The following is a 144,179-nucleotide window of genomic DNA, read 5'->3' as shown; positions in this document are numbered from 1 at the left end:
GATGGAAATGTGAAAGAACAATCTTCCGTTGGTACGTCGCGCCAACGCTTTGTGACGGGAAACTACCGATGGAAATTTGAAAGTAGCCTTACTGTCGCTCTTATTCATTCTCGTCTGGACTATTGCAACTCTCTTCTGATCGGTCTCCCTCTTAACAAACTTTCTCCTCTCCAATCCATCTTGAATGCGGCAGCCAGAGTCATATTTCTGTCCAGCCGCTTCACCGATGCCTCCATCTTGTGCCAGTCATTACACTGGCTACCCATTCGCTACAGGGTCCAGTATAAACTCATCTCTCTCACCCTCAAAGCTCTCCACAGTTCTGCACCGCCTTATATCTCCTCTCTCATCTCTGTCTATCGCCCTACACGTGCCCTCCGTTCTACAAATGACCTAAGGCTAACATCCCCCATAATCCGAACCTCACACCTCCGTCTCCAAGACTTCTCTCGTGCTGCGCCAGCTCTCTGGAATGCACTTCCCCAGACGATCAGACTGATACCTAGCCCCGACCTATTCAAGCGCGCTCTAAAAACCCATCTCTTCAAACAAGCCTACCACATCAACTACTCAGTAAACTAACTTTGCCCTGTTCCCTCCTTCCAAATATTATTCTGAATCTGCACCCTACTATTCATCTGTCTCCACACCCTCCATGCACACGATTAACTGCACTTGATACTTGACTATTGCACTTAACCACACGGGCTGATGACCGGATCATGCAGCTTTAGGCCGGTTTCACACGTCAGTGGCTCCGGTACGTGAGGTGACAGTTTCCTCACGTACCGGAGACACTGACACACGTAGACCCATAAAAATCAATGCATCTGTGCAGATGTCATTGATTTTTTGCGGACCGTGTCTCCGTGTGCCAAACACGGAGACATGTCAGTGTTCGTGGGAGCGCACGTATTACACGGACCCAATAGAGTCAATGGGTCCGTGTAAAACACGGACCTCACACGGACATTCTCTGTCTGGAGTCCATATGCGTGCAGGAGACAGCGCTACAGTAAGCGCTGTCCCCCCCACATGGTGCTGAAGCCGCGATTCATATGTTCCCTGCAGCAGCGTTTGCTGCAGAGAAAATATGAATAATAGTGTTTAAAATAAAGATCTATGTGTCCGCCGCCCCCCCACCCCCTGTGCGCCCTGTTGTGAATTTGGTTTCTGGGCTCCCCCGGTGGTTTCTGGTGGTACTGCACTTGTGTGCTTCATCTCCTCTGTTCACCTGTTTCCATCAGGATGTGGGAGTTTTCTATTTAGCCTTGCTCCTCAGTCATTTCTATGCCGGCCAACAATGTTACCAGAAGCCTTTCTGTTGCATGTTCCTGCTCCTAGACTACTATCAGCTAAGTTGGACTTGTAGTCCTAAGTTTGGTTTGCATTTTTGTTCCAGTTCTCTGTGATTGAATATTTCTGAGGCTGGAAGCTCTTGTGAGCTGAAATTGCCACTCTGGTGTCATGAGTTGATATTAGAGTCTTAAAGTAATTTCAGGATGGTATTTTGAAAGGGTTTTCAGCTGACCGTGAAGTTCCCTTTTCTGTCTTCCTACTATCTAGTAAGCGGACCTCAATTTGCTAAACCTATCTTCATACTTCGTATGTCAATTTCCTCTAAAATCACCGCCAATATATGTGGGGGCTACTGTCTGCCTTTTGGGGAAAATTTCTCTAGAGGTAAGCCAGGTCTGTATTTTCCTCTGCTAGGGTCAGTCAGTTCTCCGGCTGGCGCTGGGCGTCTAGGGATAAAACGTAGGCACGCTACCCGGCCACTGTTAGTTGTGCGGTAGGTTTAGCTCACGGTCAGCTCGAGTTCCCATCTTCCAAGAGCTAGTCCTTTTGTATGCTTTACTACGTTCTCTTGCCATTGAGAACCATGACAGTTTGGCCGGCCAAGGGTTAAAATAATTGGCAGAAGAAAGGAGAGAAAAGAAGTCTGCAGAGAAATTTTTTTTTTTTTTCCTGAGTTTGCTCATTAGTTGATTCTCTAGCATCTCTGCTTGCTGCAGCCTTCGTCTCTCTCTCCTTCTAATCCTTGAATGGTTCTGATTTCACCTGATTAATATGGATCCTCAAAGTTTAGCTACAGGTTTGGATAATCTCGCTGTGAAGGTTCAAAGTTTACAGGATTTTGTTATTCATGCTCCTGTATCTGAACCTAGAATTCCTTTACCTGAATTTTTCTCCGGGGATAGATCTCGCTTCCAGAATTTCAAACATAATTGTAAATTATTTTTGTCTCTGAGATCTCGCTCCGCTGGAGATCCTGCACAGCAGGTCAGGATTGTAATTTCCTTGCTCCGGGGCGACCCCCAGGATTGGGCATTTGCTTTGGCACCAGGGGATCCTGCGTTGCTCAATGTGGATGCGTTTTTCCTGGCTTGGGTTGCTTTATGAGGAACCTCATTTAGAGATTCAGGCTGAAAAAGCCTTAATGGCCCTGTCTCAAGGGCAAGATGAGGCTGAAATATACTGCCAAAAATTTCGTAAGTGGTCTGTGCTTACTCAGTGGAATGAGTGCGCCCTGGCGGCGAATTTCAGAGAGGGTCTCTCTGATGCCATTAAGGATGTTATGGTGGGGTTCCCTGTGCCTACAGGTCTGAATGAGTCCATGACAATGGCTATTCAGATTGATCGGCGTTTGCGGGAGCGCAAACCTGTGCACCATTTGGCGGTGTCTACTGAGAAGGCGCCAGAGATTATGCAATGTGATAGAATTCTGTCCAGAAGCGAACAACAGAATTTTAGGCGAAAAAATGGGTTATGCTTCTATTGTGGTGATTCAACTCATGTTATATCAGCATGCTCTAAACGTACTAAGAAGGTTGATAAGTCTGTTTCAATTGGCACTTTACAGTCTAAGTTTATTCTATCTGTGACCCTAATTTGCTCTTTATCGTCTATTACCGCGGACGCCTATGTCGACTCTGGCGCCGCTTTGAGTCTTATGGATTGGTCCTTTGCCAAACGTTGTGGGTTTGATTTAGAGCCTCTGGAAGTTCCTATACCTCTGAAGGGTATTGACTCCACGCCATTGGCTAGTAATAAACCACAATACTGGACACAAGTAACAATGCGTATTAATCCGGATCACCAGGAGATTATTCGCTTCCTTGTGTTGTATAATCTACATGATGTGTTGGTGCTTGGATTGCCATGGCTGCAATCTCATAACCCAGTCCTCGACTGGAAAGCAATGTCTGTGTTAAGCTGGGGATGTCAGGGGACTCATGGGGACGTACCTTTGGTTTCCATTTTGTCATCTATTCCCTCTGAGATTCCGGAATTTTTATCTGATTATCGTGATGTTTTTGAGGAGCCTAAGCTTGGTTCACTACCTCCGCACAGAGAGTGTGATTGCGCCATAGATCTGATTCCGGGCAGTAAATTTCCAAAGGGTCGTTTATTTAATCTATCTGTGCCTGAACATGCTGCTATGCGGGAATATATTAAGGAGTGCTTGGAAAAGGGACATATTCGTCCTTCGTCATCTCCCTTAGGAGCCGGTTTTTTCTTTGTATCTAAAAAAGATGGCTCTTTGAGGCCGTGTATTGATTATCGGCTTTTGAATAAAATCACGGTTAAATATCAGTATCCTTTGCCACTGCTTACTGATTTGTTTGCTCGAATAAAGGGGGCCAAGTGGTTCTCTAAGATTGATCTTCGTGGGGCGTATAATTTAGTGCGAATTAAGCAGGGGGATGAGTGGAAAACCGCATTTAATACGCCTGAGGGCCATTTTGAGTATTTAGTAATGCCTTTTGGTCTTTCAAATGCCCCTTCAGTCTTTCAGTCCTTTATGCATGACATTTTCCGTGAATATTTGGATAAATTTTTGATTGTGTATCTGGATGATATTTTGATTTTTTCGGATGACTGGGACTCTCATGTCCAACAGGTCAGGAGGGTTTTTCAGGTTTTGCACTCTAATTCCTTGTGTGTAAAGGGTTCTAAGTGCGTTTTTGGGGTTCAAAAGATTTCGTTTTTGGGGTACATTTTTTCCCCCTCTTCCATTGAGATGGACCCTGTCAAGGTTCAGGCTATTTGTGATTGGACGCAACCCTCTTCTCTTAAGAGCCTTCAGAAGTTTTTGGGCTTTGCTAATTTTTATCGTCGATTTATAACTGGTTTTTCTGATGTCGCTAAACCGTTGACTGATTTGACTAAGAAGGGTGCTGATGTTGCTGAGTGGTCCCCTGCTGCTGTGGAGGCCTTTCGGGAGCTTAAGCGCCGCTTTTCTTCCGCCCCTGTATTGCGTCAGCCTGATGTTACTCTTCCTTTTCAGGTTGAGGTCGACGCTTCAGAAATCGGAGCTGGGGCGGTTTTGTCGCAGAAAAGTTCCGACTGCTCCGTGATGAGACCTTGTGCGTTCTTTTCTCGTAAGTTTTCGCCCGCTGAGCGAAATTATGATATTGGTAATCGGGAGCTCTTGGCTATGAAGTGGGCTTTTGAGGAGTGGCGTCATTGGCTTGAGGGGGCTAGACATCAGGTGGTGGTATTGACCGACCACAAGAATTTGATTTATCTTGAGTCCGCCAGGCGCCTGAATCCTAGACAGGCGCGCTGGTCGTTATTTTTCTCTCGGTTTAATTTTGTGGTTTCTTACCTACCGGGTTCTAAAAATGTGAAGGCGGATGCCCTTTCTAGGAGTTTTGAGCCTGATTCCCCTGGTAATTCTGAACCTACAGGTATCCTTAAGGATGGAGTGATATTATCTGCTGTTTCCCCAGACTTGCGACGGGTCTTGCAGGAGTTTCAGGCGGATAGACCTGATCGTTGCCCGCCTGGTAGATTGTTTGTTCCTGATGATTGGACCAGTAGAGTCATCTCGGAGGTCCATTCTTCTGCGTTAGCAGGTCATCCTGGAATCTTTGGTACCAGGGATTTGGTGGCTAGGTCCTTCTGGTGGCCTTCCCTGTCGCGAGATGTGCGAGGTTTTGTGCAGTCTTGTGATGTTTGTGCTCGGGCCAAGCCTTGTTGTTCTCGGGCTAGTGGATTGTTGTTATCCTTGCCTATTCCGAAGAGGCCTTGGACTCACATCTCCATGGATTTTATTTCTGATCTCCCTGTTTCTCAGAAGATGTCTGTCATCTGGGTGGTGTGTGACCGTTTCTCTAAGATGGTCCATTTGGTTCCCTTGCCTAAATTGCCTTCCTCATCCGAGCTGGTTCCTCTGTTTTTTCAAAATGTGGTGCGCTTGCATGGTATTCCGGAGAATATCGTTTCTGACAGGGGAACCCAATTCGTGTCTAGATTTTGGCGAGCGTTCTGTGCTAGGATGGGCATTGATTTGTCTTTTTCGTCTGCTTTCCACCCTGAGACTAATGGCCAGACCGAGCGAACTAATCAGACCTTGGAGACTTATTTGAGGTGTTTTGTGTCTGCGGATCAGGATGATTGGGTTGCCTTTTTGCCCTTGGCGGAGTTTGCCCTCAATAATCGGGCTAGTTCTGCCACCTTGGTTTCTCCTTTCTTCTGTAATTCGGGGTTTCATCCTCGTTTCTCTTCCGGTCAGGTGGAGTCTTCGGATTGTCCTGGAGTGGATGCTGTGGTGGAGAGGTTGCATCAGATTTGGGGGCATGTGGTGGACAATTTGAAGTTGTCCCAGGAGAAGACTCAGCATTTTGCCAACCGCCGTCGTCGTGTTGGTCCTCGTCTTTGTGTTGGGGACTTGGTGTGGTTATCTTCTCGTTTTGTCCCTATGAAGGTTTCTTCTCCTAAGTTTAAGCCTCGGTTCATCGGCCCGTACAAGATATTGGAGATTCTTAACCCTGTGTCCTTTCGTTTGGACCTCCCTGCATCTTTTTCTATTCATAATGTCTTCCATCGGTCATTGTTGCGCAGGTATGAGGTACCGGTTGTGCCTTCCGTTGAGCCTCCTGCTCCGGTGTTGGTTGAGGGTGAGTTGGAGTACGTTGTCGAGAAGATCTTGGACTCCCGTGTTTCCAGATGGAGACTTCAGTATCTGGTCAAGTGGAAGGGCTACGGTCAGGAGGATAACTCTTGGGTGACAGCCTCTGATGTTCATGCCTCCGATTTGGTCCGTGCCTTTCATAGGGCTCATCCTGATCGCCCTGGTGGTTCTCGTGAGGGTTCGGTGCCCCCTCCTTGAGGGGGGGGGTACTGTTGTGAATTTGGTTTCTGGGCTCCCCCGGTGGTTTCTGGTGGTACTGCACTTGTGTGCTTCATCTCCTCTGTTCACCTGTTTCCATCAGGATGTGGGAGTTTTCTATTTAGCCTTGCTCCTCAGTCATTTCTATGCCGGCCAACAATGTTACCAGAAGCCTTTCTGTTGCATGTTCCTGCTCCTAGACTACTATCAGCTAAGTTGGACTTGTAGTCCTAAGTTTGTTTTGCATTTTTGTTCCAGTTCTCTGTGATTGAATATTTCTGAGGCTGGAAGCTCTTGTGAGCTGAAATTGCCACTCTGGTGTCATGAGTTGATATTAGAGTCTTAAAGTAATTTCAGGATGGTATTTTGAAAGGGTTTTCAGCTGACCGTGAAGTTCCCTTTTCTGTCTTCCTACTATCTAGTAAGCGGACCTCAATTTGCTAAACCTATCTTCATACTTCGTATGTCAATTTCCTCTAAAATCACCGCCAATATATGTGGGGGCTACTGTCTGCCTTTTGGGGAAAATTTCTCTAGAGGTAAGCCAGGTCTGTATTTTCCTCTGCTAGGGTCAGTCAGTTCTCCGGCTGGCGCTGGGCGTCTAGGGATAAAACGTAGGCACGCTACCCGGCCACTGTTAGTTGTGCGGTAGGTTTAGCTCACGGTCAGCTCGAGTTCCCATCTTCCAAGAGCTAGTCCTTTTGTATGCTTTACTACGTTCTCTTGCCATTGAGAACCATGACAGCGCCCCCGCTGTTCTGAAAATACTCACCCGCTCCCTCGTTGGCTGTTGCTCCTTCCTGGTCTGGCCGCGGCTTCCACTGTATGCGGTCACGTGGGGCCGATCATTTACAATCATGAATAGTCGGCTCCGCCCCTATGGGAGGTGGAGCCACATATTCATGACTGTAAATGATCGGCCCCACGTGACCGCATACACTAGAAGCCGCGGCCAGACCAGGAAGCAGCGAGGGAGGCGGGTAAGTATTTTCTGAACAGCGGGGGGGGCGCACAGGGGGTGGGGGGGCGGCGCACACATAGATCTTTATTTTAAACACTATTATTCATATTTTCTCTGCAGCAAACGCTGCTGCAGGGAACATATGAATCGCGGCTTCAGCACCAGATGCAGGGGACCAGACGCGTGGGTACCACACGCTCCGTGTGGTACCCACTCGCCATACGGGCGGCACACGTGTGCCGCACGTATGGCCTACGTGAGTTCCCAGGCACACGGACACGGATAACTCCGGTACCGATTTATTCCGGTACCGGAATTATCTGGACGTGTGGGACAGCCCTAATATGAAAATCCCTATGTATTATAATTGCCAGACCTGAAATAACAAGCACTTTGCACCTATTGTGTCCCCCCATTTCCTTGTAGATTGTAAGCTCGCGAGCAGGGACCTCGCTCCTAATGTCACAGTTTAAATTGTCTTAACTCGTACCGAATTTATTGTCTGTACATGTCCCCGCTTAATTGTAAAGTGCTGCGGAATATGTTGCCGCTATATAAATAAAGATTATTATTATCTAAGTTCTACGGCTGCCTGACTCTTCCTTTAGGGTGGGTGCTTTCCAGGTCCCAAATTACTGAAGAATTTAGACCTTTCCATGCAAAATTTTAAAAGGACATGTACACTGACTGTGATGCACGGAGCGGCAGCAGGTCTGATCCAAACTCAGCACCCTCATATATACTGACCACAAAACATTTTTTTCTGGCATAACACATAGTGCCAGGAATCAGCATGGTCCTCGTCTCTGACCCACAAGGAATTGGTCACATGTCCGCAGTCACTTTCCTGGAATGTCAGGACCAGTGACGTAACTTGAAGCTTATGGGCCCCAATACAAAACCTACAATAGGGCCCCTAATGATAGCATTGGGACAATGATGAGCAAATTTGTTCCGAAAACGATTGCATAAAAGCAGCACAAATATAGGACATTCGGATTTGTGATCGGAAATGCAAGCAACATTTTATATATTCGGTAACATTCGGTAAAAAGTGTGGGAAAATATTTGTGTTGCCACAAAAGTATTTTCAGCACTTAAGCAACAGTAATGATGGTGTATCATTTTCATGAGCGTTTGGCATGTGTTTGATGAGGGGAGGGGTTTGTAGAGCTCAGAGGCGTGGCGTTCTTGTAAACAGTCATTTCCCCCCCTAATTTTATGTGTGCACATTGCGGCTAGCCAATCAGGGCACAGGATACACCCACAACGTCCTGACACAATGGCTTGTGTCATTGGCTGCTGAAATCACATGTCCTTCTCCATATAAAGAGCAGGCATCTTGTTTAAGTGCCATTTGGACACTGTAACAGCACATAAGGGTTGCTCCTGATTATGGCACTGTAAGCAGCAAGAGTTTAGCTAGTTAGCTAGGTAGTTGTATATCAGTCAGATAGTTTATACATAAACACAATCCAATCGTGGATTAACCACCTCAAAAACCAACATTACCTAACAAACACCATACCAATAGTAGGTGAAAAAGAGGCATAGGCAAATATAAAAACATATCTATTTTATTGACAATAAATAAAACAAACAAGACAAGGATATTCATACAAAACTGATAGCAGGCAGAACAAGACCATAAAATGACATACTAATGAGTAATCAAAGCCATCAAAAATCAATTACCATAACATGTTTAAATCAACCAATAAAGAGGAAAACATGCACAACTTTTATGCACTCTGTATAGATTATTTACTGGAAGAAGGGGGGGATTTTGTTATATTAAGCTTCCCACAGAATGAATTATTATTTATATCTGATAGGAGCCAAAAAATCTCAAAATTACATCTCCACCATAACAGTACTAAAAAGTGTCTAGTGCATCTAAGATAAAGTGCTCTTTTATATCCTCATTCCTAGTGGCAATATTGACTCTCCCAAGCAGCATAACAATAATTAAAGGTGTCTAGTGCATCTCAAGTAAAAAATGCCACAACCTCTCACTATTTTCAGTGGCACATAGCACCAATCATTATTTATTAGATACTAAACGGTATATTACTTACATCAGTATGATTTCCAGTCTGCGTGCGCCTCAGTAACCCCGACAGCGCCGTTTCGCCTCTGTGGCTTCCTCAAAATAGGGGCATATGTGTACGCTGTGAAAGGCACATGCCTTTATACCCCCGCCCACAGCTGAATCTTAATGTCGGCGTGTCCGGCATGTAGTTGCGCATGCGCCGATGACGGACTTCCCCAGAGACAAATAGTGACCTCCTATCCTCCGCGCCTGGAACGCAAAGCGTGACACGCTCTACGTCCACTAATTGAGCGGAGGAGGAGAGCACGGGGTTGTCCCCAATGGCGCATGCGTCAGCCGGGCCGCGAGATATTAGAATATACTACAAGCAATGCTAAAAACGCATGGACAGTGGGCATTTAACAATGTGCACAAACAATGCAAGGATCTCTAGCGTGAAGGTGAACTAATAACCAAAAAATAATACATATATACTTCAAAATAAATGGTGAACTGTGTTAAATACTATAAATTACAAACTTCATCAATATTATAAACACATCAGTATAATAACAGTGACAAAATAATAAAAATACATAATATATAATCAATAAAGTGATACCGTGCCTATAATTCATAACCTAATTATATATACAACCAAATTACAAACCACATCCATATCATGAATAAAACATATATAAATAATCAGTATGCATAACATATAATCAATAAAGTGATTCCGTGCCTATAATTCATGTCATACTTATATACCCAATACAAGGTACACTACTATAACATCCATAATAAATATAAAATCAGTGAAATTATATAATAAATAAAATCCATAAAGTGATACTATGACTAGAACAATAAATATCATGATTATACACCCAAATACAAAATACCATATTATGACATACTATAAGATATGTCATGTACTCTATGGATAAAAAATCAAAAACTAATGTACTAGAGGTAATCAATCTGTCCAGTCATATTCTCTCTGAACCACAAAAACAAGTTTTGGAACTTGGTTTGTCGTTTTCTCCTTGTAACAATTTTGATTTTTTTGTAGCAGTAAAGGATCTACATTTGTATGCCCGGAAGATCATCCTAAAGAGGCTCCATCTGCGTTCCTCAGGCAATGCTACAATAAGTGATCCTATAGAACTAGAAACTCTCAGAAATCTGGAAGATCTGGAACGAGAATCTGCTAATGAAGGGGTAAGTACCTCTCCACCTCCTATATCTGCTAGATGTACCACTTTTCCCCCCTTGTCCCTCTGCCCACAGGTAGAAATCTTCACCAAATTGGTGATGAAGGATTTCAAGAAAATAACAAACTATAAAAAGAGGGATAATCTTTCAATTGTACAGAGGGAAGCCTTACAGGAGATCAAAATGTGGGAGGACGTGGTTATTAAACCGGCGGACAAGGGGGGAAACGTTGTCATCTGGCCTGTGGAGAGGTACGAAAAAGAAGCGTTTCGACAATTGAGGAACAGGGAGACCTATACCCCATTGTCACAGAGCCCTCTGACCAAATTTCAGACCCAATTGCAAAATATTTTGGAGATAGCGTATGAAAGAGGTATCATTAATAAGAAGTTGTTGGGTGGTCTATTAGTACAATACCCGGTGATACCAACCTTCTATTTGCTCCCCAAGGTCCACAAAGACCTGGCATCTCCTCCTGGGCGTCCGATTGTCTCTGGCATTGGAGGGTTGTGTGATGCAACATGCAAATTTATTGAACATTATTTGCGGCCACAGGTTGAAACTCTGCCCTCCTATGTCAGAGACACTACGGACGTCCTGAGACGTTTGGATGGCCTTGTCGTGGAGAAGGACATGGTTCTAGTCACGGCGGATGTTGAGTCTTTATATACCAGCATCCGCCATGTGGATGGGATGAGGGCCTCGAGATTTTTTCTTGAGTCCAGCAATTTGGATCCGGATTTGCGCGAGCTGGTGTTGGAGCTGTTGGAGTTCATCCTTACACATAATTTTTTTGTTTTTAAGGACCGATTTTTTCTCCAGAGGCAGGGCACTGCCATGGGGGCGGCCTGTGCGCCATCTTATGCTAATTTATTTTTGGGTTATTGGGAGCGTGAGGTCTTTCATGATGGCGCACAGTCGGCCCCCCAAATTCTTGGGTGGTACAGATACATAGATGATGTTCTGTTTATATGGCATGGCCCTGTCCTGGAGTTAAAGAGATTCATGGTGGGACTGAACGACAACGGCTCCAACATTAGACTCACATATACATACCATGAGAATGAGATCTCCTTCCTAGACATAACTTTAAGGGTACAAACGAATGGGTACATCTATACTGACATGTATAGGAAGGAGACATCGGTTAACGCATTGCTGCACTCAACCTCATCCCATCCACCCTCCACGATAAGAGCCATCCCTATTGGACAGTTCCTTCGGGCTCGAAGGATCTGTGCCTCTGACACTTTATTTGAAAGGCAGGCGAGGGACCTTGGGGAGCAATTTAGACAACGTGGCTATAGTGGTCGTGCCATAAAGAAGGGATATCTGAGGGCTAAAAGAACAAGGAGGAATGAACTTTTGGCAGAGAGAAGCAAAATCGAAAAGACCTGGGATGAACAACCAAGATTCATCTCCACCTTTAATCATAGGTGGGATGAAATGCGGAGCATCCTTAACAGACATTGGTCTGTTCTTACCACTGATCCCCTACTTGGTAAGTGTCTGTCTGACCAACCCCAAATGACGGCTCGGAGAAGCAGCAGTTTCAAAGATATACTGGTACATAGCCACTACGTGGCTAATGTACCAGATCCTTTTCGAGCTGGCAAACAAAAAAATGGATTTTACCCATGCGGTGGATGTCTTGCGTGCAAGAATTTGAGTAGATCTTTTTCCTTCTGTTCATCAGATGGTAAAAGACAATTCAGAATTAACCAATACATTACGTGTAGCACGACACACGTGGTGTATTACGCAGTATGCACGTGTAATCTCGTCTATATTGGACTTACATCGAGAGAACTACGTGTCCGGATACGGGAACACGTACGAGATATAGAAGCTGCACGAGAAGTTGATGATCTTGAGAGTTTGAAACCAATTCCGAGACATTTTCGGCAACACCATAAATGTAACCCCAAAGACCTTAAAGCTTGGGGGATTGAGAAGATCCGAATGGGCGTTAGAGGTGGTGACGCAAAACAAAAATTAGCTCAAAGGGAATGCCGTTGGATTACGGTACTAAATACACTAGCCCCTGCGGGCTTAAATGAAAGCTTGAGCTTTAGCCCATTTCTTTAGGCTATCTCCAGTGTGTATCGTTTTTATTTGTGTGTTGTTTGTCTGTCCTTCCTGCTTTTTAATCTTTTGTTTTTTTGATCCATTTATATTTTATTACCTTAGATGTAGGTGTTCTTGAAATGGTTCCTCTGCTGCTGAAGGCCTGACTGTTATAGAACACATGGATGGATGACGGGCTGCCGTTGTAAATGCTGTCCCTTGGGATATCTTTGGACAGATATAAAATTGGCTGAATAAAAGGAGAAGATTTTTTATCAATTAGCACAATATGTCATATTATGTATGTAATTTTATTGTATCACATGCAATGATCTGTTGCAGATCTATTCTTACGTATCACTTTAATGTTATTCCTTGTTATATTCATGTCTATTTTTATATATGAATATCATTATGTTCACTTTCTTGCATGATTTGCACATATATATATATATATACCAGGTTTACATGTATAATTTGTATATATTAAGGGTTCCTTTATGGCCCACTTTTTCACATATTAATCCCATGCTGTACGTTTTGTTCCCTTCCTTATCTGCATGAATGTAGATTCGTTTCTTCCCTCTTTCTTTCTTTTTTTCTTTCGGCCTTGACTCCTCCCCTTTCTTTTGAGAGAGGGGCAGTCTTGAGTCCTCCGTGGTAGTGTGATCGGGTCAGCAGTGAGATCTACTGCGCGCATGTCCGGGAGTGTTTGTGTCCCGGGGCATTGTGGGCGGCGCCGTCTGATGACTTTTGCGGTTCAGTGATGTCACGTACTGTGACCGCTGGACCGCGCCGCCATCTTGGCCGTCGCTCCTGATGCAGCACCTGGCTGGACGCCCCTGTGACATGCGCCGATACAGGTGATCTCTGTAAGAATAATGAGGTTCCTATAAATAAGAACGCCGGACAGTAAGCAGCACCGCCCCCTGACGAAGCCAACGCGAAACGCGCGTTGGGGCGACGGTGTGGCTCTGTCCTGGTGCCTGTGAAGTTGGTAAGCATCCGGGGTCTGTTGGGTGTTTTGTGAAATATGTAGAGCCAGTGTACAGGGCTCCAAGGTACACTATATACTGACATATAGGCCCTCCCCCGTGTACTTGCCAATGTATAACTTTGCACTGTGGCATACAAATAGTTGGATACTTGGCACCAGTCCATGAGCTGCACTGTGTTTTATTTCTATGTGCTATTACCATTCCTGTCTAGTTGTTTCTATGTGTGGTTTTTAAATCACGGCAATGTGTTGTTGTGACATTACTTGTTAATAATAAAATATTATGATTTTGTAAATAATTGTTGTGGACATTAACTCCATTTTTTCGTGTTGTATTAGTGAGTAGAGGAGTGTCCCCCCCTATTCGATTCTAGCAAGCATGTCCTCCTGATAGGCTCCCCCACTGAGGTTGTGAGCATGTGGAGGATCAATATACTATTTTCTTTCATTTTGGGCTGTTTCTATTATTATACCCAATACAAGGTACACTACTATAACATCCATAATAAATATAAAATCAGTGAAATTATATAATAAATAAAATCCATAAAGTGATACTATGACTAGAACAATAAATATCATGATTATACACCCAAATACAAAATACCATATTATGACATACTATAAGAAATAATATTTAAAAATGTCCCACTGGATTAAAACACACAGAATATATAATATAACCAGGGGTGGGATTCAGCCGGTAAGACCCGGTACGGGGCAGCCGTTTACTAAAATTTCCCTCTGCCAGCGTTCCGGTAATTGAAAATGGATACCACGCCCCCGGACCGCCCCCGGACGGGTTGCTGTGCTCAGGGCCTGCGTCAGCACCCGGCGTACTCGGGCGTGCTGGGGCCCTGGCGAGACGGGGGGGCCCATTTACGGTGCGCAGCTGCAGCCAAAATACTCACCCTCCGCCGGGAGTCGGGACCGTCCGTCACCATGGATACGACGCAGCCAGAGTCACTTCCGGGCCGGGCCTGCTGCTGGGACTGACTTTCACACAGGTGCACCTGCAATACTCACCAGTCACCGCCGGCGCCGCCATCAACATGGATGCGAGTCACTTCCGGGCCGGCGATGAGAAGAGATCCGGCTGCTGTCATCCAAGCGTCCACCATCCAGGACAGGTCCAGCCAGCGTCCAGCGGCAGCACAGGCACAGCGGCAAGCAGAATGAGGAGCGAGCAGGAGGCAGGAGCAGCAGTCAGGTGCACGGACGGTGCACCCGGTCCCAGGCTGTGTCCACACAATCGTATAGCGCTTAGCTCCACTGCCTGCTGCGTTCCTAGCCTCCTTGAAGCTCATTCTCACATCATGTGCGCGCGCACTCACCCACACTGCTGCACTTCCGGCCAGTTTGCTATTTTACCTGCTGGCCACCAACGATGCCTCACACTACCGCCTTTTCTCCTGCTGGACCCACAGGTATTTGGTTTTCTGACCAGCCTCCTGCACCTTCTTAGATTACTAGCACTCTTACGTTATGCCTTTCGTTCATAGTGCCTTCAGGACTCTGTCCCCTGTCCGTGCCGTCCCGGACCTCCCGTACCTTCCAGCTACCTTGGAAAACTTGTGGTATGCGTGTTTGTTTGTTTTTTCCTCTCCCCGCTGGCTTCAATTGCAGCATCGCTTCTTGGTCTCACACCCCTCCCCCTTCTTAACCTCTTCTAGGAGCCTCTGTCTCCATTCACTGGACAAGCGTCCTTCTCCCTTCGCTACCATTTTCTACTTATCAAGGTCAGTTTTGCTCTACACCTCCCATATGTTAATTGTGTATTTCATCTTATCAGTTTTCTATGAGGTCAGCCGCGGCCGTTTTCGCTTACCTGGACATTGCATTATTAACTTCATTTACTGCGTACTCTTTTGGGCTTTGTTCTACGCTCTTTTGTATATTTTGTATATTATGTATATATTGCAGCCTGCTGTGAGCCAGGCCTGGTTGACTAGGCCTAGACTGTCTGTCTGTCTAAATGGCTGGCGGTCTGTGCTACATACTGCGTGGGCTGTGCTACTGCATGGGCTGTGTGTGTTATATACGGTGTGGGCTGTTATATACGGCGTGGGTTGTGTTATATACTGCGTGGGCTGTTATATGCTTCGTGGGCTGTGTTATTTACTACATGGCTGTTCTATATACTACGTCGGCTGTGTTATATAATATGTGGCTGTGCTATATACTATATGGGCTGTTATATGCTACATGGGCTGTGCTGTATTATACTACATGGCTGTTCTATATACTACGTGGGCAATGTTATATACTACGTGGCTGTCTTATATGCTACATGGGCTGTTATATACTACATGGCTGAGTTACATTTGCTTTAGTCGTTTGTTTCTTTGAATTACTTTAATACCGTATGTCACAACGTATTCTTGTCATTAAGGGAGACAAACTGCTTCCAAAAATATGAATCGTGCCACTGGGCGTGGCTTATTAGTATGGGCGGGGTTATTGAAAATGGGCGTGGCCAAAATTCAGGCCGCCGCGACTTAGAGGACCTGTTGTTAAAAATTTGAATCCCACCCCTGAATATAACCATCAATTATTATATTCTTGTACAGATCGGATATCAGCTCAGGGAAGAATTCATTTCAATTAATCTTCACTTTTATTATTTCTTTATTATACAGAAATCCCTTTTCTCTATACGCATTACTTCCCTCAGATACGAATCCACCTAAAGCTAGAAATAAAATCAAATCAACACAAACGTTAAAAACAACATACACACAAACAATTTAAAAACAGGAAAAACAGGGAAAAAGAAAAATAACAGATAAAATTACCTATGATATACTGGAAATCTCTCTTTACAGGAATGCATTGAACCCTAAACTCTCATTCAGACCATTCGGGGCCATAGTACCCAGTAGGTAAATCCACCTACTCTCCTTTTGAGCCAGAATTCTTCCAAGATTACCTCCCCTAGGACCGAGGCACACTTGATCAATAGCCCGAATCTCAAGCCCTGTTGGGTCACTACTGTGATACACTCTAAAGTGCTTTGGCAGTGTTTTAAGGGACTTAATATCCTCAATTACTGCTGATTTCTCAATGTCCCTAATGTGCTCTCTTGTCCTCACTCTTAGTTCTCGTGTCGTCAATCCTATATAAATTTTTTTGCAAGGACAGCGTGCGTGATATATCACGCCCTTTGATGCGCATGTAAGGGACTTCCATATTTTATATACTTTAGATCCATCAAAATTCTCAAAGATGGTACTTTTGATATGATTCCTACAGGCCTTACATGAGGCACATGGAAAGAAACCCTTTACTTCACTTCTCGTACTCACAAATGCTGGACCTGAATAATGACTATGTACCAACATGTCATTCAGGTTCCTTGACCGTTTTGGCGTCATTAACGGATAATTTGACAGCACCTTTTTCAATATTGGGTCCGACTGCAATACCCCCCAATATTTATTCATAATCATAACTAACTCAGGCCATTATATGTCAATTTTATATTTTTGTTATTACCATTTAATAATGCCATCAATCCACGCAAATTTTCTATGGAGTCCTCCCAGATAAAGCAATAATTTCGGGAGGAATGTGGAGTTTTTAGACCTAAGGATAGAGGTACTCCCTAATGGAAGAGTTATTACAAATGTCTTTAGAAAGCCCACAGCCACGAATACGTTATTATCTGCATCCTCTGCTCATCACAGGTCCACTTTGAATGGGATTCCTACTGGACAATTTATGAGGATAAAAAGGATTTGCACTACTGAAGAAGCCTTTCTTGAGCAAGCGGAGGACCTCACTCGCAGATTGCAGGACCGAGGATATAGCAATAGGCAAATAAAAAGAGGTTTCAAAAAAGCGTCAAAATGTACGAGAGAAGATTTATTATACCATCAAAAAAGGAAAAATACAACAGGGGCAGCCAATCAGGTGAGATTCATCACGGAGTATAATAAACAATGGCCTGAGTTAGTTATGATTATGAATAAATATTGGGGGGTATTGCAGTCGGACCCAATATTGAAAAAGGTGCTGTCAAATTATCCGTTAATGACGCCAAAACGGTCAAGGAACCTGAATGACATGTTGGTACATAGTCATTATTCAGGTCCAGCATTTGTGAGTACGAGAAGTGAAGTAAAGGGTTTCTTTCCATGTGCCTCATGTAAGGCCTGTAGGAATCATATCAAAAGTACCATCTTTGAGAATTTTGATGGATCTAAAGTATATAAAATATGGAAGTCCCTTACATGCGCATCAAAGGGCGTGATATATCACGCACGCTGTCCTTGCAAAAAAATTTATATAGGATTGACGACACGAGAACTAAGAGTGAGGACAAGAGAGCACATTAGGGACATTGAGAAATCAGCAGTAATTGAGGATATTAAGTCCCTTAAAACACTGCCAAAGCACTTTAGAGTGTATCACAGTAGTGATCCAACAGGGCTTGAGATTCGGGCTATTGATCAAGTGTGCCTCGGCCCTAGGGGAGGTAATCTTGGAAGAATTCTGGCTCAAAAGGAGAGTAGGTGGATTTACCTACTGGGTACTATGGCCCCGAATGGTCTGAATGAGAGTTTAGGGTTCAATGCATTCCTGTAAAGAGAGATTTCCAGTATATCATAGGTAATTTTATCTGTTATTTTTCTTTTTCCCTGTTTTTCCTGTTTTTAAATTGTTTGTGTGTATGTTGTTTTTAACGTTTGTGTTGATTTGATTTGATTTCTAGCTTTAGGTGGATTCGTATCTGAGGGAAGTAATGCGTATAGAGAAAAGGGATTTCTGTATAATAAAGAAATAATAAAAGTGAAGATTAATTGAAATGAATTCTTCCCTGAGCTGATATCCGATCTGTACAAGAATATAATAATTGATGGTTATATTATATATTCTGTGTGTTTTAATCCAGTGGGACATTTTTAAATATTATTTCTTATAGTATGTCATAATATGGTATTTTGTATTTGGGTGTATAATCATGATATTTATTGTTCTAGTCATAGTATCACTTTATGGATTTTATTTATTATATAATTTCACTGATTTTATATTTATTATGGATGTTATAGTAGTGTACCTTGTATTGGGTATATAAGTATGACATGAATTATAGGCACGGAATCACTTTATTGATTATATGTTATGCATACTGATTATTTATATATGTTTTATTCATGATATGGATGTGGTTTGTAATTTGGTTGTATATATAATTAGGTTATGAATTATAGGCACGGTATCACTTTATTGATTATATATTATGTATTTTTATTATTTTGTCACTGTTATTATACTGATGTGTTTATAATATTGATGAAGTTTGTAATTTATAGTATTTAACACAGTTCACCATTTATTTTGAAGTATATATGTATTATTTTTTGGTTATTAGTTCACCTTCACGCTAGAGATCCTTGCATTGTTTGTGCACATTGTTAAATGCCCACTGTCCATGCGTTTTTAGCATTGCTTGTAGTATATTCTAATATCTCGCGGCCCGGCTGACGCATGCGCCATTGGGGACAACCCCGTGCTCTCCTCCTCCGCTCAATTAGTGGACGTAGAGCGTGTCACGCTTTGCGTTCCAGGCGCGGAGGATAGGAGGTCACTATTTGTCTCTGGGGAAGTCCGTCATCGGCGCATGCGCAACTACATGCCGGACACGCCGACATTAAGATTCAGCTGTGGGCGGGGGTATAAAGGCATGTGCCTTTCACAGCGTACACATATGCCCCTATTTTGAGGAAGCCACAGAGGCGAAACGGCGCTGTCGGGGTTACTGAGGTGCACGCAGACTGGAAATCATACTGATGTAAGTAATATACCGTTTAGTATCTAATAAATAATGATTGGTGCTATGTGCCACTGAAAATAGTGAGAGGTTGTGGCATTTTTTACTTGAGATGCACTAGACACCTTTAATTATTGTTATGCTGCTTGGGAGAGTCAATATTGCCACTAGGAATGAGGATATAAAAGAGCACTTTATCTTAGATGCACTAGACACTTTTTAGTACTGTTATGGTGGAGATGTAATTTTGAGATTTTTTGGCTCCTATCAGATATAAATAATAATTCATTCTGTGGGAAGCTTAATATAACAAAATCCCCCCCTTCTTTCAGTAAATAATCTATACAGAGTGCATAAAAGTTGTGCATGTTTTCCTCTTTATTGGTTGATTTAAACATGTTATGGTAATTGATTTTTGATGGCTTTGATTACTCATTAGTATGTCATTTTATGGTCTTGTTCTGCCTGCTATCAGTTTTGTATGAATATCCTTGTCTTGTTTGTTTTATTTATTGTCAATAAAATAGATATGTTTTTATATTTGCCTATGCATCAGTCAGATAGTGTAGTTAGTCTCCAGTGTGGCTGTTAAATTTACCTTCCAGCACTTTTTTTTGGGGGGGGCAATTGCTGAGGTCCACAGACAAAGCCAGCAGGATCCATGTCCTACAAGTGTGTTGCGCACTGCTTCTAGTTTGATCCATGCACAAGTATAACATTCTAAATAATATTTTTTCACTAGCTAAATGTGAAACAGCCTGCTGCATCCCACCTTGTCATTTTGTGCTGTGGTGATATGAAACTGACTGCAGGCCTAAGGCACATTAAAAAAAAGATTATAATTTTTCCTGTTGCCGAATGTGATAAAGCCCGCCGTATCCCATGTTGTCATTTTATGGCGGTGATATGAACCTGTCTGCAGACTTAAGGTGCATTAAAAAAAAGTATAATTTTTTCCGTTGCTGAATGTGATACAGCCCGCCGTATCCCACATTGTAATTTTAAGGCGGTGATATGAAGCTGTCTGCAGACCTCAAGCACATTAAAATACTTATTTTTTTTCTATTGATAAACGCGATATCCAACCTTTTCATTTAATGGCATTGAAATTGTTCTGCATGCAGAGCTGTTGCACATTAAAATTAATTAATTATTTTTTTTTTTTTACAAACGTGATACAGCAGCGGAGATCTGAGTTTGAAATTGTTTTAAGCCTGTCGTCTGGATTATGTGCATTTTTTTTTATCCAATTTCTCATCGGCATCTTTTATGACTAGCATCTGTTACACCTATCTTCTGAGGAGCATCAAACGCTCTCTGGTAATTGGTGTTGGGTAAATGAGTAATCTTTGTAGGCTGGATCCTGGATCTTGTACCTCCCATAGCCACACTGTTGTTAATCCTGTTGTCCGATCCAATTCCCGCTGTCATTATGGCCCTTTTCCTGATCAGTTCATGTAATGACTCATCGGCCATATTTCTGCGGCAAACTTGCACCTTACCAGCAGAAAATGTAGGAAAGATGACATTCCAATGCCATGGACAATCTTCTAGATTATACAGGCCTCATCCACACTAAAATATCCTTTTTATGTTACTAACCAAATACTGAAGGGGACATCTCACTTTGAAATTGTTTGGAGCATGTAGTCAATGTTATACAGGCCTCATCGAAAGGCACAAAAAAAATCTCCTATTATTAACATCATATGCAGTGCCCCAGGGTCCTGGTCGTTGCAGTAATATCATTCTCCTCTAGGGGGAAGTGATGTTACGCTTGGAGGCAATAAAGGAGATCTCTTTACCAGGTGCCACAAACATACAACACATTTCATACTCCAGTCCACCAGGCGGCGCTAGGCTCCTATTTATTAGGGCACTCTTCACACTTAGGTAAAAGCTGGTGGCCTGGAGAGGAAGTTAGGCAGTTGCTGGCTGAGCTTTGGCTCAGGTGGTTGATCCCTGACAGGGGTGAGAGCCTGTCAGAGGCCTAGACAGAGGGACACGGAGCTGTGCCTGCCCCACGTGCAGCAGTTCCTAAGAAAGGACACGAACAGAGAACTGTATTGCAGAGAGGGTGAAGAAGTCATAGCAAAGGAGTGGAAACCAGAAGGAGTTCTGCCCTGCACAGGCTGCCTCCGTCTGAGGCGCAGGATCCCGGTAGCCGGAACACCGAGGGAGCAACAGTCCTTTATGCCTTGCTCCAGAGACCGGCAGGACAGCTAATTGCAAGTTACTGATCTGCCCCATACCCAGGAGGCAAGGTGGCACCCACGAGAGGCTGGGGCATGATAGAGTCCCTGTAAAAATCCTCAAGCCACCAGTCATACGGGTTTGTCCTATCCATCTGGGGGACAGAGAAAGAGACATAACACCAATAACATCTACAACATCTGTGAGGACCTTATGAGAGGCTCAGCAATAAGGTACTACAACAACAAGGCGATAGAGGAAGGCTACTGATTTCCACCTGGATAAGGGGACTCTGGATTTGCCTCCAAACCGGCTGGACTCTGCCTGCCCTGTGATCTGGACTGTGGATGCTGAAGCCTTCAGTAAAAGGTAAAGAGACTGCAACCTTGTGTCCTCGTTCTTCACTGCGCCTCACACCATCCACCATCTACACACTGGGAAGCCCTAGGGATACACTTCACCTGTGAGAAGGTATACCATCTAGCTGCCATAACATCACCCCAGCGGACCCCTTAAAGCAGCGTCGGTCACCCTGACCGAATACCACAGGTGACGTCACAAACATTTCCCCTTTAAAGACCTTTCCCTTTTACACGGACCTCCCGAGGGCCACGGACTGGGTCAGCCACCGTTACATCCCCCTTGAGAACCGAAGGGCCCGGTACCGAGTACCCCTAGCCCTTGGGGGCGATCCATCTTTTTGGCGTCACGAACAGGATCTACTTAAGCCTGAAAAATCGGGTCATGTGCGCCTAGAGACTGTGCCAGAATTGTGCTTGAACTGTGATTTGCTAAAAGACTGTGTATTGCAAAAGACTGCCAAAATTCCCACCAAAACCGCCGCCATTACAGCGCCATGAGGAGCGCAGGAGAAGAAGAATGGCATGCAGTCGTGGGCGTGAACTGACTGAGAGCGCGAAAAATAATGGCCGATCAGTCTAAAGATCTCTGTACCTTGAGGCGTGTCCGTCAGCAACCGAGATCCGCCTCCTGATCCTCAATGGCGGGCGAAGACAAAGAAAAAGAAACCGCCCCTGGAGAAGAGAGCGGGAAAAGGACCAGGAAGGAGCCAGCCACGAGGGCGACGCCATGGGCAGCCATCCGGAACCAGACCGTGGGGTAGAGGCCGAGGACTCCCCCAGCCACCTGGAGAGACACCGCAGCCAGGGGCAGAATGCTGGACACGAGGGGCAGACTGAGACATGGGGGCAGAATGCTGGACACAGGGGCAGAATGCTGGACACGAGGGGCAGACTGAGACACGGGGGCAGAATGCTGGACACAGGGGCAGAATGCTGGGCACGAGGGGCAGACTGAGACACGGGGGCAGAATGCTGGACATGAGGGGCAGAATGCTGGACACGAGGGGCAGACTGAGACATGGGGCAGAATGCTGGACACGAGGGGCAGAATGTGAGACACGGGGGCAGAATGCTGGACACGAGGGGCAGAATGTGAGACACGAGGGCAGAATGCTGGACACAAGGGGCAGAATGTGAGACATGGGGGCAGAATGCTGGACACAGGGGCAGAATGCTGGACACGAGGGGCAGACTAAGACACGGGGGCAGAATGCTGGACACGAGGGGCAGTATGTGAGTCACGGGGGCAGAATGCTGGACACGAGGGGCAGAATGTGAGACACGGGGGCAGAATGCTGGACACAGGGGCAGAATGCTAGACACGAGGGGCAGACTGTGAGACATGGGGGCAGAATGCTGGACACAGGGGCAGACTGTGAGACACGGGGGCAGAATGCTGGACACGAGGGGCAGAATGTGAGACACGAGGGCAGAATGCTGGACACGAGGGGCAGAATGTGAGACACGAGGGCAGAATGCTGGACACGAGGGGCAGAATGTGAGACACGAGGGCAGAATGCTGGACACAGGGGCAGACTGTGTGATACGGGGGCAGAATGCTGGACACAGGCAGAATGCTGGACACGAGGGGCAGACAATGAGACACGGGCAGAATGCTGGATATAGGGGCAGAATGCTGGACACAGGGACAGAATGCTGGACACCAGGGCAGAATGGAGATACAGGGCATGACTGGAGGCATGTCTGAAGACAGATGGGGCAGAATGGAGACACGGGGCATGCTTGGAGACATGGGGGCATTATTGGAGCGATAGGGGGCAGAATGGAGATACGGGCATGATTGGAAACACGGGGCAGAATAGAGATACACGGTATGATTGGAGACAAAGTGCAGAATGAAAGACATGGGGGCGCATGATTGGAGACAGATGGAGCAGGGTTGGAGACAGATCGTGCAGGATCATGGGACAGGATGTGTAGCAATATGTTATATGTTCATGTGGCCTCTAGGGGTCTCACTACTTTTATGTGTGTTCTATATTCTTTGTTTTGGAACTTGTTGGATGTTGTTCTTCACTTGATTCATGTAATGGAGGTTGAGACATGATGTGAATAAAGAGCCTGGAGATACTGAAAGAGTGTGATTCATGACAGGATTCATCAAACAGAACATGGTGGCAGCCGGGCACAGAACCTACAAATTCTCAGAGCTTATATGAGGCTGGAACTGCACAGATCACTGCAACTGTAAGTACAGATTCCCTGACAGTACAGCAAAATGGAGACTGGTCTGAAGCCCCCTCAGAGACTGGATGTCACTTCATGTAATCTGTCCCAGACCTGGAGACATTGGAAGGAAGAGTTTACACTGTATGTGGATCTGACTGTGGGCCCCACTGACGACAAACAGAAAGTAAAGCTGTTTTATTACCTAATTGGGGAAAATGGCAGAGAATTAGCCCACACCTTGCTCCCAGACACAGACAACCTCCTCCTAGCAGACATTGTGCAGGCATTTGATAAACACTGTGACCCAAAGAAGAATGAGACAGTGGAAAGATATAAGTTTTTCACAAGACATCAGGAGGATGGTGAAAAGGTGGACAGATATCTGACAGAGCTGAGGAGACTTGCAGAAACATGTGGCTTTGGAGAGATCAGGGACAGTCTAATCAAGGACAGAATGGTATGTGGCATAAAAGACAGTCATCTCAAAGAAAGATTACTGAGAGAGGAAGGCATGACTTTAGAGAAATGTATGCAAATCTGCAGGGCTGCTGAGCTCACACAGCACAGCCTGAAGATGATGGCAGGCACCAGTGAGAATGATGATGACAAGGTACATGCAGTATCTATAAAAGGAAAGACAGGACCAGACTACCCTATAAACACTGTCCACTGCAAGTATTGTGGGAAAAGACATGAGAGAGACAAAACCAAGTGTCCAGCATATGGGGAAACCTGCAGGTCATGTGGCAAGAAGAATCATTACTCTGCTGTCTGCAGGCAGGGAAGAGGCAAACAGTACAGACAGCTCCACCCTGTGACACCAGACACTGACAGTGCAGAGGACATTACATGGCTACAAATGCAGTCTACAACAGAGAAAGTCAATGTAGTCGGGCAGTCAGTAGTGAAGGATGCCAAGCAGCTTCATGCAACATTCTTGTTGGATGAGAAGCCCATTAGATTTCAGCTGGATTGTGGAGCAAGCTGCAATGTAATTTCATTTGATCTGCTAAACAAACAGGTTTCTATTGAGCCAACTGACAAAGGAAAGGCCGGAGCAAGCCGTACCCCCTCCCCCCACGGCGTAGGCGAAGGCCTGCATGACAATGGGGGGGAGTGGGGTAGGTAAGGGGTTAATGAGAGGGGAGGGAAGGTCTTCTGGCCTGAGGGTTTATGGGAGTTTGGGGGGTGGGTTTAGTCACTTCCCGCACTTTTGGATCGAGATCAGACATACCTGTGATGTCTGGCGTGGATTCGATCCTTGAGGCCCACAGGGCGGCTGCAGCATCGCATCCCCCCGGCTGGTTACAGGCGCAGGTGGCCCGCATCATGTCCGACGGTGCGGGGCCGTCCGGCGCTGCAGCGGCGCTGGAGCGGCGTTCTCGGAGGACGCGGCCCCCCGAGCGCCTTTCCCCAGACTCCGGTCCTCGAGCCCCCAGAAGGCGCAGGAGCCCCTCGCGGGACCCTCCAGGCCGGGCACCGGTAAGTTCAGCGGTGGCTCGGTCCTGGCCTGGGAGGAATCAATCTGCCGGTCGGGGCTCAGCGGCGGTTGGCAGGCCTGCACCCCGCAGTGCAGCGGGGGCGGGGCTTCGGCGCGCCGGACAGCGTGCGGGGCCTGTCGGAACGGGAGGCCGCAGCGGTGAGGCTCCAGCCGCGCGGCCTGCCTCGGCCACATCTGGGAGTGTGGCGGCTTCGGTCGGCGACATCAGGGCGGGCGGCCCATGGCAGGTCGGATCCGGGCTGGCTCCATCTTCAGCGGCGGGGACCTCTCCTGCATCAGGTCGGCAGGACGGCGTGCTGGCGTTGGCGGCAGGCGCTGGAGCAGATGTGAGCTGGTGTGCTGCCAGCTCATCCACGCAGGCACCATTCTACTCTGGCAGACAGAGTCTGGCACCTTTATCTGCGGTGCCTGTATCTGGACAGGGCACCCCTGAAGACCCCCTGGGATCTCATCAGCGGTCGGATTCGGGCGGATCGTTCGTGGACGCGGCGAGCCGGGGACGTTTGGATGCCAGCACTTCGGCTGGGGGGACTACAGATCCCTTGCAGCCCGGTGAGTATATGTCTGTGTCGGGTCTGTGTACTCCTAATTTGGCATCGCCAGCTTTTACGGGTAGTCAGGGGGTTGGTAGTGTTGAGAGGGTGGCAGGCGATGCCGGTTCAGCAGGGGTTCGTGAGCTTTTGGGTAGCGTGCAGGGTTTGTTATCTAGATTAGAGCAGAGTATGTCCGCTCAGAGACATTTAGGGGCTTGGTCGAGCCCGCAGGTGGGGGCTTTTGGGGCAGTTGGGGCTCCAGTGGTGGCGCCTGCGCCGATATCGGTTTCAGTGCAGACGGAGAAGGAAAAAGAGTGTAGGGTGCATTTAGATGACAGGGCTCACGGCGAAGTTTATGTGTGTTTTGAGGGCCCCCTAGGGGCGCATCTTAAGAAGGAAGTTAAGGAAAAGATTCCGAAGGACGAGTATGTCGAAATATTTTCGTTACTTCCGTTAGAGAAATTTAATTTAGATAAGAAAAAGAAGGATGAGGGTAAGAAGGAAGATGAGGAAAAGCGGCGGTGGCGCTTGATTCCTCAGACGTTTGCTAACTGGCTGCAGGCCTTTGCCATTTTGGCTAGTGTGATTGAAGAGAAGGCACCCGAGAATCGCTCAGGTCTGTTCTGTTACTTGGATTCTATCCATGAAGCTTATAGGGTGTATGGCGGTCAGGCGTGGCTCAGGTACGACGAGCAGTTCAGACAGAGAAAAGCGGTTCGGCCGGCACTTCGCTGGGATCAAAAAGATATTGGGCTTTGGTTGCGGGTGATGGCGCAGTACAAGTTCGGCCATCCCTTTCAAGGAGGGGCCGGTGGGTCCGGCCAGGGTTTTCAGTCCGGTGCCTCAGGGTCCTCTGGTTCCGCTAGCCAGGCAGGGGCTCAAAAGTTGGGTGTTTGCTGGCAGTTTAATGAAGGCCAGTGTAGATTCGGGGTCAACTGTAAGTTTAAACACTTGTGTTCCCACTGTAGCGGCTCCACACATGGGGCGGCGAAATGTTTCAAGAAGGGTAGAGGAAAGTCAGGAGCCAGTAATACCCATGGGGGTGACACCGGTGATGTGGGAAAAGATGGTCCCTTATCTAAGTAGATATCCAGATAGGGAAAAAGCGGTGTTACTGTTGTCAGGTTTTCAAGACGGTTTTGTAATTCCGGCCCCTTCGTTTGAGGTCCCTTGTGTTAGGAAGAATTTGCGGTCGGCTTTGTTGCATGCTGATGTGGTTTCTGAAAAGTTGCGAAAGGAGGTTGCTTTGGGGCGGATGGCGGGCCCGTTTGAGTTACCACCTTTTGGGGATTTGGTGGTTTCCCCTTTAGGAGTTGTGCCTAAAAAACAGGAAGGGAAATTTCGTTTGATTCAGCATCTGTCGTATCCTAGAGGTATGTCGGTTAATGACGGTATTGACCCCGGGCTTTGCTCGGTGGTTTACGCGTCTTTCGATTTGGCGGTAGAATGGGTTCAGAAAGCCGGAAGAGGGGCTCTGCTAGCTAAGACAGATATTGAATCCGCTTTTCGTTTATTGCCGGTTCATCCAGATAGCGTTCGGCTGCTTGGTTGTTTTTGGGAGGACCGCTTTTTTGTTGATAGGTGTTTACCCATGGGGTGTTCGCTTTCTTGTGCGTTGTTTGAGGCGTTTAGCTCCTTTTTGGAGTGGGTGGTTCGTGACGTTTCGGGTTGTGATTCTGTCATTCATTATTTGGATGATTTTTTGTGCGTCGGCCCGGCTGGGTCTGACTGTTGTAGGAAGATTTTGAGAGCAATAGAACTCGTGGCGCATCGTTTTGGAGTGCCGTTGGCTCCGGGTAAAACAGAGGGCCCGAGTACGTGCTTGTCTTTTCTTGGTATTGTAATTGATACCATTCAGTGGGAGTTCAGGTTGCCCATTGACAAAGTTGTGGCTTTGCGTGAGGAGGTGCTGCGGGCTTGTCGTTTGCGGAAGTTGTCATTGAGGGAGTTGCAGTCGCTCCTTGGAAAGCTGAATTTCGCCTGTCGAGTTATGCCTATGGGCAGAGTATTTTCTAGGCGGTTGGCTATGGCTACGGCAGGAGTTCGTGCTCCTCATCATTTTGTGCGGTTGTCGGCTGACCATAAGGATGATCTGACGGTGTGGAGTAGTTTTTTGCAGAGCTACAATGGCCGGTCGTTGTTTCAGGAGGGAGTGGTTGACAATGAGTCGTTGGAGTTGTTTACTGATGCGGCCGGGGGGTCAGGTTTCGGTGCGTATTTTCAGGGGCAATGGTGCGCAGCACAGTGGCCGGCTTCGTGGATTTCTGCTGGTTTGGTTCGGAATATCGCACTTTTGGAAATTTTTCCTATTTTGGTGGCGGTGCATTTGTGGCAACAGGTTTTTCGGAACAGGCGTGTTCGCTTTTATTGTGACAACATGGGGGTGGTTTGTGCGATAAATAATTTGTCGGCTTCGTCACCCCCTGTGGTGCGTGTGTTGAGACAGCTGGTTTTATCGTGTTTGAAATTGAACGCGCACGTAACGGCGACACATGTTCCTGGGGCTCATAATTCCATTGCCGACTCTCTCTCTCGTTCACAGTTCGAACGTTTTCGGTCACTGGTTCCGGATGCGGAGGCCGTGGGGTTGGAATGCCCTGCAGAACTTTGGCTTGTGGTGTTCGAGACGCGGAGGCATTGATCAAGTCGTCGTTGGCTCCCAGAACATGGGAGGCTTACAAGGCTATTTGGCTGGAGTGGGTGGATTTGTTGCGGGCTGTCGGTTGTGGGCCAAGCGAGCAGGAGCAGACTGGGGTGTTGTTGTCTTGGTTGAGTCGTGGAGCTGCAGAGGGTTGGTCCCCTGCTAAGGTGTCTCGTGTTATATCGGGTTTGGCATTTGGTTTTAAATTATGTGGTCAATCGGATTTAACTAAGGTTTTTCTGGTAAAACAAGCGGTGAAGGGTTTTCGGCGGCGGCCGCGGCGCATTGATGCCAGACGTCCCGTGTCTTTCAGCTTGTTGGAAAGGTTGGGCGGGGTTTTGCCTTCGGTTTGTGTGTCGGGTTTTGAATTGCGTTTATTTCGGCTAGCTTTTTCTTTAGCCTTTTTTGGGGCATTCCGGGTTGGTGAGTTGGTTTCACCTAGAAAGAATGTTATGGGAGGTTTATTGGCTCGCGATGTGTTTTTATCGGCAGGGTCGGTCGAGTTGTGGCTGCGGCGGTCTAAGTCCGATCAGGAAGGTAGGGGTAGCAGGATTGTGTTAGGTGCTGTTCCAGGCTCGGTTATGTGCCCTGTTGCCTGTTTAGCAAATTTTTGGGACTTGCGGCCTAGTCGTGATCGGTCGTTGTTATGCCACATGGACGGTTCCTTGTTGTCCCGGTATCAATTTACGGCGATTTTTAGAAAGGCAATTGGGTTGCTGGGTCTGGAGGTAGGCGGTTTCGCTCCTCACTCTTTCAGGATTGGGGCGGCGACGGAAGCGGCGTTGGGGGGCCTTGGGGTTCCGATAATTCAGCGCATTGGTAGGTGGCGCTCTGATAGATATCGGAGCTACGTGCGCCCGTAAATGGAGGTGCGTTTTTGGAAAGTGGGTGGCTGGAGGGCTGTTGTTTTGGTCGTGTTGTTTTGATTTTCGTTTTGTGTTTTTCAGGTTCCTCGCCGTTGTTGGAGTGAATTTTCGGCCATTCATACGTCCATTGGGGAGCGCAGCGGGCTGACGTGCGGAACGACGGGCGGCAACTGGGTTTCGGTCGCGAGGTGGCGGTAATCCGTTGGTTGGGTTTTAGGGGATTGACGTGGCGTAGAGTTTTAAAAGAAATTAACGATAGTGTTCGGCTGGACAGGGCTCCGGATGTTTTAGTATTGCACGTCGGGGGTAATGACTTGGGTGCCCGACCATTTAGGGACTTGATAAAGGATATCAAGCAGGATTGTCTGCGTTTGTGGGTATTGTACCCCGGTTTGACCATTATTTGGTCAGATATCGTGCCGCGCAAGCGGTGGAGGAACATGAGGTCTTTGGACCAGTTGAATAAAGCCCGGATAAAGGTTAATCGGGCGGTGTCGGGTTTTGTGGTCAGGAATGGAGGTGTGGCGGTTCGGCATTTCGAGCTGGAGAAAGGGGAAGGGGCCTTTTGGTTGGCCGATGGGGTCCATTTGAATGCGGTGGGCATGGATTTTTGGGCCCTCGCTATTCAGGAGGGCATTGAACGGGCTATATTTTTTCGGAGTGGTGGGGTCTCGGGCCTTTGAGGTGTTCAAAGGGCCTCTCGTTGTGGCGGCTGGGGGGAGTCCTGGGAGTTGGTAATAAATTGGTTTGGGGATCCATTTTGGCTTATGGCTCCTCTGTTTTGGTGTTGGTGTCTTTTGAATCTGGTGAATGGTGGTTGGGGAGTTCCGGCAGGGGTGGCCGGATCTCCTGGGATTTTTTACCGTGAACAGGGAACCCTTGGGTGGGTTTTTGGGGCTCCCGAGCCAGGGTTTTGAACGGCTGGGAGTAAAGTTGGTGTTATGTACGTTCACGGTATGGGTTGTCAATCACCAGATTCTTGGGGCTCCGAGGACTCCTTCTAGCCTTTAAAAATGTTATGATTGCTTTGTATTAATGTATTTATTGTTTATGTTTAATAAAAAAGGCTACTGTGGCCTATATCATTCCAAAGAATTAATGATGTCATGTCTTTATTGTTTATAGGAATGATAGATGGGGGTCACGGTGGGAGAAGAGGTGTGGGTGGGGGTGGGTCTTTTTCCTAGAAGACTACCCCGTCGACAATACCAGGGTCAGGTACTGGTGATGTACAACAAAAGTGTTCTGAAACCAATGGGGACATGTAAGCTGAAAATACGAAACCCATGTAACAGAAAGAGTTATAGAGTTGAATTTACCGTGTTACGGGGTGGTAACCATGTACCATTACTGGGAGTAAAAGCAGTTCAGGCAATGGACTTAATAAAAGTACAGTCTCAGAACATTATGTCTGTTGAAGTTGCCCAGGATATACAAAATCCAAAACTAAATGCAGAGCACAACTTGGACATGCAGAAAATAAAAGCAGAGTATGCTGATGTATTTGAAGGTGATGGGTGCTTTGAAGGTAAATATAGGCTAGAAATTGACAACACAGTGCAGCCCACCAGATTACCCACAAGAAGAGTGCCTGTAGCTTTAATGCAACCGCTGAAAGTAGAACTGCAAGATCTACAGAGAAGAGGCATGATAGCACCAGTCCATAAGAGCACAGATTGGATCAGCAGTTTGGTCATAGTGCAGAAACCATCGGGCAAGTTAAGAATATGTATTGATCCTAAGCCACTCAACAAGGCGCTGAAACGAAACCATTACCCAATGCCAACATTAGATGATGTCCTACCAGATTTATCAAAGGCTAAAATATTTTCTGTATGTGATGTAAAAAATGGATTCTGGCATGTGGCCCTGAATGAAGATTCAAGTTTATTGACAACATTTTCTTCACCATTTGGACGCTTTAAATGGCTGAAAATGCCCATGGGACTAAAACCTGCTCCAGAGATATTCCAGCAGAAATTGATGCAGGCTTTGGAAGGACTTACTGGAGTGAAGACAATAGCGGATGATATCCTGGTAGTGGGAGAAGGTGAAAATATGGAATATGCAATCAAGGATCACGATCAGAAGATGATACAATTTTTGGACAGATGCAGAGAAAAAAACATAAAGCTGAATTTGGACAAATTCAAATTGAAAATGACAGAAGTGGCCTATATTGGTCATCGACTGACTTCAACTGGGGTCAGAGTGGATCCTGAAAAGGTGAGAGCAATACAAGATTTGCCTACCCCTACTGATGTTTCTGGAGTACAACGATTTTTGGGCATGGTGAATTATCTCTCAAAATTTTGCAGACATCTGTCAGACATGTGTGAGCCACTGAGACAGCTAACCCACAAAGATGTGCGCTGGGAATGGACAGAAAGCCAGGAGACTGCTTTCCGAGCAGTAAAGAATGCCATTGCAGATACAGCAACCCTAAAGTATTTCGATCCAGATCGAGAAGTGGTGGTACAATGTGATGCTTCGGAAATAGGCCTTGGAGCCACATTAATGCAGAACAAACAGCCAATTACATTTGCAAGCAGAGCCCTTACAACAACAGAGCAGGGATATGCGCAGATTGAGAAGGAACTACTGGCTGTGGTATTTGGGATGGAGAAGTTTTACCAGTACACCTATGGTCGACAGGTAACAGTGCAGTCGGATCACAAACCATTGGAGAGCATTACAAAGAAACCATTACTAAATGCCCCAAAGAGACTACAGCGCATGCTGTTGCGACTTCAGAAATATGATGTTGACATCGGGTACTGTCCAGGAAGAGACTTACTGATTGCAGATACGCTAAGCAGAGCTTACCTTCCTAGCACAAAGGATGAGGAGGAAGACATTGAAACCATCAACATGTGTAACTACCTTGCAGTGTCAAAAGAAAAGGTCAAGCAAATCCAGACTTTTACAGAGAAGGATAAAAGTCTCCAGAGTTTAAAAACTGTCATCTTGCAGGGCTGGCCAAAATACAAGCAGCATGCTCCGAGGGAAGTCTCACCATTCTTCCACATAAGAGATGAATTGTCAGTGCAGCAAGGAATCATCTTTAAAGGAGACAGGGCTGTTATACCTGAAGTTCTCAGAAGAGACATATTGAAAACATTGCACTCTTCTCACTTAGGCATGGAAGGATGCCTACGTCGTGCACGAGAATCAGTCTATTGGCCAGGAATGAATGACCACATAAAAAAATTACATAGCACAATGTGAAATATGTGCATCCTGCAATGATAAGCAACCAAAGGAGACATTGCAACCTCATGAAATTCCACATAGTCCTTGGTCAAAAATAGGAACAGACTTGTTCACATGGAATGACAAAGAATACCTGATTACAGTGGACTATTTCTCTAACTTCTGGGAGGTTGATTTGGTGCAGGACACAAGGGCGAGAACAGTGATTAAAAAACTCAAGGCCCATTTTGCCAGGTATGGCATTCCAGATATCGTTTTCTCTGACAATGCGGCACAGTTTACGTCGGAAGAATTCAAAACTTTCAGTAAGAAGTGGGAATTTGAACACCAGACGTCTTCTCCGAGATATCCTCAGAGTAATGGGAAAGCAGAGTCAGCAGTAAAAACGGCCAAAAGACTCATGCAGAAAGCAAACCAGGCGGGTGCTGATGTATATCTGTCTATACTGGATCATAGAAACACACCCACCCAAGGCCTAGACAGCAGTCCGGCACAGAGGCTCATGAGTAGGCGTACAAAGACACTCGTACCAACTGCGTGTCATCTGTTAGAGCCAAAGCTGCTGGGAAACATCGAAGCTAAATTACGGAAGAATCAAGCGAGGCAAGCTTTCTATTACAATAAATCTGCAAAGGATCTGCCTGAGCTCCAGAGAAATGACAACATTCGGCTGCAGCCAAGCAGCACATTTGACACACACTGGCAAAAGGCAAAGGTTGTCCAGAAACTGGGACCTCGGTCCTACGAAATTCTAACAGACGACGGAAGAAGACTAAGGAGGAATCGGAGATATTTGAGGAAAACGCGAGAAAGAGATGATTCATGGCCTTTTGAACAGTATCCAGACACCCAAGACAACGAGGCAGAAAGTACAAGTCAGGCACCAACAGTGACAGCTGACCATCAGGGTGAGGACTCTGGCCAGAGACAGACAATATCAGAAGAACTACCAGATGTACCAGATGTAGAAAGGGACACATCTTATATTACCAGAGCTGGCAGAATTAGCAAAAAGCCGGTGCACCTCAAAGATTATATCTAACTGGACGTACTAGGTTAATTTCTAACTTTGTCATAGTATACTTTAGTTTAGTATCTTTTATTGTTCCTCCAGTTAAAAGAGAAAGGATGTAGCAATATGTTATATGTTCATGTGGCCTCTAGGGGTCTCACTACTTTTATGTGTGTTCTATATTCTTTGTTTTGGAACTTGTTGGATGTTGTTCTTCACTTGATTCATGTAATGGAGGTTGAGACATGATGTGAATAAAGAGCCTGGAGATACTCAAAGAGTGTGATTCATGACAGGATTCATCAAACAGAACAGGATGGATACGATGGAGACAGATGGGGCAGGATGGGGAGATCATATGGGGCAGGATGGATACTCATGAGGGCAGGATGGGTGAACATATGGCTGAAGCCAGGAATGAGACACAAGGAGCCAGGGTGGGGGATATTATTATTACCATAGGGGCTAATTAAGGGATATTATTACTGCAGTGATGTATTTATTTTATTTTTTGAGGACACTGTTTTAAATGGGGGGGGTCCTGTTACTGTGTAGAGTGACACTATGTCGCCTTTTTTTCTTCATGTGGTGTAATGTAGAAGTTGTGAAAAATTAAGTAATATGTTCTGCAAGCGGAGCTCGAGATAACTGTGTTATTTCCTGCAGAGACAAGTCCTGGCTGGATGAAGTGATGGCGGTCTGTGCTGGATGAAACATGAAGGACTTCACCTAGAGACGTCACTGGTGAGTTAGTGTTACCTATACACTGACACTATACACTGTATACTATATACAGAGGTCCTGTGTATAATGTCACCGGTGATCACTGTATAACCTGTACACAGACACTGCATACTAAGTACACATCTCCTGTGTATAATGGCACTGATAGTGATATTAGTATTGTGGTTTTTTTTATTACTGATCAGTATTATATTCAGTCACTATGTGGTGGTAATATGTGGTCTGGACATGGTGTGGTGGTATTTGTTCCTTGTATGTGCTATTATTTGGTCACTATGTGGTGGTAATATGTGGTCTGGTCATGGTGCGGTGGTATTTGTTCCTTGTATGTGATATTATTCGGTCACTGGTGGTAATATGTGGTCTGGTCATGGTGTTGTATTTGTTCCTTGTATGTGATATTATTGGTCATTTTAAAAATTTAAAAATAATTTAAAATATACCTAAATTGTATTGCATATTTTAACAAATATTTAGTAGGTTACAGCAGAGTAGGGCCCGGCCAAAAGTGTCTACCATGTTATGGTGGTGGCTTAAAAAATCTTTTGGCCAAAACAAAAGCTGCTGGCTATATGTGTGATCTGGTGATGGGAACTGTTAGGGTATGTGCACACGCTGCGGATCCGCAGCAGTTTCCCATGCGTTTACAGTATAATGTAAACCTATGGGAAACAAAATCCGCAGTGCACATGCTGCGGAAAAAAACGCGCGGAAATGCAGCGGATTACATTCCGCATGTCAATTCTTTGTGCGGATTCCGCTGCGGGTTTACACCTGCTCCAATAGAAAACTGCAGGTGTAAACCCACAGCGGAATCCGCAATAGAAACCGCGATAAATCCGCAGGAAAAACCGCAGCGGTTTTGCCCTGCGGATTTATCAAATCCGCTGCGGAAAATTCCGCAATGGAATCCGCAGCGTGTGCACATGGCCTTAATGTGTGATAGGTGAGAAGTGGAGTTTTTCCAAGAGAGAGCGGTGGGACTGTGGACAGTTCGAGGGATGGAAGCGGGGCTGGGGCGGAGTCTCAAGGGGGCCCCGAGAATTTTGCCAGTATGGGGCCGCAAAATTTCTAGTGGCAGCCCTGAACCCAGGCCCTGACCTCATGGGGCTCCCCGGGACCACTAAACAGAAGGGAGAGACTGTAGAAGTTCTAAGTTGGGAGGACTACCAGTCCCAGCTCGCCTGCAAGTGGGAGGAAAAGGAGGAAAAACACAAGGCCCAGCGCAGAGCCTTTGACAAGTAGGTATCTATAGGTCAAAGCCCAGGCCCGCAAGGACCGCACTGCTAACCAGGCCCCGCGTAAGCAAGGCACAGTGGTCACCTACAAACTCCAAGGAGGATGGGGCTTTATAAAAGAACAAGGACTCTACGCAGAAATATTCGTGAATAGGAGGGATGTGGAATCTCATCTCTGGGAAGGACATCCGGATAGGGACCTGTATCCAGGAGATAGTGTCACCTACACCAGGCACTTTGGTGAAAAGGGATGGTTTGCTCTAAATGTTCACAAGCGCAGAGATCTCATGACACACAGCTCTAAAACACCAGCTATGCCTCCTCCTGTGACAACAGCGCCACCTTGTGCCAAAACTGCAGCCACTCTCACTACGCATACAGTTACCCCTACTTGCACCTTTACAAGGACCACCGTGTGTACTGTCACCACCACAGCAACTGCAGTAACTACAGAACCAACTCCAACTGTAACTTGTGCCAAGGTTATTCCAGAACAGAATTCAGTGGGCACTCAGACCCCATCTGGAGTAAGGTAGCCCCATATGTAGCACCTGGTAGCCGCCAGTACCCAAAAGGGCTACTCCCACCAGTGCTACCTCCAGAACTACAATAGAACATACCACAAAACTTGAACTGACTGTAAATAGTTCTTAAACTTTCTTTTTGCTGCTCTAAACCCTACCAGGGTTATTTCTTAAAGGGATCCCTATTTTAAAGGGATCTGTCAGGAAATTCAGCAAAGAGCCTCTCCAATTGCCATGGAAACAGTGGATGGGTCACCTTTAATCTCTGGGCCTGTGGATCAGGAGACCGTACCCCTTGAAATTTTGTTGGAGCCTAATCATCAGAAGCAACTTTCTTTCTTGCTAATTTCTTCTCCTCATTTTCCTGTTATTTTAGGCATTCCTTGGTTGCGTTCTCAGAACCCAATTATCAACTGGGAGTCCAAGGAGATTATCTTTCCAACAAGGAGCAACTCAGCGTTAACAGAAGCTGTCCCTGAGTCCACGGCTATGGAACCACATGTACAGGTATTTTCTTTACCTCCAGCATATAAAGAGTTCTCTGACATCTGTGACAAGAAGAATCCAGATCAGCTTCCTCCACACAGGCATTATGACTGTCCCATTGAGCTGCTTCCTGGGGCAGCTATTCCTTTTGGTAACGTATACCCTTTGGCGGCACCTGAGCTTCAAGCCTTAAAGGAGTATATTGATGAAAATCTGGCCAAAGGCTTCATACGTCCTTCTTCCTCACCAGCAGGGGCATCTATCTTTTTTGTAAAGAAGAAGGATGGGACCCTGAGACCCTGTGTTGATGCAGCGCCCCAGAGTCCTGGTCGTTGCAGTACTGATGCTCCGCTGCTAAGGGGGGCTATGGTACGTCTGATGGCACTGAAGGAGTTCACCTGACCAGGTATCACAGACACCAATACACTTCACAGTCTGGCCTCCAGGGGGAGCTAAGGGTGCTATGTATTAGGCCACTCCTCACAATCTGGTAAAACTGGGGGTTAGATAGGAAGTTAGTCAGAAGCTGACTGGGTTGGAACCAGGCAACATTCTGTGGCAGAGGGTGTTGTGTTGTGAATCTGCTTTTGGGCTCCTTCTGGTGGTGGCTAGTGGTACTGGTGACTCGGGTGTGTTTTCTTTCTCAGTTCACCTGTTTTCATCAGTAGTGGGGAGTTCCTATTTATTCCTGCTCTTCAGTCATTGCCTTGCCGGCCATCAATGTAACCAGAGCCTTTCTGTTGCATGTTCCTGCTCCTAGACTACTGATCAGCTAAGTTGGACTCTTAGTCCTAAGTTTGTTTGCATTTTTTGTTCCAGTTTACAGTTATATCTTTCTCTGTAGCTGGAAGCTCTTGTGGGCTGAAATTACCACTCCGGTGTCATGAGTTGACACATGAGTCTTAAAGTAATTTCAGGATGGTATTTTAAAAGGGTTTTCAGCTGACCGTGCAGTTCCCTTTTGTATCTTTCTACTATCTAGTAAGCGGACCTCGCTTTGCTGAACCTACCTTCATACTGCGTATGTCTTTTCCTCTGAACTCACCGTCAATATATGTGGGGGGCTTCTGTCTCCTTTTCGGGGGAATTTCCCTAGAGGTAAGCCAGGTCTGTTTTTTCCTCTACTAGGGTTAGTTAGTCCTCCGGCTGGCGAGAGACCTCTAGGGATAAAACGTAGGCACGCCCCCCGGCCACTATTAGTTGTGTGGTAGGTTTAGCTCACGGTCAGCTCGAGATTCCATCACCCAAGAGCTCGTTCGTTATTTATGTGTCCTGACGTTCCCCTGCCATTGGGAACCATGACAGTGTTGCAGGGGAAGATTCAGGGGGGTCCCTGTCAGGGGTGGGATCCTGACAGAGGCCTAGCGAACAGGAAAGAACGTTACGGGACCGCGCCTGCACTTCATCGCGGCGGTACCCCAAGAAAGGACAAGAAGCGAGGTTTATTGTGCTGAGTGAGAAACGAGATCAACGCAACAAGGAGAAACACCAGTAGGAGTCGTGCTGTAAGACGAGGCAACATCCTACTGAGGCGCGTAGCCGGTGGCCGGAAATGCCGAGGAAGTATTGAGCTCCAGGCCTTACTTCAAACCTACGGCAGGACAGTCAGTTATAGGCGGGCTGTCTCACTCAAATCACCTAAGAAGACCTAGGGGGCAACAGTTGGAGAGGGGCGACACTAGGGTCCCGGAAGAGCTCCGAGCCTACCCGTCATGCGGGTGCATCCTAGCCATATCATCTGGGGGGACGAAGAAGAACATCAAAATCGAGTTGTGAGGGAACTTCAGAAACAGACACAACAGTTGTGGGGACTATCCCGTAAGCACAGCAGGGGAAGGACCACAACACACAAGCGCTAGAAGTTAGGCACAGATTTCCACCTGCAAAGGGAACTCTGGAGGTGCCATCGGACCGGCCGGACTCACGCAGCCCGGTTAACCGTATTCCGGACTGAGGATCCTAAAGCCTTTAGTAAAGAGGTAAAGAGACTGCAACCTGGTGTCCTCGTTATTTACTGCGACCTGCACCGCACCACAACCTCATCACATTCTCAACTTTCACTGGACGCCCCTCAGCAGGGTCACGGACCGGGCCCAGCCACCGTGACAACCCCAGAACCGAGACGTAGAGGCCCGGTACCGGGTGCCCCTCAGCCCTGCGGCAGTGGGGGCTGTCATGGTTCCCAATGGCAAGGGAACGTAAGAAACATATAAATAACGAACGAGCTCTCGGGTGATGGAAACTCGAGTTGACCGTGAGCTAAATCTACCACACAACTAATAGTAGCCAGGGAGCATACCTACGGCTTCCTATATGCCACGCGCCAGCCGGAGGACTAACTACGCCTGGTAGAGGAAGAAACAGACCTGGCTTACCTCTAGGGAAATACCCCAAAAGATGATAGCAGCCCCCCACATGTAATAACGGTGAATTAAGAGGAAAAGACATACACAGTATGAAAGTAGATTTAGCAAAGAGAGGTCCACTTGCTAGATAGCAGAAAGATACAAAAGAGGACTTCACGGTCAACTGAAAACCCTTTCAAAAACCATCCTGAAATTACTTTAAGACTCCTGTGTCAACTCATGACACAGGAGTGGCAATTTCAGCCCGCAAGAGCTTCCAGCTACAGAGAATTACAAAAACTGCAAACTGGACAAAAGATACAAAACAAAAGGACAAAGTCCACTTAGCTGATCAGCAGACTAGTAGCAGGAACATGCAACCGAAGGCTCTGGTTACAATGATGACCGGCAAGGAAATGACTGGAGAGCAAGGCTAAATAGGAAACTCCCAAACGCTGATGGAAGCAGGTGAACAGAAGCAGCAAAGTGCAAACAAGTCACCAATACCACCAGCAACCACCAGGGGAGCCCAAAAAGCAGATACACAACAGTACCCTCCCCTTAAGGAGGGGGCACCGAACCCTCACAAGAACCGCCAGGGCGATCTGGATGAGCCCTATGAAAGGCACGAACCAAATCCGAGGCATGAACATCAGAGGCAGTTACCCAAGAATTATCTTCCTGACCATAGCCCTTCCATTTAACCAGATATTGAAGTCTCCGTCTGGAAATACGGGAGTCCAAGATCTTTTCTACCACGTACTCCAATTCACCCTCCACCAGCACAGGAGCAGGAGGTTCAGTAGAAGGAACCACCGGTACCTCATATCTCCGCAACAGCGACCGATGGAACACATTATGGATAGCGAAAGATGCCGGGAGGTCCAAACGAAAGGAGACAGGGTTAAGAATCTCCAAAATCCTATAAGGACCGATGAACCGAGGCTTAAATTTAGGAGAAGAAACCCTCATAGGGACAAAACGGGAAGACAACCACACCAAGTCCCCAACACGAAGGTGGGGGCCAACACGACGACGGCGGTTAGCAAACTGCTGAGTCCTCTCCTGGGACAATTCCAAATTATCCACCACTTGTCCCCAAATCTGATGCAACCGATCCACTACCGCATCCACTCCAGGACAATCCAAAGATTCAACCTGACCAGATGAAAAACGCGGATGAAACCCTGAATTGCAAAAGAAAGGAGAAACCAAAGTGGCAGAACTAGCCCGATTATTAAGAGCAAACTCCGCCAACGGCAGAAAGGCAACCCAATCATCCTGATCCGCAGACACAAAACACCTCAAATAAGTCTCCAAAGTTTGATTAGTTCGTTCTGTCTGGCCATTGGTCTGAGGATGGAATGCAGACGAAAAAGACAAATCAATGCCCAACCTGGCACAGACTGCCCGCCAAAATCTAGATACGAACTGGGTACCCCTGTCAGAAACGATGTTTTCCGGAATACCATGCAAGCGAACCACATTTTGAAAAAACAGAGGGACCAACTCAGATGAGGAAGGCAACTTAGGCAATGGCACCAAATGAACCATTTTAGAAAAACGGTCACACACCACCCAGATGACAGACATCTTCTGAGAAACAGGGAGGTCCGAGATAAAGTCCATAGAGATGTGCGTCCAAGGCCTCTTCGGAATAGGCAAGGGCAACAACAACCCACTAGCCCTAGAACAACAAGGCTTGGCCCGAGCACACACATCGCAAGACTGCACAAAAACACGCACATCTCGAGACAGGGAAGGCCACCAGAAGGATCTAGCCACCAAATCTCTGGTGCCAAAAATTCCCGGATGACCTGCCAGAGTAGAAGAATGAACTTCCGAGATGACTCTAGTGGTCCACTTGTCAGGAACAAACAGTCTACCAGACGGACAACGATCAGGTCTATCCGCCTGAAATTCTTGCAAAGCACGTCGCAAATCTGGAGAGACAGCAGACAAAACCACTCCATCCTTAAGGACACCAGCAGGTTCAGAATTCCCAGGAGAGTCAGGCTCAAAACTCCTAGAAAGAGCATCTGCCTTCACATTCCTAGAACCCGGTAAGTACGAGACCACAAAATTAAACCGGGAAAAGAACAACAACCAACGTGCCTGTCTAGGATTCAGGCGCCTGACAGACTCCAAATAAATTAAATTCTTGTGATCAGTCAAAACTACCACCTGATGTTTGGCACCCTCAAGCCAATGACGCCACTCCTCAAATGCCCACTTCATGGCCAAAAGCTCCCGATTACCAACATCATAGTTTCGCTCGGCGGCCGAAAATTTTCGCGAAAAGAACGCACAAGGTCTCATCACTGAGCAGTCGGAACTTTTCTGCGACAAAACCGCCCCCGCTCCGATCTCGGAAGCATCGACCTCAACCTGAAAGGGAAGAGAAACATCAGGCTGGCGCAACACAGGTGCAGACAAAAAGCAGCGCTTAAGCTCCCGAAAGGCCTCCACGGCAGCAGGGGACCAATTGGCAACATCAGCACCCTTTTTAGTCAAATCCGTCAGAGGTTTAGCAACGCCAGAAAAACCAGCTATAAATCGACGATAAAAATTAGCAAAGCCCAAGAATTTCTGGAGACTCTTCAGAGAAGTAGGCTGCGTCCAGTCGTAAATAGCCCGAACCTTGACAGGGTCCATCTCAATAGAAGAAGGGGAAAAAATGTACCCCAAAAAGGAAATCTTTTGAACCCCAAAAACACACTTTGAACCCTTTACACACAAAGAATTCTCCCGCAAAACCTGAAAAACCCTCCTGACCTGCTGAACATGAGACTCCCAGTCATCAGAAAAAATCAAAATATCATCCAAGTACACTATCATAAATTTATCCAAATATTCACGGAAAATATCATGCATTAAGGACTGAAAGACAGAAGGTGCATTAGAAAAGCCGAAAGGCATTACCAAATACTCAAAATGGCCCTCAGGCGTATTAAATGCGGTTTTCCACTCATCCCCCTGCTTAATTCGCACCAAATTATACGCCCCACGAAGATCAATCTTAGAGAACCACTTAGCCCCCCTTATGCGAGCAAACAAATCAGTCAGCAAAGGCAACGGATACTGATATTTGACTGTAATTTTATTCAGGAGTCGATAATCAATACAAGGCCTCAGAGAGCCATCCTTTTTAGAGACAAAGAAAAAACCAGCTCCTAAAGGTGATGAAGAAGGACGAATATGTCCCTTTTCCAGGGACTCCTTAATATACTCGCGCATAGCAGCATGTTCAGGTACAGATAGGTTAAACAAACGACCCTTTGGAAATTTACTGCCAGGAATCAGATCTATGGCGCAATCACAATCCCTGTGAGGAGGGAGTGAACCAATTTTAGGCTCTTCAAAAATATCACGATAATCAGACAAAAATGCCGGAATCTCAGATGGAATAGATGACGAAATGGACACCAAAGGAGTGTCCCCATGAGCCCCCCGACATCCCCAGCTTAACACAGACATAGCTTTCCAGTCAAGGACTGGGTTATGAGACTGTAACCATGGTAATCCAAGCACCAAAACATCATGTAAATTGTACAACACAAGGAAGCGAATCACCTCCTGATGGTCTTGAGTCATACGCATAGTCACTTGCGTCCAGAACTGTGGTTTATTACAAGCCAAAGGTGTAGAATCAATACCCTTCAGAGGTATTGGGACTTCCAGAGGCTCTAAATCAAACCCACAGCGCCTGGCAAAGGACCAGTCCATAAGACTCAGAGCGGCGCCAGAGTCCACATAGGCATCCACGGTAATAACTGATAATGAACAAATCAAGGTTACAGACAAAATAAATTTGGACTGTAAAGTGCCAATTGAAATAGACTTGTCAACCTTCCTAGTACGTTTAGAGCATGCCGATATAACATGAGCAGAATCACCACAATAGAAGCATAACCCATTTTTACGCCTATAATTCTGCCGCTCGCTTCTGGACATAATTCTGTCACATTGCATTTTCTCTGGCGTCTCTTCAGAAGATACCGCCAAATGGTGCACGGGTTTGCGCTCCCGCAAACGCCGATCAATCTGAATTGCCAATGTCATGGACTCATTCAGACCTGTAGGCGCAGGGAACCCGACCATAACATCTTTAACGGCATCAGAAAGGCCCTCTCTGAAATTTGCCGCTAAGGCGCACTCATGCCACTGAGTAAGCACAGACCATTTACGAAATTTTTGGCAGTATATCTCAGCTTCATCTTGCCCTTGAGATAGGGCTATCAAAGCTTTTTCATCTTGAATCTCCAAATTAGGTTCCTCATAAAGCAACCCTAAAGCCAGGAAAAACGCATCCACATTGAGCAACGCAGGATCCCCTGGTGCCAATGAAAATGCCCAATTTTGAGGGTCACCTCGCAGCAAAGAAATTACAATCTTAACCTGCTGGACAGGATCTCCTGAGGAGTGAGGTCTGAGAGAAAGGAACAATTTACAATTATATTTGAAATTCAGAAACCGAGATCTATCTCCGGAAAACACCTCTGGTGTAGTGATTTTAGGTTCAGAAATAGGAGTATGCATAACAAAATCTTGTAAATTTTGAACCTTCGTAGCAAGATTATTTAAACCTGCGGCCAAACTCTGAGGATCCATCTTTAAACAGGTGAGCTCAGAGCCATTCAAGGATTATAAGGAGAGAAAGGCAAAGGCAGCAATTAGAGCTGAAATACAACTGATCCAACTATGGAGCAAGCATAGGGAAAAAGAAGAAAAAAAAAAAAAAAATTTTTACAGACTTCTTTTTTCTCTCCTTTCTTCTGCCAATAAGTTTTAACTGTGGCCGAACATACTGTCATGGTTCCCAATGGCAAGGGAACGTAAGAAACATAAATAACGAACGAGCTCTCGGGTGATGGAAACTCGAGTTGACCGTGAGCTAAATCTACCACACAACTAATAGTAGCCAGGGAGCATACCTACGGCTTCCTATATGCCACGCGCCAGCCGGAGGACTAACTACGCCTGGTAGAGGAAGAAACAGACCTGGCTTAGAGAGGTCCACTTACTAGATAGCAGAAAGATACAAAAGAGGACTTCACGGTCAACTGAAAACCCTTTCAAAAACCATCCTGAAATTACTTTAAGACTCCTGTGTCAACTCATGACACAGGAGTGGCAATTTCAGCCCGCAAGAGCTTCCAGCTACAGAGAATTACAAAAACTGCAAACTGGACAAAAGATACAAAACAAAAGGACAAAGTCCACTTAGCTGATCAGCAGACTAGTAGCAGGAACATGCAACCGAAGGCTCTGGTTACAATGATGACCGGCAAGGAAATGACTGGAGAGCAAGGCTAAATAGGAAACTCCCAAACGCTGATGGAAGCAGGTGAACAGAAGCAGCAAAGTGCAAACAAGTCACCAATACCACCAGCAACCACCAGGGGAGCCCAAAAAGCGGATACACAACAGGGGGCGCTCCAATTTGGCGTCACGAACAGGATCTACTTAAGCCTGAAGAATCAGGTCATGTGTGCCTTGGAACTGTGATTTATTGTGCTTGGACTGTGACTTATTGCAAAGACTGTGTATTGCCACTTGCCGCCAGAAGTTCCCACCAAAACTGCCGCCATTACAGCGCTGAGGAGAGCGCAGGAGAAGAAGAGGGGCGTGGAGTGGGCGTAGACAAGCTGAAGAGCGCGAAAGACAATGGCCGCCCAGTCTAAATATTTCAGCCCTTTGAGGACGTGTCCGTCAGCAGCCGAGATCCGCCTCCTGATCCTCAATGGTGGGCAGAGACAAAGAAAGCGAAACCGCCCACGAAGGAGAGAGCGGGAAAAGGACCAGGAAGAAGAAGTCAGCGACATGGAGGACGCTATGGCGACTGTTGTGAACTCTGTTTTCGGGCTCCCTCTTGTGGTCACTGGTGGTATGGTGTGACTTTTGCTTTGGGCTCCCCCTGGTGGCTTTGTCTGTTATCCTGCTGGTCTCTGGCTATCAGCTGGTTCGTTATCCTCTGGGAGGTTCCTATATAGCTCTGTTTTACTTCCACTTGTTGCCGGCTGTCGATGTAATCAGTGCTACTCAGTTTCCTTCTGACTACCTTGCTCCCAGTCCATCCAGGACAAGCTAAGTTTTGTTTTGCTCATTTTTTGATCAGCAGTGTTTATCATGTTTCCTGTTCCAGCTTGCTAAAATGTAATGCCCTCACTTGCTGGTGGCTCTAGTGGGCTGAGTTTCTCCCCACACACCGTTAGTTGGTGTGTGGGTTCTTGAAATCTCAGGATGGATATTTTGTAAGGGTTTTTTATTGATCGCATAGACCCCTGCTCTATTTTCTGCTTTCTAGTACTAGTGGGCCTCTTTTGCTGAATCTGATTTCATCCCTATGTATGTGCCGTCTTCTTACTTCACCGTTAATATTTGTTGGGGGCTTCTATATCTTTGGGGATTATTTCTCTGGAGGCAAGCGAGGTCTTTATTTCTCTTTAGGGGTAGCTAGTTCCTCAGGCTGGCTCGAGACGTCTAGGAATTTTTTAGGCACGTTCACCGGCTACCTCTAGTTGTGTTGGATAGGTTCAGATTTGCGATCAGTCCAGTTACCATCTCCCTAGAGCTCGTCCTTAGTTTATTCACTTGCTGGTCTATTTGTGATCCTCAGCCACTAGGGATCATAACAGTACAGCCGGCCAGCAAAGTGTTAATTGCATGGCAGAAGCAGGAGAAAAGAAGCCTTGAGAAATTTTTTTTATTTTATTTTTTTTCTTGTGTGTTGCCGTGTATCTAGCTGCTGTGCTAGCTTCTCTCCTCCTCTTAATCTTGGTGTGGCTCTGAGTTCAGCTGCTGACATGGATGTCCAGAGCTTGGCTTCCAGTCTGGATCATCTTGCTGCTAGGGTTCAAAGTATTCAGGATTTTGTTGTTCACAGTCCTATGTCTGAGCCTAGAATACCTATTCTGGAGTTGTTTTCTGGAGATAGATCTAGGTTCCTGAATTTTAGGAACAATTGTAAGCTGTTTCTTTCTTTGAAATCTCGTTCCTCTGGTGATGCCGTTCAGCAAGTTAAGATTGTCATTTCCTTTTTGCGTGGTGACCCTCAAGATTGGGCCTTCGCATTGGCGCCAGGGGATCCTGCATTGCTTAGTGTAGATGCGTTTTTTCTGGCCCTTGGATTGCTCTATGAGGAACCTAATCTTGAGAACCAAGCTGAAAAAGCGTTATTGGCCCTCTCGCAGGGGCAAGATGAAGCAGAGGTGTACTGCCAGAAATTTCGGAAATGGTCGGTGCTTACTCAGTGGAATGTGTGTGCCCTGGCTGCAAATTTCAGAGAAGGTCTTTCTGAAGCCATTAAGAATGTCATGGTGGGGTTCCCTACGCCTGCAGGTCTGAATGAGTCAATGACTCTGGCCATTCAGATTGATCGGCGGTTGCGGGAGCGCAAACCTGTGCACCATTTGGCGGTGTCTTCAGAACAGACACCTGAATCTATGCAATGTGACAGAATTCTGACCAGAAGTGAACGGCAAAATTATAGACGGCAAAATGGGTTGTGCTTTTACTGTGGTGACTCAGCTCATGTTATCTCAGCATGCTCTAAGCGCAAAAAAAAGGTTGATAAATCTGTCACCATTGGTACTTTACAACCTAAGTTCATTTTGTCTGTTACCCTGATTTGTTCCCTGTCATCTTACCCGGTTAATGCCTTTGTGGATTCAGGTGCTGCCCTGAGTCTGATGGATTGGTCATTTGCCAGGCGCTGTGGTTTTGATTTGGAGCCTTTAAAATTCCCTATTCCGCTAAGGGGAATTGATTCTACGCCATTGGCTACGAATAGACCTCAGTACTGGACACAAGTGACCATGTGCATGACTCCTGTTCATCAGGAGGTGATTCGCTTTCTTGTATTGCATAATTTGCATGATGTTGTCGTGTTGGGTCTACCATGGTTGCAGACTCATAATCCAGTCCTGGATTGGAAAGCTATGTCTGTGTCAAGTTGGGGTTGTCAGGGAATTCATGGTGACGCTCCTGTGGTGTCAATTGCTTCGTCCACTCCTTCTGAAGTCCCTACGTTTTTGTCAGACTACCAGGATGTATTTGAGGAGCCCAAACTCAATTCTCTACCTCCTCATAGGGACTGTGATTGTGCTATAAATTTGATTCCTGGTAGTAAGTTTCCTAAGGGACGACTTTTCAATTTATCTGTGCCGGAGCATGCTGCCATGCGGAGTTATATAAAGGAGTCTTTGGAGAAGGGACATATTCGCCCGTCCTCCTCCCCTCTTGGTGCGGGATTCTTTTTTGTGGCTAAGAAGGATGGTTCCCTGAGACCTTGTATTGATTATCGCCTTTTGAATAAAATCACGGTCAAATTTCAGTATCCTTTGCCATTGTTAACTGATTTGTTTGCTCGCATTAGGGGGTCTAGTTGGTTCACCAAGATAGATCTTCGTGGTGCGTATAACCTTGTGCGTATAAAACAGGGTGATGAATGGAAAACTGCATTTAATACGCCTGAAGGCCATTTTGAGTACCTGGTGATGCCTTTTGGACTTTCTAATGCTCCTTCAGTCTTTCAGTCCTTTATGCATGACATCTTACGTGAATATCTGGATAAGTTTATGATTGTGTATCTGGATGATATTCTGTTTTTTTCGGATGATTGGGAGTCTCATGTTAAGCAGGTCAGGATGGTCTTTCAGGTCCTGCGTGACAATGCTTTATTTGTGAAGGGCTCAAAATGTCTTTTTGGAGTCCAGAAGATTTCTTTTTTGGGTTTCATTTTTTCTCCTTCTACTATTGAGATGGACCCAGTCAAGGTTCAGGCTATTCATGACTGGACGCAGCCTACATCTGTTAAGAGTCTTCAGAAGTTCTTGGGTTTTGCTAATTTTTACCGTCGCTTCATAGCTAATTTTTCTGGTGTTGTCAAGCCTTTGACGGATTTGACCAAGAAAGGTTCTGATGTGACTAATTGGTCCTCTGCGGCTGTGGAGGCCTTTCGGGAGCTGAAGAGCCGGTTTTCTTCGGCTCCGGTCTTATGTCAGCCAGATGTCTCACTTCCCTTCCAGGTGGAGGTTGATGCTTCCGAGATTGGAGCGGGGGCTGTTTTGTCACAGAGAAGCTCCGATGACTCTGTGATGAAGCCATGTGCTTTCTTTTCAAGAAAGTTTTCGCCTGCCGAGTGGAATTATGATGTCGGTAATCGGGAGTTGTTGGCTATGAAGTGGGCATTTGAGGAGTGGCGACATTGGCTCGAGGGAGCTAAGAATCATGTGGTGGACAATTTGAAGCTGTCTCAAGAGAAGGCTCAGCTCTTTGCCAACCGCCGTCGCTGTGTGGGTCCCCGACTTTGCGTTGGGGACTTGGTGTGGTTGTCTTCTCGCTTCGTTCCTATGAAGGTCTCCTCTCCTAAGTTCAAGCCTCGGTTTATCGGTCCTTATAAGATTCTGGAAGTCCTTGGCCCTGTGTCATTTCGTCTGGACCTCCCAGCATCATTTGCTATTCATAATGTGTTCCATCGCTCGTTGTTGCGGAGGTACGTGGTGCCTGTGGTTTCTCCGGTTGAGCCTCCTGCCCCGGTGCTGGTTGAGGGAGAATTGGAATACGTGGTGGAGAAGATCTTGGATTCTCGTATTTCTAGACGGAGGCTCCAGTATTTGGTTAAATGGAAGGGCTATGGTCAGGAGGATAATTCTTGGGTTGCCGCCTCTGATGTTCATGCGGCCGATTAGGTTCGTGCCTTCCATGTGGCTCATCCTGATCGCCCTGGCGGTTTTCATGAGGGTTCGGTGACCCCTCCTCAAGGGGGGGGTACTGTTGTGAACTCTGTTTTCGGGCTCCCTCTTGTGGTCACTGGTGGTATGGTGTGACTTTTGCTTTGGGCTCCCCCTGGTGGCTTTGTCTGTTATCCTGCTGGTCTCTGGCTATCAGCTGGTTCGTTATCCTCTGGGAGGTTCCTATATAGCTCTGTTTTACTTCCACTTGTTGCCGGCTGTCGATGTAATCAGTGCTACTCAGTTTCCTTCTGACTACCTTGCTCCCAGTCCATCCAGGACAAGCTAAGTTTTGTTTTGCTCATTTTTTGATCAGCAGTGTTTATCATGTTTCCTGTTCCAGCTTCCTAAAATGTAATGCCCTCGCTTGCTGGTGGCTCTAGTGGGCTGAGTTTCTCCCCACACACCGTTAGTTGGTGTGTGGGTTCTTGAAATCTCAGGATGGATATTTTGTAAGGGTTTTTATTGATTGCATAGACCCCTGCTCTATTTTCTGCTTTCTAGTACTAGTGGGCCTCTTTTGCTGAATCTGATTTCATCCCTATGTATGTGCCTTCTTCTTACTTCACCGTTAATATTTGTTGGGGGCTTCTATATCTTTGGGGATTATTTCTCTGGAGGCAAGCGAGGTCTTTATTTCTCTTTAGGGGTAGCTAGTTCCTCAGGCTGGCTCGAGACGTCTAGGAATTTTTTAGGCACGTTCACCGGCTACCTCTAGTTGTGTTGGATAGGTTCAGATTTGCGATCAGTCCAGTTACCATCTCCCTAGAGCTCGTCCTTAGTTTATTCACTTGCTGGTCTATTTGTGATCCTCAGCCACTAGGGATCATAACAGGCGACCCACCCGGAGCCGGAGCGTGGGGTAGGAGCAGAGGACTCCCCCAGCTACCCGGAGGGGCACCGCAACCAGGCCTCCACCGCTGATATTGACTTCCTGCAGGCCGGAGTGGATGAGCTCGGACGCAGCTGAGCACTGAGGCCGGGTGGAAGAAGACCTTCATCGGGAGCCTCATCAGACGTCTGTCGGCAGCCTCGTCTGGTCCGGAGCAAGAAAGAAGTTCCAGCGCTCCGAAGCCAGAAAGCAAGGCCTTGCCGGAAAGCGAGGTGCTGCAAATGGAGATGACAACGCCGCAGCGCAAGGCCCTGCAACTAGCGTTCCAGACCCCAGCGGAGACGGAGCAGATCGGCACCGGAGGGACTGCATCTGAAGCAGGTATGAAGAACGACCCTGCCTCGCCAGCAGAGGACTTGCTGATAGGCCCCGTCGCGGTACCCCCTCTCCCTGGGACCTATAGACTCCGGCGCCTTACACCCTGGGATCAGGTCCCGGGTATGGAGCACTTCTTAAAGGCCCCGAGCTCGCCGATCCCCTTGCCGGGCGAGGTCTATGCGGAGCTACGGCCGCCAGAGCAAGAGTAAACCTCGATGCCATGGATATGTATATAGTTCATTTAACTGTTTGTCTTCTTGCTTGTTTCTGCTGCTACAACCCGACTTGGGTAAACTCTTAAAGGGATCCCTTAGTTTACCCGGGATCCCTATTTTTGCCTTTTTGCTTTTGTTTCTCGTTCATCATTGCTGAAAAGAACTGCTGGATCATGAACACTGCATGATTACAAACTTATTGTAAATAGTTTGCACCTTCTTAAAGGTGCCCTCTACTGGTTTTACAAAGAAAAGGACTCTTTGTGAAGAAACTGTTCCTGGAAGCAGTATCGGAGTCCTTGCTGTACACGAACTTGCAGCTTGAGAAGTTGCACTACCTCCGAGAGACTTGGTCCCTTCTTAAAGGGGACGTTCAACGGTAGCACTTAAAGTCGAATAATGCTTACATGTAAAAGTTATATGTAGTTAGCTAGTTAATTGTAAGAAATGTTTAATAATGTGTTAGAAAATGAGGACAGGAAGTGAACCCGTACGGGGTTAGTCAGTGAGTCCTCCTAGGAGCCATACAGAGATGGCTCAGTGATCTTGAACTGAGAGAAGGTTGATAAGTTCTATACTGTGTATAGTCACAGAAAGGCAGTAGGCCTTGGCAGAAAGGGGCGGTCCTGCAACAGAACGAGAGGCAGTAGGCCTGGGGCAGATAGACAGGCGGTCCTGCAGATGTAAAGGTGGAAAATGAAGAAAAGTTGATTAGCCTTATAGTGTTTTATAAGAAGGTCTTTAGTGGATTCAGTGTGTACGTCCTTAAAGGCAATGTTAAATTATTGTTCAGAAATTGCACTAAGTAGAATACCCGGTTGGGTAAGAGAAGTTATTTATAGTATGTTATTTAAAATATTTAACCATGTTTGTAACGTTCAAGTGTCCTCACCTCCCATAAAGGGAAGCTCTGTTCAAGTTTACTTGTTATTGCATTTCAAAATTGTATGTCTTTTTGCTGACATGTATTGTTGTTTTCTTCCCAGTCCAGGAGTACTAGGTTTAACCGGGGGGGAGTGCAGCGCCCCAGAGTCCTGGTCATTGCAGTACTGATGCTCCGCCGCTAAGGGGGGCTATGGTACGTCTGATGGCACTGAAGGAGTTCACCTGACCAGGTATCACAGACACCAATACACTTCACAGTCTGGCCTCCAGGGGGAGCTAAGGGTGCTATGTATTAGGCCACTCCTCACAATCTGGTAAAACTGGGGGTTAGATAGGAAGTTAGTCAGAAGCTGACTGGGTTGGAACCAGGCAACATCCTGTGGCAGAGGGTGTTGCAGGGGAAGATTCAGGGGGGTCCCTGTCAGGGGTGGGATCCTGACAGAGGCCTAGCGAACAGGAAAGAACGTTACGGGACCGCGCCTGCACTTCATCGCGGCGGTACCCCAAGAAAGGACAAGAAGCGAGGTTTATTGTGCTGAGTGAGAAACGAGATCAACGCAACAAGGAGAAACACCAGTAGGAGTCGTGCTGTAAGACGAGGCAACATCCTACTGAGGCGCGTAGCCGGTGGCCGGAAACGCCGAGGAAGTATTGAGCTCCAGGCCTTACTTCAAACCTACGGCAGGACAGTCAGTTATAGGCGGGCTGTCTCACTCAAATCACCTAAGAAGACATAGGGGGCAACAGTTGGAGAGGGGCGACACTAGGGTCCCGGAAGAGCTCCGAGCCTACCCGTCATACGGGTGCTTCCTAGCCATATCATCTGGGGGGACAAAGAAGAACATCAAAATCGAGTTGTGAGGGAACTTCAGAAACAGACACAACAGTTGTGGGGACTATCCCGTAAGCACTGCAGTGGAGGACCACAACACACAAGCGCTAGAAGGTAGGCACAGATTTCCACCTGCAAAGGGATCTCTGGAGGTTCCATCGGACCGGCCGGACTCACGCAGCCCGGTTAACCGTATTCCGGACTGAGGATCCTGAAGCCTTCAGTAAAGAGGTAAAGAGACTGCAACCTGGTGTCCTCGTTATTTACTGCGACCTGCACCGCACCACAACCTCATCACATTCTCAACTTTCACTGGACGCCCCTCAGCAGGGTCACGGACCGGGCCCAGCCGCCGTGACAACCCCAGAACCGAGACGTAGAGGCCCGGTACCGGGTGCCCTTCGACCCTGCGGCAGTGGGGGCGCTCCATTGACTATCGGGAACTCAATAAGGTAACTGTACGAAACAGATACCCTTTGCCTCTGATTCCCAAATTACTGGAAAGAGTCCGCCATGCTAAGGTGTTCTCTAAACTGGATCTTCGTGGGGCTTATAATTTGGTGCGTATTCGTCCAGGAGATGAGTGGAAGACAGCATTCAGATGCCGGTATGGACGCTTTGAATCTCTTGTGATGCCCTTCGGGCTTTGTAACGCCCCTGCAACATTTCAACACCTTGCTAATGACATTTTCAGAGATTTGTTGGACCAGTTTGTAGTGATCTCTTTGGACGATATACTAATCTTTTCTGACTCTCTACAGGAACATGAAGAACATGTCAAAACTGTTTTAAGACGTCTGAAAGAGAACCATCTGTATATTAAGCCGGAGAAATGCGAGTTTCATCGTTCTGAGATACAGTTCTTAGGCTATATCATCTCTCCCCAGGGGCTGAACATGGAATCTGGTAAGATTCAGGCTATCCTTGACTGGCCGGTACCCAAGAACGTTAAGGAGGTCCAACGTTTTATTGGTTTTGCAAATTTCTACAGACGCTTCATTCAAAATTTTTCTGATATTGTCCGTCCCATTACTTCCTTGACAAAGAAGGAAAAGCCCTTTAAGTGGTCATCACAGGCTCAAGAAGCTTTTGATCGGCTTAAGACCTGTTTCACATCAGCACCGCTGTTGATACACCCAGATCCAACACTTTTATTGTGGAGGTGGATTCTTCTGATAATGCTTTGGGGGCTATTCTCTCCCAAAGAACTGGAGAGAAGGGTCTGCTACATCCTTGTGCTTTCTTTTCCCGTAGACTAACCTCAGCAGAGAAGAATTACGATGTGGGAGACAAGGAATTGCTGGCTATTATTGCGGCTTTCAAAGAATGGAGGCATCATCTGCAAGGAGCTGCACAACAGATCATAGTGCTAACTGACCATCGCAATTTAGAGTTCCTTAGAGCCGCTAGATGTCTTTCTCCTCGTCAGGCTCGTTGGAACTTATTTTTAAATCAATTTAACCTTGTTATCTCGTACCGTCCAGGTTCTCGTAATGGGAAGGCTGATGCTTTAGCCCGAATCCATGCTGTGGATTCCGTACCTGGAGCCCCGTCCAAGACCATTCTATCTGATGCCAATTTCATCGGAGTTATCCACGATCAGGACTTGTGGAAGGAGTGCAGGGAGGCCTATGACGGTGATGTATTTCTGGCCAACCCACCTGTGGATATTAATCTTGTCTTTAAGGGTGGCATGTGGTTCAGAGATCGACGTATCTACGTCCCTGAGGTCATCCGTCTGCAGATCCTCAAGTTGGTACATGACTCCAAGTTGGCTGGTCACAGGGAGGTACAGAAGACACAAGAGTTCCTGAGCCGATTCTTCTGGTGGCCAACTTGCCTGAAGGATACCAAGGACTATGTTCTCTCTTGCGAGGTATGTTCTTGTTACAAGACTCCTCATGTGGCAACTACGGGTCTTCTACATCCATTACCTGTTCCGTCCCACCCTTGGGGGTCTATATCAATGGACTTTATTGTGGAGCTGCCTACATTGGGGGGCATGAATACAATCATGGTGGTAGTTGATCGCCTGACTAAAGCTGCATATTTTGTTCCGTGCACTGGCCTCCCCTCAGCTAAAGATACAGTGAACTTGGTTATACAGAATGTCTTTCGGTTGCATGGGGTTCCGGATGAGATCATTTCTGACCGTGGAGTGCAGTTCACTTCAAGATTCTGGAAGGGGTTTTGCTCTGCACTCAATATTAATGTCTGTCTCTCTTCCGCTTACCATCCCCAGACAAATGGTCAGACTGACCGTACCAACCAGACGCTGGAACAATATCTAAGATGCTATGTCAGCCATCTCCAGGATGATTGGTTGGAGTTGCTGCCGTTAGCTGAATTTTCATATAACAATTCTCAGAGCGCCTCCACTAAATTTACACCTTTCTTTGCCAATCTGGGTTATCATCCTTGTATCTTACCTAGGTCTCCAATTAATTCTCCGGTTCCGGCAGTGGAGGAAAGGCTGACTACGATGAGGCAAAATCTGGAGGTTCTGAAGGAATCCCTGACCACACCTCAAGAACGTTATAAGAGATCGTCTGATAGATTCCGTAAACCTGCACCCATGTTCAAGGTAGGAGATTCCGTGTGGTTAGCAACTAATAATCTGAAGTTAAACGTTCCTTCACAAAAACTTGCGCAGAAATTCATTGGCCCTTTCAAGATCAACGGTATTGTGAGCTCTGTGGCCTGCCGGCTGAAGCTGCCTAGGACTATGAAGGTACACCCAGTTTTTCATGTATCTTTACTAAAGCCTGTATCTCCTAATACCTTCCAGGGACGTGTTGTGCCACCTCCGCAGCCTGTGGTGATTGATGGGCAAGAACAATTTGTGGTGGAGGAAATTGTTGATTCCAGGATTCGCAGGAATCGGCTCAAATATCTGATAAGATGGCAGGGATATCCCCCTGAGGAACTCTTGGGAGCCTGTGGAAAACATCAATGCCCAACAGAAGATTTCTTGTTTTCATCAGAGATTCCCTGAGAAACCAGGTCCAGGATCGTCCTGAGGCCGCTTCTAAGGAGGGAGTAATGTCAGGACTCTGAACATTTTTTATTACCTTTTTGTGCATTACTGCCCTTTTCCAAGATGGCGTCCTTGGTCTCATGTGCACTGTGTCTTCCTGCTATAAAACTCCACCCCAGCCTTCAGTCTGTGCTAGAGTATTCTGCCTTGCATCCAGCTCCTGACCTCTGGTGACTCCCTGGCTATATACCTGCTCCTGTGAACCTGTGGGGTTATCCTGCTACTCTGCTCTGAGTTCCTGCTGCATACACCAGTTCCAGTAATCCTTCTTCATCTGCTGCTCATGTTTACTTCCATCTGCATTTGCTGGACATGTAAGCTGTTGCTTCTCTGCAAGAACCTGAGACTATTACCCAGACCTCCCTGGTTGAGCTAAGATATTATTTGAACTGCCTTATAAGCATATCTATCTGTGTTTTGGACTAAGCAAGGACTTATCCGTGTCAAGTATCCTCAAGAATAATTGTGCTTCATAGACTTTCTGCGTGATTGCATTTTCCTCTGAAGATTCCTATAGACTGCTGAGCTGCATTTGATATTTGCACCAAGTGTTGTGGACTTGAGTTTCTCTCTGCACCTGATTGAATCACCATGTGATAATATAGACTTTACCACTTATAAAACTGTGTCCTGTAGTTGTCTTGTTCCACGCAAAGAGTCTCCTGAGTTATCCCCTATAATAATTACAGGATCCACTGTTTACAGAGTTTCGTTTTGCTTCCATGAGCACTTGAATCATGGACAGTGAATGGTTCACAAACTGTCTTGTAAATAGTTTGCACCTTCTTAAGGGTGCTTCCTACTGGTTTTACAAAAGGAGGCTTTTACAGAGACTGCCTCCAACATAAACTGCTACTAATCTTTTTGTGAGAATTGCTTTGTTTTTCAGACCTGAAGAAAAACCGTTGGTGTGGCAGAATTCCAGGTCAGGATACACGCCTTGTAGCCCACCCAAACCAACGTTGGGGGTTCGTAACGGGTCCCTCGCATCACGTCACTTTTGTTGCTAAATTGACTGGATTGTTGATGTGATTGATATTGCCCTACCTCATTGAGTTATCTGAGCCCATAAAGGGTTCAATGTTCAATTATTGCACTTTGCCAGATTAAAGTTGAGATTAGAATTGTGTTTTACATAGCCGATAGTGTGTAGCTGATATTATAGAGTTAAAGTTAGATAGTCTGATATGATGTACTCTGAATAAACTGAAGGAAAATGTAATGAGCCCGTGGGGGTTGATAGACAGTCCTGCACCTGAATAGAGAGAATAATTGTTTTGCACTTGTAGAAGAATAACTGTAATAAAGTATTGATTTGCACTTTGAGGTTCTACGTATCCTTAGAGGGTACTTGCACTTAATAGATAGTATACCTTTATGGGTAATTGTGTTTCATAGCTAGTTAATAACTGTTTCCTACTTGTCTTAAAGTCGCGCGCACAATGTAAATATGCTATTGTTATGCAACGTTCAAGTGTCCTCACCTCCCATAAAGGGAGGCTTAGTATATATTAACTTGTTCTATAGCATTTTAAAAATTATATGTCTTTTTGCTAATGTATTGTTGTTTTCTTTTCCCAGTCTCGGAGTACTGGATTTAACGGGGGGAGTGCAGCGCCCCAGGGTCCTGGTTGTTGCAGTAATATCATTCTCCTCTAGGGGGAAGTGATGTTACGCTTGGAGGCAATAAAGGAGATCTCTTTACCAGGTACCACAAACATACAACACATTTCATACTCCAGTCCACCAGGGGGAGCTATGCTCCTATTTATTAGGGCACTCTTCACACTTAGGTAAAAACTGGTGGCCTGGAGAAGAAGTTAGGCAGTTGTTGGCTGAGCTTTGGCTCAGGTGGTTGGTCCCTGAGAGGGGTGGGAGCCTGTCAGAGGCCTAGACAGAGGGACACGGAGCTGTGCCTGCCCCACGTGCAGCAGTTCCTAAGAAAGGACACGAGCAGAGAACTGTATTGCAGAGAGGGTGAAGAAGTCATAGCAAAGGAGTGGAAACCAGAAGGAGTTCTGCCCTGCACAGGCTGCCTCCTTCTGAGGCGCAGGATCCCGGTAGCCGGAACACCGAGGGAGCAACAGTCCTTTATGCCTTGCTCCAGAGACCGGAAGGACAGCTAATTGCAAGTTACTGATCCGCCCCATATCCAGGAGGCAAGGTGGCACCCACGAGAGGCCGGGGCATGATATAGTCCCTGTAAAAAGCCTCAAGCCACCGGTCATATGGGTTTGTCCTATCCATCTGGGGGACAGAGAGAGACATAACACCAATAACATCTACAACATCTGTGAGGACCTTATGAGAGGCTCAGCAATAAGGTACTACAACAACAAGGCGCTGTGATCTGTGCTCTGGACTGTGGATGCTGAAGCCTTCAGTAAAAGGTAAAGAGACTGCAACCTTGTGTCTTCGTTCTTCACTGCGCCTCTCACCATCCACCATCTACACACTGGGAAACCCGGGGGACATACTTCACCTGTGGGAAGGTATACCATCTAGCTGCCATAACATCACCCCAGCGGACCTCTTAAAGCAGCGTCGGTCGCCCTGACCGAATACCACAGGTGGCATCACGAACTTCCCCTTTAAAGACCTTTCCCTTTTACACGGACCTCCCGAGGGCCACGGACCGGGTCAGCCACCGCGACATCCCCCTTGAGAACCGAAGGGCCCGGTACAGAGTACCCCTAGCCCTTGGGAGCGATCCACATACAGTAGGGGACATCTCACTTAGACATTGATCGTAGCATTTAGCTAATGTTATACAGGCCTCATCAACAGGCCCCAATTTTTTTTTATGTTACTAATGTAATACAGTAGGGGACATCTCACGTACAAATTGTTTGGAACATGTAGTCAATGTTATACAGGCCTAATCCACACCAAAAAAAGCAGAAACATTTTTTGTTACTAATGTCATATAGTGGGGACATCTCACTTTGAAAATTTTTGGAGCAGATCTTCTTTGTCATACAGGCCTCATCCACACTGAAACAATTCTTTCTTCTGTAACGTGATTCATCACGCCATATTTCACCTTCTAACCTTCTATGACAATAGTAATACATGAAACTGTTATGTGTGCCACCTGAGTGTGGCTGAGCAACACTTTAAATTTTGGGGGGGTGTTTATCACTTATATAGCACCAATAATTCAACATTCGCTTTACAGACATTTGCAGGCATTACTGGCACTGTCACCATTGTGACTCACAATCTAAATTTACTATCTGTATGTCTTTGTAGCGTGTGTAGAAAAATAATTACTGGGAGTAAACCCTCGCAAACACGGGTATAACATACAAACTCTGCAAGGCTGCCAATGTTTTTGCGTTGACAATGGAACATTTCTGTAGTTGGATGGCTATCACTGCGATGCAAACTGTGTGCCTCACTGCTGTCTTGGGGAAAAACACTGTCAAGATTGTCTTCCAGCATGTTTTGATACGGCAATATGGGCACATCCCTATCCAGGGGGGAAGCAACTGGCAAAATTTACTTTGGCATTGTGAATAGAACACACTGGCAACCAAGTAATCAGCAGTATTTGGAATCATAACTATTAAGGTAACAATCATGTTGCAGATGGTGCTGCAAGAAGGCTCTCATGCGTCGGTCTCTTTCATGTGGTCCAACTCCACAGTGTGATGGTGGTGGGATAACACTCAAGCTTTCTTCCTTCATCCACTCCTGACAACCACGAACAACATAGAGAGAATCATTATCGTCTTCATCTCCTAACTGTTGCATGTCATCACCTCTTCCTTCTTATGGTCCTTCACCATTTGTTCCTCCCATGGCAACTGTCTGTGAGATGACAGGCCTGAACCTATAGATATTGTTAACCCTAAAGGTATCCTACTCTGCTTCCTCCTCTTCCCCCAGGACCAGTACCACCACCTTCTCTCCTGCACTTCTTAAAGTGTGCTCCAGCATGTACAGTAGATGACAGTAATAGGAATGCTGATGATGGCATCAGCACTGCTAACCATCTTAGTAGCCATTAAGAAAACATACAGAAGGATGTAGAGGTCATTCATCTGTATCCACTACGCAAGTGTGAATTGCACCACATCCGTACTGCGTTGTGCCAGGCTTTGAAAAATGTCATACTACACCAGGTGTTGTCGCTGCTGCCAGAGTCGCTGCAACATGTGCAAAGTTTAATTCCACAGTGTGGTCATATCTCATATCAATCGGTTAACTGGTAGTCTGAAAGATCTCTATACCAACTGAAGTAGAATGGTGGAAGTCAGCACAACAGTGGTTTCTGCAGCAGCGCATCCAGTCTGGGACAGTGGCAGAGGAAGTGCTGTACCATTAGGTTGAGGATGCGAGCCATGCAAGGCACGTGTGTAAGGTTGGCAAGGTGTAGGGCTCCCACCAAGTTTGCACCATTATCACACATGGCCTTCCCTGGCTCCAGGTTGAGTGTAGACAGCCATTTCTCAATCTCAGCATGGATAGCTGTCCACAACTGTTAATCTGTATGAGTGCGATCTCCAAGGCATATTAATGTAAGCACTGATTACGGTGAGCCCTAGCTGCGCAATACGGAGGTGGGAGAGGGATTCTCTCTGCAGTGTTGGAACGTGTGTTTAATTAAGGCAGAGGTTGAGGGCACAGGTGGAGGCCCTAGAGGAGGTGGAGGAGGCAGATGTACTGCAGGAACTGTTACATACAGAGGTTTGTTCTGCAATCCCTGGGGATTCCAAGACTTGGTGTCCAGTGACACCTTGGTGTCTACTGGTTTAGTTCTACATCGCCTGGTGTGTACTAGTTTAGTTCTCCAACCCAAGTTGTTTAGTAGTTTAGTTCTCCAACCCATGTTGTCTATTAGTTTAGTTCTCCATGTTCTGATGTTAGTTTGTTTTGTTCTGCAATCAAAGCCGTTTAGTAGTTTAGTTTCTCCAATCCCTGTTGGCTCTTAGTTTAGTTATCCATCTTATGGTGTGTAGTGGTTTATTTTTACATCCCCAAGTGCCCTGCAAGCCTTGGGGATTGCAAGACTTGTGGAGCAGCCCCTTTCCTGACCCACAGCCACCAGAGTCACCCAGTGCCCAGTCATCGAGATGTAACTCCCCTGTCCATGCTTGCTCGTCCAGGTGTCATTGTTGAAATGCACCCTGGCAGACATAGAATTTTTCAGGGAACGAGTGATGTTGTCTACGACTTATTGCTGTAGCTCAGGCACATCTTAGAGAAGTAATGGTAACTGGTACTGGGGGGACTGCAACGGCCATCAGCTTTCAGAAACCGTCTGTATCCATAAGGAGGAAAGGCTGCATTTCCATGGCCAACAGATTGGAGTGGCCATGCAATAATCACAGAGATCACAGTCCATGAGTCATACAGAATCAAGCGTTGTGATCTTTGTTGTGAATAGCTCTCAGCTATCGTCCAGACAATGACACAATTGGGCGACAAATCATCCGAGGAGGCTGTAGGCTGTTCACAATAATTAGTTCTTAGTAAAGTAATAGTGAGCGTACGGCTTATCCATGTCCAGATTAGAACACATGGAATATGCGTATATCCAGCTGTACGATCACTACTAACTCCATGATAACCCTACACTCCTCACTGCCAAAAACAATCCTCTTTTTAACCCAATAAATAAATACAGGCCGATTGGACACCATTCTTCTTTTGAGGTTCACACCATCAGGGTTTTCCATCCCCTCTCCCTCAGAGGAGCAGTCATATACCAGTCTCCAGGCTCACTCACCCACTTCCTTGACCACTTTTGTGCGTTTCTGCCACACTTCATGTCCTCAGAATTGACAACCCTTATCCTGGGAGACTTCGACACCTCCACCTCCCCAACTACATCCCAGCTTCTATCTCTAGCCAATTCTTGTGGCCTCTCACAACTTTCAAACTCTGAGACACACAAAGATGGTAACACCCCTGATCTGGACTTTGTCTGGCTCAGTTCAATTGCCTACCTAGATGACTCACCTCTTACCCTTTGTCCCCCATGAAATTAGGAGTATAACCACAACTTAGACATTTTTAGGTGCTTCCTAAAAACACAAATGTTTGGGGTGGCCTATCACGTACCCTAATCAAAGTCCTTTTTATATATGTATAGAGAGAGAGAGAAAGGCTTGAGAAAGGCTCCATAGAAGCCGAAATGTCGCCTGCCATGTGGGTCTAAATAAATAACCACAAAATTTCACTTAATGGAGGAGTGCTGCCTGAATTTTTCTAATGGTAGAGAGAGAGAGAGATTATTCTCTACTTCTCTGAACATAATTCGCCATCAAACGCAATCGTACCCAAAAGGCTCATGCAGCCTTTATCTACCCCCATTTCCTCAAAATGGTCGTACCATCATTGTAAATAAGCACCTGTAATTTGTGTCACCCCCACCTCATTGTAGATTGTAAGCTCTGAAGAGCAGGGTCGTCATTATTTTTGCTTTAATTGTTTGATTATCTTAAACTTGGTAACTTTTGTCTGTTTTATATGAACTGCTGACTTGTAAAGCTATGCGGAATGTGTTTGCGATATATAAATAATGGTTATTATTATTAGTGGACAGAAGATGGTGAAGTTCAAGCTGTTAGCTTTGCCATGTGTTGGAGGAAAGAATCTTTTATGTGAGCACAACTGCATAAACGAGGGTTTGCTGCTGTGCTGACACAGGGTGGACACGACAAGCTGCTAGAGTGTGAGAGAGGTGCAGGCGGTGATGTTACAGTTGATTGAGAAAGATGGGGTGTGCTTGGTATGTAAGATCAGTGAAAAATAGCAGGCATGTCCAATTCCGTATCAGCAGACAGGCTCTTAGTCACCCCAACTGTAGGGGTTAAACAAGTGGAGGTTCTTCGGCCGGAAACCTGTGTGACAACACTTGCCACGGTGAAGGAGGAGGAAGAGTCAGGAGATGTGGTTGGTGAGGCTCGCTAGTCCACATTTTAGCACAATTATATTCTCAGATTAACCCCTTAGAGACCCTGCCCTTTTTTGTTTTTAATTTCTGTTTTTCGCTCCCCTTTTTCCCAGAGCTATAACTTTTTTATTTTTCTGTCAATATGGCCATGTGAGGGCTTGTTTTTTGCAGGACGAGTTGTTCTTTTGAATAACACCATTGGTTTTACCATATCATGTAATCAAAAACGGGAAAATAATAAAATTCAAAGTGTGGTGAAATTGCAAAAAAAGTACAATTCAGCAATGGTTTTAGGGATTTTTTTTTACTATGTTCACCAAATACTAAAACTGCCCTGCCATTATAATTCTCCAGGTCATTACGAGTTCTTAGATACCAAACATTTCTAGGTTCTTTTTTATTTAAGTGGTAAAAAAAACATCCAAAGTTTGCTTTAAAAAAAAAAAAATTGCACCATTTTCCGAGACCCGTAGCATCTCCATTTTTCCTGATCTCAGGTTGGGTGAAGGCTTATTTTTTGAGTGCCGAGCTGATGTTTTTATTGATACCATTTTGGTGCAGACACGATCTTTTGATCATCCGTTATTGCATTTTAATGCAGTGTTGCATCGACCAAAAACATTTAATTCTGGAGTTTTGACTTTTTTTCTCGCTATGCTGTTTAGCGATCAGGTTAATCCTTTTTTTATTGATCGGCCATTCTGATCGCAGCGATACCAACTATATGTATATATTTGTTTTTTTTATTGTTTTATTGTGAATGGGGCAAAAGGGGGTGATTTAAACTTTTATATATTTTTTATATTTTTTAATATTTTTTAAAACTTTTTTTTACTTTTGGCATGCTTCAATAATCTCCATGGGAGACTAGAAGCTGCCATAACCCAATCGGCTCTGCTACATACAGGCGATGATCAGATCACCTGTATGTAACAGAATTGCTGACAGGTTGGTGCTCATAGCAATCCGGCACTGACAACCATAGAGGTCTCCAGGAGACCTCTTATTGTCATGCCAACCCACCGGTGACTCATGATCATGTGACAGTGGTCACCGGTGGGCGGATTTGTGGCCCGATGGCCGGAAGCGCAGGTTAAATGCCGCTGTCAGAGTTTGACAGCGGCGTTTAACGAGTTAATAGCCTCGGCTGGAACATGATTCCACCTGCGGCTGATCTGAAAGATTCTCCAAAAGATGTGAGCTCACCGCTGGAGCCCACATCAAAAGGAGGGAAGTGACCTGTGCAGTACTAGTACTGCGGAGGTCGCAAAGGAGTTAACGCATGTTTCTCTCACATGTGCCAGTTCATGCATGTAGTACTGAAATAATTTCATTTTTTTTCTCTACTCGGTCTTTTTTTAAAAAGTTGTCAACTAAAGTGATATTTTTAGCTTTTTGCCAGCATGAAAAAAGACCCAAGATAGGCAATTGCATAACTGCGAATGCTGCTGTCCATTGCCAGAGTTGTCCATTGCCAGAGTTGGGGCTCAGGATGTATTGGTTGTCTTGGTTGCATAACTTTGTGTCTTCGTAACTCCTCAACTTCCTCCTCCTCTCCTGAGCTACTCAGCTGCATGCCTCTGGGTTTACACCAAGTGTTATCTACTACCTCATAATCATCCTCTCTGTTCTCCTACTCCTCGCCCTGAGAGTCACTCTCCTCCTCTTCCTGCCTTGACAGCGCAATACAGTCCGCAGGCGCCTCAAATATCTGAGTCTTGTCATGAATACAACCCCTGGCAAAAATTATGGAATCACTGGAAGTAATTTCAAATGGCAACTTTCTGGCTTTAAGAAACACTAAAAGAAATCAAGAACAAAAAACGTGGTAGTCAGTAATGACTACTTTTTTTTAACCAAGCATCGGGGAAAAATTATGGAATCACTCAATTCTGAGGAAAAAAATATGGAATGACCCTGTAAATTTTCATACCCAAAAATAACACCATAATTTTTGCCAGGGGTTGTAGATCACCTTCACCCAATTGGGTTAATGTCTGTTGACGAGGGTTTGGTTTATGCTTGGACCCAACTTCGTCCGGCCATGGATCAAACTGAGAAAAAATTTGGCCATCGTTGCAGATGACTTCCTCCTCTTGACTCTGTGAATCTTTAGAGTACGCGTCCTATGCCCATGGCATGCAAGGCGTGAAAAGATCTGCAGACTCAGCCATCTGTGGTTCCCAACAGTCAGTTGGGCACTTGGAGAGTTGTGATGTGAGGAAAAAAGGGTAATTGAGGTGCCACCACTGAAGTATGAACTGTGTGCGATGTTAAGGTGGAGGAAGATGAGCAGAGGCCACTTGATGCAGTTTTTGGTGCACATGTTCTTTCTGGCCCTCATCTACAACGCATATCGCTGTACGGCTGCCAAATAAAGGGAATGGTGTTGCCCATTTAGTAACAGAAGTTGTAAAAATGCTGACCAATTGCTCACTGCAGCAAAACAAACCAACTTCTCATCCCTCATTTCATACCTGTGTCGCAACCCTAAACAGCTATTCAGTACTTTCAATTTTCTCCTGCGTCCATCAGCTCCCACTCCCTCTCCTCTCAGCTCAGCTGAAGACTTTGCCTCACCAACTTGGCACAATAACGTCCCACCTCATTCCAATCTTTACTACAGATCTCACCAGAAACCTAACTCACCTCTTCAACCTGTCACTAACAACTGGTGTCTTCCATCCTAATTGAAACATACCTCGATCACACCCATCTTCAAAAAGTCCACCCTTGACCCATCCTCTGTGTCTAGCTATCGCCCCATGTAATTTCTTCCTTATGCCTCCAAACTACTGGAACAACACGTCCATTTTGAACAGTCCTCCCACCTCTCCTCTTGCTCCCTTTTTGACCGCTTACAATCTAGCTTCAGACCGCACCATTCCACTGAAACTGCCTTGACTAAGGTCGCTAACAACCTACTAACCGCCAAATGAAAGCAATGCGAGTTTGCCCTCCTCCTTCTTCTGGACCTGGCATCTGCCTTTGACACAGTGGACTGTTCCCTCTTATTACAGATTTTCTGATCTGTTGACATTACAAACTTGGCCCTTTGTTGGATCTCCTCATACCTAACAGATTTGACATTCAGTGTCTCCCACTCGCACACCACCTCCTCATCTCACCCTCTATGTGTCGGTGTCCACCAAAGTTCTGTTGTAGGACCGGGAACTATGCTTAGGGGGCTCGCGCGCACACTCCCTGCCTCTTAAAGGGACCACCCGTATCAACCTAAGGTATTCCCAGCCTATAGCTGCGTGACACCTTCTAATTAAGACTTCTCTTCCAATATAGAGGTGCCTGAGCTATGTTGTTAGTTTGCCTTGCATGCTTGCTAGTTGTCAGGTTCCCCAGGTCTGCCCATCTGCTTGTCTACCCTGTACCCGTGTGCTCTGTCTGTCTGTGCACTTCTGTCCATCAGCCGGTCTAGATCGCACCTGCCAGTGCCCATCTGTCTAACACCTGATCAATCCCGCACCTGCCAGTGCTTTTCCTCAACCGGTCCCATCTGCACTCATGGTTCCAGAGTCCCTACAGTGCCTGCCTGCATTTTTCATCCCTCCTTTGTGCCGTAGCAGCTTACCCACTGTAGGGGGTCAGCTGTCACCTTCAATAGGTCAGCCATGGAGTAGCATCTGGTGCCCCTCTTTGTCCCTCCTTGGGTCACAGTTTTCCACTGCTGCCACTTGTCCGAGTGGGGATTTGGTAGACCACCTAGTTACTCCCTCTCCAGGCTTTCAGAGGGATACAGAACAGTGGTTCCAGCACCTTGCCTGTTACAGTCTCCATCTGCTGGGTTGTCTGTAGTGGAATAGGTGTCAGTCCCGGCTATACTAGTTTTACTTTATTGCAATTGATTGCACTTTTTTGGTGTCTGTCACTAATTTTTGTGAATGTGTAGACTCCTGCTTGGGTCTCCTTCATTCGTGTTGCCTGTAGCAGTAGGCCTCCAAGACCGTCAGGCCTCCACTTCTTTGGAGTCAACTACTCGTGTTACTATCCTTAGATTTTTCTGACAATAGTAGTAAATGAAATTTATATGATATTTGTGCCAACTGAGTGTGGCTGAATATGAAAGCAGGTTGCGCTGTTGCATGTGGTATCAGGGCTCCCAGCACAGGAGGCCTACACTGCTCCCTCACTTACCTCGTCTTACTGTGACGTTCAATTAAAAGCTGTAAATGCTGTCCCAGACCCTGATACCTCATGCCTGGCTGATTGCTGCATTGCCATGCTATAATTTGTACTGTGGGTGAATTGAGACCACCTTCCTGGTGTCTGTTCCTCATTTGATGTGTTTTGGCAGCATTTGGTGCCATTATAAGATGTTGTGCATGCGTTTGTTTTTGCCTCCCACTGACATGAATGGCGTTTGGTTATGTTCAGCGAATATTTGACGAATTAATCGGCGAATATTGCAAATTCGGCGATCGTATTCTGAACTGAACATTGAAATATTCGCTCATCTCTACTATTCACTATATACAGAGCTCCTGTGTATAATATCACTGGTGAACACTGTATTACCTATACACTATATACTATATAAAAAGATCCTGTGTATAATATCACTGGTGAGCCCCATTATTACCTGTACACTGACACTATATACAGAGCTCCTGTGTATACTGTTACTGGTGATCACTGTGATACCTGTACACTGACACTATACATTGTATACTATACACAGAGTTCCTGTGTATAATGGCACTTATGGTAATATCAGTATTGTGTTTTTTTAATTAATGATCAGTATTGTAGTTGTCACGAAATACAACGACCCAACGGGGGTAGGTCAGCGGTTGGCACAACAAACACACAACGGGATGGAAAAGGGGAGAGGAAGGAGAGGAAAGTGAGTTTCTCCCTGCACTTCTCTAATACCCTAAGTGGGTCCTTTGCCCCATCGCCATCAGGAATCTCGTCCCTTGCTGTCACCTCACACTTCCCTGGTTAGTGGATTGGCCGGCAAGGGCGCTAGCCTCACCACTGCAGATGGTACAAACACAGAGGACAGTGACAAACATGAGAGGGATAAGGAATAAACACCACACTTAGCTTCCAGACTCTGCTGCCAAGCTCCACACCGCAGAACACGCAGAAACAGAATTCCAAACACCAGAAGTAGCTGACACCAGACAGATGCAACTGCACTGCTGGTCTCCATAGAGAAACTCTGTCACCAACAGTCAGCTGATGCATCAGGTGACCATTTAAAGTATAGTGGGAGTGGTCACCACCCACATCAGCTGACCTAGCCACTCTGCAGTTGCAGCAGGCTGCCAGCAGGGGAAACTTACCTTAACCCCCGCTGGTCCTGAAAGGAAAAAAAGCTACATTTAATTTATTGAAGAACCAGAGCACACCATGCATCCAAAAATGGATCGTGACGGTAGTATTCGGTCACTAAGTGGTGGTAATATATGGCCTCGTTATGGTGTGGTGGTATTTCTCCCCTGCATATGTTATTATTGGTGATTTTAAAAAAAAAAAAAGGTATGTGACACATTCCCTTAAAGAAAAATAAAGAAAAATGTACCTAAAAAGAGTATTGGGTATGTAAAGAATTTTTAAAACGATTAGAACAGAGTAGGGCCCAGCCTACTCCTGTGGTAGCAGCTTAAAAAATCTTTTGGCCAAAACAAAACCTGCTAGCTATGTATGTGATATGGTGTTCAATGGGAACTGTTAATGTGTGATTGGTGAGGACGTGGTGCTGAAGTGGAGTTTTTCCAAGAGTGAGCGGTGGGACTGTGGAAAGTCCGAAGGGTGGAGGCGGAGCTGGGGTAGCGCCTGAGCGGGGCCAAAATTTAAATTACATTTATTTATTTAAACTATAAATTAGTTTTTCATTACACATTCGCTTTAAATATTATATTGCAAAGTGTAGGGAGCACTCCAAATATGTTGGATGCAAAAATTTGTGTTTTATTGCACTATAAGAATAGATTACAATGCTTCATGTTCATACTGTATATAGCTGAGCCTTTGCCAAGCAATAACATGGTGGATAATGATGGTTTATATAGGCATATATGATTGATAATCTATGTAGATTGATTGATTTGCTAACCATATATTAAGATATAAAAGCTACGCAATACAAAAAGTGTACAGAAAGTGCTGTGAATAATATCATCGGCGCAAGGTAATTGTATGACTGACTACAAAACCACAGTAAAATAGGCATATAGACAATAATCAGATTTCACTAATATGCGAACAGTAAAGATGTTGGCTTATAATAATGAGGGGGCTTACCAAACAGCGAACTCGGAGTCATCGAGACCAGCATATAACGCGGATGTGAGATATCCATTTTTTTTATCACTGACCCATGTTTTTCAATAGGGCTGTTCATATGAATGATTTTTTTTTTCTCAGTCTAATCTGAAAATACGAGAAAAAATTAGACAACATATGGACGATCAGAGTGGCATCCGATTTTTATGGATAGATTTCTATTATAAACCTAGTAAACTGTATGTGATCATTCAGATGTTTTAATGTAGTTGTGTGAAAATGGATCATACACGGACTCCACACAGACACATGAATGAAAATCTGATGAAAATTGGAAAAAAAATCATCCTAGTTATCTGATGAAACTCACGCAATTTTTCATACACACGTCTGCAGGTGCTCTTATATCAACATAATGGCTCTTGAAAGTCCCTCCCAGTACAGGGCTCAGGATCACATAAGCAAGCCATGAAAAGGAAATAGATCCAGAGTAGGAGGTCAGGCGGACGCAGGATCGTGTACTCACCAGTGGCGAACATATCATTGGTGAAACCTGTGGGGCTGAACAGGGGCCCTAGATGTAAAAGGGCCACTATCACTTCCAAAGTAAGTGGAATTGTGCATTATGATTACCTACATATACTTTCTTCTGTCTGTGTCCACCAGTGGTGCGCATGCACACTAATACACACCAAGTATATACTGGCATTTAACAAGAACAAAAAAGTTAAATACAAGAGATCAAGCTCAGATTTGTCTCTTTACATTGTACAATCTGTGGCATTCAACAACCTCTGATCAGCACATATTTGTCTATCAGCGGTCAATTAACAACCTGTTTAGAAGGGCAGACAGCATAATAATGTTTACACAGAACAATCTGTAATATATTGTTCAGTGCACGTAGGCAGAGGGAATCCTGTTCAGGCAGGTAGTTCTGCTACATTATTAATTCCTTTTATATCTTTTTGTATCCCTTTCCTGTTTTATACAGTTCAACTACCTTTTCCTGTAGATCCATTGACAATTCTTTTGCTTTCCCCATGACTCACAATCCAGAAATGTCAGTGGCTGGATGAAAGATGCAAGTGTCTGTCTGGATCCCAGAAACTCACTCAGCTTTTATGTACACACAGTGATTACAAACAAACAGGTCACAGGTGAGGATGTTATCTTTAGTAGCCATACAAACCCATTTGTGTCAACTTCTGTGCATGTTATCAGGCCAAAATCACCAGGGTATGTGAACTTTCGATCAGGGTCATTTGGATGTTTTGGGTTGTCATTATGATTTAAAAAGAGAAAACACAGTAGTTTGACAATAAATGGCTTCACCCAACCACTAACCATGAGTGGAGAAAACGTTTTGGTGTTATCATTCATATTCTCTGAAAAAAGGCCAAGAAAGCAAAAATTCTGCCGGGTATGTAAACGTTTGCGCACAACTGTAGCACCAAAATGTCCTGAAAAAAGCCAATGAACGTATGCAGTGTAGTGATACAAATACACCAGTGAGATGCCCGTGCTGATTGGCAGATCCATCCAGCCAGTTGCTGGTTTCAATGACCCAGGATAGATCATTGTTTATAAATATTGAAAATGCTGTAACCTGAGGAGCCACTGTTTCTTGACCACTGCTTCCAATCATAACCCAATGAACACACTCATTTTTCTAAAATAAAAAGAAACCTTACAGTTCCTATCTTTTTGCTTTTATTTTGTTGAACCTGTTTCTGAAATGCTATCGTACAGCAGATTGTATTGAAACGTGTCAGTCTTCTTCAGTGAGGTCTTCCCGATGTCCAATCATCTCAATATTTCTTTTGATGGTTTCTTTGCGTAGCAACTAATGCCACAGCGGCAATCGCTACCATTCCAAGAGCCCCTCCAGTTGCATACATCGTTGCATCGTCTACCTATTGGGTAAAAAAAATATATATTGTAGACTTCTACCTGTAAATTCCTTGAAAGTATAGAGGTCTAAACAATGGAACTTTGTGTAATCTTATATGCTGTTGATAAGAATAATTATTTTATGGCAGCATAAATGATCTGATCACCCAACGAACAAGAATTTTGCTTACAAATGCTCATTTGCCAATTATTAGTTCATCTGTATGGGACATACAGTATATAATGTTCTGCATTTGTGAATGATCACTAGTAGGACCTCTATGTATACAGACTCCATGATTTCAATGAATAAAATACAAGTTATACTGAATCTTTCCCAACAAATCGATATATCATTCTGCTCAGCTTCTCCTTCTCTATACAAGCAGTCCACAACTCGGACTGTATGAATCACCTGACAGGTTCCTTTTAATCGTATAGTAAATTGGACTAAAAGTAAATGTCACAATTTGCTCCAAAGTTTGAAAATGTTTCTTCCAAAATGAACGTGCACTCACAATAATTCATCTGCCCCTATATTCTATGAACCTCTGAACAATCAAAAGAACCCACAAATTACCTGGTCAGAAAAGCCACTACCATATCGCAGTACTGTCACAAAATGTTCACAGTTGGCACTGGTGACGCTATAGTTCATTCTCTTCCCCACTTCTCTTCGAGCTGCATTTACAATTTTTCCTGGTGGGTAAGGGTCTCTTCTTTGGTCATACTTGTTGTTGACGCTATAGATGCAGCCATCAGCAACCAACTCTATTGGGTCTTCTCTCACCACAGCGGTACCTCCAAAGGCCGAGGATAAACTGGAATAACCATCTTGATCTGGAAAGTAGAAAGTATTTGAGTCAACTGTTTTTCACCTGCTGGGTCCCAGTTGCTCCCATGCCGCCCTTATGGTGGTTCTCATTAACCTTTGCATTCTTGGCTGCAGCTGTACATTTCAGTGAATCGCTGGTCTCAGCAGTATATGGATACACAGTCCACCGGTCATCTTGTGCGGACTACAACCATTAGTACATGGACTGATAGCAATAATATGGGGTACTGTGATTAATGGCACTAATAAGGGAACTGAGGCTGACCCATTTAGGAGTACTGACGCTTAGTTGCTAAAAAGGCTGCATACTAGAGACAATAATGACTAAGACTGTAGCTGGCACTAATCATGGGATCTGTCACTAGCAATGCTATGGAGGCACTATTGCTATGACTGCTTTTGGTGGCTAGTCAGATAATTTATATTATTCTTTTTATAGGGTCTTTGGGTTGGTTATGTAATGCAGGTGATCTGAACGCAACAGTGGAGACAACTGGTGGGATCAACAATCAACTACTTTATTCACTTAACAGGGTTAAATGCAGGAAAGATTATTTTCACAGATAAATCGCACAAGAACAATATTCAAAGTATAATTTACAGGCAACAGGCAATTATATGCATAGAGAAATATTGGTTAGTACATTATGGGAGCTATGTCCCCGAGATCAGCTCGGGGTCTACAGTCCAACCTTGGTCTAACTGAGAAGGAGGTAAACACTGTATTTAGCAGGAACAGTCTCTAGGGCACCCTTTCCGAGCCCTGACAAAGTCTAATAACACTTTCTGGACCTCTTTAGCATCAGCCAGGCTCTGTCTCATCTACAGCCTCTTCTGCTCACACCCGATACTGTGAGTCTGTGCAGAAAGCAACAGTCATGCTCACTTGCGTGCCCTGATCACCAGCTGAGGTTTGAGTCTTTGGTCGCATATTCTTCAGGTATCTTCGGTGCTTGACTGCCAACTGGAGGCTGCTCAATCTGGTAAAGTGTGGATCTGGTCCTTGACTCTTTACTGGCATTGTCTGGGTTCCGGGTCTTGACCGGCATCGCTCTGGTCTTCCATACTTGAACAGCGCAGTCTGGATCCCAGGCCTCAAGTGGAGTCGTCCAAATCTCACTCACTGGCTCACAACGTCCCGCCTGCTCTCCAAGCACGTCCCAATAATTCGGCTCTGGCATCCCTTGTGCCTGGCTTGGCTCTGGTCACGGCCTTTACTGGAGCGGCAATGGATCTTCCTCACAACTCAGGCCTTCTCCTGCATCTGACCGCTCTCCATCTCTTTTGTGCCAATGATGGTTGCAAGCCCACCTTGCAGGCATACAACCTGCCCTGGTGCAGGTCCTGGTGCCAACTGTCTTTCTCAGCCTGGCCAGGCCTTCTATATTCAGGAAGTCCTTCCTGTGTGTCACCTGATCAGGATCAGCAGGTGAATCCACTCCCGCTGCAAATCTCCCAGCACAATTTGATTCCTCTTCCTCTCTGAAGAGACAATTTGCATATTTCCCAGAGGAGCATTGCGGCTTTAAGTCTCCTCACCTCGACATGCTTAACATGTAACTCTCCGCAAGGAGAAACGAAACTTATTGGATCCCGGTCAGACACCTCTCAATCAGCCAAACCAGATCTCCACTTTGCACTGACGAGGGGCAGTACCCCGAAACACAGTGTCTGCAAATTGAGATTCTGGTTTGGCTATTATCCTAAGTCATGTGTCAAGGCTCGTTAAAGGGTTGACATTGACTGTTAGGATTGCTACTTCCAACAGGTGGCACTAGAGTTCTAGTCTTTTTCCCCTCTTAAGAGACAATTTGCATATTCCCCAGAGGAGCATTGCGGCTTTAAGTCTCCTCACCGCGACATTCTTAACATGTCACTCTCCGCAAGGAGAAACGATACTTCTTGGTTCCTGCTATCACAATTCGTTCTTTTTTTACTTTCACTTTCAGTTTGGTCCAGCAGATGGCAGTGTTCGCTTACAGTTACTCAGTCTCTTATCCATCTCCTTACAGTTCATCAGACCAGACCATAGAGTAATAGAAAAAGATGGCCTGATTGATCAACCACGTTTTCTATGGACATACAGATAAATATGTTTATATATATATAGTACAGACCAAAAGTTTTTCTCATTTAAAGATCTTTCTGTACTTTCATGACTACGAAAATTGTAAATTCATACTGAAGGCATCAAAATTATGAATTAACACATGTGGAATTATATAATTAACAAAAAAGTGTGAAACAACTGAAATTATGTCTTATATTCTAGGTTCTTCAAAGTAGCCACCTTTTGCTTTGATGACTGCTTTGCACACTCTTGGCATTCTTTTGATGAGCTTCAAGAGGTAGTCACCGGGAATGGTTTTCACTTCACAGGTGTGCCCTGTCAGGTTTAATAAGTGGGATTTCTTGCCTTATAAATGGGATTGGGACCATCAGTTGTGTTGAGTAGAAGCCTGGTGGATACACACCTGATAGTCCTATTGAATAGACTGTTAGAATTTATATTATGGCAAGAACAAAACAGCTAAGTAAAGAAAAACGAGTGATCATCATTACTTTAAGAAATGAAGGTCAGTGAGTCCAAAAAATTGGAAAAACTTTGAAAGTGTCCCCAAGTGCAGTTGCAAAAACCATCAAGCACTACAAAGAAACTGGCTCACATGAGGACCGCCCCAGGAAAGGAAGACCAGAGTCACCTCTGCTTCTGAGGATAAGTTTATCCGAGTCACCAGCCTCAGAAATCGCAGGTTAACAGCAGCTCAGATTAGAGACCAGGTCAATGCCACACAGAGTTCTAGCAGCAGACACATCTCTACAACAACTGTTAAGAGGAGACTTTGTGCAGCAGGCCTTCATGGTCAAATAGCTGCTAGGAAACCACTGCTAAGGAAGGGCAACAAGCAGAAGAGAATTGTTTGGGCTAAAGAACACAAGGAATGGACATTAGACCAGTGGAAATCTGTCCTTTGGTCTGATAAGTCCAAATTTATGATCTTTGGTTCCAACCACCGTGTCTTTGTGCGATGCAGAAAAGGTGGACTCTACATGCCTGGCTCCCACAGTGAAGCACGTAGGAGGAGGTGTGATGGTGTGGGGGTGCTTTGCTGGTGACACTGTTGGGGATTTATTCAAAATTGAAGGCATACTGAACCAGCATGGCTACCACAGCATCTTGCAGCGGCATGCTATTCCATCCGGTTTGCGTTTAGTTGGACCATCATTTATTTTTCAACAGGACAATGACCCCAAACACACCTCCAGGCTGTGTAAGGGCTATTTGAAGGAGAGTGATGGGGTGCTGTGCCAGATGACCTGGCCTCCACAGTCACCAGACCTGAACCCAATCGAGATGGTTTGGGGTGAGCTGGATCGCAGAGTGAAGGCAAAAGGGCCAACAAGTGCTAAGCATCCCTGGGAACTCCTTCAAGACTGTTGGAAGACCATTCCCGGTGACTACCTCTTGAAGCTCATCAAGAGAATGCCAAGAGTGTGCAAAGCAGTCATCAAAGCAAAAGGCGGCTACTTTGAAGAACCTAGAATATAAGACATATAAGTGTTTCACACTTTTTTTGTTAAGTATATAATTCCACATGAGTTAATTCATAGTTTTGATGCATTCAGTGTGAATTTACAATTTTCATAGTCATGAAAATACAGAAAAATCTTTAAATGAGAAGGTGTGTCCAAACTTTTGGTCTGTACTGTATATATATCATATGAAACATATGATGAATTAATTATATTATTTTATTAATACATAAGGGAAAATGACACAAAAATATATTAAATTCAAGGAATTTTATTAAAATAATTTAAAATCAAGAATATAAACTAAACTAAGGCTACTTTCACATTAGCGCTTCCCTGATCTGCGGCAGGCTGCGGACTTCCTCCGTGAAGCCCCGCCCCTGGCTGCACCTCCACCGCTAGCTCCGCCTACTTCTGCATGCGGCCCGCATGCGACCTCCGTACCTATCTTTAACATTAGGTACGCAGGTCGTGCGGCTGTATGCAGATGCTGCCGCATGTGTCGTTTTGACGATGCGAAAAAAAAAATGCTACAGGCTGCGTCCTACGCTGGTCGCCGCATCGTCAAAACGACTCATGCGGCAGCATCTGCATACAGCCGCACGACCTGCGTACCTAATGTTAAAGATAGGTACGGAGGTCGCATGCGGGCCGCATGCAGAAGTAGGCGGACTTAGCGGCGGAGGTGCGGCCGGGGGCGGGGCTTCACGGAGGAAGTCCGCAGCCTGCCGCAGATCAGGGAAACGCTAATGTGAAAGTAGCCTAAATGAATTTATAAATATGTATGCAGGGGGCAGGGTATGTCAAACCAATTGGTAAGTAAAAATATATATATAGAATGTACAAAATGAATTAGTGGCAGGTCATATGCGCGAAAAATTAATTAAAATGGTGAAAATAAACCCTAAATTAAATAATATGTTAATCATGCAAAATTCATATATAAATAAAGTGCTTAGATTAAACATTATTAAAAAATAAGGGTGTATATATATATATATATATATATATATATATATATATATATATATATCCTGGACTGAAACATCGCACATGGGCCAATAAACCACTTTTATTTTTTTCTATTGGAGTGCTGCCTTCATTTTTCTGGATAATAGCATGAGGCTTGGTATATACCTGGAAGGATTTTTTGCACCCTTTGTTTTCTTTTGGTGCTGCTTTTTGTTTTCTTTTTCTATATATACGCATAAAAATTCATAAATGTGTGCCCAATCAAATAAAATTCATTGTAAAGTGCCAGTGCTCAAGTAAATGAAACTTCCTGATTGAGGTGTGAATCAAAAAGAATTAAATGGACAAAAAGTTGTATAAATGCCCAAAAACCAGCCACAGATACCAACCGGTATAACACACCGCTGCCCCCGCACACACCACTCCAATGCACGTTTCTCTACCGCTTCATCAGGGATTTGGCATTTATACAACTTTTTGTCCATTTAATACCATTATTTTTTTAAAATGTTTAATCTAAGCACTTTATTTATATATTGAATTTTGTATGATTAACATAATATTATTTAATTTAGGGTTTATTTTCACATTTTTAATTAATTTTTCACGTATATGACCAGCCACTAATTCATTTTGTACATTCTATATATATTTTTTTAATTACCAATTGGTTTGACATACCCTGCCCCCTGCATACATGTTTATAAATTAATTTAGTTTCTTTTATATTCTTGATTTTAAATTATTTTAATAAAATTCCTTGAATTTAATATGATATTTTGTGTAATTTTGCCTTATGTATTAATAAAATATTATAATGAATTCATCATATGTTTAATGAATATTCTTTTGGGTTTATGTTTGTGATTTAGATTAATTAATTTTATATTTATTGGACATTTTTTGTTATTTCGTTTCTACATAGGATTTTTTTTTAGATATATATGTTTGCCTGGATCAGAAATGGCTTCTTTTATAGGAAGGAGGCAAGCCGGTGGAGGCCGCCTGATGCTCTAGTCAATACCCTGCTGGGATATACTTGCTCCTGACATTTGTGTAGTCTGAGACATATCAGTATGTCTAAGACTTTGTAGGGTCTATGCCTCAGGAGGTGCGATTTTGGAGACACAATTGAAATTTGCACAATATTAGACAAATGGTTTTAATTTTATAGCTGATCTGTGTATAAGCAAGTGCAATGAAACCTCCTCAAAAACTACCTCTAAGAAGACCATACTTTTGCCCAAACAGGGTTTTTAGTCACATATTTTCACTTCCACCATATATTGTGCATACTGGCCTTCGTCTTGAGGAGATTCACCGTGTAGAAAACAACTTTTCTATGTAAGTTTGGGTGATTGTGTCAAAGAGTCTGCAATGTCAATCAGCAGCTTCTAAGTCCAGCAGGATATTTCAAGTATTAGATTATGTATTTTCTACTTTTATACCACAAATCAGCTTTGCTATGGGAAGGTAAACAATGCTCATTTTTTATTATTTCCGTCATTTGTGCAGTCATGGTCTCGAATGTGAAAAGAAGCCGCCAGAAGAATGGACCATTAATTACTTTCAAACGCTTTGCAGCTGTTGGAAGCCTGAAGAGGTTAAAAGAAGTTCAAAAAGATTATACATATACACAGCAAGTTGTTTTTACATTGGAGTGCATATGTTCATTCTTTACTCTAGCACTTTTTCAGACAGTTTACAGGCAAAATTGCTCGAAAAAGATATTGTGTGCATGTACCCTAATAGTGCAATTTGTTTTTAAATGATGTATAATAAATTATGCTGGATTATAATGGTGATACGATAATCATAGTACAATGTATTGATCAAAAGTGTCTGAGGAATGGAGTTGGTTTAATATAATTTGCATGGCATCATTCTTCTTACCTGTTAAATGGACCACCTTTCCCCCTCCGACGCATATTCCCCAATGTTGGTAAAGTGGGCGCATAAATTCTATCAAGTCGCCTGGTTTTGGTGGAGGACCCTTTAAAAAAAACAACGATGTACAGTATATTATTAAGAAATGAAAGCATTTCTATCACTCAGTACAAACAATTTTTCAATCCCTCCTTGGGTAAATAACTTGGTGGTTAGAGGAGCTGGAAAGCTAATCTACCAGAAGCCAGAAAGATCAAGCCACGGTTAGGTACCGCCTTGCTTCTTGTTACCTGACAGACAATGGTAGGATCTCATCATTCAATTAACAATGACCCAGTTTACCAGTTTATTATTATATAGGTACATAGGTACATTTGTGAATGAAGGTAATATAATATTTAAACAATATATTAAGAAAGGAGTAGTGCTAATTTACACAATAATTGATCTTTCAATCCAATATACAAGCGGTATGAGATCTATATAGAACAAATGATTCACTGTACAACGTTGAATTGGAGCCACCAAAGTGACCTCACTAAAACAATTGGTACTTGCGTGAGAAGGGTCTCAGTTTCAGTGTAAGTTCATAGTTAGAAAGCAAAATTTGGAATGTGGAAGTTCCAGTTTTTCTGTTTTCTTTTTTTGGCCCTCAGGAGATCTGTTTAGGGAGTGACATCACTCACACCAGAGTGGTAGCTTCTTAGTATCCTGTGTCTGGAGAAGAGTTGTCGGCCAGAACGCCACAGTTGTTTTTACTCCTATTTCGAAAGAAGGATCAAGCCTAATTTTCTTTTTAGTCAAGTGGTGGTGGTCACAGAACTTTAGAGCAGTGGACAAAATTCAGAATGTAGAAGTTCTAATTATGACGACATATATTTTTTAGGTATCTTATTTCAGCGCACATGGGCGTAGGGTGCGGGGCAGAATGCAGCTTTTTTCATATAGTAGAAGCGATAATGCATTCATGAAATGTGATATACTATTTGCAGATGGTTGAATAATCGGCCTGTTTTGGATGTGGTTAAGGACAGATCAGATTCTTCCACAAAAAGTCCCCCACCCAACCATGCCTTTATAGACTTTGCTTTGTGCACTGAAAATGAACTTCTCCAATCTGTTTCAATAATATTGGAAAATGCAATTATCCAAAATGTCTTTTATGCTAAAATATTAAGATTTCCCTTCTCTGGAACTATACATAATTTGTAGAGATGAGCAAATAAATTTGAGTGGAATTTAATTCTGTTTGAAATTTACAAAAATCTGCGTTCACCCAAATGCAGACATTTTTGTAGTTTGCCTCCACGCGGACTCTGCCACCATTTTTCTGAACTGTCATCAATATATATAGAAAAGTATACTCACCTCTCTGGCCTCTGAACATCACCCGTCTATCTTCAGATCGCCTCCACTTGAGCTGAAATCACCAGTCCTCTCATGCTTGGCGAGACTTCCAGCTTTAATTAGAACCCTGGTTCTGTGCAAGCACGCGTAGGTCACAACGTCACAGCATGCACCGAACTCTCCCAGGGCCTATCAAAGTGAACACTTCTACGCTATGTGCTCACAATGTATTTTTTTGAAGCAAAGAAACAGAAGACCAGGCAATAAGGCGCTTCAACCCGCATCGAGGATCCAGAGTGATGGATGGATGGAAATTTTTAATTTTAAAAACCTTTAATTTTTAAATGACAAATTTAAAACACTTAATAAAACATAAACACAACATGTTTCAGCTGTCTAGTCTTCATCAGCTGTTACACTTGATGAACTAGCTAGTCAGCTGAAACTCGGTGTGTTTGTTTTATTTATTTTTTTTAATGTGTCTTATATCTGCAGCACCCCGGAGTCCTGGTCGTTGCAGTACTGACGCTCCGCCGCTAAGGGGAGTAATGGTACGTCTGATGGCACTTAAGGAGTTCACCTGACCAGGTATCACAGTCACACATTACACGTCACACTCTGGCCACCAGGGGGAGCAAAGGGTTCTATGTATTAGGCCACTCCTCACAATCTGGTAAAACTGGGGGTCGGACAGAAAGTTAGTCAGAAGCTGACTGGGTTGGATCCAGGCAACACCCTGTGGCAGAGGGTGTTGCGGGGGGAAGATTCAGGGGGGTCTCTGTCAGGGGTGGGATCCTGACAGTGGCCTAGCGAACAGAACAGAACGTTACGGAACCGCGCCTGCACTTCATTGCGGCGGTATCTTAAGAAAGGATAAGAAGCGAGGTTTACTGTGGAGAAGTGAGAAACGAGATCACAGCAAAAAGGAGATAAAGCTAGTAGGAGTCGTGCCTTAAGATCTTGGCAACATTCTACTGAGGCGCGTAGCCGGTGGCCGGAACGCCGAGGAAGTATTGGGCTCCAAGCATTACTTCAAACAGCGGCAGGACAGTTAATTATAGGTTGGCTGTCTCACCTAAATCACCTAAACAGACATAGGAGGCAATTGTGGGAGAGGGGCGACTCTAGGGTCCCGGAAAAACTCCAGGCCTACCCGTCATACGGGTGCATCTTAGCCATATCATCTGGGGGACGGAGAAAGAACATCAGAACAGATACGAGTTGTGAGAAAGAACATCAGAAACAGACACAACAGTTGTGAGGACTATCCCGTGGTGCTCAGCAGGGAGATACTACAACACACAGGCGCTAGAAGGTAGGCACTGATTTCCACCTGCAAAGGGAACTCTGAATGTGCCTTTGGACTGGCCGGTCTCAGCCAGCCCTGTTAGCAGTACTCTGGATTGAGGATCCTGAAGCCTTCAGTAAAGAGGTAAAGAGACTGCAACCCTGTGTCCTCGTTATTCATCGCACCACGCACCAGCATCACACCTTTCATTGGACGCCCCTTAGCAGGGTCACGGACCGAGCCTAGCCACCGTGACAACCCCAGGACCGAGACAGAGAGGCCCGGTACCGAGTACCCCGCGGCCCTGCGTCTGGGGGCACTCCATATCATCCAAAACCCTTGGCTTAGATTTTAAAATTAAAAATTTCCATCCATCCATACCTCTGGATCCTAGATGAATCTGAGTGGCAGCACCTTATAGCTTGTCTTCTGTTTCATGCTCTGTCCCCCCATTGGAACCATTCCCAGGAATCGTCCATGGCAACAACGCTGGCAGCAAAACACCATCAGAGATCCAAATTGGAGACACGTTCCTTTCAGAGTTGTGCCTGCTTGCACAACTCCGTGAAGTGAGTTGAATCGCTCACAATCCACTTTGATGTTACACTTTTAATATTATGCTTATTTAAACTGTAAAGCGCTGCGGAATATGTTGGCGCTATATAAATAAAGATTATTATTATTATTATTATTATTATGCTTCGATAGCGCTCCCGTTTATCCCCACTGTCATTCCAGGAATTTTTAGGCTAGGCTTACACTAGTTGTTTTTGCTGTGTTTTTTAATGCTAATTTTCGGCTGCTTTTTACAGCACCAACAAAGCGGATGAGATTTCAGTTATTATGTTTTGCTGCTTATTTTTGTGCCAAAACTCGATTCTGTGGAACAGGCCTTTTTTTTCAACAGTAAACTTTATCAGCATGCACAAAAGACAAATCTAGCATGCCAAAACAGCCACAAAAAATACATAAGAAACGCAAGAAAAACAAAGGAAAACATGCCTTTTTCTGCAGCTTCTTTCCTGCAAAGAGATAAGGTTTTGCTGGAGAACCAAAAAACGTTGAAAAAAAACCGCCTAGTGTTAACTTACCCTTAATGTCTTTTTTAGACTCATTCTGCTCCAAAAACCACCTGAAAAAGCACTAACTAAACACTGAAAAGATTAAACATAAGCATTTCTATGTAAAAAGGACTCGTTCATATGTTCAAACTTTTGAGTCTTTAAACCACTTCAGGTTTCCAAAATGCCAAGTGGTTACAAGCAGTGACCTGGCCATTCTTCTGTGATTTCCACTATAAAGACGCTCTATGCTTTATAACAGAAGTTAAGCTGAGAATTTTTTTGAGTGTTTTTCCAGCATTTTTTGCTTTCTTTATTGTTGAATGGAGCTAAAACAAAAAAAGTCCGGAACACGTCAGTAAAAAGATACCGCAAACCAATGGAAAATTACTAAAGAAAAACAATGCTGGAGGACAAAAATGACAAAATAACCATCAAGAAAGGAGCAAAAAAGTGCTAAAAAGGGGATAAACCATCAGCATTACCTAAATCATCTTTCTCTTGAAAAACTCGGCAGATTCAACCATGTGAAAAAGAGACATCATGTGCCCATACCCATAATTCTTCAAGACCATAATTCGAAGCAGATTTTGGTACTGATTTCACCCTTTGCATTACAACATTCAATTCCACAGGTTTTTTTTTTTTTCGTTTTTCCAGCTACAGGTGGATGGAGTTTAAAAAACCTGATCAGCATGTTTAGTATGTACTAAAAAGTATGTAAAAGATGACCAGCATTGCAATGAACCTTCAATTCAGAAATTCTTCAGTAGATGTTGAACATGATATGGTCCTACAGAAAAGCTACACTTACCTCTAATGGCATGGCTCTTGTTTTCTATGTATTTCCGTCACTTGAAAATTTGCCTGTAAAATATGTGAATAATTAAAATATTTAGCTTCCCAGTGGCTTTAAGCTTATTTCCTTCTCTCAAATTTACTGCTAATACTACGTATATAAGGGCTCATTTTCACTTGCGAGACATACGGCCATATCTCGCAGGTTAAAACCCTCCTCTGGCACCGGCACTCAAGAGCGGAGCGTGCGGCTGCACAGCAACACATGGAGCTGCACGCTCCGCTCCCAAGTGCCGGCGCCAGAGGAGGGTTTTAACCTGCGAGACACGGCTGTATGTCTCGCAAGTGAAAAGGAGCCCTAAAGCTAATCTAAGGCCGGAGTCACACTACAGCGAGATACGGCCGAGTCTCGCAGGTTAAAAGCAAGCTCTGGCACCGGCACTCCGGAGTGGAGTATGCAGCTCCATGTATTGCTATGCGGCCGCACGCTCCGCTCTGGAGTGCCGGTGCCAGAGCTTGGTTTTAACCTGCGAGACTCGGCCATATCTCGCCGTGTGTGATCCCGGCCTAACTTATCATGTATTCTCCCACATATGAGATTAAATATCTGCACAGAGAGCATAGGAATGAAGTGTCGGACAAAAGGTGCATTCAGACAGCTGTATAAATCGGCCCAAGATCGGAACGCAATGCTTGGATTGGCCGGCAGCTCTCTCAACCCATGCTTGATAGGCTTCATGTATTTCTATGAAGCAGTCATTCTCGGGTCCAGAGTCCCCACGGCCATGCAAAGCATTGCGGTCTGATCTCTGTCCGATTTACACGGCCGTCTAAATGCACCCAAACCCTTACAGCTGATATTTCTTGTAGGACTCCTTCAGGCATCCGCTACTTTTTCTTGTACTTGAAAGAAAAAAAAACAACGGACCAATTTCCATCAGTGGATCAGATGTTAATCAGTGTTACGTCAGTGTCCGTTTTTACCATCCATGTTTCATCAGTTTTTCTTGTAGGCAAAATAATCATAATACAAAATTTCCAAGCTTCTCCTACTCATTAAACAGTAAGAAATGGACAGAACACAGATGAAACATGTAAGGCCGTTTGATTCGTAACCCAAATAAAAAAAAGGATTTGTGTCTATTTTATATTTGGCTTTTTTTGCGGACTTTCCTTTTAGAAAAAACATGACATTTTTGGCGTTTTGTGCAGTGGACTTTGGAAATGGCCCTTTTCCAGCTTGGGATGCAACAGTTGATGCTCTATGATCGTTGCTGATGTCTTTCCCCCTTGGTCTTGTATTAACAAATGTCTGAATGCTCCGACCAGCATACTGCCAAAACTGCTTTTATAGAGGTGGTCACACTTGCTGATGAACAAGTAATTAAAAGCATTTTATTGGCAGCATCTGGCTGATACTTACTTTTAATTCCAAATCAAATCAAGGGGTGCATCTAATTTTTCACACACTGCTTCTGCATTTTGGTCTAGGTTTTGTTAAAAAATGAAATGGTATAACTTGTCATGTGTTGTGTAAGAACCGGGGTGCCACAAAGGATGAGATTGCCCAGTGCTATTTGTGTTCAGAAATTGCTATCTGCTGCTTGAGCAGAACCTTGCGGAACCAACAGGAAGACGAAGAGTTTCAGGGAGGAAGAGTCGAGACAGAGCATCAGGTTTTGTGGTCTTGATGACTCAGCTTGCCAATATAAAAGGCCAGAGCAGCAAGGCAGGAAGAGATTTGGCACCAACCGGTGAGATGAACAGGATGTGCGTCCAGTGAAACGCTGAGGCAGAGATTCCAGAATAAATCTGGAGGCATGAACCAGCAGGTATGGCTTTGAGTGAGGTACAGACAAAGTTGGTCAAGGTCCATGAACCAGATCACGCCAGTTAAGACCTGAGGTCCAGATCTGCGCTGGTCAAAACCTGGGACCCAGCCCTTGTTCGCCCAGATCCAATAGATGACATTTGCAGGTCAAGCACCAAAGATTTGACGAGGACCCTGACCCTGAAGTGGATATCCATAGTGCTGAATCGGCTGTGCGATTGAGCAAGACCGTTACTTCCCGCACTGACGTACGGTACAGGGTGTAGGTGGGGGTAGTACAACAGATGGCCCAGAGTCTGTTCTGTGTGAGAAAGGCCCAGAGAGTGCTGCCTGACTTTGTCAGAAGGACTTGCGGCCTAGCGGTAAAAAACGAAGACTCCTGCTAGGACGTAGAAGAGGCATAGGAAGTATTGTGATACATTATATTTTGGTGGACACTATCAGTGTTGGAGATTAGCTAGATAGCATACAGAATTTGCTCTAACAATCACAGTGTACTGTAAACAACATTGTATATTTCATTCACTCTATTTCATATATCATATCCTCCTGTTAAACCCATCCCTCGCTCCTCGTCTTGGGAATAAACAGTTAAGGCTACGTTCACATTTGCGTTGTGCGCCGCAGCGTCGGCGCCGCAGCGCACAACGCAAACAAAAACGCACGCTAAAACGCTGCGTTTTGCGCCGCATGCGTCATTTTTGGCCGAAAGTTGGACGCAAAAAAAATGCAACTTGATGCGTTTCTTGCGTCCAACGCTTGCGGCCATGCGGCGCTAAACGCAGCACAACGCATGTCCATGCGCCCCCATGTTAAATATAGGGGCGCATGACGCATGCGGCGCCGCTGCGGCGCCCGACGCTGCGGCGCTGACCGCAAATGTGAACGTAGCCTAAGTTGGTTGCTTCTGCCTTGCTCTTATCTGCGTGTTGCATCTCGTGACCTCTTTACAATTGTTCATCTTTGGTTGTATTTACCTCATTTTAAAAACTTCTAAGGACCATATGTTGAGATGTTGGTGTTTTTTAATGACCTAATACATAGTTCAAAGAGGGTGTACTTATATTTTATTTTGACTGAACACCTTGTAAAATGTCTTCTGCAATAAAGTGCTTCTTAGTGAAATTGCTTGGGTATCAGAATAAAAAAATTGAACAAAATTGGCGGGTAAAAAATGATACAAGATTGAAAATAATGCTGGGACACGATTAATTGCACCTTTTGTTCTGCTTAAAACAAAGAACAAATGAATGGTTGATTTAATGCATCAAGTGTCCATCATTATTGCCTGTTCCCAGAACGTTATATCCTTTCTGAGCAGACCAGAAATGCTATTATCACCAAAAACATTCAGTCTAAAGGGTACATGATTATGTACAAAGACTTTGGGGGAGATTCTTCAAGACGATGAGGGGGCGTTTTGAAGCTGACGCTCCTGATTCATTGAGAGGCTTAAGGTGAGGCGCACTTAGCGGCATGCTCCTCTATATATGCCTTGCCACAAATCTTACTCCAGCCCCTGATGGAATAAGATTGTAGCCTGGTGAACGCCGCCGATCGTCATGAATTTGACTAGCAGGAGTTGTCACACCATCATCCTGCCCCAACTTCAACTGCTTAGTCGGAGCTGGGATAAGAATGGCTTGAACACACTGAAAGTCACATCTTTTTGTGCAAATTCCACAGTTGTGCAAAAAATGCTTTTTCAAGCTTTATTTTTGCCACAAATTTGGTGAAAAAATCTTTGATGAATCGCCCCTTTGGCTTTCCTTACTTAACACTTATTCAAGAAGTTTGCTACTCATGGACAAGTCAAGAATCTTCCGTGATATGGTGGAAAGAAAAAATTTATAAGCAAAAAGACCATGTACAATATCCAAAGAACTTCAGGCTGAGCTGGAAACGTGGAATGATTGTTTCAACTAATACCATAGAATGTACATGGAACAAAACAGGGCTCCATGGATGAAAGCAAAGGAAAACCCAACTGAAAGGCATAAAAAAAGAAAAGCTGAACTTTGCGGAAAGTTACGTAAATAAACAATACTTCTAGAAAAATGTTCTGTGGACAGATAAGACCAACTAGAGCTTTTCAGTAATGCAAACTAGTCTTGAGTTCATTGATGAGAAAATGATGCCATGCAAACTCACCGCAGTATTTTGGTCAGTATTTCACATCAGTATTTGTAGCCAAAACCAGGAGCGGGTGATAAACACAGAAGTGGTGACAGGTTTCTATTATACTTTTCCTCTGATTGTTCCTCTCCTGGTTTTGTCTTACACATACTGAACATATAAAAGTACGTTCCCTCGATGAGCTTTTGGTGAGTTCTTGATGTTGCAGATTTTCTGCCCTTATTAAGTAAAATAGGTTACTTGGTTTTTAAATACATTTTTTTTTACAAACGTTAATATCTCTTGTTGGTAAGTCATGTTATAAAAAACTGCTTTGTATTTTTGATTCTTACTGGTATTTGACTTTGACAAAACTTTCTGAGGCTATGTGCACACGTTCAGGATTTTTTGCATTTTTTTCGGCCGTTTTCCGCGGCAAAAACGCTTAAAAACCGCATACATATGCATCCCATCATTTTTAATGCATTCTGCAATTTTTGTGCACATGATGCGTTTTTTTCCACGAAAAAAACGCATCACGGTAAAAAACGCAGCATGTTCATTAATTTTGCAGATTTTTTGCGTTTTTCACGCTGTTTAATGCATTGGGAAGCTCCGAAAAAAAAACGCGCAAAAAACGCGCAAAAAACGCAAAAAAATGCAACTGGATTTCCTGCAGAAAAAGTCCGGTTTTGTTCAGGAAAATTCTGCAGAAAATCCTGACGTGTGCACATAGCCTGATTATAGTCATATGCGAATTACACGTGTTTTTCATGCGTCTCAACCGTGCAAAAAACGCATGTGCATTTTTTACTTCCAAATTTTCTTATGCAAGTCTATGAGAAAAATCTGCACATAAAACTCAGAGAACCTGCAAGGCAAAATTACATGTTGCAGATTTGAAACCCGCACCACATTTTATGCTGAGTAAAAAAGAAGCACGGTGGGCAGGAAATGTCTGTTAATCTCATCCACTTTGCTAAAATTGTAAAACGCTATGTTTTTTATGCAGCGAAAATACGAAGAATCAAAAAACTCATGGTGGTCACACAGGTTTAGCAGTCAGGTTCAAGAAGGTCAAACATATTTGCATTTTTGCCACAATTTGTTCCTCCAAGTATTATGGAGGGATTTTTTTTGTACTTTCCAGGCTGTATACTATGTTTATTTTTATTTTATGTTTTTTAGACTGGATGTATGAACTTTTTAGTTGAATATATTTGGACATGCTATTAAAATATTCTAATGATTCACTGCTGGTACATAATCACTTATTTCTGACGTTATTAGTTTAGCATTAAAAAAAAGCCATTAAGGGTGCCAATAATAACCACAAGTGTAAATAATAAGTGTTGGGTAGGAATAAGGGGAAGGAGAGACATGGAGAAAGCGATATAGGAAAGTTGCAAAACAATTGTGAATGTTACATTGTAATCCTAAGGAATAAAGAGCCTACTTACACTACAGCTTGTCCCCCAGAGCACTGCGGAGAATCTTGGATATACTTTCAGTTTCTTTTACTTGGTTTTATTCAAGGATTTCCTGTACCAGTAGTGCCTCCCATAAAGATACACACAACAGAGCCATACAAGAGTTGCTATGAGTTGATGTTAACCTTATATTTACTGGATTAAGCATGTCACTAAAAATCTACACGTGGCAAGTCGGGATTCCTCTTTTCTGGAACTCCAGCAGGCAAAATTTCTTTTGGCAAAAGTAATTGTTTCAGGTATTTTGTATTTTGCCACAGACTCTTTAACTAATACGGTGTTCTAGCTAGTGCATTGCTTGAGGGGGACAAGCAGTGGCGGAATGATTGTGGTCGCAGAAGGTGCGACCACAAATGACCCCATGTGGGAGGGAGAGCTGCCGGTGGCCAATTAAAAGCTAGCAGCTGACGTCGGCATGCCAGTCACGAGTTGTACACAGCAGTGAAGTCCTGCGCTGCCCGTGCGAACTCCCTGAAATCGGCTGCCGGCTACATAAGAGGGTGCTGCACTTTAAAAAAAAAATTTTTTCTGAAAATAGACTGGACATACCAGTAAGGGGTCCAGGATTGGGTTCATTATACATGGAGGAGGGCTCAGGATGAGGTTCATTATACAAGCATTATACCAGAATGGGGTCCAGGATGTTCACTTTTGGTCTCATTTTTTGCTCCAGGGGATCATCAGAGATTGGGATTTTCTTTTTATAACCCAACCTCAACAACTTTGTCCCTGACTTGTTTGGAAATCTCCTTGGTATTCATGGTGTTGTTTGGTTAGTGGTGCAAGTTTTATAGTTTTCGCGCCATACCTGTTTTCTGTCTGGGGGGCACATTTTTTCCCGCGAACTCACCCACCTCCCAGCCATCAGTCTGCCCCTCAGTGCGCCGTGCGCTGCCTCCCCTGTTTGTATGCTTGTACCCGGCGCCTGCGCTGTGCTCGCTTATTTTCCTGTCATTTGCCGTGCGCGCTGCCCTGCAAGTCCCATCAGCTGATCTAGTGATCCCTCCCCACAATGTGCTCTGATGTATTCACACTGCGGGGCTGGGAATCTGGCGCATGCGCTGTTAGTATATGCGGCTGTCCCCATCTCCCTCCGCCTCCACCCTTCAGCGTGATACGACTCGTCTGCAGCTTGTGATCACTCTGACGCTGCAGTGTAGACAAGTCGTATCACGCTGGAGGACAGAGGCAGAGGGAGATGACGACAGCCGCACATACTAACAGCGCAGCGCACACGGCAAATGACAGGAAAATAAGCGAGCACAGCGCAGGCGCCGGGTACATTCCTACAAACAGAGAAGGTGGCGCCCGGTGCTCTGATGGGCCGACCGATGGCTGGGAGGTGGGTGAGTCAGGGGGAAAAGACACGCCTCCCCCCCCCCCCCCCGACAGAAAACAGGTATGGCACGAAAATTATAAAACTTAATATTGCAGCGTTAGTAGGGAGCAAAAAAAGAAGAGCCACCTTCACAGAATGCAGCCTTAGTGCTGCAGAATGTGGCTATATTACTTATAAACACCTGGGGGGGTGACAGGTTCCCTTTAATGGTGTTGCAGCCTTTGTGGCCTTTCAGAAAAGGTAATGCGTATTTACTCACAGACATGTTACAATTAGATTGTACACAGGTGGACTTCCTGTCACTAAGCATGTGTGGGCTTCATAGCACAAGGTGTGAATACATATGAACATGCCAATTTTAAGTTATTTGAGCTCATAAATTTAATTTATCCCTGTATTTGTTTCACTTCACGAAATTAGACTATTTAGTTCTGAAGCATCACACACAGATCAGATTAAAAAGATATTTAAACACAGGTTGTAATGTAACAAAATAGATAAAAAGCCAAGGGGATGAATACTTTCGCAAACCACTATACGTAATTTCATTTCAAAGAAATCGTCCAAAAGTTTTATTGTTCTTACAAGAATTCCAGGCATGATTGCAAACAAACCCTTATCTTACAAGGTTTTACCAACACTTAATGAACCTTTACCCAACAGATAACAAGAGACCTTTGGGAAACTTCTGATAATGAGAATAACTTGGCATTTGAGTTGCACTTGGCTTATCGCTGTCTTGCTTAGGAAATCCTTTCAACAAAAATTTCTTGAGAGCAATAAAACAGGAAAATCCGGGAATATAAATGTTGGAGAGGGGGCTACCTGCTCTGGAGCCCCTTATATGAGCCAGAATGCAGAGCTGCAAACAGTAGGTGTCATTTCAACATTTCCTTCTTCCTGTAAATATATTCTAACTGCAAAGAGAACGCAATGGCATGTGTAGTGGATGGCACGGGAGTTGTGCCAGTGACATTAGTATTCAGTGCCAGCTGAATTATTCGGACCTTGGTCATTTACCACCCTGAAAAGAGTTTCCCTTTATCTGCTCATTGTCATATCACAAGGTGACAAAGGGTTTCCCACTCTTTATCGTGTAAGACCCAAAGTGTCAAAATCCTATTATCTCAAGTGGTTTGGGGTGTGGTACTGTAATTCCAACTTCCACCAGAAAGTTCTCAGCCATTTCCATGTACTGTATAGCATTGTTTGATTGTTTTTTAATTCCTTCTTAGTTTTGATTGGTTAAAATCCCGACAGCTTGACAAACGGGCAATCAGAGAATCTACCGATGCACCTGTTCCTCAATTCCTTTGATTCCCTGAATGCACTCAGTCCAAGAGATCTTCTCTAGATCCAGCAGTTTTTTGGGGGTTTTTTAAGCAAAGTCAGGGCTCTGTGATGTTTGTGATTGACAGGACTGATATAAATCCCATATTTCCCACCCTCTTTTCGTACGTTACAACAACCAAGCTTCTCATCTGCTGTCATAACCTGATTCAAATAGTACTGCTCTCACTTAGTAATTTTGTGGAATTCTCTAAAATATCTGAGCAGTCTAGAAGGGAAGCTGAAGCGTTGCTAATGGCTTAATGGGACTCTGTCGGTACAGAATGACCTTTCAATCCAAGTACAGGTGTTCGGTGCACACTTGGCTTGTCCAATCATTTAAAGAAGCACTCCCATCAAAGTTTTTATCCTCTTAACTCCTTTGTGACCGTGCCAATTTTAACCTTATTGACTGGGCCAAGTTTTTTAAATCTGACTAGCGTCACTTCACATTGTAATAACTCTGGAATTCTTCAGCATATCCCAGTGATTGTGAAATTGTGTGACACATTGTACTTTATGTTAGTAGTAAATTTAGGTTGATATGTTTTGCGTTTATTTGTGACAATACCAGGATCTTGAAAATTGCAAATTTTTAAACTTTCAATTTTTATATCCTTAAACCAGTTAGTCATGGTGTACAAAATAGTTACTAAATATCACTTCCCATATGTCTACATATCATCTACATCATTTTCCAATGGCATGTTATTTTATTATCATGTTGGGTTAAAAGTAGCAATTTCTCATTTTTTTTCAAGAAATGCACAAAACCTGTTTCTTTAGGAATAGTGATGAGCGAATATACTCGTCGCTTGGGTTTTCCCGAGCACGCTCGAGTGGTCTCCGAGGATTTGTTAGGCCGGTTTCACACGTCAGTGGCTCCGGTACGTGAGGTGACAGTTTCCTCACGTACCGGAGCCACTGGCACACGTAGACCCATTAAAATCAATGCATCTGTGCAGATGTCATTGATTTTTTGCGGACCGTGTCTCCGTGTGCCAAACACGGAGACATGTCAGTGTTTGTGGGAGCACACGTATTACACGGACCCATTAAAGTCAATGGGTCCGTGTAAAACACGGACCGCACACGGACGTACTCCGTTTGCAGTCCGTGTGCCGTGCAGGGGACAGCGCTACAGTAAGCTCTGTCCCCCCCACTGGTGCTGAATCCGCGATTCATATGTTCCCTGCAGCAGCGTTTGCTGCATAGAAGATATGAATAATAGTGTTTAAAATAAAGATCTATCTGTCCGCCGCCCTCCCACCCCCTGTGCGCCCCCCCCCGCTGTTCTGAAAATACTCACCCGCTCCCTCGTTGGCTGTCGCTGCTTCCTGGTCTGGCCCCATCTTCTCCTGTATGCGGTCACTTGGGGCCGCTCACTTACAGTCATGAATAGGCGGCTCCACCCCTAGTTCATCACTATTTAGGAACCTAATCAGATTTAAATGGACATAGAAGGCCCTATGTATAGGAAATAGTGTTGAGCGATACCTTCCGATATTTGAAAGTATCGGTATCGGATTGGATCGGCCGATATCCAAAAAATATCGGATATCGCCGATACCGATACCCGATACCAATACAAGTCAATGGGACACAAATATCGGAACGTAATAGGGAGCGATCCTGGATGGTTCCCAGGGTCTGAAGGAGAGGAAACTCTCCTTCAGGCCCTGGGATCCATATTCATGTAAAAAATAAAGAATAAAAATAAAAAATATGGATATACTCACCCTCGAACGTACCCTGGCTCTCAGCGGTGCAACCGGCAGCCTCCGTTCCTAAGAATGCAGTGAGTGAAGGACCTTCGATGACGTCGCGGTCACTTGAGCGGTCACGCGACCAATCACAAGACCGCGATGTCATCGCAGGTCCTACACTCACTGCATTCTTAGGAACGGAGGCTGCCGGTTGCACCACTGAGAGCCAGGGGCCGTCGGTGGGTGAGTATATCCATATTTTTTATTTTTATTCTTTATTTTTTACATGAATATGGATCCCGATTCCGATTTCCGATATCCCAAAAATATCGGAACTCGGTATCGGAATTCCGATACAGCGAATATCGGCCGATACCCAATATTTGTGCAGCGCCCCAGAGTCCTGGTCGTTGCAGTACTGTGGCTCCGCCACTAAGGGGAGCTATGATACGTCTGATTGCACTAAAGGAGTTTCTCTGACCAGGTAACACTCACACTACACTTCACACTCCGGCCACCAGGGGGTTTGGTTCTATCTAGTAGGCCACTCCTCACACTCTGGTAAAACTGGGGGTTGGACAGGAAGACAGGGAGAGAAGTAACTGGGAAGAGCTAGTGAGAGGACCTGTCAGGGATGGGATCCTGGCAGACTCCTAAGAGCAGAACTAACCAGTGAACAACGGGAATACAGTAAAGAGGAATTAGGACCAGAAGGAGTCGTGCTGTTAGACCGAGGCAATATCCTTCTGAGGCGCAAACAGTCGGTGGCCGGAACGCCGAGCAAGTAAGAGACTCTAAGTACTACTGCAAACCACGGCCGGACAGCCAATTATAGGTTGGCTGTCTCACACAAATCACCTAAGCAGACAACGGAGGCAGCTGTGGGAGAGGGGCGACTCTAGGGTCCCGGAAGAACTCCAGGCCTACCCCGTCATACGGGTGCGTCCTACCATATCATCTGGGGGACGGAGAGAACGAACATCAGAGACAGACAGACTCAGTTGTGAGGACTATCCCGGGAGCTCAGCAGGGAAGGACTACAACACACAGCGCTAGAAGGTAGACACTGATTCCCACCTGTAAAGAGAACTCCTGATGTGCCTTTGGACCGGCCGGTCTCTGACAGCCCTGTTGACAGCGCTCTGGACTGAGGATTCTAAAACCTTCAGTAAAGAGGTAAAGAGACTGCAACCTGGTGTCCTCGTTATTTACTACGACCTACACTGCACCGCAATATCACCACCATTTACCACCACCTTTCACTGGACGCCCCTCAGCAGGGTCACGGACCGGGTCTAGCCACCGTGACAACCCCAGAACAGAGACTCAGAGGCCCGGTACCGGGTACCCCTCGGCCCTGCGGCAGTGGGGGCGCTTCATTTTGGCGTCACGAACAGGATTCTACTTAAGCCTGAAAAATCAGGTCATGTGTGCCTTGGAACTGTGATTTATTGTGCTTGGACTGTGTATTGCCATTTACCGCCAAAATTCGCCATTGCCACGCACGGAGGGAGGAGCCTTAGCTTCGTGGGCGGAACCGGCCAAAAGAAGCGCGGAACGGAAAGCGCGGTAAGGCGCCAATCCCGGAAGAGGAACTCCGACCTCCAGCAGGTTAGTGGGAGGAAGGGACAGCCATGTCCGAGTCGGGAGGAGAGGAGGTGGCGGCCGCAGCCGCGGACGCAGGGGCAGCTCCGGTCCCCGCAGCGGGCGAAGCCGCGGCCCTAATACCACCACCGGTTGCCGCAGAACCCGCTGTTCCCCTCAGCCACTCGGACACTGCCGCTAACACAAAAGCCATAATGCCCTTCTCTATGCCGTACCTGCCCGGAGCGGCCTGGCTCCCACGATACTCTGGGGAGTCGCATACATTCACTGACTTTAAGGAAGGGCTCTGCAGCCTACTCGAGTTCTATCCCCTGACAGAGCCTCAGAAGGTTCATATGATAACCGGCCAACTCTTTGGGGCGGTTCTGAGAGAATTGAAGTCCTGGCCCGCCGAGGATAAGGGAACTGCACAGCAGATTTTTGCAAAGCTTAAAGCCACCTTTGATACTCGCACTGCTACAGAAATTAAACTGACTTTCTATGGATGCAAACAGAGACCGCAGGATAGCTTACGGGACTATGCCCTTAATCTCCAGGAGGCGATGCGGGCCATTAAGCAGAGTGACCCCGGCAGCATGCAGGATGAGGATAAACTCCTGAAGGAGCGGTTCATTGAGGGGCTCCTGTGCAGTCACCAGCGGGGCCAATTGCACTTCCTGGCCATGCAAAATCCAGACTTGACTTTTGCGCAATTCAAAGATAAAGCTATCCAGGCATTGCAGGAGCGACAGCCCAGCCGCGCAATACCACCCAGGCGCCCCGCTCTCACATACCACCAGGAGGTGGCATCGGATACCCCAGTTGCCGCGGAGGCCGACGCCCAGAGCTTCGAGGACGACTCCCCTGCAGGACTCCGTCTTCAGATGCAGGAGCTGACCAAGAGCGTTGCTGCCCTAGCCCGGACGGTGCAGTCCCTACAGGAGGCCCCCAAGGAAAAGATACGGCTAGCCTCCAGACCAGAAGATGTCCCCTGGACGCGACAGAAGAGGACCCCACCGACCAGAGGCCGGGACAGCGATCGCTTCCATCAGGACGGACGACCCATCTGCCACCGCTGTCACCAGGTGAGCCACCTTGCAAGGTACTGTCCTTTAAACAAGCAACCCCTGGGGCAAAGGGCCAACCCCCAGGAGTAGGACGGTCAGGCCCGCAGCATTGGAGAACCAAGTATATTGGAGGACGACCAGTTCTCCCTGTAGTGGTTGATGGAATCTCCTTGAACGCTTTGCTGGACACCGGTTCTCAGGTGACGACTATACCTTACGTGCTTTATAAACGGTATTGGGAGGACACTGATATTACTCGTGGCCCTGATGATGATTTCACCATAATAGCCAGTAATGGTCAGCCGTTGCCACAAGTGGGGTATAAGGAGGTCACCATCAAGGTGGGGCGGGTGGAATTGAAAGCCCAAGGGATTGTGATTGTTGATATTGATCGTCGAGAATGTAATCCCATGATGACTCTTGGTACTAATGTTATAGAAAATTGTCTTGCAGAAGTTATTGTTTTGTTGCAACAGGTGGCAGAAACCGCTGGCCACAGTGAGCAACGTGCCCTGCAGAAGGAAATCAGAGCTCTGATGCAGAGACAGCAGGTAGAGCTGACTGGTGGTGAGATTGGTCGTGTCACTGTGAGTGATTCAAACCCCATCGCGATACCCCCCAGGAGTGAAATGTTAATATGGTGTCGGGCAGCCATAGGCCTCAGGGGAAAGGACTACCAGGCCTTGGTAGAACCCGTATATTCAGACAATAGGCCTACTATTCTGACAGCCCGGGGGGTGGTCGACGTTCGCCAGGGGAGAGTGCCCGTACGTGTCCTCAATTGTGGGGAGGAAGAGGTTCACCTCACCAAGTATGCCACACTCGCCAAATTGTTCACTGTTAATAATAGTGTGATACAGACACCTGAACCCTTGGTCCCGTCAAACGTGGCGGAGGACAACGGTTCTGCAGAGCACTCGAAAGACTGGTGTCGGGAATTGCATGTGGGCACTGACTCTACCCCATCCCATCAAAAACAGGGGGCCTACAGGGTGGTACACGAGTACGAGCAGGTATTCAGCAAACACCCCTTAGATTTTGGGCAGGTGAAAGGGATCCAACATCATATCCCCACGGGAGATCACCGACCCATAAAAGAGAGATATCGCCCTGTACCCCCAGCTCATTACCAGTGTGCCAAGGACATGTTGCGGGAAATGAAGGAGGCTGGGGTGGTGAGAGACAGCTGTAGCCCCTGGGCAGCTCCGTTAGTCCTTGTTAAAAAGAAAGATGGTACAATGAGGATGTGTGTTGATTACAGGCAGTTGAATCGCATTACACATAAGGACGCATACCCACTGCCCAGGATAGAGGAGTCTCTGGCTGCCTTAAAATCTGCTAACTACTTCTCTACCTTAGATCTCACCAGTGGGTACTGGCAGGTTCCTGTAGCGGAGGCGGACAAAGAGAAGACGGCCTTCACGACGCCAATGGGTCTCTGCGAATTCAATTACATGCCATTCGGATTGTGCAATGCTCCCGGGACGTTCCAGAGGATGATGGAGTGCTGCCTGGGGCACATGAACTTCGAAACCGTGCTGCTGTATTTGGATGATGTCATTGTCTTCTCTAAGACCTACGAAGATCATCTGAAGCACCTGGCCAAGGTGTTTGAAGCCCTGTCCAACTTTGGCTTAAAGGTGAAACCGTCCAAGTGTCATCTGCTGAAACCTAAAGTGCAATACCTGGGCCATGTGGTGAGCGCTGAAGGAGTGGCCCCAGACCCCGACAAGGTCACGGTGATCAAGGACTGGCCAAAGCCCAGTGACCTCCACGAAGTCCGGCAGTTCCTCGGGCTGGTAGGCTATTACCGGAGGTTCATTAAGGACTTCACCAGGAAGGCCGCACCCTTGCAAAACCTGTTGGTAGGCAAACCAAAGAAGACCAAGGGAAAGAACACCCCCTTTGATTGGAACGAGGAGCTGGAGGGATCCTTCACTTGTTTGAAGTCGGCACTGACGGGAGAAGAGGTACTGGCTTACCCCGAATACGACCAACCGTTTGTGCTGTACACAGATGCCAGCAATGTGGGATTAGGAGCCGTGCTGTCCCAGGTCCAGAAAGGCAAAGAAAGGGTGATCGCTTACGCCAGCAGGAAACTCCGTCCCACGGAAAGGAACCCTGACAACTACAGTTCCTTTAAGCTGGAATTCCTTGCCATCGTCTGGGCAGTGACAGAGAGGTTCAAACACTACCTGGCCTCCGCGAAATTCACCGTCTTCACGGATAACAATCCGCTAACGCATCTGGATACTGCCAAACTCGGGGCCTTGGAACAGCGGTGGATGGCCCGGCTGTCCAACTACGATTTCACCATCAAGTACCGGGCAGGACACAAGAATGCCAATGCCGATGCCTTGTCCCGAATGCCCAATTTGCCAGAAACGGGAGAAGACCCGGAGGCACTTGAAGAGGTGGAGCTGCCTGCGTTCCATCGCCCCAAAGCCACTCAGAACTCTCATCATGTGAAGAACAGGCACAGGAACCAACCGGATGCCACGCTGAATCCCCTGCCCCATCACGGGTGGGCGGAGACCCAGGATGGTGACCCCGCGGTCCGTCGGGTGAAAGAGCTCTTGACGCAGGCAGGGTTGCATCCCGGCCCAGATGATCCACAGGAAACCCAACAGCTGTGGAAGGGGAGAAGCAAACTGTTTATCCATGATGGCAAGCTGTGCAGGAGGAGCATCGACCCACGTACTCATGAATTGGTGTGGCAGATAGTGGTGCCAAGGCGAGATGCGCCCATGGTTCTGGGAGCCTACCATGATGGAGCCGGACACTTCGGATGGAGGAAGCTAGAGAGGCTACTCCGAGGGAGGTTCTATTGGATTGGCATGAAGAGAGCCATTGAGAAGTGGTGCCGGGAGTGCGGTCCATGTAGCCTACGCAGGAAGGACCGAGGCAGCCAACGGGCTCCCCTGCAGCCTATCATCACCAAACGGCCGCTCGAACTGGTCGCGCTGGATCATGTGAAGTTGACACCTAGCCGGTCAGGCTATATCTACGCTCTTACCATCGTAGATCACTACTCCAGATTTTTGGTGGTTGTACCTGTCAAGGATCTAACGGCCAGGACTGCCGCCAAAGCCTTCCAGCAGTACTTTTGTAGGCCCCATGGCTACCCGGAGAAGGTACTGACCGATCAGGGACCAGCATTCGAAGCCGAAGTGTTCCAAGAGTTCTGCCAACTGTACGGGTGTAAGAAGATCCGAACCACGCCGTACCATCCTCAAACCAATGGGATGTGCGAAAAGATGAACCAGGTGGTGATCGACTTATTGAAGACCTTGCCCGTAGAGGAACGGAACCTGTGGCCGACGAAGTTGCCTGATTTGGTGGATATCTACAATCACATCCCAGTAAATTCCACCAACTGTACTCCAGCGTACCTAATGAGGGGAAGGCCTAGCCAGTTACCCGTTGATCTGGACATGGGGGTCCTAGTCCCCGAAGATACCTCACCGGATGCGGATTGGGATGCAGAAAGGCAGCGAAGGTACCGCAAAGTACAGGAGTGCGTGGAAAGAAGTCTCGCTCAGGCTAGGCAAAAACAAGAAAGGGACTATAACCAGCACGCTCCTGCGATTCCCCTGTCACCTGGTGAGCAAGTACTTAAACGAAAGAGGAGACTACACAAGCTCGATGACCAATGGGAAGCGGAACCGTATACCATCCTGCCATCCGATTTCGACAACACGAAGGTCTGTCTCATCAGCAAGGACAGAGGGGAGACCTCGACAGTGGTATCCAGGGATCACCTTAAGGTCTGCCCTGATAAGTTGAGAGAGAGGGACACGGCCCCAGGAATCTCCCCGCCGGTGGAAAAGGAGAAGATGATCCATACCGTCCTTGGTGACTTTCCCCAGTCCTGGACTCAGATAAATCAGGCCGTCGTGATACCTGTTCTAATGTTTCAGCAGCCGGACCCACCAGAAACAATGGTGGTACCAGATAATCCGGCCCCGCATCCTCAACAAGCCTTACCTGAAGATGCCATGCCAACTGTTGAACCGGCAAATCCTCCCTCTGCTGGTGGTGAATCTGCTGTACCCACTGTTGATAGCAGCAGCTCTGAGAACTCCAGCCTGCTACCCAGACTCACTAGAAGTGTAGCTAGAAGACAGTGCACTACACCAGCAGTAGCAAGCATAGTGGGCCCTGTTAGGCCAATAGCAACCCCTGCGCTGCGAAGGTCCACACGCAGCACTCAAAATCAAACTCCCCTCCGCTACAAAACTTGGAGGTATTAATAAGGGCTGCTACCTAGTTGAAAATGTTTGTGTGCATATCTTTTGTTATAGGTTTTAAAATGGACAATAGAGTAATGGACGGTGAATTGCTCAAAAACTTTCAAAAGGGGGACCCCTTTGTTTACCCGGGGCCCCCGCTGTTTCAACCACTGGACTGAGAGTCATAAACTGTGCATGACCTAACTTTCGCAACGTTCAAGAGTCCTCACCTCCCATAAAGGGAAGCATTGTTATGTTTACTTGTTTATGCTATTTCGAAATTTTGTGTGTTTTCTGTTAACATGTATTATTCTTCTTGTTTTCCCAGTCCGGGAGTACTGGATTTAACCGGGGGGGAGTGCAGCGCCCCAGAGTCCTGGTTGTTGCAGTACTGTGGCTCCGCCACTAAGGGGAGCTATGGTACGTCTGATTGCACTAAAGGAGTTTCTCTGACCAGGTAACACTCACACTACACTTCACACTCCGGCCACCAGGGGGGGTGGTTCTATCTAGTAGGCCACTCCTCACACTCTGGTAAAACTGGGGGTTGGACAGGAAGACAGGGAGAGAAGTAACTGGGAAGAGCTAGTGAGAGGACCTGTCAGGGATGGGATCCTGGCAGACTCCTAAGAGCAGAACTAACCAGTGAACAACGGGAATACAGTAAAGAGGAATTAGGACCAGAAGGAGTCATGCTGTTACACCGAGGCAACATCCTTCTGAGGCGCAAACAGTCGGTGGCCGGAACGCCGAGCAAGTAAGAGACTCTAAGTACTACTGCAAACCACGGCCGGACAGCCAATTATAGGTTGGCTGTTTCACACAAATCACCTAAGCAGACAACGGAGGCAGCTGTGGGAGAGGGGCGACTCTAGGGTCCCGGAAGAACTCCAGGCCTACCCCGTCACACGGGTGCGTCCTACCATATCATCTGGGGGACGGAGAGAACGAACATCAGAGACAGACAGACTCAGTTGTGAGGACTATCCCGGGAGCTCAGCAGGGAAGGACTACAACACACAGCGCTAGAAGGTAGACACTGATTCCCACCTGTAAAGAGAACTCCTGATGTGCCTTTGGACCGGCCGGTCTCTGACAGCCCTGTTGACAGCGCTCTGGACTGAGGATTCTAAAACCTTCAGTAAAGAGGTAAAGAGACTGCAACCTGGTGTCCTCGTTATTTACTACGACCTACACTGCACCGCAATATCACCACCATTTACCACCACCTTTCACTGGACGCCCCTCAGCAGGGTCACGGACCGGGTCTAGCCACCGTGACAACCCCAGAACAGAGACTCAGAGGCCCGGTACCGGGTACCCCTCGGCCCTGCGGCAGTGGGGGCACTTCAGTTGCAGTATCGGAATGCTCAACACTAATAGGAAACTCCCCAAAAGTGATACCATTTTAAAAACCGCATCCCTTAAATACTTCAAAACTGCTGGCAGGAAATTGTTTAACCCCTTTGATGATACACAGCAATTAATGCAAAGTCAAATAAAAAAAAATGTAAATTTTATTGTAAAATGTTGCCACATTTGCTTTGCTTTTACAAGGGATAGCACAAGAAAATTAATATCATAATTTGGTACCTAGTTTCTTCTGAGCGTGCTGATTATTATCATTTTTTTATATAGTACCATTAATTCCATGGTGCTGTACATGTGAAAAGGGGTTACATACAGGGTTATAGATATCGTTAACAGTAAACAAATTTACAATGACAGACTGGTACAGAGGGGAGAGGACCCTGTCCTTGCGGACTTACATTTTTCGGGATAATAGGGAAGAGACAGGAGGTCGGTGTGCTGCAGCACTGGTGGTGGTGAGGCAGCAGCTCGGGTGGTTGGTGAGGCGGCAGCTCTGGCGGTGGTGACGCGGCAGCTCGGGTGGTTGGTGACGTTGCAGCAGCTCCGGTGGTTGGTGGGTTGGCAGCTCGGGTGGTTGGTGAGGCTGCAGCTCGGGTGGTTGGTGAAGCTGGAGGTCAGGTGGTTGGTGAGGTGGCAGCTCGGGTGGTTGGTGAGGCGACAGGCTTTTGCAGGCTGTAGGCTTTCCTGAAGAGATGGGTTTTCAGGCTACATCTGAAGTATCCGAGGGTGGTGGATAATCGGACGTGTTGAGGCATGGAATTCCAGAGGATGGGGGATATTCGGGAGAAATCTTGGAGGCGGTTGTGTGAGGAACGAATAAGTGTGGAGGAGAGTAGGAGGTCTTGGGAGGATCGAAGATTACGTGCTGATTATGTGCTGATACCTCACATGTGATCAGAAACTTCTTTTGGGACAAACAGGGCTCGGAAGGGAAGGAGGAGCATTTGAATTTTGGAATCAGGGCCGGACTGGCCATCTGGCAAATGCCAGAAGGACCTTTATGGTCATGGGCTGCCTTGTCTGCTTCATTGTTAACAGAATCGGTGTTCTCAAGACACCCATACTGTAAGAGTTGTGATGGAACACAAAGTCGCTGACTCCGTCACTTACCCCAGCAGGCACAGGTATCATTACAAATATTGGTGTTGTAGAAAATCTTCCTTTCCTCCATCCAGAGTAATATTAATAATATATTTCAGCTGGTGCTTGGGGATGGGGACAACATGGGCCTGTGTGATTTCAAATGCCAGGTCTGAATTTCAGCCCCAGTCCATACCTGTGTCTAAGTGTAGGATGAGTTGTCTCCGCGCACTCGGCATGGTGGGAGGAAGGAGGATCATGGTGAGAAATATGCGGTCCAGACTCACAGCTACTCAGACTTGACCGTGTGGAAGACAGGGTGGGGGTGGTGGTGGCAAAGTGACTGGAAGCATTATCCGCTATCCAACCAACAACCTTTTGACACTCCTCTGGGTTCAATAGTGGTGTGCTGCTAAGGTCCCTTAGAAAATGTGGGTGTTTGTTGTGGCCCAATTTCAGCTTGCCCATGGCCTCGACCTCTGCATGCACCATCACCATCACGTCCACTTCATCGTCCCTTGCCACGCGCCTTGCCCATTTTAAATGGACTACAATATTTTCCACATTCACTCCAAATGGCTGAATTTGGAGTGAACTTATCTGTGATCCGTATGCGGGAAAACCACTGTTTAAAATATCTGGCCTGTAGGTAACAATTTATTTTTTCAGCAAACTGGTGTCAATATCTAGGCTAAGACACAGTAAAAACAGTTGAATGCAGGCCTCAAATGCCACAATTTGTAGCTCACAGATAGATGAGGCGTGTGATGGAGATACCACACTCTAAAATATGTGGCCTGTATTTTTTTCTTACAGCAAAATAGTGTTAGTAATTGGAGTAACACTCAGCAAAAGCAGTTGAATGAGGCCTCAAATGTCAATTTTTAGCCCACAGTTAGATCAGGCTTCTGACGGCGATACCCCACTTTCAAATATCTGGCCTGTATTTTTTTTTTGGCCAGCAAAACTGTGTCAATAAGTAGGCTAAGGGTATGTACACACGTATTCTTGGCCACTGCGGATTTTTCCGCAGCAGATTTGATAAGTCTGCAGGGCAAAAACACTGCGTTTTTGCTGCAGATTGTTCGTGGATTTACAGCGGTTTTTCTGCGGTTTTCACTGCGGTTTTACAACTGCGGTTTTCCATAGGGGCAGCTGTAAAACCGCTTCGGAGTCCGCAGAAAGAAGTGACATGCTGCGGAATGTAAAGTGCTGCGTTTCCGCGTGTTTTTTTTTCCGCAGCATGTGCACCGCGTTTTTGGAGTCCCATAGGTTTACATTGAACTGTAAACTCATGGGAAACTGCTGCGGACCCGCAGCTGCGGAAACGCTGCGGATCTGCAGCAAAATCCACATCGTGTGCACATAGCCTAAGACACAACAAAAACAATTCTATGGAGGCCTGAAATTGCACAGTTTTGAGCACAATGATATGCGATCCATGTGGGGGACAAAACCCAGTGTAAAATATCTGCCCTGCAGCTAAATATGTTTTTGGCAGCAAAATGGTGTCAAGAAATTGTATGACACTCCAAAATTTTTTTACTGTACCACAAAAATGGCAGAATTTTATGCGCACTCAGATGTGATCGCTGGGACGGGCAAACCCATTTAAAATAGCTGGATTGTCACACTGTACGATGAAAAGGATCTGGCTGTATTCTGCATTCCTAACAAGCAAATAGAGAAAAAAAACATGTGCTCTGGATTCCTTTTGAATTAAATAATCAGGATTAAGAGTAAAAAAAAAATATTCCTGGCCAATGATACGTGGGTCTATGTATATGCAGCGCCCCCACTGTCGCAGGGCCGAGGGGTACCCGGTACCGGGCCTCTGAGTCTCTGTTCTGGGGTTGTCAAGGTGGCTAGACCCGGTCCGTGACCCTGCTGAGGGGCGTACAATGATAGGTGTGCGAGATGGTGATGATGTTGTGGTGGTGCGGTGCAGGTTGCAGTAAATAACGAGGACACCAGTTTGCAGTCTCTTTACCTTTTTACTGAAGGCTTCAGGATCCTCAATCCGGAATACGGTTAACCGGGCTGCGCAAGTCCGGCCGGTCCGATGGCACATCCAGAGCTCCCTTTGCAGGTGGAAATCTGTGCCTACCTTCTAGCGCTTGTGTGTTGTAGTCCTTCCCTACTAAGCACCACGGGATAGTCCTCACAACTGTTGTGTCTGTTTCTCGTGTTCCCTCACAACTCGATTCTGATGTTCTTCCACGTCCCCCAGATCTTATGGTTAGGACGCACCCGTATGACGGGGAGGCTCGGAGCTCTTCCGGGACTCTAGCGTCGCCCCACTCCTGTTGTTACCCCCCTGTGTCTTCCTAGGTCAATTGGGTGAGACAGCCCGCCTATATCTGACTGTCCTGCCGTAGGTTTGAAGTTTGGCTTGGAGCTCTATACTTCCTCGGCGTTCCGGCCACCGATTATGCGCCTCAATAGGATGTTGCCTCGTCTTACAACACGACTCCTACTGGTATTCTCCTTGTTGCGTTGATCTCGTTTCTCACTCAGCACAATAAACCTCGCTTCTTGTCCTTTCTTAGGGTACCGCCGCTATATCGTGCAGGCACGGTCCCGTAACGTTCTCTCTGGTTGCTAGGCCTCTGCCAGGATCCCACCCCTGACAGGGACCCCTCTGAATCTTCCCCCTACAACACCCTCTGCCACAAGGTGTTGCCTGGTTCCAACCCAGTCAGCTTTCTCTACTAACTTCCTGCCTAACCCCCAGTTTTACCAGATTGTGAGGAGTGGCCTAATACATAGAACCCTTAGCTCCCCCTGGAGGCCAGACTGTGAAGTGTATTGGTGACTGTGATACCTGGTCAGATGAACTCCTTCAGTGCCATCAGACGTACCATAGCCCCCCTTAGCGGCAGAGCATCAGTACTGCAAAGACCAGGACTCTGGGGCGCTGCATATATACGGTCAATATATGTAATAGGCAGCAGCAGACAGTAATGGAATGGACCCTCTTAATGTATGCAATGAAGTATGCCACATACACTCCCTGCCTACCTAGCACTGCAATCTTTATACCCCGTTATTAGTCCATAGAGGACTGTTGATTTAGCTGGATTTGTGTATTCAATTATGGTATACCCACACTAACTTTGAAACCCCCAAATCTAATATAGACCTGATGATGCTGTGCGGCCAGCCAATCACTGTAATGCCACAACCAACATGGCTGCAGCATTACAGTGCGTGTCACACAATCCCTGCATGTTGATTGGCGCTCTAAAGAGCACCAAACATGCAGAGCGTGAACCAGAACTCTCGCCGAGCTCATCACTAATCCTATTCTATATGTCATTTGTAAGAACGACAATTATTTCAGGCTGGAATCTCGTGACATCATAAGGCTTCACTTTGGTAGCATTCATACAATGACCACCTTCAAATAATTATAGTTACCAAAAATGCAAAAAGTGATGAGGACGGAAGAAAGGTTTAATGCAACAGTTTATATGGTGATAATCCCCATATTTTGAGAACTATAATTTATCCATATTTTGGCCCACAGAGTCTTGTGACAGCTTGTTTTTTTCACAGACTAGCTGATATTTTTATTGATACCATTTTTTGGTCACATGACTTTTTTGACTACTTTCTATTCCGATTTTTGTAGAGGCAGGATTAACAAAAACCAGCAATTTAGGAATTGTCCCCCCCCCCAAACCCATGCTGGGTGTGGTAAAATTGATAAGACAATTCATTCTTCGGGTCAGTATGATTACAATGATACCCCATTTATATAATTTTTTATGTTTTGGTGATTTTACACAATAAAAACATTTATAGAAAAAAATATTTTTTATTCTGAGAGCTATAACTTTTATTTTTCTGCTGATGGAGCTGTATGACACCTTGGTTTTTGCGAGACAAGATCACGTTTTCATCAGAACCATTTTTATTTACATTTGTGTTTTTTCATTGAGTTTTATTCCACTTTTTCTAAGCGGTATGATGATAAAGCATAGTTTTCTCATTTTTGTGATTTGATTTTTACACTTAAGGGGTTAACTAATGTGACACTTTTATAGATCGGGTTCTTCTGGACACGGCGATACCAAACGTAAACTTTTTTTGTTTATTTAAATTTTTTACATAAAACTGTGTATTTGTTAGTGTAATATTATTATTATTAACATTATTATTATTTTCTATTTTTTTTTTACATATTTTAACTTTTTTAAACTTTTTTTTAACTTTTTACTTAGTCTCTTTATGGGACTTTCACTTTTTTACTTTGATTGCAGGGATAATACATGGCAGTACACCAGCATTGCAGTGCATTACACCTATACTGAAAGCATCTGACACCAAGCTATGAGCATGGTCTTAGAAGCATTCCATGGATTTTAGCATCTAGACTGATATTGTTTTTTATGGATATTGGAATCCACCTTTAAGGATTAATTGTGTTCGTGGCGTCTCCCTATTTAGTGGAGACATCTTGCTTTTTTATTCGTATATGTTCATTGTTCAATGTATTGAAATAAACTTATTTATTTTATTTATGGATCTCTTCTTTATCTCGGATGGACTGACACCCGTGCTGCTGATGTTTAGCTGATGTGAAGTGCAATTAATTGATTTTCTTTGGGACATTTTTGTTAATATAAGTAATATGTTACAAGGAGGTCGGAAAGTCTGAATACAAAAAATCCCCACTGATCCTGCACCTCAGTGTGTGCAGTAGTCTCCTTATGGCCAGGAGGGTCTCTGGGACGCCACTCTTCAGGACAGCACCCCTAGATGACAGGGAGATTTTTTGTTTTTCCATTAAAGGGTTAACTTGTTTCTTATGTGATGAGGAGGAGACTGATTACACACAAAATGCAGCAGACTGTAGGATGAGCTGAGGGGGCTGTATCACGTGAGGGGTCTGTGTCAGGTGAGGTGAGTCAGGTAGGACAGGGAGCTGTCAGGAGTGATATCTACACAGGCAGTGCAGGCCTCAGCCTGTGACAGAGCGGAGTCTGCTCAGATAGAAAATGGAGCTGAGGGGAATCTCCCTGCTGTGGATCATAATTGTTTTCTAGTTCAGGCTGAGAGATTTCACACAGGACAGGATCCTATCTCCCTAACTGACAAGTTCCCTTTCAGCAACAGGAGCGGCCTCTCTGCACTGTGAGGCCAACGTCAGACTTGCGAGTTTTACGGACGTATGAGAGGTGCAGAAAATACGGATTGCATACGGTACAATGATTCTCTATGGCCCAGCTCCTATCAGCCGTATTTTACTGATCCGTATTATACGGTCTTGTACGGCCGTAGAAAATCGCAGCATGCTGCGTTTGTCACCGTATTGCGCAAAAAAAATCGCCAATGAAAGCCTATGGGGGCGAGAAAAATACGGATTACACACAGACCAGCAGTGTGACTTGCGAGAAATACGCAGCGGTGTTCTATAGAAAAGCCGGTAATTCAATTGCCGGCTTTTCCTCTCTCCTTCACAAACCCGACATGATATGAGACATGGTTTACATACAGTAAACCATCTCATATCCCTTTTTTTTTTTGCATATTCCACACTACTAATGTTAGTAGTGTGTATATGCAAAATTTGGGCGCTGTAGCTTGTAAAATAAAGGGTTAAATCGCGGAAAAAATTGGCATGGGCTCCCGCGCAATTTTCTCCACCAGAGTGGTAAAGCCAGTGACTGAGGGCAGATATTAATAGCCTAGAGAGGGTCCATGGTTATTGGCCCCCCCCCTGGCTAAAAACATCTGCCCCCAGCCACCCCAGAAAAGGCACATCTGGAAGATGCGCCTATTCTGGCACTTGGCCACTCTCTTCCCACTCCCGTGTAGCGGTGGGATATGGGGTAATGAAGGGTTAATGTCACCTTGCTATTGTAAGGTGACATTAAGCCAGGTTAATAATGGAGAGGCGTCAATTATGACACCTATCCATTATTAATCCAATAGTACGAAATGGTTAATAAAACACACACACATTATTAAAAAGTATTTTAATGAAATAAAGATACAGGGTGTTTTAATATTTTATTATACTCTTAATCCACCTGAAGACCCTCGTTCTGTAAAAAAGGAAAAGTAAAAAATCAACAATATCCCATACCTTCCGTCGTTCAGTCACGTCCCACGATGTAAATCCATCTGAAGGGGTTAAATCATTTTACACCCAGGAGCCTGCTAATGCAGCTGTGCTCCTGTCTGTAAAATTTTGTGAATGAATGGAGTGCAGGGGAATGTCCTGTGGTTACCTTGAGTTGCGGTGATGCGCCCTCTGCTGGATGAACTCATATGAACTCGAGCCTGGGAAAAGTTCCCACACACGAGTTCATATGAGTTCTATAAATGGAAAAGTGAACAGCTCTTCAGAGTGTCTAAGCAGGGCCAGACTAGCCATCTGGCAATTCTGGCAAATGCCAGAAGGGCCTTTGTGGTCATGGGCGGCCTTGTCTGCTACATTGTTAACAGAATCGGTGTTCTCAAGATACCCATACTGTTAAGAGTTGTGATGGAGCACAAAGTCACTGACTCCGTCACTTACCCCAGCAGCCACAGATATCATTAGAAATATTGGTGTTGTAGAAAATCTTTCTTTCCTCCATCCAGAGTAATATTAATAATATATTTCATCTGGTGCTTGGGGACAGGGACAACATGGGCCTGTGTCATTTCAAATGCCAGGGCTGAATTTCAGCCCCAGTCCGTACCTGTTTGGAATATATATTTGACTGAAATAGATTGTAGGTGCCTTGTTGCATTTGCACAGCCCTAAGGCACCCAAACAGCAGAAAACCCCCACAAGTGACCCCATTTTAGAAATTACACTCCTCAAGTATTTTTTCCAGTGGTATAGCGAGCATTTTGAACTCATATGTACTATGCAGAATTTAATAACATTAGCTGGCCATACTGAAAATTTTCATTTTTATATGAACATGTTGCTTAAGCCCCACGTTTTTCAAGAGGTAACACGATAAAGCAGACCACACAGTTTGATACATACTTTCTTCTGAGCGTGACAATACCTCACCTGTAGTCAAAAAGTTCTGTGTGCACACAGCAGAGCTCGAAAGTGAAGAAGCGACATTTGGTATTTGGAATGTAAAATTGTCTGGAATAGATTGCAGATGCCATGTCTCATTTGCAGAGTCCTGAGGTACCAAAACAGCAGAAATCCTCACAACTGACTGTATTTTGGAAACTAGACCCATTAAGGAACTCACCTAGGGTGGTGTTGAGTAGAGATGAGCGAATTTGTTCAGTTTTTGTCCCCGAATCTGATGTTGACATATTCGTGCCATATTCGAACACTATTCGTGCCAAATGTATGATTGATGATCGGTTCCAAACATATTTGGAAATTTCTACTCCCATTGACTCTAATGACGTTTGACTGTGTTCGACCAATATTGCAAAAACAATATTCGATGCTGACCGTATTCTGAACGAAATCCAAACAAATTCGCTCATCTCTAGTGTTGAGCTTGTTGAACCTGTAGGTTCACATAACTTTTTAAAATGTGGATGAGAAAACAAAAATCTATTTTTTTTCTGCAAATATGTTGTTTTAGCCCCAAAGTTGTAATTTTCACAATGGATAATAGAAAAAAGAGACCAAATAATTTGTTACACAATTTCTTCCAAACAATAAGATATCCCTTATCTGATGATTGGGAACATGACAGGGCTCGGAAAGGAAAGAACGTTAATGGATTTTTGGAGTGTAAATTTGTTTGAAATAGATTGTGAATGCCATGTCACATTTGCAGAGCCCTTGACTTGCCAAAACAGCAGAATTCCCCTAAGTGACCCCATTTTGGAAACTAGAGCCTTCAAGGAATTTATCTAGGGGTGTTTCAAGCAATTTTAACCTACAGGTAATTCACAAAACTTTATAACCTTTAGATGTGCAAACAAAAAAGTATATTTTTTTCCACTAAAATACGGTTTTAGCGCCAAATTTATAATTCCCAATAGGGGTAGTAGGAGAAAATAGACCCCATTGTTTGTTATGCAATTTTTACTGAACGTGGCAGTACCCTATATGTGGTTGTACACTACTGTTTCAGCTAATGGCAGAGATCGGATGGGAATGAGCGCTACTTGGCTTTTAAAACGTAGATTCTGTTTGAACAGATTGTGGGTGCCATTAGCTGAGCCCCTGAGGTGCCAGAACAGCAAACCGTCCCCCCTTCCCCAAGTGAACCCAAACTAGACTCCTCAAATAATTCATCTAGGGGTGCTTTGAGCATTTTTGACCTTTATAACAAAACATTAAAACATTTAGATGTGAGAACAACATTTTTTTTTCAAATAAAATACTGTTTTAGCATCAAATTTATAATTTCCACAAGGACACCTGCCTGATGAATGAGCTAGATTGGCTCCAAAACGTGTAGCAACAAATACAATTTTTATACAATTACCCCAGTGGTACCCCTTTTCATACCAGTTGCTTCTTTCCCCTTCCTTGGATTTCTACCTGAATTTCATGGAGTTCAGCGGGTGAAGCAGCAGCTATTTGGATTGACTACACATTTTCCGTGTTGTGCCTGCTTTTGCACAACAGGTTCAGGTACGAACCTCCTACACACTGTGGTTTACTTTCTTCTAGTATGATCTGCACAAGGTGCATTTCCTTTCTCTTTTTTCTTTCAATTTCCACAAGGGGTAATAAGAGAAAATGGACCCCATAGTTTGCTATGCAATTTTTACCTGGCAGTACCCCATATGTGGTTGTACACTACTTAGAGAACACGGCAGGGATCGGATGGGAAGGAGCGCTACTTGGCTTTTTGAACGCAGATTCCTTTTGAATAGACTGCGGGCTCCATTAGCCCCCATATGATGATATTTTCCAAAAGTGATTTTATTGATTAGGGTATATACATAAGATGAATCAGATAGGGTACATGAGTTACAAAATAAAGGATGTTTTTTGTCTTTGTCAAAGTCGCAGAATATCTGAATCACTTTAATGCAGTGTGTGGATACATAGACTTGTTTTATTCATGGATAGCTTAGATCAGGGGTCTCAAACTCGGTTGGGTATATGGGCTGCATAGAGAAAAAATTTGAATTTAGGGGGCCGCATTATTTGAAGGACAAAGTGATATTTGTAGTGATACCATTTTTTTTTCTATACACCTTTTGAACATTTTTGTGGTGTTTATTTTATTTTTTTAGAGCTTAGGTCATTATGGATGTGGTGATAACAAATGTGCACTCATATTGTAGTTATATCCCCATATTGTAGTTATGTCCCTATCCAGGTTCTCATATTGTAGTCATGTCCCCATATTGTAGTTATGTCCCCATATCCATGTCACCATATCCATGTTCCCATATTGTAGATACGTATCCTATTGTGCCGTTCTTCATATTCACATAAATGAGAAATAAAAAATAGAGATTTTTCTCACCTGTCCTCTGTACCCTCAGCATCCATACTGTACATGTGGGCGCAGGCAATGTAGACCCCTTGATGATCGCAGCCTGATACAGGAGTCGCCACCAGCAGCACTTTATTTCAGTTGAATGTCACCAGCCAATCAGAGGCCAGCAGCTGACATCTGCATGTTGGCGCGTGACAGTGATATCATAAGCTGCCACACCTATGTCAGCTGCTGGCCTCTGATTGGCCGTCGGATGGCATAGGTATTATTGTGTAGAGAGATTCTGCGCTGCAATACATTTAATTGAATGTGGACGCACATTTAGCTGAAATATAATGCTGCCGTCAGCGGCCCCCTGGACAGGGCAGGGATCGCCAATTGGTCTATAGTGCCTGCGGGCCACATGAAGCCGCCTCGGGGAGCGCATGTGGCCCATGGGCTGCGTTTTTTGAGACACCTGGCTTAGATGATCCGTTCATCTGAGTATATTGGTAATGTGGAGTCCCTAAGGTGCCAGAACTGCAGAAAAACCCTAAAAGTGATGTCATTGTAGAAATTGCACCTCCCAATTAATTCATTTATGGCTGCAATGACTGTTTTGTAACATTCATGATGTGTTTTATTCTGTGATCTGCAAATATGCCAGTTGAGTTCCCATACATTGTGCCCCCATACAGAGTAGCACCCCCATACATTGTGCCCACCTTGTGTTTCTGGCATCATGCACCCTGTAAATTGTTAAGTGCGTTCTCCTCACTACAATAATGCCAAATATGTGGCCACTTACAGTGGTTTGGGCACAGTGTGGCTCAGAAGGAGGGGGGTATTTGGATTTGGGATTTCACTGGATTTTATTTGAGGGGTTGAGAGCCTTATTGCTTTTCCAGAGTAACGTGGGAACCCCCTATATTTCCAGTGACAGGTGATGGCTGGTTTTGTGCGGGATGAGATGGCTTTTTTTAACGGTATCATTTTGGTCTTCATAAGAGTTTTTGATCGCTTTCAGTATAAGGCTGGGATAACATTCTTGTGCTCTACACTGAGCACTTACATCAGAGTTTCCATGTATATTCCACAAAAATGTGATTCAGTCCCCCGATGGAACCACCCACCACAATGAGGCAGATGGAGACACTTTGGACACCGTTTAGTGTCTGCTCCGGTGATATCCATCTTTTTAGTCATACATACCATCGCTCTACCACACTTGTGCGCTAAAAAGACACCAAAAATGATGAGACACCACCGGAACAGAGACTAGATGGAGTCCAAAGGGATGCCATCTGCCTCATAAATGAGTGGCTCTGTCAGGGTTTTTGTCTGAATCGCATTTTCTGGGATTTATACAGAAACCCAGATGGATAAATGTGAGTCCCCCTTGTTCAAATTTTTGGGAGGCAGAATGAACAAATAGACAGCAGTACAAGAATAGCTCTTATTTTTATTTTTGAACATTTCACCATGCGGTATAATTGATAAGGCATATTTATTCTTTGGGGTCAGTGCAATTACAGCAATACCAGATTGATATTGTTTTATTTTTTTTACAGCTATCACTCAGTAAAAATGCTTTTTGATTAAAAAAAATCTTTTTTTTGCCACCATATTTGGAGAGCTGTAACTTTTATATTTTTTGGCGAGTTGGAAATTTTTTGGCACGATTTTGAAGTACATAACATTATTTGATCGCTTGTTATTCACATTTTTCAGACACAGAATATAAAAAAACAGCAGTTCCGTTATTGTTTTTATCTTTTTTTTTGCTCACTGTAAAGCAAAAATTATAAGACCGATTTGTTTATCGAGTCAGTACGATTACAGCGATACTAGATTTATATTTTTTTTTATTCTTTGCTGCTTTTACAGACTAAAAACATTATTTTACAAAAATGACTTTGTTTTTCTATCACCATATCCTGAGAACTGTAACTTTTTAATTTTTTTCCCAAATGAGCCATATTAGAGCTTGTTTTATGCAGGACGATTCAGTGTTTTTATTTATAAAAAATTTTATGTGTGTGCGTTTGTGTGATGAAAAAGCGTCATTTTTGGTGTTTTTCTTTTTTTTACAGTGTTCGCTATACAGAATAAATAAAAATATCAGTTTTACGATACGATACGATACACTTTATTGATCCCGTGGGAAATTATGGTATCATATATATTTAATATATCTGGTCGTTCTGGGCTCGGCAATACCAATGATGTGTACTTTTTTATCTCTGTTTTATCGCAAAGGCTGCAATTTTAGTGGTGAAACGACTTTTCATGATCTTTGTGTACTTTTTTTTTGTGTTTTTTAGTCATATTTATTTTACTCTTTTCACTTTTTCATTAAGTTCCACTGTGGGACATGTATAATTTTTACTTTGCTGGTCTCATGCAGTGCAGTACTCATGTATTGCAGTGCATGAGACCTGTCAGTGACTTAATGACTTTGCCTGTGAGATCCGACATATAGCTGGATCTCACAGGCCACCGTACCCTGGGCCATAACATAACCTCAGGGTACCATGACAAAAATCGGCACCCGTGATTATGATTGCGGGATGTCGATCCCTCCATAGGGTGTCTTTTACCTCCTTTTAACCACTTAGATAAGGCGTTAAAAGGGGTTAATTAGCCCCAATCGGCTGCTGATACCACAGGGTGTTAGCTATCATGTACAGCTGTCACATGTGGGAATTGTGCCCACGGGGGAGCGCTTTTCACTTATTCCCGACCTTTGTTGAAACGGCGATTAGTAATGTCTCCTTATCGGCCGCAGTTTTAATGCGTATTGGCGGTCATTAATGGGTTAATAAATTGCAGTCATCATATTATATTTCGCTGTGTACTTACAATCGCTCATTTTGCCTTTCTACCCAGCTAAGTCTACTTTCACACTAGTCCGTTGGTATGGGCCGTCGCAAACCGTCGGCCCGACGTACTGACGGACAGTGTGTTAAGTAGCACAACGGGGGCAGCGGATGCAGTTTTTCAACGCATCCGCTGCCCCATTGTAATGTCTGGGGAGGAGGGGGCGGAGTTTCAGCCGCGCATGCGTGGTCGGAAATGGCGGACACGACGCACAAAAAAAGTTACATGTAACTTTTTTTGCGCTGACGGTCCGCCAAAACACGATGCATCCCTCGCACGACGGATGCGACGTGTGACCATACGACGCAATGAATCGCTAATGCAAGCCTATGGAGAAAAAATGCATCCTGCGGGCAACTTTGCAGGATGCGTTTTTTTCTCCAAAACTACGCATTCCGACGTACAGCAAACAATGCTAGTGTGAAAGTAGCCTAATTATTCTCTTTTCTCTGTTCTATGTAGAAACAGGAAGTCTCTTGTGCCTATATTTATCATTCTATTTTTTGACTCCTGACCCAGCTGCTGAACTGTTTGGCCATACCAAAGGTGCACCAAGCACCTGTCTTAGTTTAAACAGACATTCTGTGCTGACAGACTCCATGTAAAATTGCAACCCTGTCTGTCACTGTTTGCTTACTGTGTTTGTATATTTACAGTGTGTCTGTCTGTGTGTGTGTCACGATCTGGATGGTTGAGACCGGCGGATGGCACAACACACACACAATGGGATGGAAGAAGGGAGAGGAAGGCCCTAACAGTAGGGAGTGAGGGATAGGGCACGTCCTAACCACAACCTGTGCCTATCCCTATCCCTAAGCTCCCCTAAAGCCCTATGCGGGTCCTTCCCCTGCCACCATCATGTGCCTAGTCCCTAGCTGTCACCTCATAATACCCTGGCTTGTGCACTGTCCAGCAAGGACGCTAGCCTCACCACTGCAGATGATATCAACAGAGGGGGTAGTGACAAGCACAAGACAGACAAGGAAAGGGAACATGAAACTTAGCTCCAGCCTCTGCTGCCAAGCTTCACACAGCAGAGGATACGGAATCAGGAAGCCAAATTCTACAGAAGTGGCAGATACACCGCTGGCACCAGAGACCTCCAAATTCCTAGGCTAGTCTTCATAGACAAACTCTATTACCATCAGTCAGCTGATGCATCACGTGACTATTTAAAGGATGGTGGGAGTGGTCACAACCCACATCAGCTGACCAGCAACAAAGCCGCTTAGAGCAAGCTGCCAGCAAGGAAACTGACATTAACCCTTGCTGGCACAAAAGCAAAAAACAACGTTTAAATTAAACCATAGCCAGAGTTGTCACGAATCCAAAAATGAATCATGACAGTGTGTGTTTGTGTGTGTATGCAAACCCTCTTCTCATGTATAGTACCATGGAATTTATGGTGCTTTAAAAATAAATAATAAGTCATTGATAAACTAAAGCTAATCATGTATAACAGTGTTTCTCAACTCCAGTCCTCAAGACCCACCAGCAGGTCATGTTTTCAGGATTTCCTTAGTATTGCATAGGCGATGGAATTAATGCTTGCGCAGGTGATGAAATTATCACCTGTGCAATACTAAGGAAATCCTGAAAACATGACCTGCTGGTGGGTCTTGAGGACTGGACTTGAGAAACACTGATGTATAGCTTAAGTATTGGCCTTCACAATCAATTCTTTTGGCAGGCCCAAAAAAATTGGATTAAGGAGCTACAAGAAGTCATATAGTTGAAAAAGATGAATTAAGGTTTTTCTGAATGTTACACTATATTTAATGTTGTGAAATTGGATTCTGGGCTCCCCCGGTGGCCACTTGTGGAATTGAACTTGTGTGCATCATCCCCTCTGTTCACCTGCTCCTATCAGGATGTGGGAGTCGCTATATAACCTTGCTCCTCTGTCAGTTTCTTGCCGGTCAACAATGTAATCAGAAGCCCTTCTGTGCATGTTCCTGCTACTAGACTACTCCCAGCTAAGTTGGACTTTTGTCCTTGCGTGTTTTTGCATTTTGTTCCTGTTCACAGCTGCTGTTTCGTTACTGTGTCTGGAAAGCTCTAGTGATCGGAAATTGCCACTCTGGTGTTATGAGTTAATGCTAGAGTCTTAAAGTAATTTCTGGATGGTGTTTTGATAGGGTTTTCTGCTGACCATGAAAGTGCCCTTTCTGTCTTCCTGCTATCTAGTAAGCGGACCTCGATTTTGCTAAACCTATTTTCATACTACGTTTGTCATTTCATCTAAAATCACCGCCAATATATGTGGGGGCCTCTGTCTGCCTTTTGGGAAAATTTCTCTAGAGGTGAGCCAGGACTGTCTTTTCCTCTGCTAGGATTAGGTAGTTCTCCGGCTGGCGCTGGGCATCTAGGGATAAAAAAACGTAGGCATGCTACCCGGCCACTTCTAGTTGTGCAGCAGGTTTAGTTCATGGTCAGTATAGTTTCCATCTTCCAAGAGCTAGTTCTCATATATGCTGGGCTATGTTCTCTCGCCATTGAGAATCATGACAGTTTGACCGGCCCAAAAAAGGGTTAATTACTGGCTGAGAAAGGAGAGAAAAAAAAAGTCTGCTACAATTTTTTTTTTTTTTTTTTTCTTCTAGTTCTGAGTGTGCTCTTAATTGAATCACTTGCTAGTCTGCCTATACTGCAGCCTTCCTCTCTTTCTCTCCTTCTAATCCTTGAATGGCTCTGTGTTCACCTGTTTCAAATGGATCTTCAGAGTGTAGCTACAGGTTTGAATAATCTCGCCACAAAGGTACAAAATTTGCAAGATTTTATTGTTCATGCACCTATGTCTGAGCCTAGAATTCCTTTGCCTGAATTCTTCTCGGGGAATAGATCTCACTTTCAAAATTTTAAAAATAATTGCAAATTGTTTTTGTCCCTGAAGTCTCGCTCTGCCGGAGACCCTGCACAGCAGGTCAGGATTGTAATTTCCTTGCTCCGGGGCGACCCTCAAGACTGGGCTTTTGCATTGGCACCAGGGGATCCTGCGTTGCTCAATGTGGATGCGTTTTTTCTGGCCTTGGGGTTGCTTTATGAGGAACCTCATTTAGAGCTTCAGGCGGAAAAGGCCTTGATGTCCTTGTCTCAGGGGCAAGATGAAGCTGAAATATACTGCCAAAAATTCCGCAAATGGTCTGTGCTTACTCAGTGGAATGAGTGCGCCCTGGCGGCGATTTTCAGAGAAGGTCTCTTTGATGCCATTAAGGATGTTATGGTGGGGTTCCCTGTGCCTGCGAGTCTGAATGAGTCCATGACGATGGCTATTCAGATCGATAGGCGTCTGCGGGAGCGCAAACCTGTGCACCATTTGGCAGTGTCTACTGAGAAAACGCCAGAAAATATGCAATGTGATAGAATTCTGTCCAGAAGCGAGCGGCAGAATTTTAGACGAAAAAATGGGTTGTGCTTCTATTGTGGTGATTCAACTCATGTTATATCAGCATGCTTTAAGCGTACTAAGAAGCCTGACAAGTCTGTTTCAATTAGCACTTTACAGTCTAAGTTTATTCTATCTGTGACCCTGATTTGTTCTTTGTCATCTATTACCGCGGACGCCTATGTCGACTCTGGCGCTGCTTTGAGTCTTATGGATTGGTCCTTTGCCAAACGCTGTGGGTATGATTTGGAGCCATTGGAGGCTCCGATACCTCTGAAAGGGATTGACTCCACCCCATTGGCTAGTAATAAACCACAATACTGGACACAAGTGACTATGCATGTTAATCCGGATCACCAGGAGGTTATTCGCTTTCTGGTGCTGTATAATCTACATGATGTTTTGGTGCTGGGATTGCCATGGCTGCAATCTCATAACACAGTCCTCGACTGGAGAGCTATGTCTGTGTTAAGCTGGGGATGTAAAGGAACTCATGGGGACGTACCTTTGGTTTCCATTTCATCATCTATTCCCTCTGAGATTCCTGAATTCTTGTCTGACTTTCGTGACGTTTTTGAAGAACCCAAGGTTGGTTCACTACCTCCGCACCGGGAGTGCGATTGTGCCATAGACTTGATCCCGGGTAGTAAATACCCTAAGGGTCGTTTATTTAATCTGTCTGTGCCTGAACACGCTGCTATGCGAGAATATATAAAGGAGTCCTTGGAAAAGGGACATATTCGTCCTTCGTCATCTCCCTTAGGAGCCGGTTTTTTCTTTGTGTCTAAGAAAGACGGCTCTTTGAGGCCGTGTATTGATTATCGACTTTTGAATAAAATCACGGTTAAATATCAATATCCGTTACCACTGCTTACTGATTTGTTTGCTCGTATAAAGGGGGCCAAGTGGTTCTCTAAGATTGATCTCCGTGGGGCGTATAATTTGGTGCGAATCAAGCAGGGGGATGAGTGGAAAACCGCATTTAATACGCCCGAGGGCCATTTTGAGTATTTGGTGATGCCTTTTGGTCTTTCAAATGCCCCTTCAGTCTTCCAGTCCTTTATGCATGACATTTTCCGCGATTATTTGGATAAATTTATGATTGTGTATCTGGATGATATTCTGATTTTTTCGGATGACTGGGACTCTCATGTCCAGCAGGTCAGGAGGGTTTTTCAGGTTTTGCGGTCTAATTCCTTGTGTGTGAAGGGTTCTAAGTGTGTTTTTGGGGTTCAGAAGATTTCCTTCTTGGGATACATTTTTTCCCCCTCTTCCATCGAGATGGATCCTGTCAAGGTTCAGGCTATTGGTGATTGGACGCAACCCTCTTCTCTTAAGAGTCTTCAGAAATTTTTGGGCTTTGCTAACTTTTATCGTCGATTTATTGCTGGTTTTTCTGATGTTGTGAAACCATTGACTGATTTGACTAAGAAGGGTGCTGATGTTGCTGATTGGTCCCCTGATGCTGTGGAGGCCTTTCGGGAGCTCAAGCGCCGCTTTTCTTCCGCCCCAGTGTTGCGTCAGCCTGATGTTGCTCTTCCTTTTCAGGTTGAGGTCGACGCTTCTGAAATCGGAGCTGGGGCGGTGTTGTCGCAGAGAAGTTCCGACTGCTCCGTGATGAGACCTTGTGCTTTTTTTTCCCGTAAATTTTCGCCCGCCGAGCGGAATTATGATATTGGGAATCGGGAGCTTTTGGCCATGAAGTGGGCTTTTGAGGAGTGGCGTCACTGGCTTGAGGGGGCCAGACATCAGGTGGTGGTATTGACTGACCACAAAAATTTAATTTACCTTGAGTCTGCCAGGCGCGCTGGTCGTTGTTTTTCTCTCGGTTTAATTTTGTGGTGTCGTACCTACCGGGTTCTAAGAATGTTAAGGCGGATGCCCTTTCTAGGAGTTTTGAGCCTGACTCCCCTGGTAATTCTGAGCCCACAGGTATCCTTAAAGATGGAGTGATATTGTCTGCCGTTTCTCCAGACCTGCGGCGGGCCTTGCAGGAGTTTCAGGCGGATAGACCTGATCGTTGCCCACCTGGTAGACTGTTTGTTCCTGATGATTGGACCAGTAGAGTCATCTCTGAGGTTCATTCTTCTGCGTTGGCAGGTCATCCTGGAATCTTTGGTACCAGGGATTTGGTGGCAAGGTCCTTCTGGTGGCCTTCCCTGTCACGAGATGTGCGAGGCTTTGTGCAGTCTTGTGACGTTTGTGCTCGGGCCAAGCCTTGTTGTTCTCGGGCTAGTGGATTGTTGTTACCCTTGCCTATCCCGAAGAGGCCTTGGACGCACATCTCGATGGATTTTATTTCGGATCTGCCTGTTTCTCAGAAGATGTCTGTCATCTGGGTGGTGTGTGACCGTTTCTCTAAGATGGTCCATCTGGTTCCCTTGCCTAAGTTGCCTTCTTCTTCCGAGTTGGTTCCTCTGTTTTTTCAAAATGTTGTTCGTTTGCATGGTATTCCTGAGAATATCGTTTCTGACAGAGGGACCCAATTCGTGTCTAGATTTTGGCGGGCATTCTGTGCTAGGATGGGCATAGATTTGTCTTTTTCGTCTGCTTTCCATCCTCAGACTAATGGCCAGACCGAGCGGACTAATCAGACCTTGGAGACATATTTGAGGTGTTTTGTGTCTGCGGATCAGGATGATTGGGTTGCTTTTTTGCCTTTGGCGGAGTTCGCCCTCAATAATCGGGCCAGCTCTGCCACCTTGGTGTCCCCGTTTTTCTGTAATTCGGGGTTTCATCCTCGATTTTCCTCCGGTCAAGTGGAATCTTCGGATTGTCCTGGAGTGGATGCTGTGGTGGAGAGGTTGCATCAGATTTGGGGGCAGGTGGTGGACAATTTGAAGTTGTCCCAGGAGAAGACTCAGCTTTTTGCCAACCGCCGTCGTCGTGTTGGTCCTCGGCTTTGTGTTGGGGACTTGGTGTGGTTGTCTTCTCGTTTTGTCCCTATGAGGGTTTCTTCTCCTAAGTTTAAGCCTCGGTTCATCGGCCCGTACAAGATATTGGAGATTCTTAACCCTGTGTCCTTCCGTTTGGACCTCCCTGCATCCTTTTCGATTCATAATGTTTTTCATCGGTCATTGTTGCGCAGGTATGAGGTACCGGTTGTGCCTTCCGTTGAGCCTCCTGCTCCAGTGTTGGTTGAGGGTGAGTTGGAGTACGTTGTGGAAAAGATCTTAGACTCTCGTGTTTCCAGACGGAAACTCCAGTATCTGGTCAAATGGAAGGGATACGGTCAGGAGGATAATTCTTGGGTCACTGCCTCTGATGTTCATGCCTCCGATCTTGTCCGTGCCTTTCATAGGGCTCATCCTGATCGCCCTGGTGGTTCTGGTGAGGGTTCGGTGCCCCCTCCTTGAGGGGGGGGTACTGTTGTGAAATTGGATTCTGGGCTCCCCCGGTGGCCACTTGTGGAATTGAACTTGTGTGCATCATCCCCTCTGTTCACCTGCTCCTATCAGGATGTGGGAGTCGCTATATAACCTTGCTCCTCTGTCAGTTTCTTGCCGGTCAACAATGTAATCAGAAGCCCTTCTGTGCATGTTCCTGCTACTAGACTACTCCCAGCTAAGTTGGACTTTTGTCCTTGCGTGTTTTTGCATTTTGTTCCTGTTCACAGCTGCTGTTTCGTTACTGTGTCTGGAAAGCTCTAGTGATCGGAAATTGCCACTCTGGTGTTATGAGTTAATGCTAGAGTCTTAAAGTAATTTCTGGATGGTGTTTTGATAGGGTTTTCTGCTGACCATGAAAGTGCCCTTTCTGTCTTCCTGCTATCTAGTAAGCGGACCTCGATTTTGCTAAACCTATTTTCATACTACGTTTGTCATTTCATCTAAAATCACCGCCAATATATGTGGGGGCCTCTGTCTGCCTTTTGGGAAAATTTCTCTAGAGGTGAGCCAGGACTGTCTTTTCCTCTGCTAGGATTAGGTAGTTCTCCGGCTGGCGCTGGGCATCTAGGGATAAAAAAACGTAGGCATGCTACCCGGCCACTTCTAGTTGTGCGGCAGGTTTAGTTCATGGTCAGTATAGTTTCCATCTTCCAAGAGCTAGTTCTCATATATGCTGGGCTATGTTCTCTCACCATTGAGAATCATGACAATTTAACATGTTTTATTTGGCACAAAATGGTTAAAACCAATTTACAGTGTTGAAAACTTCGGAATTCCCAAGGACCCCACTACAATCCCAACTAGACTCTATCATTATACTGTTTAATATTTTAATAAGAATGAAGCAGATTGGGTTTAAGAGATACTTTTCCTGCTGCAATAGATTACAAAATGTTTCAATTTAAGAAACTTTAAGCTGTCATATTTTATTAAGACCTCAAAAGCATAGCTTGTAATTCCCATAATTGTACTTGTAGTTGTTTATCTACTGTTAGCGCAGGTCCAGCTCAGGTTTCCCATTAGTGGTATACACTAACAAGTGAAATTAATAATCTGAGGCTACAGAATAAAACATGGAACATCAAATCTCATTGTTTCTGTTCATTACAATCTTCAGGATTACTTGATTTGTTATCAGCTTGATTTGACGACTCGGCAGGTGACCTGAAATATCCCATAAGACTGGAGGCTCCTGCAGCTGATGCTGACCCCAACCAAGACAACCCTGTAGATACTGCTGACCCAACAGCAGTTGAACTGGATGAAACAGAGGATCCTAACTGTGTAATATTACGAGCTGTGGCTTCTTCTGCATCCCCAGATTGTGCAGCTAAAGACTCTCCTAATGGCGCTAAAGATTCAGCTGCAGCCAACACCATGCTGCCTGACCCAGCAGATATTGCATCCACTTTAGCGGCAATTACTGGAGCAAGTGTTTGTGCACCAATGGAAAGCATGTTCCCAAGAGCTGCTACACCCTTTCCGGCAGCTGAGCCTACCACATCTGACACTGCTGTCAGTCCCTGACCTGCAAGATCAACTCCTTTGGCCGCAATTGAACCCACAATATCAGAATTGGAGCTAATAGTTGAACCTAATATTTTGACTCCTTTAGCTGCAGCAACTGTTAGTTCTCCTGGAATTGGCATCAGGTTCCTTATTATCTGTAAATTAGAAAAAAATGATCATTAACATATTTAGTTGAATAATTAATAACCTACAGTCAATAGATTATGTCATGAAGTACTGATCAATGCACCCAGCTTCCAGTCTATAGAGATCAAATACACTTGTATTGGTGTCGAGGAGAAAAATAACCAAATTCTTATTGGGATACGTAAATATCTGACCTATAAAATTAGCCTCTTTTAGGTTTGAAACAGTTTTATTTTCAGATTTTTTAAATTTATTTTTTACTTCTATTCTTGCTTAAGATGAATAAGCATGAATGGTCAACAAAATTACATATAGGAGAACTTTAAATTGAATGTTCACAAGAGATGAGAGAATTGTTTGAAATTTGCCCACTTTGCCGAATTTTCCCAAACATTATGGGAAATAAACTTGCAATGATCAAAAGCACTGGAAAACTTCTACTGTAACTTCCCAGAAAATGTTTGATGGTGGGGATGGTGTTTTCAGGTGGATGAGTAATGTAATAGTTTTCCACTACACATAGCATTTTGCATTTAACCCATAAAGTTCTACTTTGGTTTCATTTGACCAGAGCACTTTCTTCCACATTCTACTTGTGTCCCTTATATGTCATGTGGAAAAAGGTGCTTTGGCCAGATGAGACCAAACAAAGTAGAACTTTTTTGCCTAAATGAAAAACGGTATGTGTGGCGGAAAACTAACACTGCACATCAACCTGAAAACACCATCCCCACCATCAAACATGGTAGCGACAGCATCATGCTGTGGGGAGGCTTTTCTTCAACAGAGACAGGTAAGCTGGTCGCAGTTGATGTGACAACGGATGGAACAATCCTGAAGGAAAACCTGTTAGAGGCTGAAAAAGACTTGAGACTGGAGCATAGATTCACCTTCCAGCAAGACAGCAACTCTAAACATACTGCCAGAACTGCAATGAAATCATTTAAATCAAAGCATATTCATGTGTGTGAATGTCCCATTCATAGCCCAGATATACAGTGACTTCTGAAAGTATTCACCCCCATTGCCTTTTTACCTATTATGATACATTACAACCTGTGTTTAAATATTTTTGAAATCCGATTTGAGTGTGATGCATCGGCACTACATAGTCTTAGTTGGTGAAGTGAGAAAAATATAGGCATAAATTAAATTTATGGGATCAAATAACTAAAAATTGGCATGGGCATATGTATTCAGCTCCTAAAAATTCTGGTGCAAGCAACTACTTCCATAAGTCACTTGTTAATGAAAGGAAGTCCACATATGTGCAATCTAAGTGTCCCATGGTCTGTTAGTATATGCAAACCTTTTCTGACAGGCCATAACACCATTAAGCACATGACAGGCACCACTAACCAAACAATACCAAGAAGACCAAGGAGATCTCCAAACAAGTCAGCGACAAAGTTGTTGAAAAGTATATGTCAGGGTTGGGTTATAAAAAAAAATAAATAAATAAAAATATCCCAATCTCTGATGATCCCCGGAGTACCATCAAATCCATTATCATCAAATGGAAATGTAACACCCCAGGTAACAGGTTGTTACAGTGGCATTGCTTTTCTTATGGGGAGAGTGATACTACACTTGGAAGATAGGAAGGATCCATTTAACAGGTATTCAGCACATACAACTCCATTCTGACTCCAGGCCAGAAGGGGAGCTCTACACCCGACTTGAGGGGAGCTGCTCTCTCTGGTCGGGAGGAGGAGTCAGTTGAGAGGCAGTTGCTAGCCAGTTGGAGAGAGGCAGTTGGTGAGAGGAGAGCTAAGGGTGAGGAAGGTAAGCTGGAGCCTTGCAGACGAGTCATTCTGCAGCTCCTGGGAAGGAAAAAGAGAGCAGAGTGACTTGTAAATAGCCTGAAAGGAGGAAGGAACAAAGGCAAAGTGAAGAGCTGGAGAGAGAAGTTGCAACTGAACTTCCTCCATGCTGAGCGCATATACCAGTAGCCCGAAGACCGAGGTTGTGGGGGTAACTTCATGCCCCAATGCAGAAATCGGTGGGCAGCTAGATTTCAAGTTACCTGTCCACCATTAACACCCGAGGACACAGTAACAGATCAAACCTGGGTCGTGATAGAGATCCTGTAAATAGGCTCGAGTTAATTGTCGTACGGGTTAGTGTCCTACCTAAAAGGGGACAGAAAGAACGTGAGGACCTTGTGTGAGACTTAAGGCAGCAAGGGACTACAACACCACAGTGCTAGAAGGAAGGCTTCCAACCCCACCTGGTTAGAGGGATTCCCAATTCGCTTCCAAGCCGGCTGGACCACACCAGCATCCATGATCCGGTACCCTGGACTGTGGCTGCCTTGAACCAAGTAAAGAGGTAAAGAGACTGCAACCCTGTGTCCTCTGTTTCTTTCTACACCACCTACCACCTGTCCCTACTACATCGAAAGCCCTGGGGACCCTGCTTCACCTGTGGGAAGCAATACCATCCTTGCTGCAGTAACATCACCCCAGTGGACCCCTTTAAGCAGCATTGGTCACCCCTGACCGAATACCACAGGTGGTGTCACGAACTTTTATTATTTCACCCATCCCTTTAACATGGGCGCCCCGTGCCACGGACCAGGTCACTGCCGCCGTGACTCATCCCTTTAAGTACCAGTACCGAGTACCACACGGCCCTGGCGGGCGTTCCAGAAAGAACAAGGTACCACAACAAACCTACCAAGAGAGAGGGCCACCTACCAAAACTCTCCACCTGGGCAAGAAGGAAATTAATCTGAGAGACAGCACAGAGACCACAGGTAACCCTGAAGGAGCTGCAGAGTTCCCAAACAGAAACTGGAGTATCTGTCCATATGACCACAATAAGCAGTACACTCTATAGAGGTGGCCTTTGTGGAAGAATATACAGAAAAAAAGCCTTTACTTACATACAAAACTTGTAAGGCTCATTTTGAGTTTGCCAAAAGACATTTGGGAGATTCCCCAAATGTATGGAAGAAGGTGAGGTGGTCAGATGAGACCAAAATTTAACTTTTTGGCCACAAAGGTAAACACTATGTCTGGCACCAAACCAACACCACTCATCACCCCACGAACACCATACCCACAGTGAAACATTGTGGTGGCAGCGTCATATTGTGGGGATGTTTTTCAACAACAAGGGGAAGATGGTTAATGCGAAATACAGTGATGTTCTTGAGCAAAACCTGTTTCACTCTGATTTGAGACTAGGACAAAGGTTCACCTTCCAACAAAACAATCACCGAAAGCATACTGCTAAAGCAACACTTGAATGGCTTAAAGGGAAACATGTAAATGTTTTGGAGTGGCCTAGTAAAAGTCTAGACCTTAGTCCAATTGAGAATCTGTGGTCAGACTTAAAGATTGCTGTACACGACAGGAAACCATCTAACTTGAAGGAGCTGGAGCAGTTTTGCCTTGAGGAATGGGCAAAAATCCCAGTGGTAAGATGTGGAAAGCTCATAGAGACTTGCAGCTGTAATTGTCACAAAAGGAGGGTCTACAAAGAACTACGGTAACTTTACGGGGGTGAATAGCTATGCACACTGAAATTTTCAGTTATTTTATCCTATTTGTTGTTTGCTTCACAATAAAAAGAAAACCACAGTTTTCCACCACAGTCGTACCACAGTCATAGGCATGTTCATTACATGAACTGATGCAAACCCTCATAAAAAGCAGCAAAAATTCCAGGTTGTGAGGTAGCCAAACAAGAAAAATACCAAGAAGGGTGAATACTTTCGCAAGCCACTGTAAGTCCCTTTGAGAGCCTGTGGCAAGACTTGAATATTGCTGTTCACAGATGCTCTACATCCAATCTCACTGAGCTAGAGCGAGTTTGAAATTTCCAGTAATTGAACCCCTTCTTATTCCCAAAAAAATCAGTAGGTGGAATAATTTTCTGAATGTTTAATTTGGCAATACTTCCTATATACTTACAATGTCCAGGTTTGCACTCCCATATTTCAGTTCAAGGACAAAATTTCGGCAGCAGGTACCATACGGTTTACTTTCACCCACAATTTGGAGTGCTGAACTGACCACTTTATCTTTGGGTATGGGCATCACATCTCCATTATAAAGATTGTTCACTTTGAATTCACCACATTTTGCTTCAGCGTCCAGGGTACTTTTTTCAACCACAGCAGAATTTCCATGGACAGAGTCATCGCCAACACCCACAATTGTACCTGAGGATTCAAGCCATGTTATAGTAAAAGGTGCCTTATCATCATATATTTGTGGATCAGCAGAAATAAGTCACTGGAACAAAAGTTAAACATTTCCTATAGAAATAAATGGCAATATGACAGCATTGTATCAATTGTAATAGGTGTGAGACCGAATAATAAAGTTTAGGTGTCACTAATAACCAACTATAGAAGACCAGCCACACCGCGCTCTTAGGCCGGTTTCACACGTCAGTGGCTCCGGTACGTGAGGTGACAGTTTCCTCACGTACCGGAGACACTGACACACGTAGACACATAAAAATCAATGCATCTGTTCAGATGTCATTGATTTTTTGCGGACCGTGTCTCCGTGTGCCAAACACGGAGACATGTCAGTGTTCGTGTGACAGCACGTTTTACACGGACCCAATAGAGTCAATGGGTCCGTGTAAAACACGGACCTCACACGGACATTCTCCGTCTGGGGTCCGTGTGCGTGCAGGAGACAGCGCTACAGTAAGCACTGTCCCCCCCACATGGTGCTGAAGCCGGTATTCATATCTTCCCTGTAGCAGCGTTTGCTGTAGAGAAAATATGAAGAATAGTGTTAAAAATAAAGATCCATGTGTCCGCCGCCCCCCCCACCCCCTGTGCGCCCCCCCGCTGGTCAGAAAATACTCACCCGCTCCCTCGCTCCTTCCTGGTCTGGCCACGCCTCCTACTGTATGCGGTCACGTGGGGCCGATCATTTACAATCATGAATAGTCGGCTCCGCCCCTATGGGAGGTGGAGCCACATATTCATGACTGTAAATGATCGGGCCCACGTGACCGCATACAGGAGAAGCCGCGGCCAGACCAGGAAGCAGCGAGGGAGCGGGTAAGTATTTTCTGACCAGCGGGGGGGCGCACAGGGGGTGGGGGGGCGGCGGACACATGGATCTTTATTTTAAACACTATTCTTCATATTTTCTCTACAGCAAACGTTGCTGCAGGGAAGATATGAATCGCAGCTTCAGCACCATGCAGAGTGGGTACCACACGCTCCGTGTGGTACCCACTCGCCATACGGGCGGCACACGTGTGCCGCACGTATGGCCTCCGTGAGTTCCCAGGCACACGGACACGGATAACTCCGGTACCGATTTATTCCGGTACCGGAATTATCTGGACGTGTGGGACAGCCCTAACAAAGATTTACTCCAACAATTCTATTTCAGAGTGTTTTTTGTTTTTATATACACAGGGCTCTGTAGATTTGGATTTCTTTTTTTTCTTAATAATAAATACCTTCATTTAACCCCTTCATGACCTTGGGATTTTCCATTTTTCCGTGTTCGTTTTTCGCTCCCCTCCTTCCCAGAGCCATACCTTTTTTATTTTTCTGTCAATATGGCCATGTGAGGGCTTATTTTTTGTGGGACGAGTTGTACTTTTGAACGACATCATTGGGTTTACCATGTCATGTACTAGAAAACGGGAAAAAAAAATCCATTCCAAGTGCGGTGAAATTGCAAAAAAAGTGCAGTCCCACACTTGTTTTTAGTTTTTTCTGCTAGCTTCACTAAATGCTAAAACTGACCTGCCATTTTGATTGTCCAGGTCATTACAAGTTCATAGACACCAAACATGTCTAGGTTTTTTCATCTAAGTGGTGAGGTGAAAAAAAATTCCAAACTTTGCTAAAAATAAATAAATAAATTGCGCTATTGTCCGATACCCGAAGCGTCTCCAGTTTTCATGATCTGGGGTCAGGTGAGGGCTTATTTTTTGCGTGCTGAGATGGCGTTTTTAATGATACCATTTTGGTGCAGATACGTTCTTTTGATCGCCCGTTATTGCATTTTAATTCAATGTCGCAGCGACCAAAAAAACGTAATTCGGGCGTTTCAAATTTTTTTCTCTCTACGCCATTTAGCGATCAGGTTAATCCTTTTTTTATTGATAGATCGGGCGATTCTGAACGCGGCGATACCTAATATGTGTAGGTTTGATTTTATTTATTGTTTTATTTTGAATGGGGCGAAAGGGGGGTGATTTAAACTTTTTATATTTTTTTCATATTTTTTTAAACATTTTTTTTACTTTTGCCATACTTCAATAGCCTCCATGGGAGGCTAGAAGCTAGAACAACTCGATCGGCTCTGCTACATAGGAGCAATCATCAGATCGCTCCTATGTAGCTGAATTACAGGCTTGCTATGAGCGCCGACCGCAGGGTGGCGCTTACAGCAAGCCGGCATCAACAACCAAAGAGGTCTCAAGGAGAACTCTGGTTGTTATGCCGATGCATCGCTGACCCCCGATCATGTGACTGGGGTCGGCGATGCGCTCATTTCTGGCCGCAAGCAGTAGTTAAATGCCGCTATCAGCATTTGACAGTGGCATTTAACAGGCTAACAGCTGCCAGTGGATCGCAATTCCATCCATCGCTATTGAGGGCACATGTCAGCTGTTCAAAACAGCTGACATGTCCCGGCTTTGATGCAGGCTCACCGCCAGATCATTTGTGTTATGTATGTGAGTGGATATGCTACCACTCTGACTGCACGTGTGTGTGTGTGTTGTGATCTTGCTCAGCTTGAGCCAGTTAGGGGTTTTGCTTGCCACTTGGCTTCCAGCATCTGTATCCGGTTATGTGTGCAGTTAGCACAGCTGAGTTACAGAGCAAGTCCAACCACAGAGCCTTTTTGCTCCCCTGTGAGTTCTACAGGGTTTTGTTTAGTTAACTAGCGTCAGCGTAGTATTTTCCTTTGACACTGAGTCTGTTTCGGCCATGTGTGCGATTGGCAAGGGTCGATTATGGAGTAAGCTCAACCCTTAGTTTCTTCTCTCTGTGAAGTTAGTGCAGCGCCCCAGAGTCCTGGCCGTTGCAGTACTGTCGCTCCGCCACTAAGGGGAGTGATGGTACGTCTGATGGCACTAAAGGAGTTCACCTGACCAGGTATCACAGTCACACATTACACTTCACACTCCGGCCACCAGGGGGAGCAAAGGGTTCTATGTATTAGGCCACTCCTCACACTCTGGTAAAACTGGGGGTTGGATAGGAAGTTAGGGAGAAGCTGACTGGGTTTTGCCCAGGTAACATCTAGTGAGAGAAGAGCGTTGCTTGGGAAGATCCAGGGGGGTCCCTGTCAGGGGTGGGGTCCTGACAGAGGCCTAGCGAAAGGACAGATCGTTACGGAGCCGCGCCTGCACTTCATTCCGGCGGCATCTTAAGAAAGGACACGAAGCAAAGTATATTGTGGAGAAGTGAGAAACGAGATCACAGCACAAAGGCGATAGAACCAGGAGGAGTCGTGCCCCGAGATCGGCAACATCCTTCTGAGGCGCGTAGTATTGGGTTCAACGCATTACTTCAAACCAACGGCAGGACAGTTAATTATAGGTTGGCTGCCTCACCTTAATCACCTAATGAAGACAACGGAGGCAATCTTGGGAGAGGGGCGTCTCTAGGGTCCCTATAAAATAACTCCAGGCCTACCCCGTCATACGGGTGCGTCTTATCCATGTCATCTGGGGGACGGAGAGAAAGAACAGAAACATACACGACAGTTGTGAGGACTATCCCGTGGTGCTCAGCAGGGAAGTACTACAACACCCAGGCGCTAGTTGGTAGGCACTGATTTCCACCTGAAAAGGGAACGCTGGATGTGCCTTCGGACCGGCCGGTCTCAGCCAGCCCTGTTAGCAGTGCTCTGGATTGTGGATGCCGAAGCCTTCAGTAAAGAGGTAAAGAGACTGCAACCCTGTGTCCTCGTTATTTACTGCGACCTACACCACCACCTACACCTTTTATTGGGCGCCCCTTAGCAGGACCACGGACCGGATCGGGCCACCGTGACATCCTCAGAACCGAGAGACCCGGATCCGAGTACCCTGTTGTCCTGCGTCTGGGGGCCGCTCCATTAACAGAGCTGTGGGCTGTGCGTTCTGTTCACACTGCGTGGAGTTAACGCAGTCGTGTCAGGTGTATGCTTGCCGTGTGTTCCGCCATTACTCTATAGCAGCAGTTTTACATCTCTGCACGGTGGACCCTGGGTTGGACCGTACTTTATTATTATATTTTATTTAGTGCGATCCGCCAACCCTAACACATGACAGCATTAATTTATATGTAGCTGTCACGCTCGGGTCAGTGGAGCCGTCAGCCAGTCCGTGCATTTTGCCAATCATCGCCGTGTGACTACACTCTTAAGTAAATTTCACAATTATTTTTTCTTTGCTACAGATGGAGTTATCCCACAAGAAACTTTCTTTTATTTTTTTCCAACAGAGAGGGGAGATCTATCAATTTTGTATAGGTGTACATGTTTGTGTTGGGGGGAAAAAGTGAAACAAAACAGCACCGGGTGAATAAAAAAAGTTGGTGCAACCCGCTATGTTGGATGCTTTGGTTTTATTCTACCTCTTTTTTGGTGTACTCTACATCAATGTTTCACCTGATCTTAGCCACGGCACTTTTTCTGGATAGTTATGAAAATGATTAGTGCTCGTTCATACACAGCATTTTTCCATGCATTTTTACATGTGGAAAAAAATTACAGAACCATAGAGTAGCAGCAAAATAAATAAGATTTCTAAAATCTTGTTCACATGTTGCAAGGGGGGTGGTTTGCATGTTTTGAGACAAAGTACTTTTTTTGTTTAAATCACAGCTTGTGAATGCATGAAAGAGACACCAGAGATGTGTGATGTACACAAAACTCTGCATTTTTCATTGGGGGGGAAGCCCCAATGCAAAAAAAAAGCACTATGTGAACATACCTTTAGGCTTTTTGCACACGGAGAGTTTTTTTACAGAGTTTTTGGAGGAGAAAATGAGCAATAATTCAATGTTTTTGAGTTGTAGGAGGACTTGGAGAGTTGTTGCTCTAAAACTCCTCAAAAAACTGTGTACACAGCCGTAGGATGACTTCAACCATCGTGAAACATGAATAGCAACACTCAGCCCTGAGCTAATTAACTCATAGACATGTATGTCACATAATGAATTTGATCAATGCTACACTTTTTTTGGAAGTCTCCACTGCCATCTTTCTACTAATCTGGCTCCATTAAGTCCATTTACATTGGGTTTGGTGTTGAGGTATTACGCTCAGGACATCGTTGTCCCCCCAAAAAAATATATTACCTGTTATATGCACAATATTTCCATCTCCTACGTATATCGCCCAGTGATGATGACCAGGTAGGAGAATCTCAATAATGTCTCCAGCATTGAGAGAATTAATCTGTTAGAGGGAAAGCGCAGAGTTTACTCTATATTCTATTTGTCTCATGTCAGTCATTGCAACATAACTATTTAAATTAAAAAGTCATTATGTGTGAATGTCACAAAAAATGCTTACATTCTCACTCAGAGGGAATCTAAGGCTGCCGTCACGCTAGCAGTATTTTGTCAGTATTTTACATCAGTATTTGTAGCCAAAACCAGGAGTGGGTGATAAATGCAGAAGTGGAGCATATGTTTCTATTATACTTTTCCTCTATTTGTTCCACTCCTGGTTTTGGCTTACAAATACTGATGTAAAATACTGACCAAATACTGCTAGTGTGACGGCAGCCTAATGTGTAGAATAAAAAGGATTATGGACTGTAACTGCATCCATGAGCGGCTCCAGGATTATACAGACCCTTTGGCGACAGATTCCCACTGGGCTCGTCTTCACTTTCAATTTTTCCTCTTCGTCCTCCAAGAGCTATACTTTTGTTTTTTGTACTTTTGTTTTTTTTCTTAGCATTGTACAAGGGCTTATTTTCATTGCCATTTTGGGGTCCATGTGATTTTCTAAAGTGATCAAAAAATAGCAATTCTGCTATTTTGTGTATTTTTATTATTATTTTAGCAATCACCATATGGGATACATTATTTTATTATTTTGGACAGCTACACATGCGGCGGTACCAAATATGTTAATTTTTTAATCTTGATTTCATTATGGGAAAATAGGGGAATTTCAACTTTTATATGTTTATATTTTCCTTTTTTCATTAGTGGCATTGAACCTGCGATGGTTTGTACGATACAGTGCAATACTGTAATATTGCAGTGTATTATAATCTTGCTGATCCCCTATGGAGCCCAGCCACAGGAAGGCTTCATAGTTGTACACAGTATACACAGGGGCCTTCAGTAGGTCCATGGATGCCAAAACAATGTTAGGGCAGTCTCACACGTCCAGATAATTCCGGTACCGGAAAAAATCGGTACCGGAGTTATCCGTGTCCGTGTGCCCGTGAGCTCACGCAGGCCATACGTGCGGCCGCCCGTGTGCCGAGTGGGTACCACACGGAGCGTGTGGTACCCACGCGTGTGGTACCCTGCATCGTGCTGAAGCCGCGATTCATATCTTCTGTGCAGCAACGTTTGCTGCATAGAAGATATGAATAATAGTGTTTAAAATAAAGATCTATGTGTCCGCCGCCCTCCCACCCCCTGTGCGCCCCCCCCCCCCCCCGCGCTGTTCTGAAAATACTCACCCGCTCCCTCGTTGGCTGTCGCTCCTTCCTGGTCTGGCCCCATCTTCTCCTGTATGCGGTCACGTGGGGCCGCTCATTTACAGTCATGAATAGGCGACTCCACCCCTATGGGAGGTGGAGCCACATATTCATGACTCTAATCGGCGGCCCCACGTGACCGCATACAGTAGAAGGGGCGGCCAGCACAGAACACTGCAAGGGAGGCGGGTGAGTATTTTCAGAACAGCGGGGGGGCGCACAGGGGGTGGGAGGGCGGCGGACACATAGATCTTTATTTTAAACACTATTATTCATATCTTCTATGCAGCAAACGCTGCTGCAGGGAACATATGAATCGCGGATTCAGCACCAGTGGGGGGGACAGCGCTTTCTGTAGCGCTGTCTCCTGCACGGCACACGGACTGCAAACGGAGAAGGTCCGTGTGTGGTCCGTGTTTTACACGGACCCATTGACTTTAATGGGTCCGTGTAATACGTGCACTCCCACGAACACTGACATGTCTCCGTGTTTGGCACACGGAGACACGGTCCGCAAAAAATCAATGACATCTGCACAGATGCATTGATTTTTATGGGTCTACGTGTGTCAGTGTCTCCGGTACGTGAGGAAACTGTCACCTCACGTACCGGAGCCACTGACGTGTGAAACCGGCCTTATAGGCATTCTACGATTGTGTTGTCGGGGGGCTATGGGTGTCGGAAAAAAAAACACTTCCCTCCCATTTCCAACCTTTTATCATTCAATATATTTTTATTAAACAATTTGAGTATTTTTTTCTTTATAAATTCTTTATTTTCAAGTTTAATCAACACAGATAAAACACAACACCTTTTTTCAATCAAATCTGGCAAACTATAGATTAAGGGTTGGTTTGGGATGGAAGGGAAATGAGGGGAGGGGGGAAGGTAATGGGTTGGGGTAGGGAAGGGGAGGAGAAAAAAAAAGGGGGTACATAATAATAAATCAGTAACAACAAACTATAACAAATGGCGTGGGCACGAACACTCAATGATTGTACTTATGAAATAACATGAGTAATCTTTCAAAAGAGAGCAATGGCGCCAGATACACTTGCATAGAGGCTTTCAGGAAAATAAAGGCTTAAAGTGTTAGTGGGCTCCTCTCAAGAAGTATTGTCTTCCAGATATTTTTTCCATGGGGCCCAGGCTGACACATAAGAATTGGGATCAAAAATCTCCCAACTGGACAACTCCTCAAGATGAAAAATTTGATTTATCTTGGTGTGCCATTCCGCTATAGTGGGGGGAGCTGCATCCTTCCAATGTGTAACAATTAGTTGTTTCGCAGCACTTAGCATCAGTGGGAGGAGACCATGTTTTTTTCGCAAAACGTTTTTAGACGGGCATGAAAGGAGAACTTCCGTTGCTCTAAGATTTGTATTTATTAGGTGTAATTTTTTGAGAACTGACCCAACACCATCCCAGTAATTTCTTAATTTTGGGCAGTCCCAGAATATATGTGAGTGGTGACCCCCGGGATTGAGGCATCTCCAACAAGCATCATTATCGGCAAGACCCATTTGAAAGAGCCTTGCCGGAGTCAGATGCCACCTGGTTAATATTTTGTAGGAATTTTCCTGTAGGAGTATGCACCTGGAAAAGCCACGAGCACTGGACAACATTCTAGATATTTGGTCCTCTGTAAATGTAGTATTATTCTCCAGTTCCCAGGAGTAGATAAACGAGGGTTTAAACTGTGCGATTGGGGTGATAAGATGCGAGTAAATGCGGGATAAAATTTTTAGCCATGGGAGTGGAAGTTTGATCATAATGTCCAACCAGGACCAATTGGACCTAGTCCGAAATTTTTGTTTGAATTGTAAGAGTATGCGTCGAATGTGGTGTCTTTGAAGAAAATTTTTAGGTTGAGTTAATGCATTTGGTGGCCAAACCCCTCTTTGTAATATTTTATTGCCGTAAAAACTATTCAACGTTTCTCTAGGTAAGGTAGAACATAAATTATATGGATCCTTAAAATCTGTCTATCAGAAAATGTATTGAGCAGATCGGTGTCAGTGCAGAGGGAAAAGTGTCCAACGGGAGTTCCCCAATCATTAATCTTTTAATACGCAATGTAGTTGAAGTTATCTCATCTAGCCTAAGAGTGATTGGTGGTTTAGCTTTAAGGTACCTTCACACGAAACGACATCGCTAGCGATCCGTGACGTTGCAGCGTCCTGGCTAGCGATATCGTTTCGTTTGACAGGCAGCAGCGATCAGGATCCTGCTGTGATATCGCTGGTTGCTGAATAAAGTCCAGAACTTTATTTGGTCGTCCGATCGCTGTGTATCGTTGTGTTTGAAAGCAAAAGCAACGATACCAGCGATGTTTTACACTGGTAACCAGGGTAAACATCGGGTTACCAAGCGCAGGGCCGCACTTAGTAACCCGATGTTTACCCTGGTTACCAGCGTAAAAGTAAAAAAAACAAACAGTACATGCTCACCTGCTCGTCCTCCAGCGTCTGCTTCCTGACACTTACTGAGCGCCGGCCCTAAAGTGAAAGTGAAAGCACAGCGGTGACGTCACCGCTCTGCTGTTAGGGCCGGAGCTCAGTCAGTGTCAGGAAGCAGACGCTGGAGGACGAGCAGGTGAGCATGTACTGTTTTTTTTTTTTACTTTTACGCTGGTAACCAGGGTAAACATCGGGTTACTAAGCGCGGCCCTGCGCTTAGCAACCCGATGTTTACCCTGGTTACCCGGGGACCTCGGCATCGTTGGTCGCTGGAGAGCGGTCTGTGTGACAGCTCTCCAGCGATCAAACAGCGACGCTGCAGCGATCGGCATCGTTGTCGCTATCGCTGCAGCATCGCTTCGTGTGAAGGTACCTTTAGTCCAGAGATAAGGCAAACTTCCCGAGCCCAATAAAGCCAAGTCAATACTGTCCCCCTCCCTACCCTCAGAACAAGACACCACCTTTAACCATCTGCTGAGATGTATAGCTTTGTAATAAAGAAGGGGGTCTGGGACCCCCAATCCCCCAGAGGAGACAGGGTAAGAAAGGAGCCTGTATGGCAATCTAGCCGGTTTTGATTTCCAGATAAATTTGCCTATTAGTGATTTTAATGATCTGAAAAAGGTCTGGGGTATCTGTATCGGGACCATGTTCATGGTGTATAATATGACAGGCATTATATAAGCTTTGAACACATTGATGCGTCCCTCCAGGATAGTGTGGGTAAATTATATTTATGCATCAAAATTTCGACCTTTTTGATTAAAAGGGTGAAGTTACTTTGAAATAAGTTGTTAGGATCTCTATTTATTAATATTCCCAAATATTTTATAGAGTTATTAGCCCATGAGAAGGGGGTCTGTGTGCGGATGAAGGAAATTTGAGAGTGTGGGAGAGTAATATTTAACGCTTCAGATTTTGTTAAGTTAATTTTAAAGTTAGAGAGGAGGCCAAATTGATAAATAATCTGAAGAATGACTGGGAAGGCCTGAGACGGGTTGGAAATAAGAAAGAGCAAGTCATCTGCGAAAGCTAATGTTTTAAGTGACCCCCGAACCACCGCCAACCCCTTTATGCGTTGTTACTGTCTGATGATCTGTATCAAAGTTTCTATAACTAATATGAACAAAGATGGCGACAAAGGGCATCCCTGCCTAGTCCCGTTGTTAATATCAAAGCTGTTTGACAGGGTGCCGTTAATCCTCACTTTGGTCGTCGGTTGAGAGTAGAGGGAGAGGACTGCTGTTATGTATTGAGGAGGAAAGCCAAATTTAATCATTACCTGTTCCATATACCTCCAGCTCACTCTGTCGAAAGCCTTCTCGGCATCTGTTGACAAGAGTACCAAAGGAACATTTCGGGTCTTGGCAAACATTATAGACTGTGTGGCCTTAGTAGAATTGTCCTTCCCCTCCCTGCCCCTTACAAAGCCCGCCTGATCAGCATGGATTAATTTAGGTAAGAAGTTGCTCATTGGTGTCTGCATTAAGCATTGATATCGGTCTGTAGCTGGCGCACAAATTGGGGTCTTTACCTTCCTTCGGGAGAACTGTTGAAAAGCCTTGAAAGCCTCCAAGGATTGCCTAGGGTGGGGCTGGCCCTCTAAGTAGGAATTGAATAAGGACACCAGGTGGGGTAGTAGTGATTTTATAAACTTTTTATAATATATGATGGGGAGGCCATCTGGGCCTGGGGCCTTTCCATTTGGAATGGTGGAGAGAGTGTCTAAAATTTCTTTAGGGGTAACCGAAGCAATTAGCAGATAATGGCCTTCCAAGGTGATTTTAGGGAGTTTTAGTGGGGTCAGGAACTCTTTGATTTTGTCTATAGCTGCTGTTGGGTCTTGAATGCTATCAGGTATGTTTAGGTTGTATAATTTTTCATAAAAGGATCTAAACTCCTCGGCAATATCCGCGGTCTCAAAGATTGAAGAGCCGTCCAAAGCTTTAAGTTGTCTGATGAACGTCTTATCTTTCTGTTTCGTAAGTAGTGATGACATAAGTTTACTGCTTTTATTGCCGTGGAGATAGAACCTCTGTTTGCTTCTCATATAAGTCTTGGCCGATTGAATATTTAAAAGATTCTTTAATGAGTTCCTTAGTTCAGTCAGTTCTGCTTGTATCTTATTTACTTGAGATCTCTTGTGTAATCGCTCAAGGGAATTCATTTGGTGTAATATGGACACAATCTGTTTTGCCCTTTCCAATTTGAGTATTTTTGGTAACATCTGAAACATTAGATATTAAACAAATGAAATAGACAAATACAGAGTCAATCAAACCTCTTCCCCCTTTCAAATGCTATTTCAGTACTAGTATGGTGAAACAACTGTGTTCATGTTATAGCATGTAACTTATTTATAATTCTTAGATGTGGCGAGAGAGAGATTAATATCATTAAGAAGTATGGTTGAAAGAATGTAAAAGCAAAGAAAGAAAAGACAAAAGTAAAAGGCAGAAAGAAAGATATCGGAGATCTCATATCCCAACAGCCTCATTTGTCAAGGGATTCAAAAACACACACCTTATATTAACCACGTCTGAAAATATTGTGATTCTTTAAATTGGATCCATTGGTACCATATCGCAAACCACTTAGCACATGTCTTGTGATTAAATGCCCTGATCTCCTTCATGCCGTGTAGAACATTCATCGCCTCTACCCAATCTATTTTCTTTGGTAAAACCGTAGATCTCCAGAGTCTAGGTATAATTTGACGAATAGCTATTACAAAAAATGGTAGCAGATCTTTCTTGATTTTCGATATTGTACCTGGAAAAATGGACAACAACACTATTTCTGGAGATGCTTCCACGTGAGTTTTGGTAATACGGTTATATAGCTGGAATATTTAATTCCACAAGGATCTAACCCCTGGACAGTCCCAACATACATGTAACATTGATCCAATTGCGCAGTACACCTCCAGCACATATCTGAAACCGCCGGGTACATCTTATGTACTTTAACAGGTGTTCTGTACCAGCTTGTCAAGATTTTATTTATTTTAGTTTAGCTCCTGGATCCTGCAAGAGACCGACATCCCACACGTGAGAGAAACTCCTTTTGCCACTGAATCGTACAATAAGATAATGTGTGTAAAGCGCTGCGGAATATGTTAGCGCTATATAAAAATAAAGATTATTATTTATTTATTTATTACTTAAGTGGCCCATCTCCCATCCCCTCCGACACTATCAGACCATATATCAGGGATATATTGTGTGCCGGACTCTGTGAAAGAAAACACAGGTGCTCAAAAGAGGTAGGCACATGTGGCCAGGGATCTAATATAACTCTGAAGTTGAAAGTATTGCAGCCAAAATCTTCAGGCTTCCCTGAGACCCTCGGTACAAGGCGATGTGCTCACCTAGTACCGAGCGTCTCCTCCCTGCAGGCCCTGGATCCAAGATGGCCGCGGGGCTACTTCCGGGTCCTGCAGGGAGGTGGCTTCCAAGCCTCCCTGCTGTGCCTGTGTGATCACTGATCTGACACAGTGCACAGCAAAGTGTCAGATCAGCGATCTGTCACTTTACTGTGATGTCCCCCCACTGGGGCAAAGTCAAAAAAATATTTACATGTGTAAATAAAAAAATAAAAAAATTCCTAAATAAATTTTAAAAAATATATATATATTGTTCCAATAAATACATTCCTTTATCTAAATAAAAAAAAAAAAAGTACATATATTTAGTATCGCCACGCCCGTAGCGACCCCACCTATAAAAATGTCCTACTAGTTAACCCCTTCAGTGAACACCGTAAAAAAAAAGAGGCAAAAAACAATGCTTTATTATCATACTGCCGAACAAAAAGTGGAATAGCAAGCGATCAAAAAGACAGATATAAATAACCATGGTACTGCTGAAAATGTCATCTAATCCCGCAAAAAACGAGGTGCCATACAGCGTCATCAGTGAAAAAATAAGAAAGTTATAGTCCTCAGAATAAAGCGATGCAAAAATAATTATTTTTTCTATAAAATAGTTTTTATCGTATAAAAGCACCAAAACATAAAAAAAGATATAAATGAGGTATCGCTGTAATCGTACTGACCCGAAGAATAAAACTGCTTTATCCATTTTACCAAATGCGGAACGGTATAAACGCACCCCCCCCCCCCAAAAAAAAATAAATTAATGAATAGCTGTTTTTTGGTCATTCTGCCTCACAAAAATCGGAATAAAAAGCGATCAAAAAATGTCACGTGCCCGAAAATGTTACCAATAAAAACGTCAACACGTCCCACAAAAAACAAGACCTCACATGACTCTGTGAACCAAAATATGGAAAAATTATAGCTCTCAAAATGTGGTAACGCCAAAAAATATTTTTAGTAATAAAAAGCATCTTTTAGTGTGTGACGGCTGCCAATCATAAAAATCCGCTAAAAAAACGCTATAAAAGTAAATCAAACCCCCCCTTCATCACACCCCTTAGTTAGGGAAAAATAAAAAAAATAAAAAAAGTATTTATTTCCATTTTCCCATTAGGGTTAGGGTTAGGGCTAGGGTTAGGGCTAGGGTTAGGGCTAGGGTTAGGGTTAGGGCTAGGATTAGGGCTAGGGTTAGGGTTAGGGCTAGGGTTAGGGCTAGGGTTAGGGTTAGGGTTAGGGCTAGGGTTAGGGTTAGGGCTAGGGTTAGGGCTAGGGTTAGGGTTAGGGCTAGGGTTAGGGCTAGGGTTAGGGTTTGGATTACATTTACAGTTGGGATTAGGGTTAGGGGTGTGTCAGGGTTAGGGGTGTGGTTAGGGTTATGGTTGGGATCAGGGTTAGGGGTGTGTTGGAGTTTGGGGTGTGGTTAAGGTTGGGATTAGGATTAGGGGTGTGTTGGTGTTAGGGGTTCAGTTACAATTGGGGGTTTCCACTATTTAGGTACATCAGGGCTCTCCAAACGCGACATGGCGTCCGATCTCAATTCCAGCCAATTCTACGTTGAAAAAGTAAAACAGTGCTCCTTCCCTTCTGAGCTCTCCTCTAAACAGGGGTTTACCCCAACCTATCGGGTATCAGTGTACTCAGGACCAATTGAACAACAACTTTTGGGGTCCAATTTCTCCTGTTACCCTTGGGAAAATACAAAACTGGGGGCTAAAAAATAATTTTTGTGGAAAAAAAATAATTTTTATTTTCAGGGCTCTGCGTCATAAACTGTAGTGAAACACTTGGGGGTTCAAAGCTCTCACAACACATCTAGATAAGTTCCTTAGCTGATCTACTTTCAAAAATGGTGTCACTTGTGGAGGTTTCAAGTTTAGGCGCAATTTCTTCTGGTAACCTTGGGAAAATAAAAAATTGGGAACGAAAAGTTCATTTTTGTGAAAAAATATTATTTTTTACTTTTACGGCTCTACATTATAAACTTCTGTGAAGCACTTGGTGGGTCAAAGTGCTCACCACACATCTAGATAAGTTCCTTAGGGGATCTACTTTTCAAAATGGTGTCACTTGTGGGGGGTTTCAATGTTTAGGCACATTAGTGGCTCTCGAAACGCAACATGGCGTCCCATCTCAATTCCAGCCAATTTTGCATTGAAAACTCAAATGGCGCTCCTTCCCTTCCGAGCTCTGCCATGCGCCCAAACAGTGGTTTACCCCCACATATGGGGAATCGGGGTACTAAGGACAAATTGTACAACAACTTTTGGGATCCATTTTCTCCTGTTACCCTTGGTAAAATAAAACAAATTGAAGCTGAAGTAAATTTTTTATGAAAAAAAATTAAATGTTCATTTTTTTTAAAACATTCCAAAAATTCCTGTTAAGCACCAGAAGGGTTAATAAACTTCTTGAATGTGGTTTTGAGCACCTTGATGGGTGCAGTTTTTAGAATGATGTCACACTTGGTTATTTTCTATCATATAGACCCCTCAAAATGACTTCAAATGTGATGTGGTCCCTAAAAAAAAATGGTGTTGTAAAAATGAGAAATTGCTGGTCAACTTATAACCCTTATAACTCCCTAACAAAAAAAAATTTGTTTCCAAAACTGATGTAAAGTAGACATGTGGGAAATGTTACTTATTAAGTATTTTGTGTGACATATCTCTGTGATTTAAGGGCATAAAAATTCAAAGTTGAAAAATTGTGAAATTTTCAAAATTTTCGCCAAATTTCCATTTTTTCACAGATAAACGCAGGTAATATCAAAGAAATTTTACAACTATCATGAAGTACAATATGTCGCGAGAAAGCAATGTCAGAATCACCGGGATCCGTTGAAGCATTCCAGAGTTATAACCTCATAAAGGGACAGTGGTCAGAATATGTTCATATGGTAGCCAGAACACCCCCTGGTAAAGACTTGGAGATCCATTTCCAACCTTTTAAATGCCACTATTACAATTGAAAGTGGCATCTAAAGAGTTAAACTGCTGCAATCAGATCTCACTCCAATTGTAGTATTTGACTAAAGTGCCATCTGTACGACACAGATGGTGACTACACTGCATGCAGTTGGCTCAGTTCCTGAGCTCAATTCATACCTACTGTGTAGGCACACCAGGATTGGTAAGTCCTGACACCTACCTGGGTTTGCAGGACGCTGGCGCTGGCCCAAGACTACAACACATGCTATACATAGTTAAATGTATGTAACACCTCATCTATCTAATGGATTTAGGCACTTAGCAGAGCACCTCTGGCTGTTATGACCTGCTGCAAATGTGATGCATAGCGAAACACCAGCTTCAGGCAGAGTTCTTGAAGAATCTTAGCTCATTACTCATGGGCAATGGCCTCCAGTTCACTAATATTCTTGGTTGTCAACAGTGTAGTCCAAAAAGGTAAGAGAAGAGATCATTGCTTCACACAAAGAAAGGAAATGATACAAAAAGATATAAGAGCATTGAGTATTCATAGAGATAAATTTGGAAACGTAGTCGTAAGTTTAAAATTATAGGAATACTGGTTATACTACCTGGATGTGGCAAAAAGAAACATCCATCACCGGAGGTCACTACTACTGACCCAATAGCCCAAGAAAAGTCAGCTCCAATCAATAGGCTCAAAACCATATAAATCAGCCACAAATAGTTTGGGTTTCTGGCACCCACTATAGCTTTTTTTTCAGATTGGAAATGGCATACTTTTATGTGTACTGTAAACCATATTTTTGGCATGAATAATGGTGCATTGTCATTTTATAAAATAAAAGCAATAAAGGAAAAATGTAAAACTAATTTCTATCAATGTATTCTTGCATTGTAAAAAAACAAATTTGAATCTTTTATGGGGAAAAAATGCTACAATGTAAAATAACTCACCAGTTCCTGAGACATTTGTCCTCCACTTCTTCCAGACATACAGTATTGAGAAGTCTATGAAAATAATATTCTTAGTCATTAGTCATGCGATCAATGGTCAAATTCCATGTACAATTACAACATAAATATATCATTGTGTAACCTGGAATATTTCATGGTATTGGGTAATGGTACAAAAACCAAGGCAGATGACATGTGGGTAGAGTTCAAACTACTGTACAAGATAAGAAATAACTTAGGATGAGTGAATCTGTATAAATTTAACCCCTTAAGGACCAGGAGTATTTTAGTTTTTACATTTCCATGTTTTGCTCCTTTTTTTCTGTCAATATGGCCATGTGAGGGCTTGTTTTTTGCAGGATGAGTTGTCCTTTTAAATGTCATAATTGATTTTACCATATTGTGTACTGGAAAATCGAAAAAAAAAAATCCAAATGCGGTGAAGTTGCAAAAAAAAGTGCAATTCCATAATTGTTTTACATTTTTTTTACCATGTAAATGCTAAAATTGACCTGTCAATATGATTCTCCAGATCATTACGAGTTCATAGACACCAAGCGTTTATAGGTTCTTTTTTAATTTTAGTGGTGAAAAAAAATCTAACGTTTGTAAACAAAAAAAAAAATTGTTGCCATTTTCCGAGACCCGTAGCGTATCCGTTTTTCAGGATCTGGGGCCAGGTGAGGGCTTATTTTTTGCGTGCTGATCTTAAATTTTTATTGATTGTTGTGTTTACCCTACTCCACCCTCTGTCAGCACAGCAGTCAGCCCTTGTTCGTGCAGTCGTGGTCATGTAAATGATTATTTCCTCCAACACATGGCAAAGCCAAGTGTTTGAATTTCACCATCTTCAATCTAATAATAATAATAACCTTTATTTATACAGCACAAACATATTCTGTATAGGTTTACAAGTCAGCAGTTCATATAAAACAGTCATAAGTTACAAAGTTAACAATAATCCAAAAATTACAGCAAAACTAATGATGACCCTGCTCTTCAGAGCTTACAATCTACAAAATCTACAATGAGGTGGGCGTGACGCAAAGTACACATGCTTATTTACAATGATGGTCCAGCCATCTTGAGGAAATGGGGGGTAAATAACGGCTTTATAAGGAAGTCACCAGCCAACAGTTGTAGTAGTTTTGGGTGTGGTTGAGTTTGATGGTGAATTATGTTCAGAGAAGTAGAGAATGGGCTATATATAAAAATGGGCTATTAGTGAGCGTGATAGACGACCCTAAACAAATGTGTTTTTGGGGACCGGCTTAAAACTGTGTAAATTGTGCTTAGTCCTAATTTCTTGCTGTAGATAGGGTAAGAGGTGAGTTATGTAGGAAGGAGATGGGAACAGAGCCAGACAAAGACCAGATCAAGGGTGTGTCTTTGTGTGTCTCAGGGGTTGAAAGCTGTGAGAGGCCAAGAGAAGTGGGTAGAGATAAAAGCTGGTATGTAGTTGGGGAGGTGTGGATGTTGAAGTCTCCCAGGAAAAGTGATGGCAGTTCTGAGGACATGAAGTGTGGTAGCAAGCCAGAAAAGTGGTCAAGGAAGTGGGTGGGTGAGCCTGGGGGCTGGTATATGACTGCTCCTCTGAGGGAGAGGGGATGGAATACCCTGCTGTTGTGGACCTCAAAAGAAGAATGGCGTCAAATCATCATTTTTTTTTTTTTTTTTAAAGAATGGATAGTGGCAGCGAGTAGTGTGGGGTTATTGTAGAATTAGCAGTGATTGTACGATGGTATATACACTAGACATGAGCAAATATCATCAGCTCCCTCTAATAGAGCTCACCGAATAGCTGCAGCGGGAACCTGGATCGTTCGCAATAATCAGCTGTTCAGCGCCGCAGCTGCATGTGTCGCAGCTGTGTGACAGTCACAACACATGCATGGAGAGCCTGTGTATTTTGACTGCCAGATACCTACTTGTCAGGAGTGCTCTAGGTATCCGGGTTCCCGCTGCAGCTATTCGGTAAGCTCTATTAGCGAGCTGAATAAGGAGGGAGCCGACGATATTCGCTCATGTCTAATATACACATACTCCATGCGTTGTAATCCAGAGGTGTATATGCCGTACACTCACTGTTAGTTTTCCAATAACTAATTATTGGGAACAGCCTGTGGACTCTTTGGTTGATTGTTGCCCAGTCGTGTACTTTTCTGGATGATAGGTGCCAGCTGAGAGCCCTTCACTCCAAAGATGGCAGCTGGTGGTTCTGTGTGACTCACAGCCAATCCAATCTGTTGGCCAAGGAAATGCAGCCTTTCAGCCTTATGGATACAGGTTT

General features: G+C 44.8%; 2 protein-coding genes and 1 long non-coding RNA gene across 4 annotated transcripts; 1 reads left to right on the top strand and 2 right to left on the bottom strand.

Annotated features, from left to right (window-relative positions):
* The first annotated feature begins 14,425 nt into the window (after positions 1-14,425).
* On the top strand, positions 14,426-15,132 carry LOC143809607 (uncharacterized). The gene is made up of 3 exons (XR_013222355.1): positions 14,426-14,820; positions 14,896-14,970; positions 15,067-15,132. It is a non-coding gene; the product is annotated as an uncharacterized LOC143809607 (long non-coding RNA).
* Positions 15,133-69,776: 54,644 nt separating this feature from the next.
* On the bottom strand, positions 69,777-110,361 carry LOC143806775 (phospholipase A and acyltransferase 3-like). 2 transcript variants are annotated; one of them, XM_077287674.1, is made up of 5 exons: positions 110,250-110,361; positions 81,712-81,764; positions 77,208-77,307; positions 70,554-70,813; positions 69,777-69,996 (listed from the first exon to the last, which is right to left on the bottom strand). In XM_077287674.1, exons 2-5 carry the CDS (start codon positions 81,721-81,723, stop codon positions 69,892-69,894), a joined length of 477 nt encoding a protein of 158 aa, XP_077143789.1. In that variant the 5' UTR covers positions 81,724-81,764; positions 110,250-110,361; the 3' UTR covers positions 69,777-69,891. The 2 variants fall into 2 exon arrangements, with proteins under 2 accessions (XP_077143789.1, XP_077143788.1); XM_077287673.1 differs by lacking the exon at positions 110,250-110,361 and adding an exon at positions 87,102-87,201.
* Positions 110,362-120,564: 10,203 nt separating this feature from the next.
* On the bottom strand, positions 120,565-142,009 carry LOC143806774 (uncharacterized). Its single transcript, XM_077287672.1, has 4 exons — positions 141,890-142,009; positions 130,801-130,900; positions 125,432-125,682; positions 120,565-121,519 (listed from the first exon to the last, which is right to left on the bottom strand). Exons 1-4 carry the CDS (start codon positions 141,926-141,928, stop codon positions 120,944-120,946), a joined length of 966 nt encoding a protein of 321 aa, XP_077143787.1. The 5' UTR covers positions 141,929-142,009; the 3' UTR covers positions 120,565-120,943.
* Between the last annotated feature and the right edge of the window lie 2,170 nt (positions 142,010-144,179).

This window comes from Ranitomeya variabilis, chromosome 2, assembly GCF_051348905.1.
Source record: "Ranitomeya variabilis isolate aRanVar5 chromosome 2, aRanVar5.hap1, whole genome shotgun sequence".
Lineage (NCBI taxonomy): Eukaryota > Metazoa > Chordata > Amphibia > Anura > Dendrobatidae > Ranitomeya > Ranitomeya variabilis.
The sequence above is the reverse complement of the archived record's forward strand: the minus strand, read 5'-3'. Positions and strand labels throughout refer to the sequence as shown.

What these genes read in the sequence shown, in the direction of transcription:
- LOC143806774 (XM_077287672.1), bottom strand. Translation starts at nt 141,928, where the DNA reads ATGTCTGGAAGAAGTGGAGGACAAATGTCTCAGGAACTG. An exon ending in GACAAATGTCTCAGGAACTG is followed by an intron (nt 130,901 to 141,889) that starts GTGAGTTATTTT and finishes TCCCTCTAACAG; the next exon opens with ATTAATTCTCTCAATGCTGG. An exon ending in AAATATTGTGCATATAACAG is followed by an intron (nt 125,683 to 130,800) that starts GTAATATATTTT and finishes TTGAATCCTCAG; the next exon opens with GTACAATTGTGGGTGTTGGC.
- LOC143806775 (XM_077287674.1), bottom strand. An exon ending in AAAGGTGGTCCATTTAACAG is followed by an intron (nt 70,814 to 77,207) that starts GTAAGAAGAATG and finishes TCTACTTTCCAG; the next exon opens with ATCAAGATGGTTATTCCAGT. An exon ending in GTAGTGGCTTTTCTGACCAG is followed by an intron (nt 69,997 to 70,553) that starts GTAATTTGTGGG and finishes TTTACCCAATAG; the next exon opens with GTAGACGATGCAACGATGTA.